Source organism: Rhinatrema bivittatum, chromosome 1 (genome assembly GCF_901001135.1).
Source record: "Rhinatrema bivittatum chromosome 1, aRhiBiv1.1, whole genome shotgun sequence".
NCBI classification, from domain to species: Eukaryota; Metazoa; Chordata; class Amphibia; order Gymnophiona; family Rhinatrematidae; genus Rhinatrema; species Rhinatrema bivittatum.
In genome coordinates, this window is record NC_042615.1 from 47,466,444 (window position 1) to 47,592,252 (window position 125,809).

The window sequence follows — 125,809 nt, forward strand, 5'->3', positions numbered from 1 at the left end:
GAAATTTTCTCAGCACCAATTCATCAGCTATAACTGACGCTCAACCCTGCTTAGCTTCCGAGTCCAGACGAGATCGGGCACATCCAGGATGGTGAGGCCATAGGGCACTGCCCTGAAATTCAAACCAAACTCATCAACTTCCTGAAAGTGAGCAAGCAAGAGTGATCCACCAGGGAAGCAGCAAGAAGCCATCTGCAATTCATTTCCATTGCCTCAAGGCCTGCTTAAGGATAGCCTCAATTTTCCTATCCTATGCCTCCTTCAAGCCGCTTCCCCTTCCACAGGGATAGTCGTCCACTTGGTGACGGCACACACCAGCGCATCCAAATTCAGAAAGCGCAACTGCTCCCTCTTTGCCAGATCCAGGGGATACAGCGCTACCAAGGCTCGTCTCCCTTTAAAATTAGCTTCAGGGTGCCCCATTCAAGATAAATCAATTCTTGAATAGCATCCATAATGCTTTTCGTAAGGAATCTAAATGGGATTCTTGTTTGGCTTCAGCACCCGGCACCCCTAGCATCTTCAGTGCCTGGGCGATCCAAGCCAGCAACTCATCTCTATGAAAGAAACGCAACATTGTTCTATAGAGCTCCAACCCTGGAGAAATTTCCCATCCTCTAGGGAGTAAGGGCCGTCTTCATTATCCATACTATCTAGGTCCCTATCAGCGTGACCCGCAGCAGGTGTAGACGTACTCCAACACTTACCTGCAGTACTAGGCGTGTGGGGATCCACAGTTTGTGATCCTGAACTCTTAGGCCTACCACGTCAACGACTGAACAAAACCTGAGAGTGGGGCCTAGCCAAAAGGCTGCTCAAACTGCCAAGCTGTTTTGCGGCAGAACTGCACATAGAAAAGCTTGCAAATGCCGCTGTGGTCCATACCAAAACTAGGGGGTGTCGGTCCTACACCCACTGAGAAGCCTTTTCCTGCTGAAAAACCAGTTAGGGGAGTCCCAAAACCAGGCAAAAACCTCTGACAGGTCCCTTTCTGGTCCCATTCCTGCATCATGGTGGGAAGGGTGGGCTCAGTAAAAGCAGCCGGATATAACTCTCCCTGAGACTCCAAGCAGCGCTGACACAAGTTAGGGGGGATGGCAAGCTAAGACACCTGAATATGATAAGCAGCATGCTCCAAAGTGTCTGATAATAGTGCGCCAAGCTGTGTGCTTGCACAAGCGAGTGTGGACAGGGCACCCAAAAACAAGGCCTGTCCAATAAGCGTCCAAAATATAGGCACACAATACGCAGTCCAGGTAAGCACCCACCTGAGTGCCCACCTAACCTAGAAGCACACCTAAGCGCACTCCCAGAGACTTGTGTGCAGAAAAGCATGTGAATGCTGCTGCAGCCTACCACACGGCATCTAAGCAAAGCCTGAGGGCAGGACAAAGCCAGAAAGGCTGCACAACCCACCAAGCTGCCATGATTCCCCAAGCTCCCTTGGAGGTGTGAATGGACAATCCCCAGAAGGGAGATGCACATCCACCATCTGCTGGAGATGAAGAATACTGGCAGGCTGATGTCGGCGCAGGGGTATATATACACCGTGATGTCAGCTTTGCTCCGTCTCCATCTGCTGGTAGAGGTGCATAACTCACTGGTGTGGATTAACCTCTCTGAAGGCTAAGAAAGCAGCTTATGCATAGGCAAACCTGTGTAAATAAAATAACATGGCTGACTTAGAAAAAAGTCCACGGGAGCATCAGGACACTAATGTGGGTCCCCGGTAATCCCGTGGAAAAATTAAAGGTGCTGAGGCCTAAAAAAACTGCGTGGCCCCCACAAGTCATGCTGGGGGTCGAGACCCCCACCTACCGAGGTGGCACCTGCCTCCTGAAATAAATAAATAAAATATGTCCAGCCACACAGCGATGGACCTCTCCCTTCCCCACTCCTCCCCTTAATTGTCAAAAAAAAAGCCCCTTCAGTCTCAAGATCTTCCCCTCCGACCCCCAGTCACATGATAGGGGCAAGGTCAGGTCGGCACTATTTTGAAAAATGGTGTTGATGGCTCCGGAACTAGGGGTGCTCCTGGGCACCACTGGCTATCGAAGATCCATTTTAAAGGTATGGGGCATTATGGAGGGTGGGGGTTGGGTTCTGCCTCCACCCCCAAGACCACCGAGATCATTTTTTTGGGGGTTGGGGGATACTCTAGAGATAACAGGGACCGTATTTTATTTGGATGAGGAGAGAGGGTTGAGGTCGAGGGGAGATCTTGAGACTAAGGGAACGTTTTACTATTAAGGGAGGAGGTGGAAAAGGGAGAGGGCCATCGCCACGTGATTGAAAACATTCTACCTTTTATTTTAGGGGGCTCAGAACCACCTTGGAAGGTGATGAGTGTGGGGTGGGCAGGAATCTCCAAAGATCCCACAGCTGATTTTTTTCCAGCTTTGGGGGAGAGGCACATTTTTTGGGCTTTGACCAAGGTGGGCTGCCATCATGCGGGAAGACCCTGCGCCGGGGCAAAATGTGTTTGTGGCGCTTTTGTGCCACGATAAAAAAGTAGCACCGTGGTAACGCCTTGTTAGTTTGTTGGGGAGAGGCCCAGTATCGTAGGGATGCACCCCTACAATATTTGGCCCCCTCCTTCCCCTGCGATAAACTATCGCAGCTTTAGTAAATCTCCATATTAGAATGTGAGCCCTCAGGGGACAGGGAAATACCTATGGTGCCTGAATGTAATCTGCTTTGAAAGTGCTGAAAAGCAGAATATAAGTAATGAATAAATATATTAATTAAATAAATAAGACTTTCTCACCACCGAAGATCCTGTGAGTGTCTCTCACGCCATTTTGAATTATGAGACTGTTTTTCTTCCCTGCATCTCTACTGGGAGAGGCGGCTCCAGAGACCCAACCCTCTTTCTTTGAAGCAGCATTTCTTTATATTAGTTCTGAGTTTATTCACTTCTGGCTTCATATCGTGATCCATTTTCTAGAACTTCTTTTTCACTGTAATTGCTTGCCTCGACTCCCCTCCTCCTTCTCTCCTCCAGGCTGCGTATGCTTGCTTAGGTACTTAAGTCTCACCTTCCCAGGTTTATGGTACAGACTCTACACGCTTTGACAATCCTCTGTTGGACTGCTGATCTCACTTTATCTCTCCAAGCTGCAGCCTTCAGAACAGGATACAGTACTTCATGTGAGGTCACACCAGTGATTTGACAGAGGTATCTACAACCTCTCTTATATGCATGTGATTCCCTTCTGCCTTACCAAACTGTTTAGCAACCAAGAGGTCATCGGATGTGAATACCACAATATCTAACTTCTCTTTACTTGTCATCAGTACCTCCGCCTCATTGTGCTCTCTCCCTGAGGTTAATGAGCCTCAAATGCATGACTGCACTTTTTCTGAATTAGCACTTAGCTGCCACATACTTCTCTGGAGTATCAACTGTGTTGCTGATTTTAGTGTCATCTGAAAAAAGAAATACTTTCCATTCTATCACCTCTATTCAATATTGCTTACAAGAATATTTGTAGCCATGCAGTACTCCTGCGTCCACTTCAAACACTCCTCACCAGTCCACTGAGAACGGTCCCAGGACCCGTGTTCAGAATAGTGGCTGATGAAGACGTCCAACCCTATGAGATTGATAAAAATATTTACCCTGTTCTATGAAACGTGTTTTGCGAATTGGGAAGTTGCATGAAATATTTGATTATTGAATAAGAGTAGCTTTTTCTTTTTTTTTTGTTTTAATAATTTTTTAAGCTGCCTCATTTTTCTTCTCTTTTTTTAAATCTTTTGCAATGTCATCTCTTCCACATTACCTTCTTCCTTCACCCACCATGCCTGCTAGTAGCTGACACCTCTCGACAGCGTACATACTAAAAAGATAACATCTGGTCTGAGGCAGGTGCTATATTTTAGGGCTTAGTAAGCACATGCTAACTAGCAGATGGGGGACAGCATACTATGCTATTTCCTGTGTGCACGACAAACTAATTTGCATATGATGTTCCTTCATTAACATGCAAGTAGGAGCTAGTTTTGAGGCACACCCAATTAAGAGCAAGAGACCCCCGGTTTAGCATACACGCTAAGCCTTTTGGGGTAATTTAACAAAATGATGCATAACTTTGCGGGCTGTTATGCATCCAGGTGACATCAATTTTCAAAGCGAACTTCCCTATGCACATTTGCTTTGAAAATTATCCTGCCACAATTATGCATACACGATAACCCCTGCTATTTGGTGTGTGAAGTTTTGCTGAGAGAATTTACGTGTATACTTTTTAAAATCAGAAAGTGCGTGCATAAGTATCAACCCCACCTAGACTCCATCCTTTTGGAACGCATTTCCTTCTAAATGTAAAAGTAGACATGTACTGTATGTGACGAATTTTACACGTCTCGGACACAAAATATTCTGAAGTAGGGCTGCTCAAATTGGTCCGGGGGGGGGGGGGGGGGGGGGGGGCCCAGTCAGTTGGGTTTTAAGCATGAGATTTATTTGCATATGCATAATTTTTCACCACCTGCACAAATTAGCAGGTGCAAATGCATGCAAGTAGTTTTACTGGGATCGTTTTCAAAGGGAAAATTCTTTCACCAATGTGAGAAGTTCATTATCCTCTAAATGCCTTAGGAGTGCACTTCAATGGAACTACGCGCAAAAAAGTAGCACATACGCATGTACATGCAATTTTATAAACATCAAAAGTACACACATATTTTTTGTTTCATGTGTATATTTACCTGCGCAAAAAAGGGGCAGTGTAGAGGCATTTATGGAATACATTAGGCAACTTTATTTGCATAATTTTACACATGATAATTATTTAGCACAATTGATATCAGACTCATCTGTCGTCTGCTTTTGGTTGGGGAGGTATCAGCAAACTGGTTATTTCAATTACATGTGCATGTTTTAAAATATAGCAACGTCCATAACAACGTGCACATACAAATCCTGAAGTTGGGGGCTAGTTAGATATGTTTATCAAAACATCCCGGGCAGATTAAAGCCTCTGATTTGTATGAATTCACTAGTGATGGATTTACTTAGTATAAACCAATGCTAAGCAGCAAGGACTTTAGAGATATGTCTTGTTTATTTTATTTGAACTGCTAAACCCGAAAAGTCTGACAAATAAATATCTGATTGTGTGGGATACCCCCGTGGTCTTTTCTGAGCTATTCGAATTGTATAGGAAGAAGAGGTGATCAAGGTAATTGTCTGTAGCACTGCCCACCCTGATAAGTGTCAGGGAGGGGAAAGAAGTGCACAGTGTCAGACACGTTATAGAATACACTTATATTGCTAACTTAACCCCGCCCACACTTCGCCGCTTTCTAAAGCTTCCGAGATGTGCGCACTGCGTCATTTATGCGCCTATCCAGGTGGCTTTTAAAATCTGCACAGCACGCGCCAGCACAACGTATTGGCGCATCCCCTAATTAATGTGCAGGCCGGGCTTTTAAAATTCACCTTCAAGTGTAGCAAGACTTGTAGGGAACCATGGTATGCAGGCTTGACACATTGCAGGCAGATGTGGCCCACTCTTCCTGTCCACTTTACAAAAGCAGCTCTTAACCAAGAAAATACACGGCAGGATATGTTCTACAGTGTGGTATCTGCTATACCAAACATGGGCCCCCCTTTACACAGCTCTGAAGTGCCACCCCTGTGGGCACATGGTGTTCTAGAAAAAGGTTGGAGCCACATGTTGCTGAGTACAAGTAGAGAAAGAGCAACAAGAGAAATGAGCCACTCACAGAGGAGATGGGCATGATCTTATGTACTGGAAAATCAGAGCCGTGTCTTTTGGGGAATTCAAAAATCTCGGTGTAAAAAAGCACTGATTTAGTTCTGACATTTTTTTTTAATGTATTTTCAGATTTATATTTGGCTTATTAAAAGACACTCAGCAGCTTCTGTTGCTTTATAGTAGCGAAGGCCTCCAATAGTTTAGCAAAATCGATTACATTCCAATCTCTGTTTTTGTTTTTTTGAAAACCTTAGCCTTCTGAAATAACAATATATACCAGAAAATTCAAGTGAAACATAAAATATATTGCAATGGTAGTGTGAAGCAGAAGAGGGAAGGAGAGCATTGGTATGTTAAATGATAAACAGATGACAGAGGGAGCAGAATTATTTCTGGTAGTGAATTAAAAAGAAACCCAAGTCTCTGTTAAGATCTTTGATGTGAGTTCTGAAGTGTTTCATCATTTAACTTCAAATGTCTTGCATTTCTAGATAAGACCTAAGGATAAAGCCTAAACAAGAAGCAACAGATACAGATGAGGTTTTATTTATCTTTTATACAGTATATCTATATATATACATATATATATAAAACAAGCTACTATAAACCAGGTTCCTGCCTCCATGGCTTATCATGTGTTGAAGCCTTACAATGTGGACCAAGCTGCATCTGAATCTGAGTAATGTGTTTTGGACCTGTCAAAAAGGGGTTTTCAACCCTGCAGAGACCGCAAGCCACCGCAGCCAAGATGAAGGAATATAAAAATATATATATAAACCTGTTTGTCTCTTGTGAATGACAAATGTTCTGCAAGAACCAACATCCAGCACTCATAGTGAGACTGGTGATCTTGGACTAGATATTGGCGCCCAACATGGGGCTATGAACAATTACCTTCAAAGTGGTATGGAACTTGTTTCTTAGCATCAATACACCCAAGTTTCTTTCTTCTGCCACTTTCAGTAGGTGAAACATTAGGTATTCCTATATACATCTCAATGAAACCAAATAAACGTCGACGAAGAAATACTAAAGTTTCAATTGGTGATTGGACTGACAAAGATTGGCCACCAAAATGCATCATACAATATTATGGACCAGCAACATGGGCTGAAGATGGTTCATATGGATATAGAACACCAATCTACATGTTAAATCGTATTATCAGACTTCAAGCAGTACTTGAACTACTTACCAATGACTCAGCAATGGCCCTTAATATTCTAGCCAAACAAAACACTAAACTTATCACTGCCGTGTATCAAAATCGATTGGCACTAGACTATCTTCTAGCTCAGGAAGGTGGAATATGTGGAAAATTTAATCTAATTGTTGTTTACAGATCGATGATAAGAGTCAAGTAATCGAAGAAATTACTGATCGCATGGTACGATTAGCTCATGTTCCTGTACAAACCTGGTCCGGAGCCCTTGATTGGACTTCATCAATGCCTAACTGGATATCTTCCATCCCAGGATTTAAGGAACTATTCATTCCTGTAATACTCTGTTTACTTTCTTGCATTATGATTCCTTTATGTCTTCCTCTTTTACTCAGGTACTTGCGTACAATGATGGAAGCTATAGCTGATCGAAGAGCAGCAGCCCAAATTATGATGATGAATCAATATACTTCAATTTCAACACTCCCCTCAGATGACTCAGATTCAGAAGGTGAAGATACTTTAACTAATCTTTAGAATAATTAAGAGTTTACAAGGACCATCATTCTTGTTAGGGTTAAGTCCGGATACAAAGGGGGGGGGGGGTGCTCCTCTAGGGACCCCTCGTCTCAACCCCGGTGAAGTAACCAACAACCTAACAGAATATTAGGGTCCACATTACTAGAAGTATTACTAATTTATTGTTTGTCTTTTCAGCTACCTCATATGATGATGATACTTACGCCTTCTAAAGAAGTTAAAGTATCAAAGGGGGGAATGTAGGAGCTCAGATAGCTATGAACAATCATTGAATGAGAAAAACTGAAAATCTCTAACAACGCCAGCATTGAAACGCATTGAAACGCACAGCCATATTGAATGTACTAACATTTGATACGCAATGGAATGCACTACGCACTTACGTACTGACACGCAGTGAAACGCACTACCATTTTGTAATAATATTTTGTACTGTATTAATAAGATTGCTGCTATAAAATGTCCATCATATCATGTCTGTTAAATGACGTGTGTAATGGTCTGATTGTAAGCTACACCTACTTAAAAGAATGTATAAAAGCCTACTCCCCAAGGGGAGTGGCATGCAGTTGTTCTAAGCCTTTGTCTTAGCTGCATCTTGCTGGCAATAAAAGTCTATCTTTACGGATCAGTTGTCTGGGCCCCTTTCCTGCCTCATTACTGACGGTTACAATAGTGTTAATAAGTTGGGAAAAGGGCAGTACTGTTTAGCCTGCCCAGAGAACAGCACTACTTAGGTAGCAGAGGATGAAGCCAAAGAAGTGCTGGGAGACCATTTAAGGTTGAAAAGGTACAAATTGTCTGTCTCTGTGTTTGTGAGGTGGAGACGGCCAGGAGTTGAAGCTAGAAGCCAGGAAGAAAGGAGTGCATCTGGCAGCTCTGCAATCAGTTCTTCTCCTAAAGAGCTAATTATTGAAAGGGAGAGACAGAAGTCTGTGCTCTGAGGAAACAGAGAGACAGACAGCTGTTCTTGCTTCATAGCCGAGCTACATGTAAAATTCCAACAAGGGACAGATGACCCAGGAGCTGATAGACTTCCTTTCCAGAGAAATACAGTTACATGATCACCCTTCTAGAAAACCTAATTAAGTAATCTAAACTTTGCACAGAGAGTATCTTAGCAGAGAAGGGAGAAGGTTTATTTCCTTGCCTTTTGTCAAATATTCAGTAACTCATCTTAACTGTTTCAGCCAAAGTCAAGCATAAACCCTTGCCACAGCCACATGAGATAGGGCAGAGAAAAAGAAGCTGATGGACTGTGGCCTTTCTGTAAGGGACTGCAACCATGCCTGCTTTCTATTTAGTACCAAGTAAACCATTTGGGGAAGCTCCACAGAAGAGAGAACCTTTCACATAATGCATTGCTCATCTTCTGTAACTCACTTTTTTTTTTAGTAGTCATCAATCAACTTGTTGTAGTTGAATTCTGTACACTTGGGCACACGTAGCACTGGGCAAAACTGCTGTTTTCGGGTATTAAAGCTGGGTGATCCTGGGAGCGTCAGAGTTATGCAGCCATCTTGTCTCGTGGCGAACAGCACCCCCCTCCCTCTTTTCTTATTTTGTAAGCCTTAATATCTTTGAGACGATAAAGACACTTATCTTAATTTTTGTATGGACACCAAATTATCACGCCAGACGGAACATTCTATAGGAAAAATGCTAAAGCTATTCCCTTTCCTCTTTGCAAATCGGAAGACTTTTCATTTAAGACACTGAACGTGATATGCCAACAATGCGCCCCTGAGGAAGAAGATCCTCTCCGAAACACAAACCATGTCGGGCGAAGGCAAGACATCGTTAAACGGATGTTCCATCTGGCCTTAGGTCCTGCGAAGTGCGTCTTTCTGTTGGTGACCACTGCGGCATGCATGTGCCCCCTGCTGCTAGAACCCTGTGGATACAGGGACTGTTGGCGTTACCCGGGCTGTGGGGGAGCCAATGTCTGGCAGATGCTGCAGCATCGTAGGGAGCCAGAGAGACAGGCAACCTGGAAGAGAGGGCCACAGGACCGAAGGGAGCCAGACAGGTAGGAAGGAAAAAGGTAAAGAATGCTGTGTTCTGACTGAGGGGGGGAAGGGGGTGGGGGGGGCACTTAGCAGAGGCCAAGGGAGTGAAAAGGATCCTCCGGTGAATTCCACCAGGCATCAGTTTGTTTATTTTAAACTGCTAGCCTGTTTGTGAAGTGGGACACAGAACTCCCCAGAGCACTCAACGTTGTATTTCCTTTTATCTCTTCCGGGCAAAATCACTCCAGGGCAGCTAGAGCAGGTTCCTCCATGTATCACGGTCCTTCCTGCAATGCAGAATTATCATAGCAATTTTTTAAAATTATTTAAAATGATAAATACCCGTTCTGAGTGCATCTTTGGCTTTCTCCCTTATCTTTTCTCTCATTTAAAGGCAAATATGGCAGGAAAAGTCTTTACTGCTCACCAAGTAACCATTTTCCTCTGAATCTTCACACTATTCCTACCAGCATTTTACAATGTCTTGTAAAAGTCTTCACACCCACATATATTTTTCACATTCTGCTGTCTAAAAAATATAAATCAAAATCCATTAAAGTAGGAGTTTGTTTCATTGAGCTAAGGAGCATACTCTACACTTTCATTAACAAACAACAATTAGAGAAATACTGCAAAAGAAATTAAGAATATAAAAAGGTCTTGATGCATAAGTCTTCACACTCCTTGACTCGATACTTGGTGGAAGACCCTACTGCAGTAATAACAGCCATGACACATACATGATAAGTGCCTAGCAACTTTGCATTGTGGAAAGATGCAATTCTTGTCTATTCGTGGTAGACGGACTCAAACTCTTTCAAGTTGGCTGGGGATCGTCTGTGGACAGCACTCTTCAAGTCTTGCCCCAGATTTTCTATTGGATTCAAGTCCGAGCTTTGATTAGGGCCACTTAAGGACACTTTCTTCTTGCTGAGCCACTCCACTGTTGCTGTTGCTTCGCGCTCAGGGTCATTGTCCTACTGAAAGGCGAATCTCCTCTCCAGTCCCAGGTCTATGATAGACAGGATCTGCCGGAACGATTTACCATTCATCTTCCCTCACTCTTCACAAGTCCCTACTGCTACAAAATATTCCCACAGCATAATGCTACCAGCATCATATTTTACTGTAGGGATGGCGTTAGCAGGGTGATATCTTGTCTTTGTTTTACGCCACACATGTTGAGGCCAAAAAAATTCCACTTTGGTCTCATCAGACCACAAAAGCTTCTCCCACATGTGTGCAGTGTTTCTTTGCAAATCCAATGCAGCACATCACATGACTTCTGTTTGGCAACGGCTTCCTTCTTGCCACCCTTCCATAAAGGCCAAGTTTGCTGAGTAATCTTGAAATTGTTGGAACTGTCAACATTTTCCCCAGTCTGAGTCAGACTTTGGTAATTCTTTTGAAGTAATCGTAGGCCTCACAGTGACCTTCCGCAGCAGTTTCCTTAACCTGCAGATACTGATTAAGAGGGAAAGTCTGACTGCGGCAATGTCTTGGTGGTGCCAAACTGTTTTCACTTTACAGTAATGAACCTGATAGTGCCCCAAGGGATATTCACACACATTGAAATTTTCTTATAACCTTCCCCCTATCTGTACCTTTGAATAACGTTATCTCGGTGTTCTTTCAGCAGCTGCTTGTCCTGTTTTGACCTTTGCTTCAAATTCACTTCATAAAACAGAAACAGTTTGAGTTTTCATCCAGGTGTATTTGAATTGGATCAACTACTATGGCTGGTCAGAGGCGGGCTCCTTTTAACTTATTATGGGCCTTGTTAAGGCAGTTTTTTTTTACCTGGAGCTAATTTGGACTTGCTATAACAAAGGGTATGAAGATTTATGCAAGCAAGACTTTTTGGGGTTTTTTATATCCTTAATTACTTTTGGAATATTCATGTAATTGTTTTTTCATGCTGAAAGTGTAGAGTATGTTATGTAGATCAGTGAAACAAACTCCCACCATAACACATTTTGATTGGTATTTTTTAGACAGCAGAATGTGAAAAATGTTACAAAACATTTCCATGAGACCTTAAGAGCCGGAGCAAGAAAGGATTTCTTCTGTTTTGGGGTTAATTTTGTAACTGCCTTCATCTGTGTAAAAGTTTGTGAGTACTTTTAAACCCACAGAATTTACATTAATTTTCAAAGGGAAAGAGCGTCTGTCCTTTCCCTCTGAAAATTAGCCCAGAAAAACTAGCCACACACATTAACACCCGCTAATGTCTGCACGGGGTTCTTCTGAGAGAAACTGTCTCACACTTTTGAAAACATAAGAGTATGTGCATAAACGTAAACCCCTCCCCAACCCCGCCAGCAGGAGTGCCACGACCCAGTGTGGGTATAAGTACGTGCACAGAACCCCACCCACAGGAGTGCCACGTCCCAGTGTGGGTATAAGCACGTGCACAGAACCCCACCCACAGGAGTGCCACATCCCAGTGTGGGTATAAGCACGTGCACAGAACCCCGCCCGCAGGAGTGCCACGTCCCAGTGTGGGTATAAGCACGTGCACAGAACCCCGCCCGCAGGAGTGCCACGACCCAGTGTGGGTATAAGTACGTGCACAGAACCCCACCCACAGGAGTGCCACGTCCCAGTGTGGGTATAAGCACGTGCACAGAACCCCACCCGCAGGAGTGCCACGTCCCAATGTGGGTATAAGCACGTGCACAGAACCCCACCCGCAGGAGTGCCACGTCCCCGTTGGGTATAAGCACGTGCACAGAACCCGCCCGCATGAGTGCCACGTCCCCATGTGGGTACAAGCACATGCACAGAACTCCACCCGCAGGAGTGCCACGACCCAGTGTGGGTATAAGCACGTGCACAGAATCCCGCCCGTAGGAGTGCCATGTCCCCGTGTGGGTATAAGCACGTGCACAGAACCCCGCCCGCAGGAGTACCACGACCCAGTGTGGGTATAAGCACGTGCACAGAACCCCGCCCGCAGGAGTGCCACCTCCCCGTGTGGGTATAAGCACGTGCACAGAACCCCGCCCGCAGGAGTGCCACGTCCCCGTGTGGGTATAAGCACGTGCACAGAACCCCGCCCGCAGGAGTGCCACGTCCCCGTGTGGGTATAAGCACGTGCACAGAACCCCGCCTGCAGGAGTACCACGACCCAGTGTGGGTATAAGCATGTGCACAGAACCCCGCCCGCAGGAGTGCCACGTCCCCCCGTGGGTGCAAGCGCGCAGATATGCATTATTTTATATCGTGCGTGCAAGTACACGTGTAAATATCCCTACCGTGTGTATGTGTGCAGCCTTTACATGCGTACTCACACAAATAACGACAGAGCGAGAATCTGACTCTCTATACATCTACTTTCATTTCAGGGGGGTTGTTTATGGGGGGGGGGGGGCAGTGATACAAGGTCTACAGACCCTTGTGCCCTAGGCAGACCAATGTAACACTGCTCTCCCTCAAACCCACCCTGAGTTGAAAGTGCCCCTCTTACAGTGGGAGACATATAGTGTCATATTCTCTCTCTCTGATGCGCAGAGGGTTTTTAAAATCTACCCATTTATGTGTATGAGAAAAATGCTTACTACAGAGGATTTCGCAAATCCTTGTTTGAGCCCCTGCGATTTACAATAAAATAACATCTATAAAATATAGAAACAAGCACGATCATTTACCAATGTGATGGGGGCTATGTCACTAACACAATCCCCAGTATTTTCCATCTTTATGCACTGGGAGGAGGATTTTGCATTTTTGATCCTCCTCTTGCCAAAACCCCTCCTTTTGAGGGGATGGGCTTCTTGGGGGTACATAACCCGTTGGAGCATGCTCAGTTCTTCAGAGGATTAGGAGTTGGAGATCACTTCAGGATCTCAAGACAATCTTCAGAGAGAAGAAGAGCAGAAGCTGGAGATCCCCTCAGGATCTCAATCCAGTGATTTTTGGAGAAAATTTGGAGATTTTTTGAGGATCGATTAGTCCAGAGGGAAGGGCACCCCTCCCCTTTATCCCATAAGACTGGACCAGAGGTTCTTTTTGCCCAAGTGACCAGGAAAGCTGGGTGAAGCGAAGTGGGAGTTTTTGGACCTTTTGCTCAGGCTGCAGGAGAAACGCTGTGGTGAAAAGAAGCTGAAAGAAGCGATGAGATGTTTTGGAGAAGTTTGGACGCAAGAGTTGACCCATGTTTGGGATTTTTGCTTTGGATTATGGTGCAAGGGACATGGACAAGAAAACCACCTTTTAGTGTGATCATTGGTTTGATGCTGATTCTTGTTTTTGTAATGTTGGATTGGATTTTTCTTTTGAGTTACATTAAAGATTTTATTTTGACCCGTGGCACCCCGCATAGTGTTCACAACACAAGACAGGGGCTAGTTAGACCTACATCTGGTGTAAAAACCAACTTACTGTCCCGATTTCAGTTATTTACTCTCTCAGATAATAGAAGGACTAGGGGGCACTCCATGAAGTTAGCAAGTAGCTCATTTAAAATAAAGCAAAGAAAATTATTTTTCACTCAGCATATAGTTAAGCTCTGAAATTCATTGCCAGAGGATGTGGTTACAGCAGTTGTGTAACTGGGTTTAAAAAAGATTTGGATAAGTTCCTAGAGGAAAAATCCATAAACTGCTATTAATTATTAAGCAATAGTAGCTTGAGATTTATTTGGTTACTTGCCAGGTACTTGTGTCTTGGACTGGCCACTGTTGGAAACAGGATGCTGGGCTTGATGGACCCTTGGCCTGACCCAGTATGGCATTTCTTATGTTCTTATGCTGGATCCGGAGGACAAAAGCCCCAACTCCCAAAATGCTGGCCCTAAGAAGACTTCTTTTCCCAAATCTCCCTCTTAATTGCTAGCAAATATTGGGACAGAGATGGTGAATTGTACAGATTCCATGTTTTTGTTGTCAACAAAAGACTGATGTTTTTCTTCCACTGGCAGAATTGGAACAGAATTGTGTTGCATGATAACATTTGATGATGTCACTCCCCAAAACAGTAGGTTTCATGTGATTCCAAAGTGAATTACAAAAAACGGCTTCCTAACAGCTATAAAGAAGCCCCTCTCTCACCTCGCCAGCACCATCTAGTGGAACACAAGCGAGAGCGCCGACTGCCAGTGCCTGCTTGTCCGCAGCTGGAATTCGCCCCGAGGTGCTTCTGTCAGCTGCTGGCTATATCCAAGCATGGCTTTCAAATCTTAGCCTTTAGCCTGGAAAAGAGATTCCAACCCAAATTCCTAGCACTCGCTGCTACACAGCAGACATTGACCCTCTTCCATTTCTACTTTAGATTTATACCTCCTTTTTGCTTTATTCTTTCTTTAGTGATCTGCCTTTCCAAAAGCTCGTTCAAGGTGGTGTACAGGATAATTATTTTTAAAAAAAAAAGTAAAAATACCACCAAAAACCCGGTAGCAGCATAAAACATCTTCCAAAAAGACTCGGGAGCCTGGTTTACTTGCCGCACTCTGCCTGACGAAAGTAACCTCCGCCGGCAGCGAACACTCTCCAAAAGTAAACTCAAGTTCGTGTTTGCGTCAAAAAGCCACAGAAGGAACGCGCGTACGCCGCTGCCACTCACGCAACTTGCCCTCTTTTTTTAGTTTCACGATAAAGTGGAGCCCGCCTCTCAGGTCACGTGCTGCAGTTGTCGCCCTATCGTGGTCTCGCAGCGTCCGAGCCCGTCGGTGACGTTTCCCCGGGCGTCAGGGAGCGAGGAAGGTTTTGTCCTGTGGCGGGATCCGTAGTAGGAGCCTGCGGGTGCGTGGTGTGTCGCCCCGTGGGGTGAGATTCGGCACTCCTGAGCTGCGTTTGCCGGCCGGTCACCTCTCCGTTTCGGCATATTGCAGGGGTAACCATTTCCCCTTTTTTTCTTTACGGAGTTTGCATGCATTTGCCCTTTAACTGCAATTGTGTTTCTTCTATTTTTTTTCCCCCACTGTTCCACAAACTAATCTGGCCTGCATAAATCTCAGCAATTTTCCAGCACATTTTGTTAAAAAGTGGCCTTAGCTTCCCAGTGATTCTGCCAATAATCATCTGATTGGCGGCAGGGCCCAGTCCGGGAGGCGCGAACAGACGTGCTGGCTTCTTTTTGCCCATTCTTTCTGCTCAGGAAGCTGCCTGAAGATTTGAGGTATCAGAAATCAGTTGTTTGGGTCTTCTAATGTATTTTTTTTCTCCCCCATATACAGACACAATGAGCCTCAGGAAGCAAACTCCGAGTGACTTCTTAAAGCAGATTATTGGAAGACCAGTGGTAGTAAAGTTAAATTCTGGCGTGGATTATCGAGGTATTTGGTTGTTTTTCTTTAAAGTAGAATACTCTTCGAGTGTGATTTTTTTTATTCAAATTAGGAGGGGAAAATACCACGGAGCATCTGTTTTATGCTAGCAGGAGTACCTAAGCATCACTTGTCCTGAATTCCAGATTACTAAATCCCTACCTTGGGCTTTTCATTTGGTCCACGTAGATACTGCAGGCAAACTGGGTGGACCCAAGTGGTTCTGTAAGGGGAATTTTCAGCAGGTGTAAAGTCTGAGGGGGGATATGAGAGAGATGTTTAAAATTATGAGAGGTCTAGAACGGGTAGATGTGAATCTGTTATTTACTCTTTCGGATAGTAGAAAGACTAGGGGGCACTCCATGGAGTTAGCATGGGGCACATTTAAAACTAATCGGAGAAAGTTCTTTTTTACTCAACGCACAATTAAACTCTGGAATTTGTTGCCAGAGGATGTGGTTAGTGCAGTTAGTATAGCTGTGTTTAAAAAAGGATTGGATAAGTTCTTGGAGGAGAAGTCCATTACCTGCTATTAAGTTCACTTAGAGAATAGGCACTGCCATTAGCAATGGTAACATGGAATAGACTTAATTTTTGGGTTCTTGCCAGGTTCTTATGGCCTGGATTGGCCACTGTTGGAAACAGGATGCTGGGCTTGATGGACCCTTGGTCTGACCCAGTATGGCATTTTCTTATGCAGAGCCATCGGTGAAATTGATGGCCTATGCCCCTCACTTTTGGCTCAGGCCCCCACTCCTAGCAGCAGTGCTATATCCTATCCGAGTAAGCCTCTTAAAGCTGCAGAAGTTAGAGAGCCAGGGGGGCTGGGAATCGCTGATAGTCCATGATCCCTTGTTCTGTTAAGGGGGCTTATTTAAATGGGTGAACACCAATGCCCTTGGGCTAGACGTCAAACATTGAGGCCATCAAAGTCTTTGTTTACTTTTGGCAGGTAATTAATTATTCCCCCTTCTCTCAGCCCCTTAAAAGTTCAGCAATGTCTGGGTAGGGTGGAAGCCTATTTACATAATTTCTCTTCAGCCTGAGAAAGTAAGCCTTGTATGAACATAAACATAGTAATGATGACAGAAAAAGACCAAATGGTCTATCCAGTGTGCCCAGTAGTGCCATGCAGATTATTCTCAAACCTTATGTTAGATCACAGAGAGAGTGTGAGAAACAGACATAGGGCAGGGAGAGAGTGAAGAGTCAAGAGACGGTGCTGCTAGAATTAACAGGGTTTTGTTGCTACTACCATGAAGACTCGCATGGGATGGTGTGGGGCAGGGCAAGGGGCTGGCTAGTGCCCACTCATGTTAACCTTAATGCCAACCCCTCACCCATGCCCCCCCCCAAAAAAAAATATGGCCCTGCTTTTTCACTAATTTTCAAAGTGAAAGTATGCGTGTACTTTTGCGCATAATCCTGGGAAAATTATCTGCCTATATTTAGATTTGCTGATTTCTGCAGTGGAATTTGCATGCATACTTTTTTTAAATTAAAAAAAAATGCATGAAAGTCCAATCCCTGCACAGACTCCACCTCCCAGAATGCCTTTTTATGTGGGGAACCAGATATGTGTACAAGATATATATGTGTATTTTCCCTCACACATCAGGCAGGCAATTTTACAAGATTGCATTTCTGCAAGTAAAGCACATCCTTACTGGAATAAATGCTTTTTAAAATTATCTTCCCTATGCCCACAACTAGTTTTACTAAATTAGGAGAGGAGTAGAATGTTAAATTTTACTCAACTAGTGGATCTTACCCAAAATGTGAACCATTCCTTTAATTGTCCAGTGTGTGCATCCTCTGTTGATTTTAGGACTTGAAAAAGGACAAATGGTAGAAAAAGTCCCCAGTATCCATTTTGTTTTGTAATAATTTTATTTGGATGGGAATTTAGGGAAATAGTAATCATGGATGAAGGAATTCTTGGCCCACCCAGCCTGATTGCACCTGCATGCTTGCTCTAGCTTCTTTCCCTTACCACTGGTCTCTGTATGTGTCCTAAAGCAATTTTATCACTGTTTTGCTTAGGACAACGTCTGCTGGCAGATTATTCCAGGCATCCACTACTCTGTCAGTAAAGAGGTAATTGCTAAATTTATGCCCTGTCTGAGATAAGTTTTCCTTGAGTTTTTATCTTTTCCAGGCATGATATCAGTGGTCAATAAATGCCATCCAGAGTGGACTTGTTTCTATTATTTCTTGTGAAAACTAGAATAGGCAGGTGGTTAAGTTATAAGAGTTTGAGGTTATAGTAGTTGCCTCTTCCATGCTGAATATAGTTTCTTTGAACTCTGACATTCATCCTCTCCACCCTATAACTGTCTCCATTCCCGTCCCACTCTATATCAAAATCTGTTAGACTGAGATTCCTTGATATTCTTATTTCTCTCCACTTGTACAAGAAATAGTCTTGAAGCTCTTCAAAAAGCAAGCTATATATTTTTGCAGGAAATGAAACAGGGAGACCATTCATCTGCTATATCTTGAGCCATGGATATTACCATGTCTGAGTGTTTGCCTTTTCTGATGTCTTTATTTTCTTACTCCAGAAAGACTTCTACAGCACAGCCTATAAGAGATGAGAGTTTCTGAAGAGGCAAACTTGGCACAATACTGAGAAGCTTAAAATATGTTCTTGCACTTGATCTGTCATGTGACTATCTGGCCATCCTGTTTCTTTGAAAGCGTCTGCAAGTTCATGCAACCCCAGCCATTTCTGATTGCAATAGTCCCCTTCTAGTCCCGTTGGTTCTTTAATAAGGTCACCTTTTATAATATTTTAGAAAAGTTGAATTGTGGATGGATAAGTTTTCTAGCTTCGGTCCCCTGCAGGCAAACCATTACTACCCTCAGATTTTCACTTTATCTGTGTGACTGATGAACTCTTTCCAGTTCAGAACTGGGCAGTGAATCCTCACACTATAGACAAACTCAGTACAGTCTATATCAATGTGTAAAAGTCTGCCATATAAGTAAGGTCTCCTTTCTAAGGCTTCTCAGTTCTGCAAGCATTTCTTGCTTTGTTTTAAATCGGATTTTAAGTTTACATCTGCATGACTTGCTTGTAAACTATTATATTTTGCTGATAAACTCTCTCTCGCTTAACAATCACCAATTTATTTGGGAATGGCTATCGGAACCTAGTGCTGGGGCTGCTCATATACCTACAGTACATTAATGTAATTTGCTTTGAAGTGTCACAAAAGGCAGAACATAAATTAAAAAAAAAAATAACCTCAGGATACTTAGCTGAAGAATGACCTTGGGCAATGCTAAATGTGGCCATAACAAAGCTCACAGCTGGGCCCTGTGATTCCGCTTTGAGTTTGGAGGCTCCTGTCCATTGGGTCGGACATGCTGTGGAGACGACACTCGAGCTGTACAGTCTGTGAGGCTGCTGAAGGAGCGTGGTTATACTAAAATTGCTGACAATCCTTCTAACAAAAATTAATAGTATACCTTTCATGGAATGTATTTTGCAGATGTACAGCTTTGTGGTTTGTGAGGCTGCTCAAGGATACTTCTTGCTCTGGCCTTGTGATGTGCTGGCCGAAAAATGGGGCTATAAAAAGAAATACACTCCCCAAACAAATGTATAATTGAATAGAAAAGAAACCTTGAATAAAACCACCCAGAAACCAGAGCTGCTCCTCGGGGCACATAAATGATACTGCGGTTTAACCAAGGTTTCCGGATTCCTGCAGCAGCTCGATGGTAGATTATACAGCAGTTTGAGGTTCTGGGGCACAGTAAGATGCCAAAATACTATTTTTAGAGTAAATGTTTTGAATTTTCAGACATTTTCATTTGTTTCCAGCCCTTCTTGTGTGTGCTTGAATCATTTTTGTGCTATTTTTCATTAATTCCTGTCCGTACCTCTTCTTTTCTTTTTAATATTTTCTTGCCTCATCTCACTACATTCTGCCTCCCGTGTTTGTCTCCTCTCTTCTCCTCACATCGTGTCATCTCATCTTTCCTTTCAGTCTGTCTCCTCCCTTCCCCATCTCGCAGCATGCTTTTCCGTTTGCCCTCTGGCTCCTTCCCCCTCCATACATCCTTTGGCCTTGTACCACCGATCCTCCTCGCGGACGGAGCATGGTATCTTCTTTCGTTGTTGGCCCCACTGCTGCTGATTCACCTTGGCAGCTGCTGATTTGCAGTTCTATTCAAAAACAAGTTTTTAAGCGGGGGCCGCAGGGAAAGAAAGATGACGCTGGGTTCTTGAGAGCACGGGGGGGGGGCAGAAGGGGACCGGGTGCATTGGGGCCAGTCCCTGGGTGAGGAGAGGAGTGGCATCAGTGAAGTGCATGGGGGTGACAAGTGCCCAGGCTCATTCCTTATGGAATTACAGCCAAGCGGGAGTCCTCGCCTTAACTACAGAGGTGAACTTAACTGTTTCACTATGACAACGCCGAATGAATCTGTAAACGGTAATACCCTAAATTTAATTTAAAAATGTTACTTCATTGTTACTGTGATCTCAGCGGTGCACACTATATCTAAAATGCAATAAAATATTAAAAGGAACTCCTCTTAGGCGAGAGGCTCGCATTTCCTATAGAATTCTTACTGCTGGGCTATTTTATTTTGTTTCTCCATCTTTTCTCCTTTTGGAAGTAATCTTTATTTGTTTTTTGCTTTTCACCACTTCAAAGTGGATTACATTCAGGCACAGTAGGGATTTCCCTATCCCCAGAAGGCTTACAGTCTAACGGGGGTCCTTCTTTAAACTGCGATGTGCCGTTATCGCACGCCATAAGGCCCTAACGCAGGTGATACGGCCACATTGCGGCGGTACAATTTAAATCGGGGGAAGGGGAGGAGTGTGGGCGGGGTTATGGCCCAGCAGCGCTGCGGGAGATAAATGTTTTCCACACTATTGCTGGCAGTGCCGTGGGAAATAACACCTTTTCCCATGGCGCTATGGGGGCGGAAGTGTGCGGCACAATCGCAACCGCGGTGGGCGAAAACGCACCACCGCATTGCAGCCAGCTGCACGCTTTCACACCTGCCCCTTTCTTCCCCCCCCCCTGACGGGAATCCTGGGGTAAGTTTGTGCCTGAGGCAATTGTTTTACTTTTGATGACAGGTGAGGATAGATTGTCAGCAAGATTCACCCTGTCTTGGATGAATTTCTTTATAAAAAGGGCAGGCAATAAAACCAAATAATGAATAATAATAAAAATAAAACTGATAAGTAGAAAAGGACAGAAAATCTTATAAGATTAAAGTATAGTGACACGGTTATCTGTCAGCATAACGTGCATCTCCCCCTTAAAAAAAAAAAAGCAAATTGTTTTCCTTAAACTTTGGCAGTGGGATTCATTTAGTTTGGGGTGCACTAATTCAACGACAGGCTGGAGCTTTCTTGCCACAGATACATTCAGCTATTACCAGAGATGGGGCGTGCATATTGAAGAGCACTTTCCTGCATGGCATTCAGTTATCACAACTAAGCCAGCCCCCAGTTAATATGGACAATGAACTCTTTATTGTATTAGGAGATGTAGCTGTGAAGAAAAAGTTGGACATGTTCTTTTCAGAAGCTGACCAGGAAGAGGCCAGAGAATTCTAGATTCAAGGGCTCTGCTCTGTCGTGTTCTCAACTCAATTATCAACCATCAAATCTGCATGACATTTTAGCTGCGTACCCTGGGTCTAAGAACTAGGTCAATGAATGCAAATAAATCTGCATATATTCATTATGGATGTCTTGCGAGTCAGACTAGGAGAGTGGGAAACGGAGGGCTAGGTGGATGACCACTAAGCCGCAGAGATGTTAGAGCTAATATGATCCTGCATAGATTCTTATCTTTATATGCTGGCTACGATCCCTGCTATTTGGAATTATTTTGGTGTGAATGGATAGGCATTACATACAAATCCTGAACTGCACTGTCAAAGGAATTGATAAATACTTGGATTCAGGTGCTGAGACTTCAAGGTAACTGCTGCTTTTCTCTTACTGTGTAAAGGGATGCATATGGAAACAGATTGGATTGTATCGGGCTGAATGATGAGCTGTGCAGGTTTGACTAGGCTTGGTGTGACTGTCGGTGCACTGTGTATCTTTGCAGGTGTTCTGGCTTGTCTGGATGGTTACATGAACATAGCTCTGGAGCAGACAGAAGAATATGTCAACGGACAGCTAAAGAACAAGTATGGGGATGCATTTATCCGAGGGAACAATGGTAAGCTTTGGTCACCTTTGCATGTCTGACTTCCAGCTAAACCCTTATAATTTGCTGTGTTAAATTGTGAAAACTGGGAATCTGCTTGATGTGCCTGGTGCACAGAAGGCACCATTTTATTTATTTATTTATTTATTTAAACATTTTTATATACCAGTATTAGTTTTGGACATCATACCGGTTTACATTGAACTGGTTAGTTTTAGAAGTTACATATTAACAAGGATAAACAACTGGGGGATGGGAAAAACAAGAAACAGCTATGAAGATATAGATTAACAAATCAACTGGGTCCTCAATATGAGGAGAGCATGAACACCATGTGGCTATACATAGGAAGACAGGTTTGAAGGCCGGCTATTCAGGATAGGCTTGCTTGAATAACAGAGTGTTTAATTTCTTTTTGAATTTAATCGCACATGGTTTGAGGCGCAAGTTGGGCGGCAGGGTGTTCCAGAGAACAGGACCAGCGATCGAGAGGGCCCGGTCGCGTGTGGAGGAGAGCTGGGCAATTTTAAGTGAAGGTACAAGAAGGGTGCCTTTGGCAGTTCTGGTAGGTCGAGTGGACTGGGGAGCGGTGAACGGAAGGTCTAACCAGTTGGAGTTGTGGGTGTAAATGGCTTTATGTACTATGGTGAGAACTTTGTGGTGTATGCGTGAGGGTATGGGGAGCCAATGGAGGTCTCTGAGGATGGGAGTGATGTGTTCATGTTTACGGGAATTTGCAATGAGTCTTGCGGTGGCATTTTGCAACATTTGTAGAGGTTTTATCGTGGAGTGAGGGAGCCCTAGGAGGAGAGCATTGCAGTAATCAAGTTTGGAAGAGATGGTGGCTTGGATTACAGTACGGAAGTCTTGGGTGTGTAGGAGGGGTCTGAGTTTTTTAAGTACGCTAAGTTTGAAAAAGCCAGCTTTGAGTATAGAGTTAACATAATTCTTCATACTTAGTTGGTGGTCTAGGAGTACTCCAAGATCCTTCACAAACGGTTGTGTTGAGAGAAGATTGAGTTTGGGGTTGTTTGACAGTGTGAGGGAGTGGGAGGAGTGGGGGGATATAAGTAGGAGTTCTGTTTTGTTCGTATTGAGGGCGAGATGGAGGTCAGTGAGTAGGGAGTTGATGTCTGCGAGGCAGTTTTCCCAGTGCTCAAGAGCATCGGAGATGGAGTTGTGTATGGGGATGATGATCTGGACATCATCAGCGTAGAGATAGAACTTAAGTTTGAGACTCGAAAGGAGTTGGCAGAGTGGGGTGATGTAGACATTGAAGAGGGTGGAAGAGAGGGATAAGCCTTAAGGGACTCCATGCTGTAAGGGCTGTGGGGCAGATGTAGAGTTACCAATTTTAATGGAGAACTTTCTGCTTGAGAGGAAGGATTTGAACCAAGCAAGGGCAAGGCCTGAGATGCCAATGATTTCCAGGCGTGTTAGAAGGTGTTGGTGGCTGATGGTGTCGAAAGCTGCAGAAATATCGAGAAGTGCAAGGAGGTAGCTGTGGCCTTGGCCCATGCCTCTGAGGAGGTGGTCGGATAGGGAGAGAAGTAGCGATTCAGTGTTGAAATGCTTCCGGAAGCCAAATTGAGAGGCATGGAGGATAGCATGATTTTCGAGATAGTCCATGAGTTGGGAGTTGACAACTCTTTCCATTATTTTGGCAATGAAAGGGAGGTTGGAGATGGGGGCGGAAGTTGGAGGGGTCTTTTGGGTCCAGGGAGGGTTTCTTGAGGATAGGTTTGACAATCGCGTGTTTGAGCATGTCTGGGACAGATCCATGTGCAAGTGAGCAGTTGATGATATCTGCTATAGCTCTGGCTATGGTATTTGGGACAGCTAGTAGGGCTTTGGAAGGAATGGTGTTCTCAGGATGGGACGAAGGTTTGAGTTTTTTGATGATGTTTTCAACTTCATTGGAGGAAGTAAATTCGAGTGCAGTCATAGTGGATTGGGAAGGTATGGGGAGGACGGGTGGGGAGTGGGGGAGACCATTGGTAGAGGGGGGGAAATCTCGATAGGAGAGTTTGCTGTGGAAGTAGTTGGCCAGTTCTTCACATTTAGAAGATGCATCAGAGTCTGGTATGGTGGGGGGGATGGGAGTGGTAAGACTTGAGACGTAGGAGAAGAGCACTTTAGGGTTGAATCTGTAGTCATGGATTCTTTTTGCATAGAAGTCTCGTTTGTGTTTCTGGGTGGAGAGTCTGTAGTTGTGTAAGGCTGTTTTGTAGATGGCAGAGTTTTGGGGGGTTGGGTCCTTGCGCCATTGTCTCTCCTTTTGCCTGATAGTGTTTTTTAGAGTTTTAAGTTCTGGTGTGTACCATGGTTTTGTAGGTTTTGAGGTGGGGCTTATGATTCGTTTGGTGAGTGGACAAAGTCTATTTGCAATGTCTCCTGTAAGGTTATTCCAGGATGCTAGTGCTGTGTCGGGATCTGGACAGGTTAGATTGGATAAGGAAGTAGAGAGTGCGTTTGCTAGCTCAGTACTAGGGCAGGGTTTTCTAGATATTATGGTGGTGCTGATGGTATTGTTGCTTGGGGGAGGGATGTTAGTGGAAAGGAGGCATTCTATTAGGTGATGATCAGACCAGGGAACAGGGGTGCAGATGGGATGGTTGGTGGATTGGACGTTAGAGTTGATAAACATGAGGTCCAATGTATGTCCAGCTTTGTGTGTGGGGGAAGCTATGATTTGCCGGAATCCTATGGCATGGAGGGACTGTAGGAGGGTTTCACATGATGCAGATCGTGGAAGGGAGTCGACGTGGAGGTTAAAGTCTCCAAGGATGATGGAAGGGATATCAGGTTTTATCCAGTCAACTATGAATTCGATTAGGGATGAGGGGTTAGACTCTAGGCAGGTGGGGGGAGCATATACTAGATAGATTTGCAGGGCGGCTGACCTGAAAAGGCCTATTTCTAGCTTGGGAGGGGTAGCTATGTGGATGGGTTTGAGGTTTAGACATTTTTTGGCTGCCAGCAGGAGGCCGCCTCTTTTTTTGGGTCTGTGAATGGTGAAGGTTTCATAGGAAGAGGTGGGGAGTTGGTTAATGAGGACGGTATCTGAATCTTTGAACCAAGTCTCTGTGACTGCACAGATGTCAGGCTTGCAATCGATAAGGAGGTCACTGAGGATGGGTGTTTTTTTGGATAGCGATTGAGCATTAAAGAGTATTATGGAGAGGGTGGTGAGGCCTAGGAGTTGTGTCAGAGGAGAGGTGAGGATGGGGATAAGGGATTTGCGGAGAGGAGGGGGGTGAAGGGTGTAGGATGGGGAAAGTCTGGAGAGGGGAAAATGTATACGAGGGATAGGATAAGAAGCCATAGGAGCAGCTGGTAGTATGGGAGGGGGGGGAGGGGGGGAGGGGGGTAGGCCGAGAGGGTTGTCTCTGAGCAGGGGGTAGGTAGGAACAAGGTAGGAATCCACGGGGAGTGTTGTAGTCAAAGGTGGCAAGAAGTAGCAGTAGTTGTGATGGAGGGTACAAGAAAGTAAAATACTGAAGGCAGTCAATGCATTGAACGTTTTTGATATTGTACAACGAAAAGTAGTGGGCTAAAAAGGGCACAAGTAATAGTCTATAGTTACAGTTCGTGGAGAGGATGGTCTTGATGCACGGCTGTTCAGGCTGTCTGTGCTGCGGTCGGTGAGTTTGCGTTGTCGAAGAGGTGCTCGCCAAGGGGCGCACTAAGGGGCAGGCCCCTTAGGTCGCGCTCTTTGCACGCGACGCCAGGCGCGGGGCGCCTGAGACCGACCTTTTAAAAGGGACCGGTTTTCTCGGGGAGGGCAGTCTCAGCCGAGCGGCGTCACTTCCGGGCTAGTCGGGTGTCGGGCCTGGATGCAGGGCCGAAGTTCTGGCGGCAGCAGCAGCGATCGGGTAGGCCCCTGACCCCAGCGGGTCTACGTCGACCACGCGGGGCTGCGATGCGGCTCACCGATGAACATGTCTAGCAGGCATTATGATAGTTTTTTTGGTTTTGCTTTTTTTTAAATTAAAGTTTTATTGAAAGCAACAAAAAAGATAACATACCAACATAGCATGTTTCTCCAAAGACAGTCATAAGTTTTCCCCAATCTTCCCTTTTCCCCACCCACGAACTCACCACCCCTTCCTGTCTCATAACACTGAAATCACAAACTGGGTAAACCAAGCATTGCAGATGAGAAAAATATAACTGGAAGGAATCAAGTAAATCACATAATGTGATTTGACTGAGAAGAATAATACAAGAAATATCTGGCGAAATACCATACCCACTACCACATAAATACTAGAGATGTGAATCGTGTCCTCGATCGTCTTAACGATCGATTTCGGCTGGGAGGGGGAGGGAATCGTATTGTTGCCGTTTGGGTGTGTAAACTATCGTGAAAATCGTTACAATTGTGAGCCGGCACACTAAAACCCCCTAAAACCCACCCCCAACCCTTTAAATTAAATCCCCCCCCCATGCTTTAAATTACCTGGGGATCCAGCGGTGGTCCAGAACGGCGGCGGTCTGGAACGGCCCCCTCAATTGAATCCTGTTGTCTTCAGCCGGCGCCATTTTGCAAAATGGCCGCCGCAAAATGGCGGCGGCCAGAGACAAAAACGATTCGACGCAGGAGGTCGTTCCGGACCCCCGCTGGACTTTTGGCAAGTCTTGTGGGGGTCAGGAGGCCCCCCCAAGCTGGCCAAAAGTTCCTGGGAGTCCAGCGGGGTTCAGGAAGCGATTTCTTGCCGCGAATCGTTTTCCGTACGGAAAATGGCGCCGGCAGGAGATCGACTGCAGGAGGTCGTTCAGCGGCGGTCCGGAACCCCCGCTGAACGACCTCCTGCAGTCGATCTCCTGCCGGCGCCATTTTCCGTACGGAAAACGATTCGCGGCAAGAAATCGCTTCCTGAACCCCGCTGGACTCCCAGGAACTTTTGGCCAGCTTGGGGGGGCCTCCTGACCCCCACAAGACTTGCCAAAAGTCCAGCGGGGTCCGGAACGACCTCCTGCGTCGAATCGTTTTTGTCTATGGCCGCCGCCATTTTGCGGCGGCCATTTTGCAAAATGGCGCCGGCTGAAGACAACAGGATTCAATTGAGGGGGCCGTTCCGGACCGCCGCCGTTCTGGACCACCGCTGGATCCCCAGGTAATTTAAAGCATTTGGGGGGGGTTCGGGAGGGTGGGGGATTTAATTTAAAGGGTCGGGGTGGGTTTTAGGGGGTTTTAGTGTGCCGGTTTTCCTGCCCTCCCCCTTCCCCCGATTTACGATTTTTTAACGATAAATCGGGGGAATTGGTATTGTATCGTGGCCCTAACGATTTTTGACGATTTAAAATATATCGGACGATATTTTAAATCGTCAAAAAACGATTCACATCCCTAATAAATACCTCAAAATGTATGCACTAGGTAGGTAAAGCCCTCCATCTTCTATATGGGGCCTATTTCTTCTCAAAGTCAGAGATTATTCTCTTACACAAAGCAGTGAATTTACTTAATATATTTACTTTCCCTGTACGTACCTGGATCAGTCCAGACCGTGGATTGAGCCTCCTGTCCAGCAGGTGGAGACAGACCAAAACTGAAAGGGTATCCCATATCAGGACAGAGCCTGCCCTGCATCCCTTCATTATTTGTCTGTCTGCAGCAGATGCAGGCAGCTCACCCTGCGGTTCCCTGGTTTCTTCCTTAGCCCTTGCTTGTGGGGCTTTTCTTATTCTGATTCTGTCCGGATCAAGCAAGTATTAAACTTAATTTCAAGAAACAATAAGTTAAAAAAAAAAAAAAAAGTTGGACTCTTGTTTTTTTTTCACAGGAGACAGTTCTGTCTCCTCGCTCTTGGGGAACCTAGGGGTGCTTGGTCCCTTGTTTGATACAGCCTAGGCTCTCTATTCCTGGTGTACCTCTGCTGTGGGGCGATACTGGTGGTCCAGTCATTCCCCTACCCAGCTGTCTCTCTCCCGGGACGTTTTATTCCCCGGCGCTGCCTGCAGGGATGATTCATTCCCCTGCACTACTCGGCTAAACAAACAAAAAAAAAAAGTTAAAGCCGATCGGGTTACCTCGGCAGCTGTAATTGAGAGACAGGAGCGAGCAGAGTTCAGTCTCCTGCTTCCGCTCCCTCAGGCACGGCAGCTCATCTGATTTTACTTTTTTTTTTTTTTTTTTTTCCCTCTCTCTGCCTCGCGGTCTCTTTCATGCCATGTTCTAACTCGTGCCTAGCCTGCGGGGAGCCTTCGATTCGGCTCTCCCGTGAAGGGCTATCTTCGGGATGTCTGCCAGGGAGAGAGGGCCCCTCCTCAGCAGCGAATAGATCAGTATACCGGGGCAGGTCTACCAAACGCATGGCCAGGCCGTTCCTGGGTCGGCAAACCGTGGGAACGGCAGCCATCTTGGGGATATCGGCAGCTCCTGTGACTGGGCTGCAGGACACAGTGGAGCCTGATTTTTTTTCTGTTTCATCCCCTCAATTTGAGCCCTGTGTAGTCTCCTGATGCGGGCCCTGACCCCCCCTCCTCCCCCCCCCCCCCCCGCCCGGGAAGTCCAGACCTTGTTTCTCTTCTTCTGAATTTGTGCTTCTCATGCACAAATCTTACTTAGCTAGCTTGCAGGAGGAGGTAGACCCTCCCCCCAGGGCCCCCTCCCCCCAAACTCTCTCGGATGCCTTTCCAGCCTGCTCCCCGCAGCTCCAGATGTGCAGGGGCCTATCAGAATGCAGGTGGTCCCTGGGATTCCCCCACTCCTTTGGCAGATCTTACACACACACACACACACGTTCTTCGCCTATTTCAAAGGGAGGAACTGGATCCGCTTATTCCTTTCATCATTCAGGAGCTGGGAATTGAGAGTCCTTCAGTGGATGCGCTCATGGCCACATTGCCGGCTTGGCTCTTCCACGCACTTTCCCCTTCCATCCCATTCACAAGCTGATGCTCCTCCGGAAATGGGAAGCTCCCGAGTCGGGGCTTCGAGTGGGGAGGGCTATGGACAAGCTCTTTCCTCTCCGTGAGGAGTGCCTGGACATGCTAAAAATCCCTAAAGTGGATTCTTCGGTGTCGGCGGTCACCAAGCACACCACCATCCCAGTGGTGGGTGCTACGGCCATGAAGGATGTTCAAGACCGCAAGCTCGAATTCTATCTCAAGCGCATCTTCAAATTCCTGGCCTTGGGAGTTCGGGCGTTGATCTGCAGCAGCAAGCCTTAGGTGGGTTCAATAATTGCTCAGCACCCAGGACCTCCCGTCTGCAAAGGCAGAGCAGGCTGAAAGGTTGGAAGGCGCTATAGCGTATGGGGCAGATGCCCTTTACGACTTGTTCCATGTCCAGGTGAAAGCGATGACTTCAGCGGAATTGGTCAGCTGACTCCTCTTCCAGGACGGCAGTTGGGCATGCTTCCTTTTAAGGGTAAGCTGCTTTTTGGCGAGGACGTGGAGCAGCTTATTTTTAAGGGTAAGCTGCTTTTTGGCAAGGACCTGGAGCAGCTTATTAAGTCCTTGGGTGAGAACAAGGTTCATAAACTGCCTGAGAACCGCCCGAAACAGTCAAGAGCCTTCTTCCCTACGCGTACCCGCTTCCGGGGCAACGGAGATATAATGCTTGGGCGAAAGGGTCTTTATCTAGGGGAAACTCCTCCAGATCTCAGTCCTGGTCTCAGTCCTTTCGAGGCCACCGCGCCTTCCGAGATGGCATCCCACAGCGTCCTGCCGCCAAGCCCGCCTCCCAATGAGATTCGGCTGGCCCATTCCCCTGTTCCAAACTTAGGTGGGTCGTCTATCTCTCTTCCTCGAGGAATGAGCCAAAATCACATTGGATCAGTGGGTCCTCGAGATAATCGAGAAAGGCTATGCTTTAGAATTTACGCCAGACCTACCAGATCTGCACATAGTCTCCCCATGCGGACCTCGAAAGCGGGCTGCCGTATCCCAGACTCTCCAGACTGCAAGGGCTGGGGGCCATAGTCCCAGTCCCCACGGAGGAACGAGGCGCCGGCTAGTACTCCATCTATTTCGTGGTACCGAAAAAGGATGGTTCTCTCCGCCCCATTTTAGACCTCAAGAGAGTCAACCAAGCCTTCAAGGTGCCTCATTTTCAGATGGAGACCCTGAGGGCGGTCATAGCGGCTGTTCATCCCGGAAAATTTCTGGCCTCCCTGGACTTGACGGAGACCTACTTACACATCCCGATCTGGGCAGAGCTTCAGAGGTATCTCCGTTTCGAGATCTTGGGCCAGCACTTTCAGTTCTGGGCTCTGCCCTTCGGTCTCGCCACAGCTCCACGCACATTTACCTAGGTCATGGTGGTGGTGGCGGGTGCTCTCTGATGGGAAGGAGTCCTGGTCCATCCTTATCTGGACGATTGGCTGGTGGGGGCCAAGTCGGAGGCTCTATGCCAGCTGGCAGTCAACAGAGTCCTAGCTCTACTCACTTCGCTGGGGTGGATAGTCAACTTTCCCAAGAGCAATCTGCGGCCCTCCCAGGTTTTGAAATTCCTGGGGGCTTACTTCGATACCTGAGTCGGCAAGGTATTCCTTCCGGACGTTCAAGCTGATGGACCAGGTCCAGAATCTCCTTTTCATGCCTCTTCCTACAGCGTGGGATTATCTCCAAGTTCTAGGGTCCATAGCTTCCACTATCGACCTGGTCCCCTGAGGTTTTGCGCATATGCATCCATTACAGAAAGCTTTGTTATCCCGCTGGAAACTGGTCTCGGAACAGTTTCAGAGGACTCTCCCGCTCTCCAACTCTACCATCAGCGACATACAGTGGTGGCTATCACTCAAGCACCTTCTGAAAGGAATATCCCTACAGACTCCGCAGTGGATTGTAGTAACGACGGATGCCAGCCTCTCCGGGTTGGGAGCAGTCTGTCAGTCTCAGTCTCATCAGGGAAAGTGGTCTCCGGTCCAATTCTGCTGGCACATCAATCGCTTGGAGGCACAGGCGGTCCGGCTGGCTCTCTAAGCCTTCCGCTGATTCACCGCAGGGGTGCGCGCATGCTCTCGGACAATTCCACCACAGTGGCTTATATTAATCGACAGGGGGGGACCAAGAGTCGCCTGGTGGCCTTAGAAGCCAACAAGCTCTTTGCCTGGGTGGAGCGCCACCTGGAGCGCCTGGCTGTTTCTCACATAGCAGGCAAGGAGAATGTGCAAGCCGATTTCTTGAGTCGACAGTGTCTCGATCCGGGCGAGTGGGAGTTATCCGGAGCGATGGAGCTGATTGTCAGCAGGTGGGGCCCTCCTCACCTAGATCTGATGGCAACCTTGGGCAATGCCAAGGCTCCCAGATCCTTCAGCACTGCTCGGAAGGAGTAGATGCTCTAGTCCTTCCTTGGCCCCGCGAAGTCCTTCTTTACGTGTTCCCTCCTTGGCCCCTAGTGGGAAAGGTCCTCAGAAGAGTAGAACTTCACAGTGGTCCGATCATCCTCATAGCTCCCGAATGGCCCCGCAGATCATGGTTCGCGGATCTGGTAAATCTGGCGACTGACGGCCCTCTTTGTCTCGGTCATCTTCTGCGCCTGCTCCGGCAGGGTCCCGTATTTTCGATCGGGCAGATCGCTTCTGTCTAGTGGCCTGGCTTTTGAACGGCGGAGATTAAGACGGAAGGGATACAAAGAAGAAGTTATATCCACTCTACTGCACGCCCACAAGACTTCTACCTCACTCGCCTATGTCCGTGTTTGGAAGGTTTTTGAAAATGTCTGTGCAGAATCGGGTGTCTCGGCTCGTTCTGCTCCGGTTTCTATGATTCTTTCCTTCCTCCAGAAGGGCCTTTCCAAGAGTCTCTCTCAGCTCGTTGCATATCCAAGTGTCCGCTCTCGGCTCTTTTAGGTAACGTTGATGGTCACGCCGTGGCATCTCACCCGGATGTTGTCCGTTTTCTCAAGGGTGTCAAGTATTTGAAGCTGCCTGTCTGGGCCATTTGTCCTTCGTGGAGTCTTAATTTAGTCTGTTTGGGCTCTCTCCTCCAGACGAGTGTCTGAGATCCAAACGTTGTCCTGTTGGGAGCCCTTTTTGCAGTTCTCTGATTCTGGAGTTTCTCTCAAGACTGTACCCTCCTTCTTACCGAAGGTTGTTTCTTCCTTTCATGTCAGTCAGTCGGTGGAGCTTCCCGCGTTCTCTCCTAAGGATATAGCGGGTTCCGTCGGGGGTGATCTTCGCCGCCTTGATGTAAAGCGTATCCTCTTGCGTTACCTCCAGGCCACAAATGAGTTTTGGGTCTCCGACCACCTCTTTGTCCTGTGGAGTGGTCCAAATAGGCGCAACCAGGCTTCTAAGACTACGATCGCTCGGTGGTTGAAGGAGACGATCTCGTCAGCCTGTTTCTGCCAAGGCCGGGCGGTTCTGGAGGGCTTAAAGGCTCATTCCTTGCGATCTCAGGCTACTTCTTGGGCAGAGAATCAATCTGTTTCCGCAGGAAATATGCAGGGCCGCTACGTGGAAATCCCTGCATATCTTTGCTCGACATTACTGCCTGGATGTCCAGGCGCCAGGTTTTGGTTCCTTCAGTCCTTCGAGTGCTTCGAGTGGGACTGTCTCGGTCCCAATCTGGTTAGGAAAGCTTTGGTACATCCCACAGTCTGGACTGATCCGGGTACGTACAGGGAAAGGAAAATTAGTTCTTATCTGTTAATTTTCGTTCCTGTAGTACCACGGATCAGTCCAGACACCCTTCCCTATTCTTCCTGTTGTCCGCTCGAAGCTTCCTTCCTCTTTTTGCAGGATGCGGCATGTGGTTCATCCCTGATTCTAATTAGAGGCACCGGAAGCATCTCTTTGACAATGGGCATTCAGACAAGAGCATTCTTCTACAGGGTCCATTCAATGTTTACAATTGTTAAAGTTTCTGAGTTCTCTTGTTACTTGCTTGATCGATTATGGTTTATCTTTATACTTTTCTGCTTTGACAATGGTTATACTGAAGGGCTGCGGGGTAGGCTCTGTCCTGATATAGGATACCCTTTCTGTTTTGGTCTGTCTCCATCTGCTGGACAGGAGGCTCAACCCATGGTCTGGACTGATCCGTGGTACTACAGGAATGAAAATTAACAGGAAAGAATTAATTTTCTTTATCAAGTCGTCGACAAACAGCAGTTAAAGTTGGCACCTCAGGTACCCTCCATTTTAATGCAGTCTCTTCTCTTGCCGCTAGGAATATTTGATGTGTCAGTGACTGAATCAGTAAATTACTCTAAGGGATGGGGAAAGTTAAGTAATACATCTTTTGTACTAGATTTCAATCATAAGCCTGTTAATTTAGTCAAGAACTTTGTAGATTTTCTCCCAAAATTTTGTTATAGATGGGCAACTCCAAATACGAAATAGAGAGCCCGTTGCCCCACATGCCCTCCAACAACTATCACTAACAGTAGGGTACATTCGGTGTAAGGCATTATGATAGGTTTATGATGTCTTTTCAGGAAGGTGAAGTGTCTGCTGTACCCTAAACCCCTTTCCTTTTAAACTGACTAGGGTAATCACATATAAAGCCAGTCACTTCCCTCAGCGTTGGCCATCCTGCCAAGGTTCTTGCTTCGATCTCTCTAGCAAGTGATCTGCTTGTGTCGATTGTTCCTCTTAGGTACCTAAGCTCCCTGCAGCCTTTTGTCTCTTCAGTTCTCAGGCTTTCCATCTCATCACATTCATCACTGAGTTTTGCCCCCATGTATTTTGTCTTGATTCTGTTGATCTTCCATGCTCTTTCCATGCATTATATCCATCTTTCTCCTTCCTAGTATGCAGCATGGGTGCTTCTTTGAATGTCCCAAGTTAGTGTGTACAGTATTACTATGAAGAGGAAGGCACTCGGGGCTGACCCTAGGCTTAATCTCACTTTGACTAGAACGCTTGCTATTCCACTGGATCTTGCTATCCTGGAACATGTTCTTTGCCAGCTGTAGTTTCTCAGGCACCATAGGATCAGTTTTTTGGGCACCTTGTTGTATGCCTTTCTAAGGCTGATAAACACCATGTGCAGGTCTTTTCTCTAAAATTCTCCATCAGGATCTTCGGTGTAAAAATAGTATCTGTGGTTGACCTTCCTTGACAGAGCCTGAGCTGGTTTTCTCTGATCTTTACTTGGGCTCCTTATCCTCCCACAACTTCATCGCACTGCCCATCAGTATTATCCCCCAAATGTCTTCATGTAAAGGGTGGAGGATGCACAAAACAGTCTGGAGGCAGAAGCAGAATTTCAAGAAAGCATAGGATAAGAATGGAGGATCCCTAGGTGCAGAGAAGTGAATAAGAACATAAGAAAATGCCCTACTGGGTCAGACCAAGGGTCCATCAAGCCCAGCATCCTGTTTCCAACAGTGGCCAATCCAGGCCATAAGAACTTGGTAATTACCCAAAAACTAAGTCTATTCCTTGTAACCATTGCTAATGGCAGTGGCTATTCTCTAAGTGAACTTAATAGCAGGTAATGGACTTCTCCTCCAAGAACTTATCCAATCCTTTTTTAAACACAGCTATACTAACTGCACTGACCACATCCCCTGGTAACAAATTCCAGAGTTTAATTGTGCGTTGAGTAAAAAAGAACTTTCTCCGATATTAGTTTTAAATGTGCCCCATGCTAACTTCATGGAGTGCCCCCTAGTCTTTCTACTATCCGAAAGAGTAAATAACAGATTCACATCTACCTGTTCTAGACCTCTCATGATTTTAAACACCTCTATCATATCCCCCCTCAGTCATCTCTTCTCCAAGCTGAAAAGTCCTAACCTCTTTAGTCTTTCCTCATAGGGGAGCTGTTCCATTCCCCTTATCATTTTGGTAGCCCTTCTCTGTACCTTCTCCATCGCAACTATATCTATTTTTTGAGATGCGGCGACCAGAATTGTACACAGTATTCAAGGTGCAGTCTCACCATGGAGCGATACAGAGGCATTATGATATTTTCCGTTTTATTCACCATTCCCTTTCTAATAATTCCCAACATTCTGTTTGCTTTTTTGACTGCCGCAGCACACTGAACCGACGATTTCAGTGTGTTATCCACTATGATGTCTAGATCTCTTTCTTGGGTTGTAGCACCTAATATGGAACCCAACATTGTGTAACTATAGCATGGGTTATTTTTCCCTATATGCATCACCTTGCACTTATCCACATTAAATTTCATCTGCCATTTGGATGCCCAATTTTCCAGTCTCACAAGGTCTTCCTGCAATTTATCACAATCTGCTTGTGATTTGACTACTCTGAACAATTTTGTGTCATCTGCAAATTTGATTATCTCACTCGTCGTATTTCTTTCCAGATCATTTATAAATATATTGAACAGTAAGGGTCCCAATACAGATCCCTGAGGCACTCCACTGTCCACTCCCTTCCACTGAGAAAATTGTCCATTTAATCCTACTCTCTGTTTCCTGTCTTTTAGCCAGTTTGCAATCCATGAAAGGACATCGCCACCTATCCCATGACTTTTTACTTTTCCTAGAAACCTCTCATGAGGAACTTTGTCAAACGCCTTCTGAAAATCCAAGTACACTACATCTACCGGTTCATCTTTATCCACATGTTTATTAACTCCTTCAAAAAAGTGAAGCAGATTTGTGAGGCAAGACTTGCCTTGCGTAAAGCCATGCTGACTTTGTTCCATTAAACCATGTCTTTCTATATGTTCTGTGATTTTGATGTTTAGAACACTTTCCACTATTTTTCCTGGCACTGAAGTCAGGCTAACCGGTCTGTAGTTTCCCGGATCGCTCCTGGAGCCCTTTTTAAATATTGGGGTTACATTTGCTATCCTCCAGTCTTCAGGTACAATGGATGATTTTAGTGATAGGTTACAAATTTTTACTAATAGATCTGAAATTTCATGTTTTAGTTCCTTCAGAACTCTGGGGTGTATACCATCCGATGCAGGTGATTTTACTACTCTTCAGTTTGTCAATCAGGTCTACCACGTCTTCTAGGTTCACTGTGATTTGATTCAGAATCATCACCCATGAAAACCTTCTCCATTATGGGTACCTCCCCAACATCCTCTTCAGTAAACACCGAAGCAAAGAAATCATTTAATCTTTCCGCGATGGCCTTATCTTCTCTAAGTGCCCCTTTAACCCCTCGATCATCTAACGGTCCAACTGACTCCCTCACAGGCTTTCTGCTTCGGATATATTTAAAAAAGTTTTTACTGTGAGTTTTTGCCTCTACAGCCAACTTCTTTTCAAATTCTCTCTTAGCCTGTCTTATCAATGTCTTACATTTAAATTGCCAATGTTTATGCTTTATCCTATTTTCTTCTGTTGGATCCTTCTTCCAATTTTTGAATGAAGATCTTTTGGCTAAAATAGCTTCTTTCACCTCCCCTTTTAACCATGCCGGTAATCGTTTTGCCTTCTTTCCACCTTTCTTAATGTGTGGAATACATCTGGACTGTGCTTCTAGAATGGTATTTTTTAACAATGACCACGCCTCTTGGACATTTTTTACTTTTGTAGCTGCTCCTTTCAGTTTTTTTCTAACAATTTTTCTCATTTTATCAAAGTTTCCCTTTTGAAAGTTTAGCATGAGAGCCTTGGATTTGCAACACTGTTCCTTTTCCAGTCATTAAATCAAATTTGATCATGTTATGATCACTATTGCCAAGCGGCCCCACCACCGTTACCTCTCTCACCAAGTCCTGTGCTCCACATTTACCCAGTCAATATTGGGTTTGGATAAGTTCTTGGAGGAGAAGTCAATTACCTGCAATTAATTAAGATAACGTAGAAAATAGCCACTGCTATTACCAGTGCCAGTGGGAATAACGGCCATGATAATTTCCCTGCAACCCTCTGAAAATGTAATTCTAGGCACAAAGAAAGTTGTCTAGGGCAGACCAAAGGTGGTTTTATTTTAGCTACATATTCTAACCACCGTTCTGGCTTGGCAGAGCGATTACTTTCCCCTTTAAAACGTGAAACATGCCATGCCGGAGGCAAGTTATATTTTGTTAGGCAAAGTAAATAATGGGGCAGTCTCGCATCAACTGAAGAACCATAATAGCAATGTGGCATAGCCCAAGGAACTGTGAGCGTGCATGGAAGAGGAGCAGTTAAAACAGCAGGGGAGCAGTGATCTTTTGGTCCAAGAGCATATGGGAACCTTGTGCACCCTGAACATGGTGCCGTTAAGCAGTCTGTGCTTCACAATGAGTTACAATGTCCAGGCACCCCCATCGTGTGCATTACATGGTCTTTTAGTGCCACAGAAATGTTGTGAGGTTCTTTAAATATGTTCTGGTATAAAATGTACACTTAAGAATTTAAAAAGCTGACGTGTAACCTTGTTCAGTCGGATGTCTCAGTCGAAGCCCCAATGAGGCTAGTGTCCATGGTAATCAAGGCTGGAAAAGTAGTTAGAAAATGTGGGCATCTGTCAAAAGATATTAGGAGTCTATGCCTTTCCTTACAAGTATTTATTTTTTGATCTTTTGCTTGATACACTATATTGGCTCTTTTGTTTCAGGTTTTATTTTTTCTGCTTTTCCTCTAGTTTTCTTTGCTCTGCCTGCCCCCTTTCTTGAGGCTCACACACACACACACACTCTCTCTCTGTCTCTCACTCTCCTCTCCTCCTTCCATTCCTTTCCCTGTCCCCTTTTTTTTGGGCACTTTCCCCACTCCTCACCTCTCTCCTACGCAGCCAGGCAGCTATGGCTAGGTCAGCTCTTCCCGGACAAGTCAGCAGGGGTGAGACTCTTCCAGAGCCGGCATCAGGTGCTGAGTTTTATAAGTCCCGGGGGCGATGTTATCAAACACTATTGAAACTGCCTTGCATGTGGTTGGTGCCACGTTCTGTGGATGCCCATACTGTGCTGTATGACCCAGTCAGTGCTTGGTATTTCTCAGTCTGTACTGTACATGCCACGATAGGATTTTCATTCTACCATCTCTTTTCTAGCACGATTAATCTCTCCAGTTGCCACCAGATGTTAGCAGATGTTCTGATTTACTGTGATGGTTTAATATGCTCTCTGTTTATTTTCAGTCTTGTATATAAGTACACAGAAGAGGCGGATGTGAAGAAGGCTGAAGAAATTTTTTTTGTACCTTTTTTTTTTTTTTTAATTTTGTTTTTAAGATCTGACCTACTTTGTTTTGGTGTGCTTGTTATTTTAGTTTTGGAATAAAGTTGTTTAGAGTCGCTATATTTTTTTTCTTAAAGATTGACTATAGACTCCAGGGGAAGCTTTTTTTTTTTTAATTTGTCTCCCATAAAGTACAGCTGTAAATGTATTTGAATTATATTTTTTATTTTTTTTTTTACAAACTTGTATTAGTGCCTTGTAATGTAAAATAAAACCAAACTAGTAGAAGGAACTTTCTGATTTCTCTTTTGTCCTGTAAGGCATTTGTTGTGATTAGTTCGTTTAGATATGAAAAGATAAAGGGAGAAAATGTCAGTGCTAACCTGTGTATTGTCGTAGCTTAATCCAGCTGGGAGCCGCATGGGAGAGTTCTGTTCCTCTCATCAGCTTAATATCACTCTCTGAAGTGAGTTACAAACATCTGGAGTCAGGCCAGTAAAAAAGGAATTGGCCAGGACTCTTTATTGACCTTACAGTTTTACTTCTCTATAAATCCCTGACATCTGCCTTGATTATGGGCACGGCGCCTGCCATTGTTCTCTTGGCTAAAGGGGGACCTCCTCTTGCATATGTTGGCAGGCTATGTGGCTTTTGCTTCCTTGTCCAAATAAACACTGTAAGTGGTTGGCTAAGCTTTTCCCAGAAAAAATATATATATATTAAAAAAAAAAAGAAAGTTTTAAATGTGAATTGTGTCCCTCAGTGTAAAAAGTTCAACTGCTGATTGATTGGATTGGCAGAGAGACACAAGTCAAATGTTTGATTTAGGAGATGTTACCAGTTGCATTTTAACAATGGGATTGAATAGGAGGTGAGTGCAACGCAGAGTTTACATGTGTCTGCCAGCTCGGCAGTAAAATAACCCCAAACCTGTCTAGCACATATGGCAGTACAAGTCATGAGGGCAGCCATCTACTTCCTGAAAGAAAGGAATTTTGTGGTGCTTAAGCCCTCATTGTCAAGTTTCTCTGCAGAGCCCATAAATAGTTTTAGAAGCACTTTGTCTGCAGATAGATTAAAGTGGTGCTATTCCCATGCCCTAACAGAATGAAGAATCATTCTGAAGGTTACACCTTGGAGATACTTATAGAACACATTGGTCTACTAATAGTACTGAAGGCCAAGCTGACTTTTAAATACTGTATATGCGAATATTTTAATACATAGCAACATGTGGCCTAGCCAATCTGCCCTGTTGCCTGCACTACTTTAGCAGAGGATATCTCCACTGTCAGCTATGCACTCTGGACTGCCTACACTGCTCCAGTCTGCCCCATCTTTGTCCTTAACCCCTCTACTCTTGTGCTAAGGATCTCTCTCAGCTGTAGAGGTTTGACCACCAGCAGGATATTGCTGTCCGTTTGTCTTTAGCCAGGAAGTACAATCGTGTTAACCTGAAGCAGGTGGCAAGTTACCTACCATGGCCTGCAGGCTATCTGAGAGTGTGCCAGAACTTTGCCGCCTCTTGGAGCTAAACACACAGCTTTGTGCAGTTTGGCTTTGTCATCTTCTTTCTTGGTCTGCTACCATTCTGAGTGCTTGAATGCACAGATTTCCATATCTATTCCAATATTTGGATGCCTCCTGCCCACCCCTTTTCCTCTTATCTATTGCTTCCTGACCTGCACTTAATGATGACTTTTGTGCCTTGTTCCATTTACATTTTTGCAGTTTTATTTCTTTTTAGCTCTGCTGCTAGGCTATTCCAGGCAGCTACCTGTTGCACTTCCCGGCCTGCTTACCTGGTGCGACCCTACCAGCACGGCCTCGCGTTCCTGCTCTGTCCGACCCCGACCCCCCCCCCCCCCCCCCAACCGCGTCCTCCATGGGCGTCCCCAGCTCTCTCACGGCCTTCAGCATCTCAGCTCTCCTCATGCTGGGGCTTGGTGTCGTCCTCACCATCGGGGGTAGCGCGCGCATGGAGCTCAGTTTAATTTAAAGACCCAAGCACGGGAAGACCTTGGCGGTGCCCAAATCTGATGTCACTCATGCAAGGTATATATACCTTGCATAAGGTATATATACCTTGCATGAGCCCAACCCCTAGCTCGGGGCCTTGGCAATCGGTTCATACACTCTGGTGTCTCTAGGTTGCCTTCCTGCGTTCCAGTGTCTTGCTCCTGTGTCTCTTGTTCCAGTGTCTCCTGTTCCTTCATCTCTCCTTTCCTGGTAATACCCTTCGGACTGATCTCACGGTACTGACCTTTTCCTGTTCTCTGACCACTCCTGCTCGCTGCCTGCCCTGACCTCTGCCTGGAACTCCAACTACTCTCTTGTCTGCCACCTGGAACTTGACCTTCGGCTTGACCTGACTATGCCCGGATTGACCTCTTACCAATCCTGCTTTGGCTGACCATTCTGGACTGATACTCTGGCCTTGATCCTCGTCATACACCCGGACACTCTCTTCTGGCCTCCTGCGACCTCTGGTCTTGCCTATCTGGACACCGATCACACATCCTTGTTCATGGTGGGCACTCCCTTGAACTATCTCTCTAGGAGACCCTGTGAGGCCCACCTAAGACCAGGCGGCCCGGGTAACCAAGGGCTCAACCTGAGGGAACCCTGGGTTGCTATTGGTGAAGCTCCAGCTAGCTCTGTCTCCTCCTGTGCTCCGCCTTCTGCTGGCAGGTGCTCTCCGGGTCTGACCGGAGGGCCATATCAATCCTGCACCAGGCCAAGGGTCCACCTCCCGGCACAACACTACCACCCCCTCAGTGAAGAAGCATTTTCTCATATTTTCTGTGATTCTCTAGTCTTCTAACTTTTATATTATGATTCCTCGTCCCTAAATATGTTTTTGTATGGAAATACACCCTACCATAAATATTCATTGGTAATAAATCTTTTAAAAATAATCAAATGCTGCCACCTTGTACATTGGTTTGCTATTAGTTTCTGTGCTATCCCCCTTTTCTCTCTTCCCGCGAGTAGATTTTGACTTCCTTAAATCTCCCTGTGTGGAGTTTGCATTGCATGCCTGTATCATTTTGGAAACCCTTCTCTGACCTGCTTCCATACCACCAATGCCTCTGTGAAGGTATAGCCTTCAGAACAGAACATAGTTGGGGGGTGTCACTGGAAGTGAGATTGGGCAGACTGGATGAGCTTTATTTTGTTATTCTATGATCTCTACAAGGGGACTATTCTTCTTTTTTCCTGCTGGTGTTACTTCTCTGTATGTACCCAAGTATACTAGGGGTGTGCAGCCAGAAAAACCTCATTTTGCTTTTTGGTTCACTTGGATGTTTTTTCAATTTTTCTTGTTTTATTTCATGTTTTAATTTTTATTTCTTAGCATTCAGATAGGTTAATCCATGACCAGTGGATTATGCACCTCTACTAGCAGGTGGGGACAAAGCAAAGCTGACATGGTGTATATATATACCCTTGCACTGCCTCAGCCTGCCAGTATTTTCCATCTCCAGCAGATGGTAGATGTGCATCTCCCTACTAGGGATTGGTTAAAAAAATTTTAGAAGGAGAAAAGAAGAATGAAATTAATTTGCCCTGCTCTTCTGTGGTGATACCTTATGGTCCCTCCCTCAGTTGAGTTTTCCTGAGGTGATATGTACAGATTCCTTCCTTGGTAGAGTGCCTCGGTCCAGTAGCTGGTTTTCCAACGTGGGCTTAGCTATAGAGAGAGAAACAGCTGAAAGGTTAGCAGGTGCTGGAAGCCGAGCACGGCGGTGAAGGCCTTTGTCCTCTTCCCCCTGCAGCTGGAGACCGACTGTATACTTGGCCGGGACAGGCTGAGCTCAGGTAAAGAGTAAATATTAAAAAAATAATAATTTTAGGGATTCCATTCTCCTTCTGCTCTCCTAGCCTCAGCGTGCCGATCCCAAGCTCCCCCTCAGCTGCCTCTGGGAGAGCGTGGGGAGTCGTGGCAGCTTGGTGAGTTGAGCAGCCTTTTGACTAGGCCTCACAGGCTTTGCTGAGATGCTGCATGGTAGGCCGCAGCGGGGTTCATGCGCTTTCTATGTGCAAATCTGCCGTGAAACAGTGTCTGGTTTGTGCTTGCGTGCCCAGATGGGCACCTACTTGGACCATGAATAGGCACCTAAATTTGGGGTTTTTATAGTGTGTACTTGTTGGACAGAGCTTGTTTTTGGGTGCCCTGTCCAGACTGTCTTTTGCAGGTGCATAGTTGGGTGCACAATTGTCAGACGCCATTGAGACAATGCTGCTAGTGGGTGTTTGTCCATGGCACCAGTAGCAAAGAAGCCGAAGCACCTTACTGTTTTTGCTGCTTGCCATAGCCTGGCATTTCAGCCTGGCGTCCCCTCTAACTTATATCAGTGCTGCTTGGAGGCTCAGGGAGAGTTGTCTCTGATTTTGCTGAGCCTGGCCCTTCCCAGCATGATGCAGGAATGGGACCTGAGGGGGGCCTATCAGAGATTTTGCCTGGTTTTGGGGCTCCCCTAACTGGTTCGTCAGCAGAAGAAGACCGGGTGGAACCGGCAGCCGCCTCTTTGGCAGTTGCAGGCTGCAACCTGGTTCACACTTCTGACAGAGGGGTGGCTTCGGTGTTGGTGGTCAGGTGTCAGCTATGACTGAAGAATTGGTCAGCCGATACAATTTCTAAGTCTAATCTTATGAAATTACCTTTTAAAGGATCACTCTAGTCTGGGAGTGAGTTGGCAAAAATGGCAAGTAAGTGGGGTGAGTCCCAGGTTCCTCAGTTACTAGAGGATAAAAAGCAGGCACGCGCTCATTTGGCGTGAGAGGTCATGCTAAGGGTTTCAAATGTTTTCGAACATTCAGAGGAGCAGCTTCTCACAGGGATTGACCTTTGGGTAGGTCTCAGTCATTCAGCGCAGAAAGAGCGTGGGCTTGAGCTGTGGTGCCTCCTGACCCCCTCAATTAGGGTGTGCTGACCCACCTTGGGAACAGGAAAGATGGGGTCGCCTGCCTCTTTTTTTTTTTTTTTTTTTTTTTTTTTTTTTAGGTGAGCTGAGATCACATCAGACCAGTGAGTTCTGGAGGTGATAAGAGATGCCTACGCTCTGGAGTTTCTCAGCATTCTTCATGACATTTTCATGGTGGCTCTCTGCAGAAGAGACAAGTAGTGGAGTATACGTTGTTAAGGCTCCTTAGCCTGTGGGCCATGAACCCAGAGCCCATGTCACAAGAAAACAGAGGCCGAAATTCCATTTTTTCGTTGTGCCTGAGAAAGGAGGGTTCCGCATAGAAACCTTATGCTCTGTGATAATGGTAATACATTTGGGGGAGTTTCTTATGTCTCTAGATTTGTCAAAGGCATTTCTGCATATTTCCATCCAGCTTAGAGCATCAACGATTTTCTTTGTTTTGCTGTTTTGGGGCGACATCAGTTTTGAGTGCTACCCTTCGGTTTGGCCACTGCACCCAGAACCTTCTCCACGGTCATGGTGGTGGTAGCAGCAATGTTGAGAGAGGATGACATTCTGGCCCACCCATACTTAGGGGTAGATTTTAATACCTACGCGCACACCCACATGGACGCGCAATTTTATAACATGCGCGTGCAGGTTATAAAATCGAGGGTCGGCACGCGCAAGGGGGTGTACAATTGTGCAACTTGCAAGTACCGACGCCTGCGGCCTGGGAGGGAACTTCCCAACCCCTTAATCTAACCTTCCTACCCCTCGACCTTTGTTTTACCTTCTGCGCCTGCTGGCAGCCTGATGGCACGCGATCCCCCGGCACAACTGCAAATGGCCGCTGTGCCGGGAGCCTCTGACCCTGCCCCGCCCCTTTTTCGAAGCCCTGGATATACGCGCCTAAGAATGGGCCTTAGACTATTGTCTAATTCAGACCAAGAGCCATGAAATAGAGATTTTAGCCCTCACGCTAGGTGATCTCCTTGGCCAAGAGCAATCTGCAGCCAATCCAGACTCTAGAATATTTCGGTGTTTGTTTGGACACGGAGCAAGGGAAGGTGTTCCCTGCTGGAGATCCACATTCAGAAACTAATGGCACAGGTATGACTGTTGACAAAAACAATATGCCCCACGGTATGGTCTTACTTACAGGTGCTCGGATTGATGGCAGCCACCTTAAGAGGTGGTTACGTGAGCAAGGGAGATATGCGTCTTCTTCAGCACACGCTGCTTGCACATTGGAGTCCACAGTCTCAGGAATACTCAATATGGCTTCAGTTTCCGGTGGAGATCAGCATCCAACTGCAGTGGTGGTTGCAAGTGGATCATCTAAGGAAGGGCGATCCCCTACAAACACTGGACTGGCTAGTACTCACGACAGATGCGAGCCTCCAGTGTCACAGGAAATACTCCAACTCATGGAATGGGTGGAAGTACATTTCAGGAAATCTCTGCCTCACACATTGCAGAAAATGACAATGTAAGAGCTGACTTTCTCAGCAGACAGTCTGGATCCAGGAGAATGGGAATTGCCAAATGAAGCATTCCAGCACATAGTGGGCTGCTGGGGCCTCCCATTTCTAGAGTTGCTGCAACATCACACAATGCGAAGGTTCCTGACTTAAGTCTTTGGGCATCCATTCCCTTGTGCAAGAGTGGCTGTAAGGCAAGCTTCTATATGCCTTTTCTTCATGGCCCATGTTGGACAGAATGATTCGAAGGACTGAGAGACACATGGGGTTGGTGCTTCTGGTGGTGTCAGATTGGCCTAGGAGGCTGTGGTATGCAGAACTGCATAGGCTCATGGTGAACGTTCCTCTCTGGTTACCGGTCCATAGGGATGTGCTATGACAAGGGCCTATTCTTCATGAGATCCTACTCTATTTTATCTTAAGAGGGCTTGGTTGCTGAATGTTGTGATTTCCATCTTGCTTTGAGCGCAAAAGTTCTCCACTTCCTTAGCCTATGCGCGGGTTTGATGAGTGTTTGAGGCTTGGTGTAGGGAACAAGGGGTTTATCCTCGTTCGGTTAAGATCCTGCTCATTTTGGATTTTTTGCAGGATGGGTTGATTAAGGGCTTGGCACTTAATTCCTTGAAGGTACAGGTGGAGGCTCTTGCCTGTTTCTGAGGTCAGGTGAATGGTGATCCCTTGTCAGCCATGGTCACTCTATGCAAGACTTCTGGTTTCTTTCCCCTCCTGGATGCAATTCAGGAGTTGATTGATCTGGTACGGACTGTGCCAGATGCATCCTTTCAAGGGGGATGCACCTTGGAGGGTTTATACCCCTTGGATCCGCAGGCCAGAGAGCAGGTGCATTTCCCTAAGGTGTATGTTTTGGTGTGTTCTGTCACGAAACGAACCACCATCTTAGTAGAGGGAGGAGGATCTGTTGCAGCAGTGACCCATTTTTCACGAGAATCTGGGTCCATTGTGTCTTATGGTTTGGCTATTGAAAGGGCTCAATTGTTGAAGCATAGTTATTCACCTGCTGTAATTTCCACCTTCCTTCGTCCAAGAAATTTTTCTACTCTCATAGCCTATGTTAGGGTTTGGAGAGTTTCGAGGTCTAGTGTTCTGAGTGAGGCTCTCAACCTCTCAAGGTGGATATTCCTTTAATTTTGGAATTCTTATAGGATGGCTTGCGTAAGGGCTGGGCCCTTAACGCCTTAATTTCTTTCTGGAATTCTTGGCAAATCCGACCTTTCGGCTGCTGTGTGCTTTTTCCTTATAGTTAATTACTTTGAAGACTTTTTTTCTGGTAACAGTCTGTTCGGCATCTTGGGTTTCCGAGCTGTAGGCTCCTTCTTGCTGTGAGCCTTTTCTGTGTATGCCTCCAGGGGCGGTACAGCTTTGGTCTGTGCAATCATTTTTGGCAAAAGTGGTTTTTGAAGTTTTCGTTTGAAACAGTCCATTTCCCTGTCCCCCCTTGGGCAGGGACAAAGCTGAAATTTAGTATCGTCTTTTGCATTTCTTGGACGTCAAGCGACATTTACTGAGTTACTTGGAGTTTATTAAAACTGCCCGGAAGTCAGATTGCCTGTTCGTGCTCCATGCTGGCGGTGAACAGAAAGCACCAGCGATCCGGGCAATGATAGCCTGTTGGGTTAAAGAAGTCATTACGGCTGCCTATGTGGCAGTTGAGGTTACTCTGCAGAACAAATTAGACTGAATTCTACGGAGGCTCAGGTGCTATCGGGGGCGGAACTTAGCTTGGTGTCATCTGTGTAATGAAAAAAGTTTACCAAAGAACAGGACAACAGAGACAGTGTATTTCTCATAATCAAGTCTTTATTTCTTAAGCGCATAAGGAAGTCAGCTCCTAAGTTTGAGAGACTGACTTAATTAGATATCCAATTGACTGTACTTAAATATACTTTTGCCCAGGAAGTTAGTACAACCCTCCTTTGATTTAAGATCACAAGGTGAAAAAACATTTGCCTACACTTCTAAACATCCTGAGAACTCCAATTAACCTTGATTTTATAACTCTTCATTGTGTCTTCAAAGAGGTACATTTGTATTTTCTGCTATCTAAGTGTGAGATAGTTTCAAGACAGAGCATTGCTTCCCAGAGCCTTTCTGGTAAATTTCCACTAAACAGGTGCCTACAATAAATTTTATTATCACAGTCCCTCCTTTTGGTCCAGGGGGCAATGCTTGTCCTAAATGTCTATTATATTTTCACTCATAGTGCCTAACCTATCAAATTCCTCAGCTGAGGATACATTGTGGGGCATTGCAATTGTTGTGGAGACCATTATCTTGGGAATACTTCTTTTTAATAATATGACAATGCATTGAATGGATACATACAAAATAAGAAGAAATATTATTCCTAAACCAAAGACACCCCATGAGGGGTTTTCTGTGTCAGTAAAATGAGGAAGGTGGGACAGTAAAGTATCTACAGCCTGCATGTGATTTCTAATACTACCATCATTATTAATGTAGGGACAACAAGAAGAATTAATAAATTGGCAAACCCCTCCTTTGTCAGCAAGCAACACATCTAGCGCCATTAGATTATCTAAAACTACTTCTTTAAGAGACTTGATCTCTAGTTGCATTAGTCCCATAATCTTCATTGTCTCGTTCATTGTGCCTTCCACAGTGGCAGAAAGATTTTTTTAAAGCACTTTCAAGTTCAAAAATTCCTTATCCAGGAAAAACAGTCCTCAAAATACGATGAAAGGATCACTGTCCATCTGGAAATCAAATAGTGACCTGCACCTTTGCTTAGGAGCAAGCCAGTTCTGATGATGTTTGTTGAGAGAAAACAATGCTACAATGTATCCAAAGGAAAACTGAGCAGTAGTATTAAAGGAAATATTCTTTACTGCTCCCCACGGTGCAAAGAACCATAGTCCTGAGGTATCATAGCTGATAGTCTGCTGTCATTCTCTTTTACCTCAGAGGTGGTGAAGTATATTTTTCATATGTTCCCTCCGGTTACTGCAGGTAGGCCCAACATGGAACAGCCTTGCGCTTCAATATAAGCCTTGGCAAGCAGAAACATGGGAGAAGAGGTGTACTCATCATGTGTATAGTTCCCAGTACACCTGAGGTTGCGTCCATAACCAGAAGGGTAGGTTCCCTGGATTCTTTTCTCAGCCTCCATAGGGCACAGCTGGCAAACGCTATGGACTGACTGGCTGTTTTCGCTGTAGTCACAACGAGGAAAAGTCCTGTTAAAGCATGGGGATACCTGGAGAATTTATGCTTACAGTCCCCGCAGTATGAAGGATGTGCCCCGGGGAAAGCCACCACCTTGTTGTTGACCTTGTACAGATGAACAGTCATGTTTAGTTCATGGTCAATCACACGAAAAGGCCATCCAACACAACACGTGTATTCCAGTAACCGAAACGTAAACAATGTATCAAAAATGATGGTATACCTGGTATCTCTTTTATATAACTTATTCAAGCTGTCTCACTTCAAAGAGTATATTTTGTAGGACCACTACTCATGGAGACAAGGCATTCAACCTTTTCTCTCCTCTCTTCTTCCTTCTCCTAGTTCGGCTACCCTTGTTAAATGTAACTGTACCTTCGGACACCACAGTTCTAGTTTTTGTATATAATGCACTCCTGTTCGATGTAAACCAGCAAGATATGTTTTTCATGATTGCCGGTATATAAAAACTCTAAATAAATAAATAAAAAATAAAAACCAGACTCTCTTTATGGTCTCAGGTCCATTTTACCAACTCCTGTAGGGCTCATGTAGGCAAATATTTGCTTTTCATATTCCTTAGCACTCAGGCTTTCAATACACTTCTTCTGTGGCACAATTATGCACCTTCAGCTCAAGAACTGAAATCTGTTAATACACCCTATGAAAAGTTATTGTAAAAGTATTCATATATTAACTGTGAGTGCAAGTCGCAGTATTATAAATCTGCACTGATAAATAAAGTGATATTCATTCTTTATCACTCAGCGAGTGGCTGTAGGTGGCTGTAGGCAGACAGCTGAATCGGAGTCTCGTTCAAAAGCTCTTTTCATTCTAACCTCCAAATTAAAATTTGTGCCATCTGATCTCACATGGTTTTAAAAAAAATATCTGCAGTGTCAACTCTATAGGCTGAGAGGGTCTGAAGAGTCACAGATCACAGAAGTGGATCTGATGAAGGGGGTTTTTTTTTTTTACAGTCTGGGGGGGAGGGAGGGAGCCCTTCCATAAAATTGGCCCTTGATTTCAAATTGTTTTGAACAGAAAGTGCTATCACAGTTGGATGACAGTTAGAGAATACAAAGCAGTAAATTAGCATAACGAGGTTACCCATAAGCCAACACATTACCCAACTCAAACTGCAGGCCTCAGAAAGGCATTAGTTAGTTACTTAAAAGAAACCACTTAGAAAGAGTGTGCTACTGATTTTCACTTAAGAATGACTTTTTTTCAAAGTCTTGTCGGGCAATGATGATTTAAGAGGTACAGAATAAAATGTGTTTTGGGGAGGGGAGGGCTTAACCCCTTTCGGTTATTAATCACTGAATCATTGTTCCTGGGATCATCTTGCTTTCTGAGATCCCTTTACTTCTCACAGGTTTGTCTGAATGCAAGCATGGCCTGCTGTGACTGTAAATCAGTCTGTATCTGCAAGGAGCAAGGGGATGGGCTAATGTCAGATTCTCACCATTGTCCTGGGTCCCTTCCTTCAATGTTTCCAAAAGCTAAATAGTTAACCCAGTGTTTCCAAGTCCTCTACTGGAGACAAAGCTAGCCATAAGAACATAAGATGTTCCATTGATGAGACCTTCAGGGACAGTAGCCAATTCCCAAATCCAGTCTGGCAGCCCCAGTGCTGCCTTGGATCAGAAAGGTCTCCCAGTAGGAGAACATCACCCTGGTGTAGCAGGAAGTGATCCTGTAGCAAGGACCTGCTCTCCAGGTGATGTATTGTCCTCTCGCACTGAGGACAAATCTCCCAGGGCTACTGCCCAGGAGGGAAGGGTTAGGCCGGCCATCATAGTTGGTGATTCAATTATTATAAATGTAGATAGCAGGGTGGCTGGTGAACGTGAGGACCGCCTGGTAACTTGCCTGCCTGGTGCGAAGGTGGCAGACCTCACACGTCACCTAGATAAGATTATAGACAGTGCTGGGGAGGAGCCGGCTGTCGTGGTACATGTGGGCACCAACGACATAGGAAAATGTGGGAGGGAGGTTCTGGAAGCCATTTTAGGTAGAAAGTTAAAATTCAGAACCTCCAGGGTGGCATTCTCTGAGATGCTTCCTGTTCCACGTGCAGGTCCCCAGAGGCAGGCAGAGCTCCAGAGTTTCAATGTGTGGATGAGACGATGGTGCAGGGAAGAGGGATTCAGTTTTGTAAAGAACTGGGGGAAATTTTGGGGAAGGGAGAGACTTTTCCGTAAGGATGAGCTCCACCTTAACCAGAGTAGAACCAAGCTGCTGGCACTAATTTTCATATAAACTAGAACAAGGGGGAAAGCCGACAGTCACTCAGCAGTGTATGATTTGGGGAAATGTATCCTTGAAGGATAAAAATGAAACAGGAAAGTTAGGGCATCCCAATAGAAAGGTTCCAATAAAAGCAAATGTAGTCCATGTGCCTATATGTAAAAAATCACCAAACCTAAGATTTCTAAATTATCCCTAACAACTGAAAGCAGGTTGTTAATACAAACAAAAAACACACTTTGAAATGTCTGTATGCCAATGCCAGAAGTCTAAGAAGTAAGATAAGTCCAAGAAGTAAGATGGGAGAGTTAGAGTGTATAGCAGCAAATGATGAGACTGACATAATTGACATCACAGAGACTTGGTGGAAGGAGGATAACCAATGGGACAGTGCTATATCAGGGTTCAAATTATATTGCAATGATAGGGAGGATCAACTTGGTGGGGGTGTGTCACTTTACGTCCGGGAGGGTATAGAGTCCAACAGGATAAAGGTCATACAAGAGACTAAATGCTCAGTAGAATCTATTAGAGATGTGTATGGTGTGATCAATCGTCTTAATGATCGATTTCGGCTGGGAGGGGGAGGGAATCGGATCGTCGCAGTTTGGGTTTTTTAAATATCGTGTAAATTGTGTAAATCGTGTAAATCGAAAACCGGCACACTAAAACATCCCTAAAACCCACCCCGACCCTTTAAAATAAATCCCCCACCCTCCCGAACCCCCCCAAAATGCCTTAAATTACCTGGGGTCCAGTGGGGGGGGAGGGGAAGGGGGAGGGCGGGAAAACCGGCACACTAAAACAACCCTAAAACCCACCCCGACCCTTTAAAATAAATCCCCCACCCTCCCGAACCCCCCCAAAATGCCTTAAATTACCTGGGGTCCAGTGGGGGGGGAGGGGAAGGGGGAGGGCGGGAAAACCGGCACACTAAAACAACCCTAAAACCCACCCCGACCCTTTAAAATAAATCCCCCACCCTCCCGAACCCCCCCAAAATGCCTTAAATTACCTGGGTCCAGAGGAAGGGTCCCGGTGTGATCTTTTACTCTCGGATCTCCGTGCGTTGTAGAAAATGGCGCCGGCGCTACCTTTGACCTGTCACAGGTCAAAGGTAGCGCCGGCGCCATTTTGTTTTTTGTCCCCCGACGTCAGGAGCGTAGGAGATCGCTCCCGGACCCCCGCTGGACCCCAGGGACTTTTGGCCAGCTTGGGGGGCCTCCTGACCCCACAAGACTTGCCAAAAGTCCAGCAGGGGTCCGGGAGGCGATCTCCTACCGCGAATCATTTTTCCGTACGGAAAAACGATTCGACTGCAGGAGGTCGTTCCGGACCCCCGCTGGACCCCAGGGACTTTTGGCCAGCTTGAGGGGGCCTCCTGACCCCCAAAAGACTTGCCAAAAGTCCAGCGGGGGTCCGGAACGACCTCCTGCAGTCGAATCGTGTTGCCGTACGGCCGGCGCCATTTTGCGAATCGTGTTGCCGTATGGCCTCAGGGATCTGTACTTGGACCAGTGCTTTTCAATATATATATAAATGATCTGGAAAGGAAAACAATGAGTGAGGTTATCAAATTTGCGGATAATACAAAATTATTCAGAGTAGTTAAATCACAAACGGATTGTGATACATTTCAGGAGGACCTTGCAAGACTGGAAGATTGGGCATCCGAATGGCAGATGAAATTTAATGTGGACAAGTACAAGGTTTGCATATAGGGAAAAATAACCCTTGCTGTAGTTACACAATGTTAGGTTCCATATTAGGAGCTACCACCCAGGAAAAAGATCTAGGCATCATAGTGGTTAATACTTTGAAATTGTTGGCTCAGTGTGCTGCAGCAGTCAAAAAAGCAAACAGAATGTTAGGAATTATTAAGAAGGGAATGGTTAATAGAACGGAAAATGTCATAATGCCTCTGTATCGCTCCATGGTGAGACCGCACCTTGAATACTGTGTACAATTCTGATCGCCGCATCTCAAATAAGATATATTTGCGATGGAGAAAGTACAGAGAAGGGCAACCAAAATGATAAAAGAGATGGAACAGCTCCCCTATGAGGAAAGGCTGAAGAGGTTAGGACTGTTCAGTTTGGAGAAGAGACGGCTGAGGGGGAATATGATAGAGGTCTTTAAGATCATGAGAAGTCTTGAATGAGTATATCTGAATCGGTTATTTACACTTTCAGATAATAGAAGGACTGGGGGCATTCCATGAAGTTAGCAAGTAGCACATTTAAGACTAATCGGAGAAAATTCTTTTTCACTCAACGCACAATTAAGCTCTGGAATTTGTTGCCAGAGGATGTGGTTAGTGCAGTTAGTGTAGCTGGGTTCAAAAAAGGTTTGGATAAGTTCTTGGAGGAGAAGTCCATTAACTGCTATTAATCAAGTTTACTTAGGGAATATCCACTGCTATTAATTGCATCAATAGCATGGGATCTTCTTGTTGTTTGGATACTTACCAGGTTCTTGTGGCCTGGTTTGGCATCTGTTGGAAACAGGATGCTGGGCTTGATGGACCTTTGGTCTGACCCAGCATGGCAATTTCTTATGTTCTTATGCCATACTGGGTCAGACCAAGAATCGAACATGCCCAGTATTCTGCCTCCAACAGTGGTCAATCCAAGTCATAAGTACCTGGCAAGTACCCAAATACTGAATAGATCTCATGCTACTAAAGCCGCAACAAATAGTGGCCATTCCCTATTGATTAATATCAGTTTATGGACTTCTCCTCCAGAAATGTATCCAATCCTTTTTTAAACGCAGTTACACTAGTTCCCTTAACCACATCATCTGGCAACAAACTCCAGATCTTAATTGTGTGTTAAGTGAAAAATATTTTCTGTTTTGTTTTAAATGTTCTACTTGCTAACTTCATGGACTGCCCCCTAATCCTTGTATTATCCGAAAGAGTAAATAACTGTTTCACATTTACCTGTTCATGTCCTTTCATGATTTTGTAGACCTCTATCATATCCCCCCTTAGCTGTCTCTTCTCCAAGCTGAACAGCCCTAACCTCTTTAGCCTTTCCTCACAGGGGAGCCATCCCATGCCTTTTAACATTTTGGTCTCCCTTTTCTGTACTTTTTCTAGTGCAACAATATCTTTTTTGAAGTGTGGCAACCAGAATTGCACACAGTATTCAAGATGCAGTCTAACTATTGAGCTATATAGGGACTGTGAGGGAGCAGGTAAGGAACTCCGTCAGAACACCTTAAAGGACCAGGTATAGCTATCTGTACTGGTCCTCCTTAAGACCCAACTCAGCAAGGGATTCTGGGATAGGGTGGAGCACTGCAAGTAGGGATAAGAGTCCAGGGCCAGAAGGATGGGGAGGCCCAAGGAGAGAGACAGAAGGCTCGAGAATACGAACTGTAAGTTACGATTGCCTTGTTGAACTGCTCAAACCAGCTACTGTTTGTTTATTATTGCTTTAAGAATAAAGTTACTTAAAAACACTGTTGCCAGAGTCCAGCGTGGAGTCACCATATGTGACCTCTCAGCATCACATATGGTGTCAGAAGTGAGATCACTTGCCTAAGCCAGAGGCACAGTCAAACCCACAACCGTGACAAGAAAAAAAAAAACTCTGCAAAGTTTTTTTTTTGTTGTTGAATTTCTCTTGGGACCTCCCAGTTTCACTATCCCAGCTGAAGCTACAACAAGCTAAAGGGGGTTGCCATACCTGCTCATTCAGAGGTCAAGCAGTGAGTCAGGACCGAACAGGCTAGTAGATTTTTTTTTTTTGTTTTTTCACTCTCCCATCCGGAGAGATACCCAGTGAGGAAGTGGCTCAGAAAGCAGGGAAGATGGAGCATGTGAGTCATACAACCTCAATTTGGCAAGCAGTAGTCACTGCGAGAATAACTTGTGCAGCAAAAGACAGTGTTAATGCAGGTAGCACAGGCCATGGAGACTGCTGTGAATCCTTTACCTCACATGCTGTGTAAAATAAAGGTAGGTGAGGATCCAGAAGTCTTCCTGAGAAACTTTAAAAGGACCGCCCGCCTTTCGGTTTAGCCTGAAGCCAACTGGAATATGTACTTGGCTAACTTACTTACAGGCAGAAGTCAAGTGGCCTTCCAAGCAGTCAACTTGGATGGGGCGGCGGAAATCAAGGCCGCTATCCTAGACAGAGCTTCGGTGTTCCTCAGAAACATACCAGCAGCAATTCTTGTGGGGATTCCTGCAGGCCATGGAAAGCCCCGTAGTCTGATTAATCGCCTGAAGGATGCCAGCTGGAAGTGGCTACACCCAGAGGCGCAAAGACTGTTGGAAACAGGATGCTGGGCTTGATGGACCCTTGGTCTGACCCAGTATGGCAGATCTTATGTTCTTATGAATTAGCTTGACAGGTGCTTCTGGAACAATTCTTAGATGGGCTTGAATGGCCTGTGAAAAATTGGGTCTGCCGACACTCTGGATTCACATTGGTGAGAGCTCTAGAAGTGGCAGATGACTTCCACCAAGCACAGTTAATGCCTGATGTGGTAAGGAGGCCAGAAAAACAACCCACCCATACTTCCTCTGCAGAAGCAGAGAGCCCATCTTCTGGACCCAGAACCCAGACCTCAGTCTCTTCCACATACTTTAATTGTGGTTGGATGGGGCATTTAGCAAAGGACTGCCGTTTTGAGGGGCCTGAAGTTATGGATGTCAGCTTAGTGACCCAGCCAATACTAGACTGTAAAGTCTCTGGGGATAATGGAAAAACTCCAAAGCAGGAAAAATCCTCACCCCAGAAGAAGAAAAGTACCTCAGGGAGTTCACATCAGCCCAGGGACGAAATGGTGGACTATTTTCCTTTCTGTGCCCTTTGTGCGGGGAATGGTCATCAGGAGGACCGCTGCCCATTTAGAAATCCAAAAAAAAAAAGAACCCTCAAAATTAACTAAAGGCAAAAATGACGCCACACAGGGGCATGCTCTGCTGTAAAGCACTGGCCCTTAATGGTTCGAGGACATGGGGTATGAACATAAGATGGAGGAACAGCGCAAGGAAGAGAAGGGGGCAATGAGAATGAAAAATGGGAAGGTGAGTAGGTGAACACATTTCCAAAGTTACAAAATTGTAGTTTAGTGATATCTCTCATCAGCATTTCAAGGAGTTTGTGATCCAGGTGGAACTGAATGAAGTTCCCACCCAAGCATTGATGGATTCAGGATCTGGCAAGACTCTCGTTCATGAGGACCTCCTTCAAAAAGAGTATATCAACCACATGAGAAAAGAGACTCTTGCCTGCGTACATGAGGACAAACAAGAATACGCAACCAGTCAGGCTCTGCCGACGACCACGGCAGGTCAAGCCATTATAGAAGCGGGAGTCCTTCCTGAGTATACCCGATTATTCTGGAAAACGATTGTCCCCAGTTTATGACCTCATGAGCCCAGCTTACAGGGAGTCAGGGTAATCTACCCAAGGGTGGGTCACTGGGGAGGAATAGCCAGGAATTAGCCTGGGCATGGCTGAATGCCCAGCCTGACAAGGCTGAGCTGAGGGGGAGGATATGTGAGGGAGCAGGTAAGGAACTCCCTCAGAAAACCTTAAAGGACCTTAAAGGACCGGGTACAGCTATCTATATCAGTCCTCCTTAAGACACAACCCAAGCAATATGAACTGTAAATTACTATTGTTTTGTTGAACTGCTCAAACCAGTTGCTGTTTGTTTATTATTGCTTAAAGAATAAAGTTACTTAAAAAGACTGCCAGAGTCCAGCGTGGAGTCTGATATTTGGCTAGTCCTGACCGCTCGGCATCACAAAGACATTAAGACATCCTCTGTTTTATTCACCATTCACTTCCTAATAATTCCTAACATTCTGTTTGCTTTTTTGACTGTCACAGCACATTGTGCTGATGATTTCAATGTGTTATCCACTATGATGTCTAGATCTCTTTCCTGCGTGGTAACTCCTATAATAGAACCTAGTATTGTGTAACTACAGCAAGGGTTAATTTTCCTGATATGCATCACTTTGCACTTGTCCATATTAAATTTCATCTGCCATATGGATGTCCAATCTTCCAGTCTTGCAAGGTCCTCCTGCAATTTATCACAATCCACATGTGCTTTAACTACTTTAAATAATATTGAATAATCTGCAAATTTGATCACCTCACCATCGTACCTCTTTCCAGATCATTTATAAATATATTAAAAAGCAACGGTCCAAGTGCAGATCCCTGAGGCACTCCACTGTTTACCTTTTTTCACTGTGAAAACAGAACATTTAATCCTACTCTCTGTTTCCTGTCTTTTAACCAGCTTGCAGTCCACAAAAGGACATCGCTGCCTATCCCATTACTTTTTAGTTTTCTTAAAAGTCTCTTATGAGGGACTATGTCAAATGGCTTCTGAAAATCTAAATACACCTCATCTACCGGTTCACCTTTATCCACATTCTTATTCACCCCTTCAAAAAAATGTAGCAGATTTGTGAGGCAAGACTTCCCTTGGGCAAATCCATGCTGGCTGTGTCCCATTAAATCATGTCTATCTATATATTCTGAGATTTTATTCTTTATAATAGTTTCCATGATTTTTCCTGGGCACTGACATCAGGCTCATCGGTCTATAGTTTCCCAGATCACCTCTGGAGCCCATTTTATATATTGGGTATTTATATTCCATTTCTCAGATACAACAGATGATTTTAGTGGTAGGTTACAAATTACTTATAATACATCTGAAATTTCATTTTTTAGTTCTTTCAGAACCCTGGGATGTATACCATCCAGTCCAGATGATTTGCTACTCTTCAATTGGTCAAACTGGCCTACTACATCTTCCAGGTTCATGGTGATTTGGGTCAGTTCATCTGAATAGTCACCCTTGAAAACCATCTCCAGGATGGGTATCTCCCCTACACCCTCATTAGTAAACACCGAAACAAAGAATAATTCATTTAGTCTCTCCATGATGGCCTTATCTTCCCTAAGTGCCCCTTTAACCTCTTGATTGTCTAATGGACCAACTGACTTACTTGCAGGCTTTCTGTTTCAGATATATTTTAAAAAAATGTTATTATGAGTTTTTGCCTCTACAGCCAACTTCTTTTCAAGTTCTCTTTTATCCTATCTTATCAATGTTTTACTTTTAACTTGCTAATTCTTATGCTTTTTCCTATTTTCTTCAGATGAATCCTTCTTCCAGTTTTTGAAGGAAGATGGTTAAAATAGCCTCTTTCACCTCACCTTTTAACCATACTGGCAATCGTTTGGCCTACCTACCACCTTTCTTAATGCATGAAATATATCTGCACTGTGCTTCTAAGATGGAATTTTTTTAACAATGTTCATGTCTATTGTACACTCTTAACCTTTGTAGCTGCACCTTTCAGTTATTGTCTGTTTCTCATTTTATCAAAGTTTCTCATTTGAAAGTTTAGTGCTAGAGCTGCAGATTTACTTATTGTCCTCCTTCCAGTCATTAATTCAAATTTGATCATATTATGATCACTATTGCCAAGTGGTCCCACCACCATTACTTCTCTCACCAAATCTTGAGTTCCACTAAGAATTACATCTAAAATAGCTTCCTCTCTCGTTGGTTCCTGAACCAATTGCTCCATGAAGCAGTCATATATTCCATCCAGGAATTTTATGTCTCTAGCTTGTCCTGATGTTACCTTTACCCAAACAATATTGAGGTAATTGAAATCTCCCATTATTACTGCACTACCAATTTGGTTAGCTTCCTTAATTTCTCTCAGCATTTCATCGTCTGTCTTATCATTTTGGCCAAGGGGCCCATAGTATACTCTTATCGCTATAGTCCTACCCAACACACAAGGTATTTCTACCCATAAAGATTCTATTGTGTATTAGTCTCTTGAAGAATCTTTATCCTGTTGGACTCTATGCCATTCCAAACACAAAGCGCCATCTCTTCCTATCATTGTGATATAATTTGTACCCTGGTACGGCACTATCTCATTGATTATCAGGTCTCTGAGATGCCAATTAAGTCTATGTCATCACTCACTGCTTTACACTCTAATTCTCCCATCTTACTTCTTAGACTTCTGGTATTGACATACAGGCATTTCAAAGTGTGTTTTTTGTTTTTATTAACAGCCTGCTTTTCAGTTGACAGGAATAATTTGGAATCTTTTAACTCAGCTGATTCTTTACTTATAAGCACATGGGACTACATTTGCTTTTATTGGAACCTCTCTGTTGGGATGCCCTAACTCTTCTGTTTCATTTGTATCTTTCAAAGATGCATTCCTCCGAACCATGCACTGCTGAGTGACTGTCGGCTTTCCCCCTTGTTCTAGTTTAAAAGCTGCTCTATCTCCTTTTTAAAGGTTAGCACCAGCAGCCTGGTTCCACCCTGGTTAAGGTGGAGCCCGTCCCTTGGAAAAGATTCCCCCTTCCCCAAAAGGTTCCCCAGTTCCTTACAAAATTGAATCCCTCTTCCCTGCACCATTGTCTCATCCCATATTGAGATTCCGGAGCTCTGCCTGCCTCTGTTGGCCTGCGCATGGAACAGGGAGCATTTCAGAGAATGCCCTCCTGGAGGTTCTGGATTTCAGCTTTCTAGCCAGTTGGGTTTTTGGCATTGTCACTTTGATTATGCATGAGAGAGATTTCCATACCCTGTGTCTCCAATGTCTGCAAATCTATCTCATGCATATTCATTAGGAGGGGCTTGGGAAACAATGAATTAATCTAAAAGCTCAACATGGAGCAATTCCCAACGGAAATACTCCCCTCCCTATGCAGCTGCATTAATATATTTTGCATGCTTTGCACAGGTGTGCGCAGCATTAAGGTCAAACAGAAGATGAAAGCTTCTGGACAGGTAAATGCCTCAGTTATCTAGATGAAAATTAGCAAATGAATTTTTTGGTTGTTTGTTTTCAATTCAAGAATTTCTGGCTGGCCTGGTGCCTCATGTGGAGGGCCTTGGGTTCGATTCCTGGCTCACATCTGTTGGCTGGGGCTGAGGATGCTGCAGATGCAGTGTTCAGAGCCCCTAGTGGTGGGGGAGAGTCATAGCCATGGTGCAATGGTGACACATAGTGGCCGGATTCAGGTCTCCTGCTATCCAGGGTTCCGGAAGGAACGCTGGTGCATGGCCCCCGGGCAACAGTTGGGTGGTGATATAAAATAAGTGAAAAAAATAAATCTCTAGGTAGTTGCCAATGAAAGTTCAGGGTAGCAAATCCTAGTGCTGGAAGACCAAAAGAAGCAGGAGGTGAACAAACTGCTGGGTCAAAAAAAAAAATAACAAATTCCTGGCGAGCTGCAGTCTATGTAAACCCACAGTTTTTGGCACAGTCACACAGTTTTCTGTTTGTTTAAACTTCCTTGTGCAGCAGCCGAAGGTGGGCCTGGGACATAATGCAATGGGAGTAACATTTTAATTTTAAATGAGCACTGACCACCTCTACTGTTGTACAAGGATGAAATGTTCTCTGCAGATCTGCAGCTCTAACCCACAGCCAGGCCCCCGATGACAGAGAAAAATACCTTTTAATTAGAAGGTTATTTCCTTCATCCAGGAATGCAGAGTGCTACAATTTAGTATTATACAGCCGGTAGAGAACATTGCAGCCTAGCTGACTTGCTTTCTGTTATTTGCTTTTGTTAATATAATTCTGAAAATAGTCTTGAAAATGTAATCATTTGAAGCCGCTTGTTATTTCTCAGGCCTCCAGCCTCCGGAAACTGCTTTTCTTCAGGTGCTGCCCGCGGATGACGGACTCGGGAGTAAGTGCCTGCTCTGGGTGCTCTATTACGCCGGGAGGAAGGTATTACTGAGATATAACTCCGGCTCCAGGTGTTATCATTATGTTGAAATAACTCTGGGCAGGCAAGAAAACAAAGTGAAGAAATGAAAAAAAAAGCAAAGTAAAAGTTTGCCTGCTGACCCTAAGTTACTGCAGCCATGGTTAGTAGAAGGAAATTTGGTTAAGGATTTGGTTAAGGATGGAAGAAACAGCTTGTTTCCTAGTTAAGTGAAACTGTAGTAAGAAATGGGGGAGAGGGGTGGAGGAAGGTTATCATTTTAGGGCATCTCTGCATTCCTGACGGCTTTCATGTCAGCATAGCTGGTGAATATGGAGGGTCCCCCAGGTTGGTATTTCAACTGGGACCTGTCTGTATACTGATATTACAGCAAGGTCTCCTGAGGCACAACCAACCGAGCGACTTCAGCTCAAGAATTGAAATCTATTAATATATACTATGAAAAATGACTGTACTGATACTACAGCATTGATACTGGGTTTCCAAACTATTTGAAATAAGACTTTGTCTGTTAAATGCATTGCTTTGGATGCCCTAGGCCAGTGTTTCCCAATCTATTCAAGCAGAGGCAGTTCTGTAATTTATTTATTTTATTTATTTAGATTTTTATATATTCTGCTTTTCGGCACTTCAGAGTGTACATCAGAGTGGATTACATTCAGGCACTGTAGATGATTCCCTATCCCCACAGGACTTACAATCTAATTTTGTACCTGAGGTAACGGAGGGTAAAGTGACTTGCCCAAGGTCACAAGGAGTGACAGTGGGATTTGAACCCTGATATATAATGAGGCAGGGTAAAGTGACCGCATAGGTGGCAAGATTTTGAGGCGGCAAAATTGCCCCTTAAAACCTTCCTGCCACAGCTGCCTCACCCTTCATTCAGGCAAACTCTGGCAGCCGGAAAACCTGCAGTGCTGGCGGCATGGAGCAGTAACATACTGGCAGGGTTCCCACTCCCTGCTAGCAAAAAAGAAGGTTCCAGCGGCATGGAACTGCAATGTGCTGGCGGGACTCCCACTTCCCGACAGCAAAAGGAAGATCCAGTAGCCAAAGAAGAGTCACTGTGGTGCCGCCAGCGTTTTCCCCGCAGCCGGCGGCAGGAAAGGGCCTACGGTGCTGCCAGTGTTTTCCCCGCAGTCAGCAGCAGAAGAGGCCTTACTGTGCAGCCAGAGAAAAGGTCCAAAATGTGTGTGTGAAAGAAACTTGCCCTGTGAGAGTGAGTGCCTGTGTGTGAGAGAGGCTTTGTGAGTTTGTATGAGAGGGTGTGTGTTCGCATATGAGAGGGTGGGGGTGTGTATGTGTGTGTGTATATGAAAGGGTAAGTGTGTGTGAGAGGGAGGGTGGGTATGGGTGGATGTCTTTATGAGTGTGTGTGTGTCGGTATGAGAAGGAGAGTGGGAGTGTCTGTATGAAAGGGTGTGTGGGGGTAAGGGTGTGTATGTGTGTGTGTATAAGAGGGCGTGGAGGTTGTGTGTGTATGAGAGGGTGGTGGGGGGTGGTGTGTGTGTATGAGAGGTTGAGGGGTGTGTATGTGTATATATGAGAGGATATTTGTGTCTATATGTGTGTGTCTATGAGGTACAGTGCCTGCGCACGTGTCTGAGTGTGTGAGAGTACCTGTATATATGTGTGTGTGAGAGAGGTTAAAGTTTGTGAACCCTCCAATCTGCGACAATCTCAGGAGGACTGAAAATCTAAAGTTCTCAGGTATGGAGAGTGGGAGATTTTTTTTATCCTTGTTAGTTGTAATTATTGGATGTGATATATCTGCTGTTTTGAAATATTTTATTAGTGTTTGGTAATATTTTAAACATTTTATGTGTTTTTAATTGGCTGAATTTATCAGCAGATTTGATATTCTTTTTATTGATATGTTTAATGTTTTATATTTCTTAATTGTGTTTGCATTACTTACAGAGTTTAGCTTCTTGTGTTTTCCAGTTCAGTTTTTGTCTGCACACTTCAGTTTATATTTTATGATCTCTTTATTCTGTGTTTGGTGAGAGTCTATCTGTGTTCTGCTTGTGTGTCTGAGGTTAGGTATTCTGCTAGCATGTAGTTTCTGTGTAGGGATTTACAATAACCTGGCTTTAATCTGTTTTCCTAACAGGAGGTGTATTGGTGGTTAGGGCCTGATGTAATATTTGCAGTATGGCTTTTTCATAGGTTGAGTGCTAGCAGTTATGGTATGGAAGGCTTACTATATTGGAATTGGAATTCAGTTTCTTCTTGGCTTTATGTAGGCCAAGTTTATACCCAGTGCACTTTACCATAGGCCTAATACCATATGGGATCCAGTAAATCACTTTGATTACTATGAGAAAGGTAGTTTATTAAGTCTATTAAACTATTATTATTATTGAAAGTGTGGTTTTTTTTGCAGTGTATGACTATATAATATATATGCTGTTGTAAGTGATTCATTTATTTAAAATTATTTATATACCATCTAATAATAAAATACTGATCAAAACGGTGTACAATATACATATGCAAACAAAAATGAGAAATAGAAAAAGTACAATCATAAAATTATATTAAAAATTATAAAACAAATGTTTTAAAATAAATATCTAACTTTACAAACAAGAGATAGGAAAAGAAGATCAGTTTCACATGGATTTGGAGTACAAAATGGAAAATGTTGTATGTAGTAAAGTTATGAAAGATCTGTATCTGGGATGACAAATGCTTATGAGAAAAGATAGATTTTTAATGATTTCTTAAATTCTTTTGATATTTTTACTTCAGAAGATTGTACTTTGAATGTCTATTTTCCATATGCAATCTGCCTTTTTAGGTTGGTGAAGTTAATACATTTTAAAATGGAAAAGAATGCATTAGTTTTAATTATGTGGGGAAGGGAGGGAAGGGGGAATGAAAGGCTGTAAGTTCTGTCTACAGAATCTAATATCCTTGTATCAGCCCTAAGAGAGAGAGTGTCATACACATGGACTATGTAGTGGGTAGGAAAATTGGTGATTATTTTTGTCATAGATTAACCAACACACTTATAAATAAGTATAGAAGTTTTACTTATAAGTTTGAAAATAAGCAATAAAAACTTATAAAATTAGAGTTTGCATTAAAGAATATATATACAAAACACTTCCCCTCACGGTTCCTAAATGTGAGTTAGTCCCTGGGGAATTCTGCGCTACTGTGGAGCGCAGAATTTTTGCAGAATTCCTCCCCTGCGCAGAAAACAGCAGAGGAGACCCCGGCATGCCACAAATGGAGCGCGCGAAGTCGAAAGCCCCCGTGTGCTGCGGGACACGCTCTGCTCATGGCGACGATGAAGGCCCCAGTGTGCCGTTTGTGGCAATGAAGGCCCCGTTTGCCATGGGACACGCTCCACTTGCGGCAACAATGAAGACCCTGGCCTGCGTTCACGGCAAAGATGAAAACCCCAGTGAGAATGAATATGTGTGTGAGAAGAAGGAGAGAGGTGTGAGATAGGGGAGGGGGGTGTGAGAGATGAAGGGGTGTGACAGAGGAAAGGGGAGGGGGTGAACAGGAGGGTGTAAAAAAGAGCATGGGAGGTGAGAGAGCGGGGGGGGGGGGGGATGCTTGAGTGTGGGTGCCAGAGAGAGGGAGCCTATATGAGGAGATTGTGAAGGAGTGTGTATGTGTGTGAGAGATTGGGAGCGCGTGTGTATGAAAAAGGGATCATGTGAATGTGAAGGTGCTAGCCTGTGTGAAGGGATTGTGTATGTGTGAGACAGAGCCTGTGAAGGGGTGCATGAGAGAGACATAGGTAGCCTGTGTGAGGATGTATGTGTGAGAGAGAAAGGGAGCTTGTGTGGGTGTGTATGCAAGAGAGAGGGACTCTGATTGAGGGGATGTGTGTGTGTGCAAGAGAGCCTGAATGAGGGTGTGTGTATGTGTACTAGAGAGAGGGAGGGACAGAAGGAGCCTGTGTGAGGGGCAGTACTGAGAACGGGGTCAAACTCTGGGACTGGCGATAGAGTGGAAGGGGTTGAGCCTAGAAGTGGAGGGGAGAGATACCGGCAGGTGGAGGAGTTGGGGCCTGAGAGGGCAAAGTGGCCAGAGGAGAGAGAGGAAGAGACACTTACAGTAAATTTCTAGGGAAATTCTGCTCAAAATATTTAAAATTCTGCATCTTTAAGTAATAACTTTTTTCTGCATTAATTTGAAATGTTATTTTGACCAATATAAAGTTTGCAGAATTTTAAGTTTTTATGCACAGAATTTTAAATTTTTTTGCACAGAATTCCCCCAGGAGTAGAATCTATATATCTTTGGAGATCTGGGAACACAACGCACAGGCACTTCATTAACCTGTTGCGCCCGGTCACAGACGGCTGTGCCCTCTGTTGCTCACCTTTTTTCTATCTGACTCCGTTCATTTTGGAAAGATGGCTGCCTCCGCTTCTCCTCATCGCACCCTCCAGCGTCCTTGGTCCGGCATGGGTGATTGCGTTCGCCATCTTTCTCCAGGAGTCACCTAGGGCATGCGCGTGCGTGTGCAGCCCCGTCCTTTATATGCGTCATGGCGGGAACCTCAGGGGCATCCCCACCGCGTCCCCACCGCATGACGTCACTAGCTCTGGTATTTAATCTCCGCTCACGATTCCTTTTACGAGTTAGCAAGGAATCCTCCATGCTGATCTCTCCACGTTACCAGACGCTCCCGCTCTGTGTATTCTCGCTCCAGGATGACTTAGGTACCCGCTCCACGGGGGCCTTGCCTCGCTTCTCCTTACCCTCCGGGGTTACCTCCTACCAACTGGGACTCCTAAGGTACCCGCTCCTCGAGGGCCTTGCCGTGCTCCTACCTACTCTTCAGGGTTGCCTACCCATTACCAGGATGCCTATGGTACCCACTCCTCAGGGACCTTGTCCCTTCTACTACAACTACCAGCATCAGAGTGAGTACTGCCACTCCAGTTCTGTCTTTGCATTGTCTCATCTCTCTCTCCATAGATCCTCGGCCTACCCCGTACCGCAGACCACTACCGGATCTATTGGCTTCTCCATCTAAGCTTGGGTTCTTGGCCTACCCCGCTTCGCGGACCACTACCAGACCCATCTCCCTCTTGGGACCTGGTGAGACTATGGAACTGCCTTTTCCACCCTGCAACCTACAGACGGAACATTGCCATCTGGTTCCTCCTCTCCTGGCTGAAGTCATCACCCGTTCCTTGGGTTACCATCTACGTTGCAGTACAATAATCTGTGTCAATCTCTGCCTTGAGCTAGCCTATTGCTGCAAGTCCCCACAGGGCCCCGCCCTGTGGGAGGTGCCATGTCTTACAGCAACCAAGGGCCCACGCTTCAATGTGCAAAATACAACATAACCACTGTTAATGCCCAAAGCTATTCTGAGCTGTTCTTTCTCTGATTTCAACCAGCTTGTTTCATGTTGCTCTTTTTAAGTTAATTCTTCTGATCTTTGCTCTAGTTTCAGTCTTTCTCTGGGCTACTCCCATGTATTCTTGAGGCCCCAACCGCCTGTTCTTATCACATCAGCGAGCAGTTAGGTGTGGCCAAGAGGCTACTGTTCTGTTTTCCTCTGATATCTGCACAGTTAGCCTTCTGAATAACTGCTCTCCAATATATCTGATCTCATGACTTATTTTTTTGTTACAAGCAGACTAAGAAAAATAACATATTTATTCTCTGAATTTATCGACCTTATATCAAGTAATTATACTAGGGGGGTAGATTTTATAAATCTGCACCCGCGCGTACTTTTGTTCGTGCACCAGGCGCAAACAAGAGTATGCGGGATTTTAATAGATACACGCATAGCCGTGCGTATCCATTAAAATCCAGGGTCGGCGCGTGCAAGGCTGCCCAAAATCGGCAGCCTGCCTCCGTTCCCTTCCACCCCCCCGCACCTTCCCCTCCCTTCCCCCAGCTAACCCACCCCAGCCCTATCTAAACCCCCCCCCCCCCACCTTTGTTGCACAAGTTACGCCTGCACGATGCGATGAATGTCCTCCGATGACGCGCTGGCCGCGACACGCCCCCCGACACGCTCCCAACACGCCCCCGATGACGCGCCGGCCGCGACACTCCCTGACACGCCCCCCAGGAAAGCCCCGGGACTTACGCGCGTCGCGGGGCTTTGCATGCGCCGGCAGCCTATGCGCGCGCAAGGGGGGGTTGGGGAAGGTTTTCGTGGGTTACGCTTGTAAGCACAGAACAGTAGTAGAGAGATGGCCAATAGAATGTATGCTGGAAAATGGGAACGTGTGATGGTAAAATTAGAAATATTAAGAAAGGCCAATGATATCTCCATAGCTAAATTCTGAAGGATTACAATTTCATGCTTATGGCGTATGTTACCATAATTATCATAGCAGGTGATATAAGTGAATGATTCTAATGCAAAGAATATAAAATGTAACATAACAAAAACAAGAACCAAGCAAACAAACCACACAGTCTTTTCTATAAAATGTTCATAACTGTAACCATGGAGTGGAGATGAACATGCGGCATGGATGGTCTTTTGCATCTGTGTGTGTGCATCAGGGCTTGTGGACAAACATTCACTCTGATGACAAAACAGGCAAGCAATTCACGGTGCATCCCATCATCTTTCAGCAGTGACTCTTGCAACATGCTACAGTATGGATAAAAGTACAGGATGAAAAAATCCAAACTTTAACACTAACAGTTTCTTTGTACATGGTACTGCTCTACATTTACTCAATATTCTAAGCATATGCTCTAAACTCTTCTTTAACATAATCATTATCAGATGAATTGATTCCTCCACCGCCTATCCAATAACTAAGGCAGCTCCAAATCGCTAAACTTATAACGTTTCTCGCTTTCCAGGCAAATATCCTGCATCTTGCCATAACATCATGCTATAACATCAGGTTCTTTCACTAAATAAAAAATAATAATAGGAACAGAAAATAAGAAGAAACTTATGAACACAATGGGTCTTGTGCAGCAGATGTTCTGATCTGATGGAGAAATTTGCTGCAGCTGATCGGGATCATGCACTTTCAGTCTTGTCTCCCATTTCTTGTAGTGCGATCTCACCATTAATTAGACATTCAGATTAGTAAGCACATCTGCCTGATACCGAGACAGATAAGGAGAGGATAGACAAAAAGGGTCAACAAAACATATATATATATCCAAAGAAAATAAGAAATGCAGGCTGCTCTCTATATTTCTGATAAGAGGCTCTCACATTCCTTAGGACAATTTTGGTCTAACCAGCATAATTGTAACCCATCTTTTGAAGTAAGCAGCAGTTATATGGTCTAACATCCATTCTACAGCTTAGCACTCTATAAAAGTATACAGAAGGGTTAACAGTTGTATGGCTAAAATACTATCAGGTAAAGAATTCCTAAAGGGTGCCTTTGAAAGAAAGGAGCCCTCATCAAGGTACAGTTTCTGTAAAAACTCTATGATAGCCATTGGGGGAGGGGGGCATATCTCCCTCCTTATCACTTTGACAAATTGCAGATCTTACTTTTGTCCAGTTAGAGCTGGAAGTACATAGGAAATTCACTAAATTTCGTTCATCTGCAATAAAAGTCAACTTACATTCCCAGCTTCTTAACTCTTTGTCTGTTTAGAACTTTTAAACAGAAAAGCTAATTCTGTGCTAGAGAAACCAGTTTTTTCTTCTGTTTGTGTTTGTGTACGAAAGGCACAGTCAAGACTTGCATATCTTCCACTGTCCCTCTTCCTCACTAGCTCCATTCCCCTTATCTGTTAAATCTTCAGCTTCCTGTGGGTTTTTTTTAGGTTCTAAAGTACTGGTAATCAGCTGTACAGTATCAGAATTATTAATGTCCTCAACAGAGGGATTTTCTTGTCCCTTTGTGACCAGATTCTGCATTTCTGCATGACTATGGTCATGCAGAAATGCAGACTATGGTTTCAACTGCAAATGCACATGGACACTGAGCAAGATTTTCTGAATTTGACAGCAGTTCTTCAACTTAGTGCTGTAAGTCAGTCACACCTTCTTAAGAGAATCCTGACAATTAAAAGATGGTGGTAGCAGACAAAAGCATCAAACATGCCTTCAAACAGTCCCTGACATCTTCTGACATATCAGGAGAGGTAGGTAACTATTTCAGAGGTCAAGTCAGAGCTCTGTCCCAGCCTTATATTCTCTGTCACATCAGCTGTCTCTCTTTGGCTCAGTAACTGTGCTGCAGCATTCAGTTTGTTGTGAATGGTCCAGCCAGACACAGTATCAGAAACCTGGTCAGTGGGAACATTGCTAGACATACACATGATCCAGGTATTAACAGCAAAAATGACACATTCTTTTTGTCAATTTCTGCCTCTTATTTACTGTATAGCAATATAACAAACTAGGAGACAAATAAACACCAATCCCATTCTGTCACTAAATGTAGTAGATAGGAAAAAAGGTGATTATTTTGTCATAGGTTACACAACACACTTATTTATAAGTATAGAAGTTTTACTTGTAAGTCTGAGAATAAGCAATAAAAGCATACAAGATTAGAGTTTGCATTAAAGAATATATATACACAAAAATCCTTCTCCTCACACTTCCCAAACGTGAGTCTATATATCTTTGGAGATTCGGGAAAACAGCGCCGGGAAACTAGCAACAGCTCATCAGGCACTTCATTAACTACAGTGAATGTCTAAAGCTATTCTTCTGAGCTGTTCTTTCTCTGATTTCATCCAGCTTGTTTCATGTTGCTCTTTTTAAGTTAATTCTTCTGATCTTTGCTCTAGTTTCAGTCTTTCTCTGGGCTACTCCCATGTGTTCTTGAGGCCCCAACTGTCTGTTCTTATCATATCAGCAAGCAGTTAGGTGTGGCGGTATCTGCATAGTTAGCCTTCTGAATAACTGCTCTCCAATATATCTGATTTCATGACTTGTTTTTTGTTACAAGCAGGCTAAGAAAAATAGCATATTTATTTTCAGAACCTATAGGCCTTATATCAGTTAATTACACTAATAATATCAGTGATTTCTCTGCTTCATTACTCTCTATCATAGTACAATATTCTTCCACAAGCTAACTAACGGGCCGATACAGTAAAAGTCTCCTGTGCGCGTGATTTAGTATCGGCCCGCATGCAAATGAGGGCCCGTGGTAAAAAGAGGCGCTAGGGACACTAGTGCGTCCCTAGCGCCTCTTTTTTGACAGGAGCGGCGGCTGTCAGCGAGTTTGACAGCTGAAGCTCAATTTTGCCGGCATCGGTTCTCAAACTCGCTGACAGCCACGGGTTCGGAAACCGAATGCCGGAAAATTGAGCTTCCGGTTTTCAAGCCGCGAGCCGAGGGACGATTTAAAATTTTTTTTTTTAAATTTCAAATTATTTTTAAATTTTGGGACCTCTGACTTAATATCGCCATGCATTTGCATGTTGTGGGCGCTATTAGTTTCGGGGGGGGGGGGGGGGGGGTTTGGATGTGCGTTTTTGACGCGCTATTTCCCTTACTGAATAAGGGGTAAAGCTAGTGTGTCGAAAATGTGCGTCCAAACGCGGGTTAACAGTACAGTGTGCTCCACCGGAGCACACTGTACTGTATCGGCCTGTAACTGCTTAAAATAATTTCCCACACACCATTTACCAACCTCTCACAACCCCAGGGGGCAGATCTTGGAGAAGAGTGGGAGGCAGGCAATAGGGAATAGAGGAGTCCTATTTCTAGACCCAGGAGGTGGGGTGGCCAAAGGCCACCACCCCATTAAACATTTCTCCAGTGCCTCCTAGTGTGAACGCCGAAGACTGAGAACAAAAAAATAACAGGCCCAAAAACTGAGTGCTTAGAGCAGTGAGCTGCAGACAAGGGAAGGCAGGGTTCAAATCCTATTGCCATTCCTTGTGACCTTGGGCAAGTCACTTCACCCTCCATTGCTTCCCCTTGCCCTGGCCCTTGGTGTTTTCACCTGCACCGGGCCACGGGGGCAGGGGGAGGGCACCATTTCATCCTTTGCCTCAAGCAGCAGATTGCCTTGAGCCGCCCCTGTATTCAAGCCCAAGGCACACCTGCATTAAGGAAAATGTGCAGCAATGGAGAGGATTCGTATGTTTAAAAAGAGAGGTAGGGAAGCACTGAAAGCCCCACCAGTCTCTTCCAAATTTTAAAACAAAGGGAGAGAGGGGTTTGGGTGACACATTAACTCATCACAGTAGAGTAGTTCCTCATATATACAAGTGCAGTAGTAGGGAGGCGTTGGTGTGGTTCGGGCAGCTGGCTCGCTTAGTTACCTTGGTTGCTGCATGTGGCTGCCAGAGCCTCCTCCACTTCTGCTGCTCTTAACAGAGTAAGTTGTACTTGGTGTATGCTCTCGCCATCTTGCTCAGCGTGGGGATAGGACGGAGGCTCAGGAGGGGGAAGATGAGGAGTGCTGTGTGCTCTGAGTGCTGTATAAAGTAGGGCCTGACTATCTATGCCCTGCTTGCTGCCCATTAATTAATATTATTACCACATCCTGGGGCTCATGCTGTGGCTAGGAAAAGGAAGCATGCGTGATATCAGGTGTTCTCAGAAAGAAGCTCCTACATGTTTAAGAGCAACCCCCGGTGACTGTTGTTCTATGAGGTGCTGAGAGCAGAGTCCAGAGGGATGTGAATCGGGCTTCGGACGATTGAAAATATCGGACGATATTTTCAAAATCATCAGAAATCGGGGGCTCCCCCAAAACGATAGGAAAACCCCAGGATATTGATCGTGGGGGTTCTCTTATCATTTTGGGGGAGGGCGGGAAAAACGGCACACAGATAACCCCTAAACCCACCCTGACCCTTTAAAACTAATACCTTAGCTTCCCCCACCCTCCCTTCCCCCCAAAAAACTTTTTACAGGTACCTGGTGGGTCCAGTGGGGGTCCCTGGAGCGATCTCCCGCTCCCGGGCTGTCGGCTGTCACTAATCAAAATGGCGCCGATGGCCCTTTGCCCTTACCATGTGACAGGGTATCCGTGCCATTGGCCGGCCCCTGTCACATGGTAGGAGCACTGGATGGCCCACGCCATCTTGTGCTCCTACCATGTGACAGGGGCTGACCAATGGCACCGGTAGCCCCTGTAAAGTGCTAGGCTCGCGTGATTTGATTAGCGCACAGGCCAGCACATGAGGAGCAGTAGAATGGCTCCTGCTGGTATTTGTGTGTGTGTGTGTGTGTGTGTGAATGAATGAATGCCTTACTGGGGTGCAGTGTGTATGAATGAGTCTTACTGGGGTATGGGAGTGTGGTGTGTGTGAATGAGATCCTGATCTGAGGGTGTGGTGTGTGTGAATGGGAGCCTGCCTCAAGGGTTGTGTGTTTGAATGGGAACCTGTCTGGGGTGTGTATATGTGAATAGGAATCTGTCTGGTGTGTGTGTGTGTATTTCTGAGTGCATGGGAATCTGTCTGGGGTTGTGTGTGAAGGAATGGGAACCTATCTAGTGTGTGTGTGTGTGTATGGGAATCTGTCTGGGGTGTGTGTGAAGGAATGGGAACCTATCTAGTGTGTGTGTGTGTGTGTGTGTGTGTGTATGGGAATCTGTCTGGGGTGTGTGTGTGTATGGTAACCTGTCTGGAGTTGTTTGTGTGTGTGAATGGGAGCCTGCCTGGGTGTGTGTATGTGTGAAGAAAATTTGTGCTGCCGCACTAATCCATGCCTTACTCAGGATGACTGGAAATAAAACTTTTTCCATCCTTATTAGTTTAACTTATTGGATTGTGTCTGCCATTTTGAAATAATTTGTTTGGGAAATTTTTTAAATTTTGTATGAGCTCTTTCCTTAGATTATTGGAAATATTTTTATAAGAATGGTTTTACTAATATGATTGATTTATATTCCTTGATTTTATTGTTTTTGAATGATTTATGAGGGCTGATGCTGTTTCTGTTTCTCCGTTGCTGCATTGCCTACAGAGTCTGGCTTGTTGCAGTTTGTGGTTTCCGGTTCACTTTATAGTTTATAGTCTCTTTATTCTGAATTTGATGAGGGTGAGTCTGTGTTCTGCATGTTCAAGTGAGGTGGGGTATTCTGTTTAAAAAAAAAAAAGCGAGGAGTCGGGCAGTACAGTAATGTTCGCACAGGACAGCAAAAATGCTAGCACCAGCCCTGCATGTCACCCCTGCAGTTTTCACATGAAAAACCCGAATGGAAGAGAATGAATGGGGAATGCCTGAGACAAGTCCCTTCCCCTGCCCTTCAGAAAGGAAACCACTTATTTCATTCCACTTACCACAAACAGGGTCGCTATGAGCCTGCCTGGTAACAGGTTAATCTGGGCCACATTCAGGATGATTCTATCCCAGCATTTGTTTTGTAATCTTCACAGTACAGCTGCTGCCTGAAGTGTTCAATAGCTTTCCCATGCAAACCAGCAGACATTGCTTAACACTGGCTCTGGCTTCTAACATAAGCAGGTTGCTTTGTTTAAAAATAAATGTAGAATACTTCGGATTACATTAAATCACTTGCATTTTTAATTAAAACAATGTTAAATTCTTTTCTGTTGATTGCCAATTAAAGACACAAAATTCGGCCATACCTGCACCAGCTTTGGTGTGGCCTTCGCTCCTTGTGACCTTGAGCAAGTCACTTTTATCTCAGGCACTGGCTTTGACTGTTAACCTAAGCAGTGGGCTCCTCACCATCGTGCAAGGCTGCATGCAGGGCTGGTGAATGAAGAGCAGGAAAGTTCAGTCTTATTCCAGCAGCTGTCACCCAAAGTCAGAGCAGGTCGGCTCTGTTTACAGGATGTGTGCGCAGCTTCCTGGGAGGCTGCAGGGCAGCTCTGTAACAACGGCAGCTGCCGGGACGAAGCCGCCGGGCCGATTGCGCTCCTAATGTAAACACAGCCCCCTCCCTTAAAAAAAAGGAAACCCTTTTTTAATATACCGACTATTGACTCTCTTCCGCCAACACGAGCAAGTTCATGAAAGCTCGGATCACTGTGACAGGCCGAAGGGTCAAAGGCTGTGGTGAAGCGCAGGCCCTCCTGCAGCTCGATGGGGGAGGGGGAGCCCCTGCGGGTCGGGGGGGGGGGGGGGTGAACGATGCCGGGGCTGCGGAATAGTGAGGGGGGGGGGGGTAGGAAGGGCTTTGGCCCCACACATCCTCCTCCTCCTTCTTCCAGGGGGACCTGGAGACGAGGTCACCTCACAGCTGCACTCCCAGGCGGATCCCCCCCGGTCTCCAGACGGAACCCGTTGCCTTCCCTTTACTTTTATTTCCCCGGGTTTGTTCTCGTTGCAGGGTCTCAACGTTTTGTTAAAGAAAAAAAAAAAAAAAGGAAAGCTGTGAAAAGACAACTAATCAGATTAAGGATGGAGTTTAGGAGCCTGGGAGAAAGTGTCTCTGGGTATTAGCGGCAGGCGAGCGACAGCTGCCAGGCCTCCGATTCGAGGAGAGGGCTCCTTAAAGGACGTTTCTGGGCCCGGCGGAGGGGACACTGGCGGAGGCAGCCCGAGGCGCGATGCCGGCTAAGGTGAGTGCGGGGGCCGGGGCCGGGGGAGGGCCCGGGTCGCGCACCCAAAGCTTGGCATTTACCTTTAGCAAGAGTAAGGCCGGCGCGAGCCCGGGAGCCACCGGGGGAGTTCCGGCAAAGGAGAGGCGGGGGTCAGGCGGCCCAAAAAGGTCAGCAAACGTGGTAAATGCATCCGACGGCAGGAGGCGATGCAACATTACAGCCTTTGCAGCAACCACAACCACACGAAGAGGTGGTTTCCAAAACTTGGAGCACTTTTAGTTTGTTCCTGCTGCCTATATATGTAATTTTTTTTTATCCTGGTTTCTAAGTGAAACGAAAAACTCCGCAGTTGGATATTTATGGTGCAAAAGAAAGATTTGGTATTCTTTTTTTTTGAAAGAATGATTTTTCTCATTATCTGCATGAAAAAAAAAAGCTAAAAATAATTATCTTGGTAATCAGTTACAGTTCCTGGAGAGGCAGACTCATCCGTTTTTAAGAAATGGGATGAACTCCCGAGTTATAGGTTCATGTATAACATACATACACGGGTCTTTCTGTTTATTTGCTCCAGCCCAGATCAGGGTCAGAGGATCCGGACAGCTGCTTCTCATACCCTGGTGCAAAACATTGACGTAGGTGAAATCACTTTTTGGCTGTACACCCAGCAGCCCTGAAAAGGCATGCATAAATGAACCCTCCTGCTTCCCTTTCCTTTTCTTCTGATTTAAGATTTTACTTTTAACTTTCACTTTTACCAATTTGTGTTCTATTAATTATGTCGGCCCCTCACACTTCCTAGACTTCAATGCCAATGCCTACAGTAGGGCAGAATTCTAGGGAAATTCCATTTTAAGGAGAAGAGGGATTATTTTTAAAATATTTTCTTTAGCATATATATATATATATATATATATATATATATTTAAAAGATAATGAATAAAGGGGTAAGTCTGAAATGCCCCTTGACAGGCTCTCCATTGAACCAGGTGGGAGAAGAGAGTAATGCATGGTAGGCACCCAGGAGCATACTGGCTTTGCTGGCACTCGGAGGGTAATTTGGTAATGCAGTGGATAATTTATGCAGTGAAGGCGGACATAAGTGACACCACATTTCAAAGGGAAGGTACGCGTGCATATTCGCTATGAAAACAATCCCATCGGAAGTAACCACGTGAGTTACACCTGCTGTTACTGCCCTTAGCAGTATACATGAGGGTAACTATAAGCAAATTGTTGAGCAGACTGGATTTATTTATTTATTTAACCGTTTTATATACCGAAGTTCTGGTAACAGAGTTACTAATCACTTCGGTTTACATTACAACAGTTAAATGACAGTATATAGAATAATGTCTTACAATGAACAAGGTGAATTGAAACTTGGAAGAAATAAACATTATCTTACAATGAACAAGGAGAATACAATTTAAATGCAAAATATTTTGAGACTGGATGGACCATCTGATCTTTCTCTGCTGTCATTACTATGTTACTATGTAAATTTCCCAGGGAAACTTGTATGCAAACTTTTAAACCTGAAAAATACACATGTAAGTGACAACCCTAACCAGTCCAGTTGAACTCAAGCATAAGCGTGACCTGCATATGAAAGTTTACCTGCACATCAGGCAGACAATTTGCTAAAATCCCGTTTGCATTTAACAATGACTCCCTCAAAGACTGCCCGAAGGAGGCTCATATTTTGTGAAGTCCCTAGCAAGACCCCTCACCTGGTAGCCTGCCCTTTCAGTGTTTTTGAGCACCAGGGCACTCTCAAATCATTACTGGGTGCTGGGCAGGGCCTTTTGCTTCCAATGCATCACAATGCAGCCGCAAGCTGAAGAAAGCAAGCAGGGGTGAATAGTTTTCACAATCCAAACCACCAATAATAACTTTAGCATGAGCTGTGGTTTTGCAGAGACCCCTAATTGTATTCTGCACTCAGTGTCAGAACTGCTGTTCCTTAAGGCACAAAAAGAACATGTGACTAGTGGTGATTTCATCCTTGCAGGTGACCCTTCCCCCCCCCCCCCCCCCCCCCACACACACACACACACTCACACTCCTCATCCACCCTCTCCCCCCAAAATTCATCCTCCACAACTGCTGTGTTGCAACATGTCCATTGGATTATTGAGAGCTGCATATCTAAAGTAAGCCCAAAAGGATTACTTTGAGTAGAAAAGAGTCCATAAATACAGGGGCAATTGCATCAGGTTTTATTGTTTGCCTCATTATGGGGTCTCTGAAAAGGTGTAAATATTTGCTGTCTTTGAGAGTCTCTCTTGGTGGGAGTCGATGCCATGCTCTTGAAATACAGGGTAAGTGATTTAGTTCCCAGATGTAAGGTGCTGTCTGTGCTTACATCAGATACTCTGCAGGATATCCAATATGTCTACCAGCATCGGAAAGGGAAACAACTGAACTTTGCAAATTGTGTCAGCCTGGCATCTGTCCAGGCCATCCAGTCTCTATGTGACAAGATTGGGCAGAGGAGAGATTACGATTGCATTTACTCCTTAAGTTTCCTGTACTGTCTTTGCAAGTGCAAACCTCAAAAGCAGACAGTTTTTAATGGTGAGCAGCAGGGACCCACAGATGACAAATGGCAAATATTTTTATGTTTAAATATCTTTATTGAGTTTCGCAGAATACAAACATTTCCAAATAACCAGAACAAATAAACAACGACTAGAGTAGTAACAGTAGGCATATAATGAAGGCAATGCATTCCCTTAATCCCACTAAACCCTCCCTCCCCTTTACCCCCCCCCCCCAAAAATGGGGCATAGAGAACATTGACCGAAAACATGAAGAGCAGGCTGGTGGAAGCTTCACAACCCCCCCTTACTACAAAACAGCCCCCCCCCCCACTCCCCTCCCCCCCTTAGGCCAAAACAAGGGGACAAAAACATGAAAAAGGAAAATTAATGAACAGAAGGCAGAGAAAAATCATTGAGAATTAAACTGCATGCTCTGTGAGGCAAAAACTGAATATACCAGTGATATACCAGCGATGTCTATGCGCTCTGCCACCTTCTCAGCCAAACACAAAGGGCGAATTTGATTTTTCCAAATTAGGGGAGTCCGGTCCCACCCAGGATTGAAGGATGGGCTCCTTGGCTAACAAACCTTCCGAATCCACAGCTGCTTACATTTCTGCCCCAATGCCACTCCTCGCAGGTAGTCAAAAAGAAGGACGGGAGTCTGAAAAGGTAGCTGTATCCCAGTCACTCGAAAAATGAAAGTGCCAGCTGCGTGCCAAAAAGTCTGAACTGTAGGGCAACCCCAAAACTTGTGACCCAGACTGCCCGGTGATAGAGTGCATTTCTCACACATAGGCGAGGGGGTAAGGTTAAGACGGTGAGTGCGGATCTGGGAGGAATAATAGCGCGTGAGGAATTTATATATGGCAAATATTTTTAACCTACAAGGCCATGCAGCCCTGCTTTTCAGGTGCAGCTACTCTGTACCCTCTGCACTGGGTATCCACCCCATAAGAGGCACTAAATGCTTGGCCTGGAAATAGCTTTGTAGTTATGATGTGGCAAGGCCCCCTGTGCTCTTTATCTGTCTAAAAGTCAAATGTGCAACTTTTTATGCTTCCAATTGAATCTAGAAAAAGCGCTATATTCACATCCCTGAATTCTGAGCCTGAGCCATGAACTGGATTCATTTGGAACAGGGACAGAAATTTATGCATCTTGATGGCACTTATGGGCCCCTCTGAAGCCGGGGGTCAGGCTGTTTCATCTTGCTAAGTTAGTCATCTTCCCAAAGACTCTACGACTACTACATATCATGCTACTAGATGTTAGATGATAGTTTATTTTATAAAGGTCAGCTAACTTCACTGGGACTTGGATGCTTAAATACCTGTTATCAATTGGCATGCACTTAAATGATCTACCCATCTATAACCTCCAGAGAAATGCACCACCTCCAATTCAGAGTAGTTCATCTTATACTTCAATGTTCTCTTCTGCTGTTCCAAAATATCAGTTGCAAAGATCAATAAATGACCAGGACTTGAGATATACATACACAGTGGCTATAGTGGGTCTGTGCTCCCTTCCAAAATGTTCACCTTTTGTTGACGTAAAGCCTGGAAGGAAAATGGATTAAAATAGTGTTTGTTCCAAGTAGCCATACATCCCACCCAACAACTGCCAAGAGAAAAATATATTCCAGAATTCCTTAGAAAAGGAAGTAGAAATAACAACATGGAATAGCTTGGTTGGGTAAGTGTCCACCTTCCTTGGTTTTCTGTAGCAATCCTAAAATCTTAAAAGTCTAGTGTAACCAATCACCTTCCAAAGCACGCACACCAAGTGAATTGGCCCCACTTATGTTAAATTTTATTGATTCACACGATAAGAGGATACATTCTGCAGTTTCTGTTGGTTCCCTCTGCTGGGTAGTACATTTGAAAGCTAAGGCCAAGGAACTGTCAGAAGAACTCTGGGGGAAAGGTGTGCAAGGCACAGATCTGGGAATAGGTATTAAAGAATTGCAAAGTCCTTGAATATCCCTCGAAGCTGATGATTAAGAGGTGGAAAGTGTATGGCATACCAAGATCCTGCTTGGATCAGGCTGTCCATCTAAACTGGATAGCCGAGCAAGGAGGAAACTGATCAGGGAGACAACCAAGAGGCCAATGGAAATTTGAAAGAGCTCCAGGCTTCCATGGCCAAGACTGGTCACAGTTTACACGTGACTATTCCAAGCACTCTACAGATATGGCCTGTATGATAGGGTGGCAAGAAGGGAAGCCATCACTCAAGAAAGCCAACCTTGAATCCTGTTTGAAGTACGCAAAGGAATACTGAGGACATAAAAGTTTTGTGGTTTGACAAAAATAAAATAGATTTTTAGACCTGAATGTAAAGTGTTTCGTTTGGTGCGAACCCAACACAGCAAATCATCCAGAGAACACCATCCCTACCGTGGCGGCAACATCATGGGGATGTTTCTCATTGTCAGGACAGAAGGAACAATTAATGCAGAAAAGTACAGAAGAATCCTTGCAGAAAACCTGCTACCCTGTAGATCCTCAGCAAAAGAAAGCTGAACCTTGGATAGAAGTTCACCCTTCAGCAAGACAACAGCCCAAAGCACACAGCTAAAGCTACTCTGGAGTGGCTAAGGAAGAAAAAGAGCCTTGACCAATTGAAAATATGTGGCATGACTTAAAGTTTGGTGTCCATTAATGCTGCCCACGGAACTTGATAGAGCTCGAATTGTTTTGTAAAGAAGAGTGGTCTAAATATTGACAAATATAGGTGTGCACAGTTGGTGGAGACCTACCCCAACAGACTCACAGCTATAATTGGTATTTCCACCAAATATTGACAGGGGGGTGGAGACTTATTCAATTGTTGGATTTCAGGGTTTTTTAAATTTCTATTTGCTTTGAACTCCAATAAAACATTTTTGGCCCTGAAAAGTGTGGAGCATGGTGTGTTGAATGAAAAAAAAGAGATCATTTAAATGCATGCATATTCATAGCGGTGTAGACTTTCTATAGCCACTGTACATTGTGATGAGGAAAGCCCCTTATCACGGTTAGGAGGTGAGCATAGCATTGCGTTTGCTAGAGTGAGATGCAAAAGAAGAAAGCCCAGAGCACAAAGCAGATGTGAAAGGACCACAACTCCCAGAATTCCATGGGAGAGGTAGCATGAATGGGGCTCTGAGAGTGGAGTTCCTGAGTACAGAGAGGGTGGGGATTCTGACTCCCCAAAAAGAGCACAGGTAAGGTTACTAGAGGGGCAGAGAGAGGTTCTTCAGAGCATGAGGAGGACGACAAAAGCTGTCTGGAACTGATCCAAGAGGAATCGGAGCACATGGAGGTGGAGATCCCAGGGGAGCCAGACTGAGGTCGGTGTCAGCCACAGTTCTGGATTTAAGCATGGGGAAGCTGTACTGAGCTTTGAAAGACTGAACCTGAACTCTTTGCAGTGGGATTTCTTTTTCTCCTGTTTGAGTTCCTGAGCCGCAGAATTTTGAGACTCCAGGGGCGAGGCACCAGAGGCCTCAGGTCGACCTTTTGAACTGGATGGAGGCCTTTGGGTTTTTCTTGCTTTTGGCTTGTGGCGGTTTGGGAAGGGAAGGAGCTGGGGCCTGGACTCAGAAGCCTAGAATCAGTGCTGAAGCCCCTTCTGGTGCATTTGTTTTATGTTTCTGTTTTATATTTCCCACCCCTTCTCTCTGTTTATCTTGTTGAGGGTGAGCCAGAAGGCCCAAGGAAGTGGGAGGCTCAGCTCAAAGACCTAAGGACTATATTTACACCAAAGGAAGATTTATCGGAAGGAGAATAGTCACAATGTACTTCAGAGGAGAATGGACGGATGAAGTCAAGTCAGTGTCTTGGTGACATTCGCGTTTCCTGACAACAGATCCTGGCAGTATATACAAGAGTACATCCACCACCTCCAGTGTTTTTCTCTGTCTACTACACTAATCCTGCTGATGTTTCTGGGCACCAGAAAGAGGATCTTCCAAGGAGCAGGCCCACCCCTATGGAGCCCTCTACCAGCAACGTTCAGACAAACCCCAGGCCTCCTAACCTTCAGAAAGCTGATAAAAACAGGGCTCTTCCAAACAGCATCTGGCTCACAACTGCAACTCTGAGGGGTAATCCAGAACCCTGCCAACGACTACTGCACATTGTAATGTACCTGTCTGGATTTTGAGGCTCTACCTGACCGAGACTCCCCCACCCCCAAGCAAAACCTCCTATCCAGATGCCCATACTCCCAGCCATCGGAGATATTAAAGAGTATCTTACCAGTTCTCTATAGCAGCGATACTCAACCAGTGTGTGGGACACACCAGAGTGTCGCCAACCACCAGCAGGTGTGCCGCAGCTTCTTGGCATCCCACTGCCCCGGTCATGCTTCCCTTCCTCTCCTTCATCACAACGAGATGCACATATTCTTCTACTAACACTGCTGCCGTTCCGTCCGGGCAGGAATGGCAGCAGCAATATCTTCTTCCCGCCACCGTGGCCCAGAACTGAAAGTGGGGTGCATGGGAAGAAGAGAAGACCATGCTGCATAAAGCACCAGCAGCAGTGCAGACCTGGACCAAAATGAAGCACATCCAGTGATCAGCGATGGGAGTAAGAACAGAATTAGCCACCCACAACTGATGTGATTCTTCATTTTCAGGCCACAGGGACTGGAGGAGGAGGCTACTGCACCTGCCATTTGTGCTGGGGAGAAGGGGGGGCCATGAGTGAGAGTGAGCCAGAGGGAGAGAGAACATGTGTGTGTGACTGAAAGCTTGTATGTAAGTAAGAGAGAGTGTTTTTGTGCAAGTGTGATTGACAGAATGTGTCTAAGTGAGAGAGCATGTGGGAGATTGAGAACATGTGTGTAAGTAACAGAGAGCAGGTGTACGTGAGAAAGCATGTGTGTGATTGAGAGAGAGACTGGTCAGGGAGGTGACTGATGTGAGTGTGGGGGAGACAGACTGGTCAGGGAGGTGACTGATGTGAGTGTGTGAGAGAGAGACAAAGACTGGTTGTGGGCCCTAAGGAAGAGGACTGTGAGGACAGAGCTTCAGCAGCCACTGCTGCTTCTGGTGTGTGCTTTTGGCCTGCAAGGGAAAGGAGTAGGAGAGTTGCTGGAGAGGGTAAGTAAAGGTGGCTTTTTAAGATTATTTTTCATGATTGATTGCCATTTTAATTATTGGGTATTATGTGATGTCTGCTGTTTTGAAATATTTTATTGATATTTGGACATGTTTTAATAAATTTTATGAGTTTTTAATTGTTGGATGTTATTCTGTTCATCAGCTGTTTTGAAACATTTATTAGTATAATTTTACAATTATTTCTGCATGGGATTCTATAGCAGCTTGGCTTATTCTGTTTTCCTAATAGGAAGTATATTGGTGTTTAGGGCCTGGTTTAATATTTGTAGTGTAGGCATTTGTATTAATCTTACTTGTTGTATTTTCTCAATAGGACATACATTAGTGGTAAATTACTGTCTTTGCATAAGGAAGGCTATTGTGCCTGGTAGTAAAGGGAGTTTGTTTTGCTTTTACTGAAATGCCACCAGAACGAGAATATCTTTTATGTATGGTGAGTTGACGGGTAATGCCCTAGTTCTGGCTCTGCACCCATTGTTGGGGGTCGAGGGGGTTTCTGTGGATGCAGAGTGGATGTTTACATTTAGCCCCGTGATGGTCTCACGTTCAGTGTGTCCTGCATGTGAGAACCACCTGTCAGGTGTGTCCCGGCTGAATAAAGGTTGAGAACCACTGCTCTATACTACTAATTGTGACCAGCCTTTTACTATAAGATAGAATTTGATTGTAAATAATAACCCTTTCCAGCTCTTGTATTCTTAAACAATAAATTTTATTCTTAAATACTGTAGTTGTAGCCTTAGCATGAAATTAAATGATAATGGTGATGAGATCTCATTTTCTCAGCCAGCAGCGGTATGACCAAGGCGTACAGCACTGGGGATAAACGCCACTCTCCAGTGCTCCGGGCAGAGACTGGTGCCTGTTGCTACACACAGAGGCTTTTACCAACTGATATGCCCCACGATTCCCGGAGGCGAAATGGCAGCTTCTGTTGCCCTTTATTAAAACCGTTTTCCAACATTTTATGACTAACAGGCATCTAGGGTTGCCCCCAAACTGTGCTGTTCCCTTTCTCCGTGCGAGGAGCGGAGGAGTATCCCGGTGCTTACAGCGGTGGGCCGAGAACCAGGGAAGCCAGGGTTGAAATCCCACGTCCGCTATCGCTAGTCCTTTACGACCTTCAGCATGTCACCTCAGCCTCCATGGCCTCCAGATTATAAACCCTACAGGGCAGAGAGCTAACCTACTGTCCCTGAAACTGTCCACACAACTAAGTCTTGTGCAGTGTTCCTTAGCGCCAGCAAACTCCTGCCCTAATCAAAACCCTTTTCACAGCTAGTAAATGTAACGTCTGACAGCTAGCAGGCTATAAAAAGGGCTTTAAAACAGCAGAGGGACCTTCACTTTTAAGATGTATTTTATCTACAAAGTACACTAACAAGACACCACAGGCAAGCAACAACTTAGAGTTTGGGCCAACTAATGTTGTTTTAAACAGTTTATTTGTTTTTATATTTTGCTTTTCAGACATTTCCCTGTATTAGGTTATAATCTAAGTTTGTCCTGAGGCAATGGAGGGTGAAGTAACTTACCCAAGGTCACAAGGAGCGGCAGTGGGGTTTGAAGCCTGGCTTGCAGCCTGCTGCTTTAATCACTCGGTTACTCTGGTCCCCTGCCCCTCTGTTATTTGTGAGCATATGAGGAAAGCCAAGGTACAAATAGTTATTTTGTACAAGACCAGTAAATCTAGTAATCCACTAGTAGCCCTAACTCGTAGTGCACACTTTTGGTTCCTCTGTGCTTGCTGATGCTTTGCAGAGTTTAGGGGGAAGAAAATCAGTCCAGGAGAAATGCAAGCTGCGGCAACATAGTGAGGTTTTTCACAGATCTCACTGGTTTTCTTAAAACAGAAACAGTACAAATTGTGAAAATTGGGTGTGGGTGTGCACCCAATGCAGTGTGGTTTCTTCCTAGCATCCTTAAAAGAAGTGCCTGTAGGAGCTCTAGAACCAATGCAGGCAGTGCTTCACTCGTTTCTCCCAACCTTCTTTAAATCTTTGCCATGGAAGGAGCCATGACACCGAAAGATCCTTCAACTCCTGCAGCTGAAACTGGGACATACAAATTACCTCTGCCAGCTGCCTTAGGTGCCCTCATAGCCAATTGCTGAGAACAGCAGAGTTTGAAAGAAGAGATTGCTTTATTTGCGGGATGGGTTTTAGGCGCAGTTTGGCATAATGTTTAAAAGATTTCATGTCTGCGCTCCCTGTGTAACTGGGTCAGGGCTGAGATGCTGACTACATTTTGTGCTCTGTCCCAAAGACTATAGCAATTAGGTCCTTGGGTGAGGGAATAGAGCATCTTCAATGAATGCAATAAACTTGGTTGGCTGGCTGTTTCAGTGGTGCTTGTTTCACAGTTAGTTCGTGCAGTAAAGCGATTCTCATGAGTTTAGGCCCGTGATTGCAGACTGAAGGCAGTAACAAACAGCAAACAACTGAATGCAACTCACTGAAAATGCAGTAAGTACTCTCAAAACAGGTGCTGTTTCTGCCTCTGTACTGTAAGAACATTTGACCCACGGGTGGATAAGTGCTAATCCAGTTCATAACCATGCCACCCCCCACACAATCCTTAGGTTTTCACCTTCATCACAGAAAAGTGCAGTTATAGAGAGTTCAGTCCCATCCCAAAAATGGATTTGAGTTACTGAGCCCATGAGAGGTGGCTGCCTAGGCTGGTAAGAATATAGGCAACACGCAAAAGAAGACCTTTATACTTTACAGTTTCAAAATTTTATTGTACAATCACATGTATTACAACTATCTAGACAATTAAAATCTATCTAACTCACACACACCCCATACATTCATCACTCACATCACATAAAACCAAAGGGGGCAGATTTTTAAAGGAGCGCGCGCAGGGTACATTTGTGCGCGCTACCGCACACATGTTATAAAATCCAGGGTTGGCACGCACAAGGGGGTGCACACTTGTGCACCTTGTGTGCGCCAAGCCCTAGGGGAGGCCCAATGGCCTCGGAGGGAACTTTCCTTTCACTCCCCCCCCCCCCCCCCCCCAATTCCCCTCCCTTCCCCTATCTAACCCACCCCCCCAGCCCCACCTAACCCACCCCCACCTTTGTTGTCTAAGTTATGCCTGCCCAAGGCAGGCGTAACTTGCACGCGCCGGCTAGCTGCCGGCGCACCAGCCCCCAGCATGGCCGCTGTGCCGGAGGACTTGGGACCGCCCCTGGATTGCCGCCCCCACCCCCGCCCTCTTCCCACCCTTTTTTCAAAGCCCCGGGACATACGCGTATCCCGGGGCTTGTGCGCGCCACCGAGCCCATGCAAAATAGGCTCGGCGGGCGCAGGGGGGGATTTAAAGGGTTACGCTGTGTGTGGCCTCTTCAGTATGGGAAGTAATGCATTAGTAAATTAAAAAAATCTTTCTTATAATATTTTTGGTTATAGAATTATGGTGAAGGAATTTGATATTTGAAGATACTGACGCTCCTGAGTTAGTCCCTGAGTAAGCCCTTATGAAAAAGGGTTGAAACAGAGATCTTTGTTGGACTTGGACTCGTTTTAGGAATAAAAATGAATGAATTAAACAGAGGAGGATTCGTTTCATGGATCACCTATTAATGAATTAAGTAGATTAATAATAATAATTGTACAAAAGTCGATGAATAATAATAAGTCTGAAATTTGCACTTATTTGGTTTTATGTAATGTGAGTGATGAATGTATGGGGTGTGTGTGAGTTAGATAGATTTTAATTGTCTAGATAGTTGTAATACATGTGATTGTATAATAAAATATTGAAACTGTAAAGTATCAAGTTCTTCTTTTGCGTGTTGCCTATAATACTATCAAAGAAGATTTGTGAATACTACCCTTTGTGTTGTTATACTGTAGGCTGGTAAGAAAGCAGGAAGATGACTTCCAGAGTCTTTTTTAATTTATTTGACTTCTGTTCTTGTTTTAGATACTTCAAAGCAGATTAAACTCAGATACTGTAGATATTTCCCTATCCCCAGAGAGCTAACAATCTAAGGGGGGAGGCCTTTAGGCTTGACTCTTTCAGCAAAATTGATATAGGATATTGAAGCACATTTATTTTACTTAGTTATTTATTTAAAAGTTTCCATATTGCACCTGTATCAAAGCCAGTCATTCAAGGCGTATCGCAAAATAAAAACCAATAACATCAATAAAAAGACATACAATATATATAAAACAAACCAATACAAACACAATCAAAACCTCAAGCACAGAGCGTTTCCCTTTGCTAGCTAATCAGTTCCAGCTCCACTCTGGATCTGCTACCAATTCTGGGGTCCACAGCAGGTCTCCAATAAAACCTGATTGGACCTCGCCACACTTTTAGCACCGCAGGACTCTCCCAGGGCCTGACTCCACCCTCACCGGGCACAGCAGCAGAGCGCCCTCTCTCCCTGACTGCCGCAGCATCTCACTGGATCTGCCTCCCACCGGTGGGATGCATCCTTTATGTGCCTGGAGGTTCTTGATTCTAATATTTGTTCTCAGCTTTTGGGAAAAAATTTAAGGTAACCCATCACACTCACACTGCTCTTCCATATTTTCATCAGGGCAATTTGTCGTGTTTTGAAATCAGCCAAGAAAGCATTAGGGATATGCTGCCCTATTCAAGAGGCATGAAAACACCAATCATATGTCTTGTTTCGTTTTGTGTCACTCCAAAAAAACAAACAAAATATCTGCATGTGTAGTTGATGCTGGTTTGATGCGTGTTAAGGTGTTTCAGTGCCTACTGCTTGCAAAACACACTAGAGTGCAAGCATTGCAAAAATGTAACTCACCCTAAAATGAAAGACACACAACAAGAGAATATAAAAATAAAACCGAAACAATACACATTATTTTCCATGCCCTCATCTAGAAAGCATATCCTTGATGAATGCCTTTGGTGTTCTGCATCACTTCAATCATTGATTCACAAAATATTTCCATCTACAGTAACTGATAGGGGTGTGCATTCGTTTTCGACATATTGGCAATCCGCAACATATATGTCCCTATTCGTTGTATTCGTGGGGTCACAAAATGTATGGCGAACCCCCATGAATACAACGTATCTAACGAATAAACCCCCCACCCTCCTGACCTCCTCAAGACTTACCAAAAGTCCCTGGTGGTCCAGCGGGGGTCCTGAAGCGATCTCATGGATGGCCGGCGCCATCTTGTGGTCCTACCATGTGACAGGGGCCGACCAATGGCACCGGTAGCCCCTGTGACATAGTAAGGGCAAAGCCTATTGGCGCCATTTTGAATACCGGCAGCTGATGGCCCTAGTGCAGGATATGGCTCCAGGACCCCCGCTGGACCACCAGGGACTTTTGGCAAGTCTTGGGGGGTCAGGAGTCCCCCCCAAGACTTGCCAAAAGTCCCCGGGCAGTATCATTGAGCTGTACAATAAATTCAACTTCTCTGTGTCTGCGTGTATAGAGTCTAGCCTAGTACTGCGGTTCCTCACGGGGCTCCTCCCCATGGGAGTGACCATCACCGCAGTACCCAAGAATCCACTCCAACACCTCATAACCGTAACAGATTGCTAACTCCATGGATTTGGCTTAGCTCACCGCTTTGCAGGCCATTCCAGGCCTGGCCCAGCAAATCTCCGAACAACAGGATTCGTTAGACAACTTGACTGTTGCCTTTAATCAGTTACTCACACAGATGAATGCACCGACTGCCGCAGGTGCATTCATCTGTGTGAATGCACCTGCGGCAGCTGGTGCATTCACCACCGGCTGCCACAGGTGTGAATGCACCTGCGGCAGTCTGTAAGGAATCCATTGCTGAATGGATTAAAGAAGCAATAGCAACATCCTACTTGATGAAAGGTAGGGCCAGTACAAGAGGGACTAAGAGCACATTCCACTAGGGCATAGGCAGCGACCTGAGCAGAATACAGGGTGGCAGTGCCAGTCAATATCAGCAAGGCAGCCACATGGGTCTCCCTGCACACCTTTGTGAATTAGGGATGTGAATCGTTTTTAGGACGATTAAATTATCGTCCGATAATTTTAATATCGTCTTAAACCGTTATGGAACACAATACAATACAGATTCTAACGATTTATCGTTATAAATCGTTAGAATCGTGAGCCGGCACACTAAAACCCCCTAAAACCCACCCCCGACCCTTTAAATTAAATCCCCCACCCTCCCGAACCCCCCCCCCAAAAACTTAAATAAACTGCGGGTCCAGCGGCGGTCCGGAACGGCAGCGGTCCGGAACGGGCTCCTGCTCTGAATCTTGTCGTCTTCAGCCGGCGCCATTTTCCAAAATGGCGCCGAAAAATGGCGGCGGCCATAGACGAAAAGATTGGACGGCAGGAGGTCCTTCCGGCCCCCCGCTGGACTTTTGGCAAGTCTCGTGGGGGTCAGGAGGCCCCCCACAAGCTGGCCAAAAGTTCCTGGAGGTCCAGCGGGGGTCAGGGAGCGATTTCCCGCCGCGAATCGTTTTCGTACGGAAAATGGCGCCGGCAGGAGATCGACTGCAGGAGGTCGTTCAGCGAGGGTTCCGGCGCCTCGCTGAACGACCTCCTGCAGTCGATCTCCTGCCGGCGCCATTTTCCGTACGAAAATGGCGCCGGCCATACGCGTATGGCCGGCGCCATTTTCCGTACGAAAACGATTCGCGGCGGGAAATCGCTCCCTGACCCCCGCTGGACCTCCAGGAACTTTTGGCCAGCTTGTGGGGGGCCTCCTGACCCCACGAGACTTGCCAAAAGTCCAGCGGGGTCCGGAAGGACCTCCTGCCGTCCAATCTTTTTCGTCTATGGCCGCCGCCATTTTTTCGGCGCCATTTTGGAAAATGGCGCCGGCTGAAGACGACAAGATTCAGAGCAGGAGCCCGTTCCGGACCGCTGCCGTTCCGGACCGCCGCTGGACCCGCAGGTTATTTAAGTTATTTGGGGGGGGTTCGGGAGGGTGGGGGATTTAATTTTAAAGGGTCGGGGGTGGGTTTTAGGGGGTTTTTAATGTGCCGGTTTTTCGATTTTTTCGATTTTTTCGATTTTTAACGATTTTTCACGATATTTTACCCCCCCAAACGGCAACAATACGATTCCCTCCCCCTCCCAGCCGAAATCGATCGTTAAGACGATCGAGGACACGATTCACATCCCTGTTGTGAATCACTATAGGAAGCAGACGGAGACAAATTTGCCAGTGAAGTCCTAGAAGCAGCCCTGGGTATCTCCTGCCTGGGATAGATGCTGCTTAGGAGCATCCCACTTGTGTGGATTGATCTGACGGGATGATCAGGAAGGTACAGTTAGGTTCCAACCTGCTAATTTTCTTTCCTTGAGTCCTGACAGGCCCTTCCAGAGTCCACCCTAATGAGAGTTGAAAGTTATAAAATAAAAAGAGAAGAGACTCTCTCTTTTTTGCACCATTTCTTCCTATCAGAAAAGAATGCAGTCTGGGGAAGGAGGAGTAGAGGTTATTTTCAACCTACTGGGTCCCTTTTAATTATGGTTTACAATGTTAAATTCTAAGCTTGTTTTTTTCTGATTTCCAAAAAAAACCCATTAAAAAAGGGGCAGAACCAGTTGGAATTTGTGGATCAGCTTGGGCAAGAGATTACTGCTGCCTTTCCTGCTATACCAGCATATATAGGGAAGGACATCAGAGCAAAGCGCTTGCACTCTGCCTCCATCTGCAGGTAGGGCAGACAAATCCCACTTGTCCGGACTGGTCTGGCAGGATGATGACAAATGCTTAGTTTGCATTTTCTATGAAGGGCAAAGTGCTAAAATTTTGGCATGCCAGCTGTTTCCTCTACGGGAATCCAACAAGATCATAACTCTGGAGGGGGAGAAAGAGAGCCATGGCAAAGTTCTGCCGCCTTTGGCCACCTGGCACCACTTTTTCACAAAACTTGTGGACTGTCTGTTAATCTCGTGCATTACAAGATTAGCACAGCCAGCCTGTGAATTCTGAAAGTGAGCACTGATCAGGGTGCCAGCCTTGCAGAGAGAGTGACTTGCCAGGAGGGCGGGAGTGTCAAGGATTGCTGAGCTCTCTTTTATATGCTGTGCCCTGTGAATTATCTTCTGTACTGTTTTTGTGGTTCATGTATTTTTTGTGTGCGTGTGTGAGTATGAAAGATTGCTGCTGGGAGAAATCAGCTATATATCAACGAGAAGGTCCCAGGCAACCATATTTTGATGGAAGAAAGTTCTAGAACGACGACTGGTGGGAGGAGGCAGACTTAGAAACAACATTTTTTCCCAAAGTGTCGCAGACAGACACCTGTAGTGGAGGTGGTGGGGGTAAGAAAGCAAACAAACCTGGGGCATGGACCCCTAGAGGTGAGGAAGCAAGCCCAATTTTTCGGAGCCAGCAGGATGTGCTCAGCTGAATTTGATCAGTCCCTTGTGAGCCACTACTTAGTGATCTAGGACAGTTACAAGAACTTCTCTCCCTCCTGCAATTAGATAAACATGAGTCGTCGTCCCCCCCTGTGTTTCTCTCTGTCACTCAATGTTTTTTCTCTTCTTACCCCTTTACTCTCTCTTCCTACATCATGCTCCCACCTCCTTTCCCCTGCCCCCATCTCTCCTCCCCTTCTTGCTCTCCCATTCATCCCCTCCTTCCTCGGGCCTTTCTCCCGTTTGCTTCCTTCCCTCTGCCACCAGCATCTACCCTTGCCCAAAGCTGCACGAAAAATTGTCCAAAATAGAATTTTGGTATATTTTACCTGTAACATAGATGATGGCAGAAATATGACGCACAGAAGATAAGCTACCCAGAGTAGAGCAGTGCAACCTGTCAGTAATTTTACATATAAGTAAAAAACAATTTTTTAAATGTACATAAAAGTAAGATCATTAAGAAAAATTGCCATATCCAATCTATGGAAACTAAAACATACGGAAATACCTTTGTTTTGTCTGTTCTTCTCCCGAGCTGTTCTGGCTCTCCTCTTGGCGGTCTTCTGACTCCTTTCCATGGCACCTTTCCATGTGTGTGCCATGTCTCCATTTCTTTTTCCATCTCTCTGGCTCTTCCCTCCAACTTTTCGGGTCTCTCCCTCTCAGTCTTTCATGTCACACACCCCTCTGTGTTTCCAGCCACCCACTCTCTTGTTCTGCCTTTTTTTCGGTCCTAAAATATAGATTGCGCATGAGGGACAAAAACCTAACTTACGGCTCTTTCACCAATTCAGAGAAGTGCTGATTCCTTACCACTTTATTCGATTAAAGCTTCCCCTCCCTCAGTTAATCTCACCTCCTGGCTTTGGTTTGCAGTCCTTTTCCTCAGTAAGAGAAGGGCTTGAAACCCGGTGTCAGTCAAGCCGTTTACTGGCACCTGTTTTATAAGCAGGGCCTCAGGAGGCCATCGGTGCCTGTTTCATGACCAGAGTTAATGCTATACTCCTTGCATGTCTCTGATGCTGCTTCATAGAGTTAATTACCCCTCCTCAATTTAATAAAATATACATTTCCACCATCTCCCGTTTTCTCACTAACATTGCCCTCTTTTAACCCCTCTTTCTCCCCCTTTCTCGTTCTCCTTCTCCATCTCATTCCGTTTCGGCCCTGTTTTCTTTTCACCTCTCTCCCACTCCCTCCCTCATTCCCTCTTCCAACCTGGACTTTCTAACCCTCCATTCTCCTCTCTCCTCCTCTCCATCTCCCTGCCTTTCCATCCCTCCAGCCCCCCTCTGTCTCTCTCTTCCCCACCCCCACCTTTCTCTGAGTCAGCATCAAGTCTTCCACAGCCGGGAGCCACTCCAGTCACTGCCCCCCCCCCCCCCCCCATGCCCAAGGGCAAGCCAGAAGCTTTCACCCCCACAGGCCTGTAAGTGCTTGGCCCCCACGTGGGTCAAGCCACAGAAAAACTCAGTAGCAGTGGTACACGGGATTTCAGCAGCCCTGAGGCAGGGGAGGGGTAGCAATATTCCAACAGGAAGGAGAAACGCACAGCCCGCAGGGACTTTACAGGTGTCATCTGCCGTCATAGTCCCCCATTGTGTTTTCATGTGTCTGCCATCTGAATTTGAGAGAGCCATGTTTATAGGTCCAGCCTCAGTATCAGTGGTGCCATGTGGAGCCAAGGGCATAGAGGGAGCCGCTTCTCCTTCACCTTTGGGTTGCCCAACTGGCTCCAGAATTTCAGGACTGGTGAATTCAGTTCTGGTTTTACCCCATTGGTTTTTATTCTGGTTTCCCTATCGCCTTCCCTAAGAAAAGCAAGGCTTATAAGTACCTGAACGCAGACCCCTGATGGATTTAGGATTTTGACACCCCCCCGGGCACTGTTGCTGCTAAAGCCCCCTTGCTTTCCCCTCCCCCTCCCCGCCGACAAAGGACAATAGAGCAGAAGGTATAAGGCACCTGTGTGTTTGTCGCTCTGCTCTGTCTGCTTCACTCTTACCTCCTCCCCTCATGTCCCTAAATAACAAGAGAGGTGGGGTGGTGGGAGAGGCAGGATTAAGGAGCAGAGTGACTTTTCTTTGCTCCCTGCTGTGGCCTCACCCTCCTCTTCCTGTTCCCTGTAGAGAGCAGGAGGGGAGGGGATGGAATAGGGAATAGAGCAGTTTGTCTTTGCTCCCTCTCTTCCAGCCTCATCCCTCCCCTCCAGTTCTCTGCATTGGGAGGGAGGGGAGGGGCTGCAGCAGGAAGCAGAAGGCTGTTCTCTGATGAGTGAGATTCAGCACCCCTGGGAGACAGCCAATCTTAGGCGGCCTGCTGATAGCCCCCCCCCCCCCCCCCCCCACGATTTTTTTCCATCTAAACACAGGCCTAGTGTGCCTATTGGGAAATCCAGGCCTGCATGTACAGGAGTAAAACCGGGACTGGATCAACCTGTTCTGAAAATCTGGAGCCAGTTGGCAACCCTACTTTCAGCCCTAGAGAGCTCCTTTGAAGCAGCAGCGACCCCCCCCCCCCCCCCCCCCCCCCCCCGTGTAGCTGTACCAATGGCGTGGCCCTGAAGCCTGGTTCTGCACATTTGTTAAGAGAACATGGAAGGTAAGTTCAGAGGACAGCGCTGCATCAGATCACGTGTATATTACTTATTGTGGGATTTCTAGACTGTTCAGTTATTGCAGCCACAGTGTACAGCTGTGACTGTACGGTGTCACTGTACTTGTAGCTGACAGAGACCGTTCAATGCGAAGCACATTAAACACAGGTAGCTTACTGAGAGGCAGGAAGCTCTGGGGATGTTGTCCTGTTGGTTCAAATCATACATTTTGTCACGTCGTCTGACACTAACACCCGCAGCTGAAGTAGTCCGTATAATTTGACTGGTAGATGTAATCTGCCTCCCATTTGGTCTTTTTGATAACCCAAGGTAGAGGATGGAATGAAGATCCAGCTGGTCCTCATTGGATGGGCCTGTATGACCCTGTGCTTGGTCTCGTACACTGCTGCTTTCTCCCATGGTGCAAGCCTCAGTGCCTGTTCTGACATGAGGCCGAAGCACATCCGAGCTCAGCCTCAGAACCTCAAGAAGAACTATATCACCATCTTCACCAACAGGTCCTTCTATTTGCCCGGCGATAATGTGCCTGGTAAGTAACAGCTGCAAAGGCCCCCACGTGTAGTGCTATTGAAACAGAATTTCAGCTTGTCGTAGGTTAGATGTGTTTTCAGCTATGAGTCTATGTACCCCCCGTCCTCCATTGCCTATTATTCAATCAACTTCTAACACCAATTTACCCCCTTTGAAAGGCCCGACCTTAAATTGCTTGGCTGATTGCTAATGAACAACAAAACAAATCACCAAATAAGCTCCATGAGACTAACCAGTTAAGAAAACAATGTTCACTTATACTGTGCTGGAAATAGTGAAAAGAAAAATACCCAGGAACAAGAAAATCATTGATTAAAGGATTCAACATATTCATTTTTCCAACCCATGGATAAAAGCTTGAGTACTGAGGACAGAGCATTTGCTGAAGGTATCCACTCTCAGTGATTCTCAACCCATTCCTTGAAACACATCCAGCCAGTCTGGTTTTCAGGATATCCATGGTGAATATGCAGGAGATAGATGTGCGTGCACTGCCTCCATGGGATGCAACTCTATCTCATGTATATTATTGTAGTCCTTCTAAAAAAACAGATTAACTAGGTGTGTGTCCCTGAGGACTGGGTTGAGAATATGTCATATTCCTACCCTTTGTCCTTCTGCAGGGCCTTCCCAGATCTGTTGTGGTGATCCCACAAGCAGGTTTTCAGGATACTTGCAAGAATTTGCATGAGATAAAGCTGTGTACATGGGAGACCCGTGTATGCAAATTTCTCATGCATATGCAGCCAGGTGTGTTCTAATCACTCTGTACCCAGTTTTATTGGCAGGGTTTGGGTGATCAGAGCATGCTTCTGAGGTGAGTCACTAGGTGGTGGTGTGTGATTGCTGCTGGCAGAGGCTGTAAAGCAGCTAAACAGAGATTGGAGCCTAGCTGCATAAGGTTTTGTCAAAATTCAACGGCTATTGAAGGACATTCTTTTGTCCCATGTCATCAAAATGTTGCCGGTCTGTGTCACCTGCACTGGTTCCTCAGGTGAACGCTGCAAAACTGCTGAGCAGGATGATGAAGTCCCCAGGATGATGAAGTCCCCAGTCACTGTTCTTGGAGGACTTCACTATAGTTGTTGCTGTGTGAGCACTGTGGTTAACTCTGATGTGCACTGGATAGGAAAGAAAAAAAATCACCGTTCTTGTGAGTATTAAGTGAATAATGAAGAGAGATGTTTTAAATGCTCAGAAGAATTAAGTAAAGATTTATTCATCCTCTAGCTGGCTTGTAAAATTCTATGTGTTCTGTTTAAAACAGTAAGGAAATAATTTTGGAGCACATTCCAGAGCAGCAATGTACAGTGTAAGGAGACATTAGATCTATCCTTGTAGTGAAAGGTTCTAAAAAAATTTGCAAAAGGCAGTGGAGACAAGGGACAGCCCTGTCTCGTGCCTCTGGCCACCGTCAAATGAATCCGAGTAACCGCCATTTATTTTTAACGCAAGCTTTGGGGGTGATCATAATGTTTAGTTATCCATTGCAGGAAAAAGGGTCCAAACTTCATTTTCTCTAATGTACTAAATAGGAAACGCCAATGAACTAGATCAAATGCTTTATCGGCATCTACGGTTAATAAAAGAAAAGGATCTTTCTGCTTACACTCCCGCCAAATAATGACCATTACTTTTCAGACACTATCAGATGCCGTACAACCCAGAACAAATCCTGATTGGTCATAGTGGACAATGGAAGGCAAGATAGTGTTAAGTCTATTAGCAAGGTTCTTGGCAAGTATTTTCAGGGCCAGATTTAATAAAGAAATCAGTCTATAAGACCCACAGAGTACTGTATCTCTACCTGGCTTGGCGAGAACCATAATACCCACTATGTTTGAGAAACAAGTAAGAGCTTGGTCCACTCTAAGGGCATCAAACATTTTCGTTAACGGCAAGGCCAACTGATCAACAAATACATAGTAAAATCATGCTGAATACCCATCGAGGCCTGGAGTTTTACCAGGCTTAGGTTTCTTGATTACCTGGGAGACCTCTAGCTGGGAGATCTCACGGTCCAGCCATTCTCACTATTGTTCAGTCAAACCGGGCAGAGAGAACTCTGACAAATAAGTATGAGTGTCCTCCAGTTTTATAGAACGATTGGCACTGTAAAGATCAGAATAAAATCACAGGAATCGTGTCTAATGTCTTAGGTTAGTGATCAAAATATTCCCATTTTCATCTTTGATTTTCACCACATTATTCTGACTACATTGCCCCTTCAGCTTGTTAGCCAAAATTTTGCCCACTTTATTGTTACCCTCAAAATGTTTCTGATTTACTAATTCTAACTTATGGGCTATCGACGCAGCGTCTAGTTCTGCCAACTTTGCCTTACAATTTAGTAACTCTTGATATACCTGGAATAAGAGTGAACTCTTATGACAATGGTCATAAATCCACCCGCCTAACCTCCACGAAAGAACGAGCATTCTCCACAGTTGGCCCCATCATCTGGAACAACCTGCCGACTGATCTAAGACTGGAACCCTGCCTGACTACCTTCCGAAAAAAACTCAAGACTTGGCTTTTCGTCCAAGCCTTCCCTTAAGCCTAACCTGGCAACAGTTCTTTCATATAGCCCAATAGACTAAATGTCCGACCCAGCCATTGTATGTTCATTCGTGTTCATTCTCCAGTTTTTTCTGTCCTTTATTTCCTGGCTACTCTAGCCCCCAAGTTTATTCTCCATGTTATTTGTACCTGCGCCTCGGCCTTCTTGTTATATGGTTTTGTTAAGTTAACCCCTAAGTTTGATGTAAACCGGCCTGATATGAAGCTTGTCATGAAGTTCGGTATAAAAATGTTAAATAAATAAATAAAATAAATAAAATGGTCTGGACTTGAAATCTTATGGATCAACTCTAGCTAAGCCTTTTCTTTGCATTTTTGCTATAAAGTGACCAATTCACACTGCTTTTAGACATGCCCATACAGTGACTGGAGAGACATCCGGAGTGTCACTGATAGCAAGGTAGGATTGAATATTGTTCTGAATTTGCCCTCAAAAATCCTCATCTGCAAAAATAACTATCATTTAATTTCCAATATAATTGCCCTTTATCATAATTATGAAATTGGATTATAAACCAAACTGGGGCATGATCAGACCACATGATGAGTTCGATATCTGTGGAAGTGATTCTGTTAACTATACCCTTATCTGCTAAAATGAGATCTATCCTTGAATATGATTTATGTACACAGGAGTAAATTTAATTGCGGAATCTAGGGTAATGAGAGCGCCAAACATCCACCAGATTAGCCTGACAGAGAAGGCTTTTCAAACCACCCCGTCCACCCTGAGATACAGAAGAAAATCCAAGAGAATTATCTAAATTAGGATTCAGAGTGACATTAAAATCTCACCAACTATTAAAGATCCAACAGAATTTTCCCAAAGTGTATCGCTTAGAGACTGAAAGAAAGAACTTTGTTGTGTATTGAAAGCATATACAGAGACTAAAGTATAAAGCTCTCGTTCTATTTTGATACACAAAATTGAAAAACGACCTCCTGGATCTTTATGATTTTCTTTAAACTCATAAATAAGATCCTTATGAATAAGAATACCTTCACCTGTATATTTAGCAGACTTTGAGCAAGCTGTCCAATACTAGGAAGGAAACTCACCTGAACGCATTAAGTAATAATAGCGGGCTTTCAAATGAGTTTCCTGCACCAAGACAACCGCAACTTGGGGGCGGCACATGTTGTTAAAAATGAGATGCCGCCTCCGCCCAGAATTAAGGCCTTTACATTTAGGGGTAGATTTTCAAAGGGTCACGCGCGTAACCCCCAAAAACCTACCCCAACCACCCCTTGCACGCGCCGAGCCTATCTTGCATAGGCTGCCGGCGTGCGCTAAGTCCCGGGGCTTTCCTTCGGGGGCGTGTCGGGGCTGGCGCATCATCGGGGGCATTCCGGGAGCATGGCCACGGCCTCCGGACCAGCCCCCGGACCGGACCATGACCCGCCAGCGGCCAGCCCAGCACGCACAAGTTACGCCTGCCCGAGGCAGGCGTAACTTGTGCGACAAAGGTAGGGGGGGGGTTTAGATAGGGCTGGGGGGGTGGGTTAGGTAGGGGAAGGGAGGGGAAGGTGCGGGGGGGGGTGGAGGGAACGGAGGCAGGCTGCTCGGCATACGCAGGCTGCCGATTTTGGGCAGCCTTGCACGCGCTGACCCCGGATTTTTATGGATACGCGCGGCTACGCACGTATCTATTAAAATCCCGCGTACTCTTGTTTGTGCCTGGTGCGCGAACAAAAGTACGGCTGGGCGCAAGATTTATAAATCTATCCCTTAATATGCAAATGTTAAAAGATGTTCATGCTAAATTGTAATGTATTCTCTAAGGGGCGGATTTTCAGAGCCCTGCTCGCCTAAATCCGCCCAAAACGGGTGGATTTAGGCGAGCAGGGCCCTGTGCGACTGGTGAGCCTATTTTACATAGGCCTACCGGCGCGGAGCAGAGCCCCGGACTCGCGTAAGTCCCGGGGTTCTCCGAGGGGGGCGTGTCGGGCGGGGGCCCCCCCGGTGTTGCGGCGTTTCGGGGGCGTGTCGACAGCGTTTTGGGGGCGGGTACGGGGGCGTGGCTTACGGCCCGGCGGCGGTCCGGGGGCGTGGCTGCGCCCTCCGTACCCGCCCCCAGGTCGCAGCCGGCGCACAGGAGGCCCGCTCGCGCGCGGGGATTTACTTCTCCCCCCTCCGGGAGGCGTAAATCCCCGGAGAAAGGTAAGGGGGAGGTGTAGACAGGGCCGGGCGGGTGGGTTAGGTAGAGGAAGGAAGGGGAAGGTGATGGGGGGAGGGCGTTAGAGGATTCCCTCCAAGGCCGCTCCGATTTCGGAGCGGCCTGGAGGGAACGGGGGTAGGCTGCGCGGCTCGGCGCACGCCGGGCTATACAAAATCAATAGCCTTGCGCACGCCGATCCAGTTTTTAGCAGATACGCGCGGCTCCGCGCGTATCTGCTAAAATCCAGCGTACTTTTGCTTGAGTCTGATGCGCAAGCAAAAAGTCGGCCAAATCGCGCTGTTTAAAAATCTACCCCTAAGTGCCTGTGAATAAATCTCCAATAATAGCGTCAGCAATTCTAAATAGGTATGTAAAGATCAGTAAGGGCAAACATCATTGGAGAATACCACTATAATCCACCCCCTTACTAAAGCTTTACTGGCAAAACGTTTGGTGATATTGTGAATATTTTTAACCCCCCATCCCTTTGTCCCTCCCCCCATCCCATCCCCAGATTGGTCTGCCTATTTAAGACTCGCAGACGTACATTGTATGTAGGAGGAAACATCACCTAGAGACTATCAGTTCCCCTTCCCTGTGGGTGACCAATGTTAAAAACACCAAACTGCAACATTTAGAGCTGAAAACTGTAAGTTATGCACATAGGGGTACATTTTTCAAAAAAAGCGCGAGCGCATACTTTTGTTCGCGCACCAGGTGCAAACAAAAGTACGCCGGATTTCAATAGATACGCGCGTATCCACGCGTATCTTTAAAATCCGGGGTCGGCGCGCGCAATGGGGTGCACATTTGTGCACCTTGCGCGGCCGAGCCCTGCGCGCGCTGCCTGTTCCCTCCGAGGCCGCTCCGAAATCGGAGCGGCCTCGGAGGGAACTTTCCTTCCGCCTTCCCCTATCTAACCCCCACCCCAGCCCTACCTAAATCCCCCTCATAACCTTTATCCAGGAAGTTACGCCTGCCTCCGGGCAGACGTAACTTACGCGCACCGGCTGTCTGCTGGCGCGGCAGGCCCTGACACAGGCCGCTGTGTCAGGGCACCCGGCCACGCTCCAGGACCGCCCCGGACCACTGCCACGCCCCTGAACATGCCCCCAAGCCGACACCACGCCTCCTGGCCACGCCCCTGAACCGCCCCTTTTTGCAAGCCCCGGGACACACACGCATCCCGGGGCTTGCGCGCGCTGCCAAGTCTATGCAAAATAGGCTCAGCACGCGCAGGGGCAGATTTCCTCAGGTTACGCGCATATGTTACGCTTGTAACCTGAGAAAATCTGCCCCATAACCTTCTCAGGATAACAGCAACCTAAATAAAACCTTATTCCAACTTTTACCAATAATAAACTGGCTTTCATTACTATTGGAACTCTTAAGTTCACTTAATGTCTTCAAATTGCATCTTTTGGTGCCGGCGCCCTCTCAGAATTGCATCGAAGTCTTCTCCTGCCCTTGCCTAGGCGCTGCCATCTTCGAAGATCTTCTTTGTTAGAGACCATTGGGTGAGACCTGGTTGGCGCTTGCACAGCTTTTCAAAAAGGATTCTTGTTTCTACAGAGGGAAAAATGCAGAACCAAAACGGAAGGAACAAAATCCTTCCAAAACTTGACATCTAACCCGAAGTCAAAAAAGAAAAGTCCTTAGAGTTATGTTTAAATGCACCAGCAATGTGTCGGCAATCGGAAGCCATTTGAGTTTATCGCTAGTGGGGACTTCCAGTCATCAAGAACATTAAGCTAAGTCTTTTAAGCTTTTGACTCTTTTGTAATATTGGCTGTGACTTTTACTTTTTGGCATGAGATTATTTAACATTTGGAACAAAGAAAATTATAAAAAAAGAAGAAGAAGAAAAATTCCAAAAAGCAATTCTATTTCACCACACGATAAATAATTGGAGGTTTCACATGTTTTCAAAGTTTTAGAGACAAATAAAAACCACAATTATATAAAAAATCACAAAGAAGAAACAGAATAAAGGTTTCCTTTTTGGAGGTTGTTTTAACTAATGATGGTGCCTCAATTCACTTGATCGCAGGCAGTTATTGCTGAGATCAGGCATCTGAAGTTTTTCCTCCAGTTAAGCCGTCGCCGGTGTGTTTAAACATAACTTACTGAGGGCTTTTCTTTTTTGACTTACTGTATCCTTTTTTCTTCCCTTTTTTTTTTTTTTTTTTAAATATCCAACATGAAGTTGTAAACCATGTAATGCTCAGAACATTTAAGGGATGAGTAGAATAAAGTGTGCAAGTTGGGTTCTTTTTGCAGTGATGGTGAGGAGCACGCGGGATTTCATGGGATTTCTGCTCCAAGCTCGTCGGGTATCCAGCGATGAAATCGCAGGCACGTTCATTTTCATCCCTCCGAGCTCCAAGCTGCTCACCTGCTTCGAAGATGGAGACGCCGTCACCCATTCGGATAAGTCACTGAAGAGGAACCTGTCCTTCGTTTGGAAGGCACCGGATCAGCCCGTTGGAGACATCAAGTTCTTGTAAGGATGAGGCCATTGACCACATTATTCACTTCTCTTCCCCAAGAATGGCAATTATACACTCTGTGATGGTGCCCATGGGGGTTCAACTTTCTAGGCCTATCAAATAAACACCTATAGTTTCCAAATATCTGTTTACTAGGGTTGGCAACCTTACACCAATAACATAAGCTGCAGCTGAAATGTTCCACCTTTTCTGGGCACTCGTAAAAATCCTTGAAATTGTCATCTTGGAAGGGGTCATTTCAACAGCAATCAGAGGTTGGGAATGCGCCTTTCAAAATGACGTTTCCCTGTACTTTCTACAGCACTGCCTCTTGTTCTAAGCTTTTCATTTTCACCGTGCTCAGGTGCATCTCATAAAGCGTTAAAGGGCCTGTTGATTTTGCTTGGTTTTCTCTCTGTACACCATCAGCTTTCTGCTGTGCTTCAACAAATCTGCACCGCTTGTTATAAGAAAAACAAGTAAGAAAGTGGGGAAAAAAACTGAGAGCATTCACGTTCACAAAAGGTAGATAACATGGTGATTTACCTGTTTAGATTTTGCACGCACTGGGCCTTGTAACTCTTGCCGCTCCTCAGGGTTGTTTACCCTGTGCTAGTACCTTCCAGGCAGAGGTGACAGGTTCTAGCTGCTCTGGGCCAGGAGCCATCTCACCGCCACCGACGGGGTAGCACTCTGCTGTGAGCCGTGGTTTGCTTAGCTCTGGTTTCTGCTTTGCAGATGTCACAATGCTAGCTCTTTCCACTCAGCAAGGGACTGTACTGGTTGAGCTTTCTGGAGAAGACTAAGCAATGTTCTTGCTTTGTGTTATGCTAGAAGTGTACACTTTTATAGTATTTATTAATTATTTGGATTGATTGTCCATCTTTTTGAATAAGTAACTTGCTTATTTTGAATAAGTAATTCTCCAGCTTGTTAACTTGGAATTGTACCAGCCTAATGCCCAGAGGCCGCGCAGTCTGTGGCAACAGTGCCTAGCCTGGCCGCTTTTTGACATAGCTGTGCATTTTTTTCCCCCCTCACAGTTTATCAGTAGTCCAGTCGTATTTCGTTTACTGGGCACGGATTGAATCTGCCGTCATATCTGACCAGACAGAAAACAGAACGTATCCTGCTCACCGCAACGACAACCACTCCAGCACAATAGCCCCATCGCCTCTGCAGAGACCCGATGTGAATGTCTCGGCCGATGAAGGTATATATATATATATACCCATGTATAGGGTGGAGCTTCTTCAGTGCCAGCAGTTTGCAGCAGACATTTTTCACCCAACTTCACCCAAAAGAAGTTGCTTAAGATTAGGATTTGACTATGGATGGCCCTGTATATTTATAACACATCAAAGTCAACAGGACCAAGTGTCCTAAACAAGCATCTATTTTTACTCAAAAGAACTTTCCTTAATCATCATCACTGAAACATACAAGACTTTAAACAATAAATATCACAAGCTTATAATGCAATATGCTTTACAAATATTAGTACAAACAGGGTTTTAAGTCATCCATGTATAAAGACATAAATTAACATATATCAGCAAATATAGCATGCCACAACACAATCACCTGTATATTTAAAGTTTAGATGAAACCTACACATTCAAATAACTCATACGCAAGCACAAACTACCCAAACATCCAACCTGCATGCACACAAACAATCCCAATATACATACAACAGTGCCATCTAATCCTAATCACAGTAATAAATTTAATAACATCTCTTATATTTCCTCCACCTTCAGGACAAAAACTCAACCCTGCAGTTCAAGAAGATGGTTTTCTTTATCAAGACGGTATTTGTTAAGCATATCCTGAAGGCCTGCTTGTTTTGCAGCCCTCGAGGATTGGAGCTGCCCACCCCTGTTGTAGACCCCAGCTGATCTCTATCCTTCTCCCTTACTGAGTATCCTCTGTGCTTATCAGAGGTGTAAAAGCCGCCTGATGGCAGCCGATATAATCATTCCCCTCAGGACAGGTGCAGTGTGGGCAATCCACGATCACATCCACTGAATTCGATGGAGCCCCAGTGGCTCTCCTTGGGAACCCGTGCAGTGCTGCCGCGTGACCCGGTCTCTGGAGGGAAGTATTGAGTCAGTCCCCCTCTTTTTTTTGTTTTTTTGTTTTGGATACTCCTCTCCTGATGCATTCTGGTTCCTGTAGTGCTGATTTCCAGAAGCAATAGGAAGACTATTTATAATGTTGTGATACAGGTTTGGAAAACCAGGAGTGGCTAAAGATCTCTTTTGAAATAACCGGGTTTCGTGGCAACTCTGCTTGTGGGGACTCTAGGGGACATTTTTCCCCCCTTTTTTTTTTTCCCCCTGCTCATCTCTGACACCCTCATTCTCTTTCTCCCTGACTGGGAAAGACTGCTGTATCCCAGGCTGCAGGGAAATTGGAGGGAGGAGCTCACCCCCTACCCCAAAACACCAATAGCATAACAGAAACCGGAGGGAGGACACACGGCTTATTCCCATGTGGCCTTAGTTCTGAAGCACTAATGCACCCCTGCCGGGGGGTTAGGCACAGGATCCTATCACACTGGCTTATGCTCTCCAAACTGCGCAGCTGCTTTTTCTGGGCGAAGAATAATAATAGTGACATCCGTGTTCTCAGATCCTACTTCCATCCAAAGGTGAATTGCACACACACACTGAACAGTTCTATTTGCCCAGTTGGGTGCTTCCCCATGGAGGGATGAAAGGCAGAGTGTGCATCTCATGGTTTTTCTTTCATTATAACAGGTTTCCTTGGCACACCTCGAAATACACAAGCAAGTACAGAAGGTATGGACAACGGATTTTACTGGAGTGGTGTCGTGTAGAAACCAGCAGATTTGTGTTTTGTTTGCTGAGATGAAACCTATGGTAATAAGATCCCTGAATCCACATGTACTTGCCTTTCCTTTTATCTACCTCCATTTCTTATTAGAGGTTTTCATAGTTTTTTTTGTTTTTATTTTGTGCCCATTTAAGAACATAAGAAATTGCCATGCTGGGTCAGACCAAGGGTCCATCAAGCCCAGCATCCTGTTTCCAACAGTAGCCAATCCAGGCCACAAGAACCTGGCAATTACCCAAACACCAAGAAGATCCCATGCTACTGATGCAGTTAATAGCAGTGGATATTCCCTAAGTAAAATTGATTAATAGCCATTAATGGACTTCTCCTCCAAGAACTTATCCAAACCTTTTTGAACCCAGCTACACTAACTGCACTAACCACATCCTCTGGCAACAAATTCCAGAGCTTTATTGTGCGTTGAGTGAAAAATAATTTCTCCAATTAGTCTTAAATGTGCTACTTGCTAACTGTTGCAGTCTGGGAAGCTGCGGTTCGAGAGTGGACCCTTGAGCCGAACCACCCTGGGTAGAGTGCTCGGGAGGGCGGAGCCACAGGCACAGATCAAGGCACTGTAATTTGCGAGAGCCGTTAAAAGTCAAGTAATGAGAATGTGATACTCTTCGAAGTAATTGTGTTTAAGGGAAAAAAAGATGAAGGGGATATTATTCAAAATGTATACGTTATTATTCCCGGATCAAGAAAATAAACATATAAAGCAAGTGGGAAACCTATGTCTAGTAAAATATGGGAAGAGCATTATGGGCCGGATTTTAAAAGCTCTAACACGTGTAATCGCCTTACGCGCGGCCGGGCCTATTGCCCCGGGAACGCATGTAAGCCCCAGGGCTTGCAAAAAGGGGCGTGGAGGGGGTAGGGGGGCGGGAGGGTCAGAGGCTCCCGGCAACAAGCGGCTATTTGCTGCCGTGCGGGGATCGCGCACTCGGCAGTCGGGGGCCGAAGTAAGTTTTAAAACAAAAAAAGAAGAAGAAAAAGGTAGGGGGGGGGGGGGGAAAGGAGTTAGTGGAAGGGAAGGTGTGGGGGGGGGGGGGGTTGGAAGTTCCCTCCGAAGCCTGGGAGGGAACGGGGGAAGGCAGCGTGTGCTCAGCACGTGCAAGGTGCACAATTGTGCCCCCCATGTGCGCGCCGACCCCCGATTTTATAACATCGCGCCCGCGCGTGCCTCTGAAAATCTACCCCTATATGACTATTGCCAAAAGCTTGCTGGCGGGCTGGGATGGTAGAAACTATACAATTTTGTATATAGCAGTTGTACCTCGCACCAGATAAGCTTCATAAGATCTACCCAGATGCTGATGAATTGTGCTGGAGGAAATGTGGAGAGGTGGGGGACACACTGTCGCATTTGGTGGTCCTGCCAAAAAGGTCCCGACTTTTGGACGCCAGTATCACACCCAGTTAAGGACATAAGCTCTGTGCACTACCTTGGGACCCCAGAATGTTCCTCCCTTTCTGTATATCGGAGTAAGCTGGCCAGCCAAAAAGAGGAGAATGATGATGCATCTACTGAATGCAGCAAGGTGTGAAATAGCTGAAAACTGGAGGGTGTCAAAGGTCCTGCTCAAGGAGCGCTGCTTATACCCAGATGTTGCGGTCTCCACCGCTTCCCCCTTACATAGCCTAATCAGGGCTCACCTCCGAGGGCCGCGGCTCTGCTGAGGATTCAGGACGTCCGCCATTGCTGGGCTGTCTCGCTGCCGCCCCGCGCGCACGCGGGGGACGCGCGTTATGGACGTACGCTCACCGGAAGCCTGACCCCGCCTGAGCTGACCACGCCACGGCCCCGAGCCCGATATAACCGGCGTCTCTCAGTCCTCTCATTGCCTTGCAAACGAGGGTCGCTACAGTGTGTAGTTCTTAGTTGCACTTCCGTTGTTCTGCTTCATCCACCGACCTCTGATCGTTCCGGACTCTGCTTCTTGCCTGCCGCCAGCCACCGACCTCTGCTCGTTCCTGACTCTGCTTCTCTGCCTGCCGCCAGCCACCGACCTCTGTCTCGTTCCTGACTCGCTTCTGCCTGCCGCCAGCCCACCGACCTCTGCTCGTTCCTGACTCTGCCGCTGCCTGCCGTCTGCCTCAGTCCACGGCTCTTCAGCCGCAGCTGCTGCGCCCCTGTCCTACGGACAGCGCTCTAACGCGGGCCTGGGCTGGAACCACTGCCAGGCTGTCTTGGGTCCTGATACCTTCTACTTCCTGCCAGGCCTCTGGCCTACTCGCTGCTGGCTCTCCTAGTGCACCCTGCAAGTTCCATTCAGGACATTACTGACTCTGACCACTGCTACCGCTTGCTCTGTGCTCCTGGCCTATTGGCTCTTGCTGCTGGACTCTGTGCTACTCCTTGCCCGGGCCTTCCTAGAGAGACTGACACTGTGCATAAGTCCCAAGGGACTGGGAACCCTACGGGCTCCCTCCTGGGGGGTTCCCAGTTCCCGGGTGAAGACCTGTTGCTTGTGGCTTCCGCCTCCCGAGCTACTCTACCCAGGGTGGTTCGGCTCAAGGGTCCACTCTCGAAACCGCAGCTTCCCAGACTGCAACACCAGAATCAGGACAGCACATTACCTAAGGTATCTTACAGCAATTGGAAGAAACAGAGGCTCTCATCATGTGCTGATATGGGAACCTTTTTTTTGCTGTGGTACTGGAGCTCTGATCGAACCTTGACACCTGACTGAAAGGGATTAGGTGGGGAAGGGGGAACGTGGGGGAGGGGAAGAGGAGCATCAAAATTATCAAAATGTTACTTGGGAAATCCGTATTGTTGGAAAGTACAGCAGTTGTGTCACAGAATGGAAATTTGAAACTGTTATTGATGATGGAGGCATAATCAGAAGTAAATGTAAAAAAAATAAATAAATAAAATAAATCGGGATGTGGCCATAAAAAAAAAGACGTTCTTGTTCCCCAGCCCTTCATGTTTCCAGTTCGTCCGGAAGTAGCGTGTGCGCAGCTGAGGAAGACATACAGTTTTCCAAGTAAACAGTAAGAGGCAGATTTTAAAATGTACACGCGTGGCCTACATTTGTACGCGCTACCCAGCGTGCACAAATGTACGTCTGATTTTATAACATGCGCGTGCAGCCGCGCATGTTATAAAATCAGGGGTTGGCGAGCGCAAGGGGGTGCACAATAGTGCACTTTGCACGCGCCGAGCCCTCGGAGAGATCAGTTGGCTTTCCCCGTTCCCTCCGAGGCCGCTCCAAAATCGGAGTGGCCTCGGAGGGAACCTCCTCCCCCCCTCCCCCCCTCCCCCTCCCTTCCCCTACCTGTCCCGCCCGTACCTTTATTTCACAAGGTTCGCCTGCCGGCCAACTGCCAGCAAGCAATCCCCCGGCCCAGTGGCCTTGCAGAGGCCTCTGGCCACGCCCCCTCCCTGCCCCGGACCGCCCCGCCCCCACCCTGCCCATTTTTTCAAGCCCCAGGACTTACACGCGCCCGCCGGACCTTTTAAAATCCGCCCTTTAGCTGTTTTTACCGACTTCAAACAATGTACACAGAAAAGCAGCGGGGGGCTTTCTGGGGGAGTAACGATTGCGCGCCATTTCAGTGGCCGCTGGTTACGGAGGCACCATCATAGCGCTGAGAGCTGGGTTTAAGAAGGTCAGCGTTGCGCCAGTTGAGAGTTTCACTAATCGACTTTGTTGATCCCCTGTGTCTCCGGCTGATCTGGCGGAGGAAACCCAACAAACCTCTCATCTGTGCTGCAGTGAATGCACAACCGCTTGAGAATTGCTTTCTCTTAATCGCATCTTTTGTTTAGCTCACAATTAACCCCCAGGCCTTTACTTTCCGTGCTTCGTCTGTCCTCTGATCGGGCTTGCAGGAACGTACAATACCTGATCTTGTATTAGAGGGACTTGTCCACGTTGCCCTTTTAGAGGACGAGGGAGTAGCCAAGATCTGACCCAGTTCATCCAAGCAGTTAAACATTTCCTGAAAGATCCCAGCCTTCGGGCCACCTTCACTTTCTTCCTGCCCCCCCGCTGAGCGAGGTTTTCGCGGGCTGTTACGCTTAATGCTTTTGCGATAGATTTGTTACAATGTTTGCCTTCCTGCATTTGTTTCTTCTGTGCAGAGGACACAGCCTGATCAATACTTTTACTCAGAGGAACATGCTTTTCTGAAATCATGCCAGCTTATAAGAGCTGGGTTGTGAAAATCACTTTGTCTCTCTTTTAAGAAGCCTCTTTCCTTACAAGTTGGTTCTTTTCCAATACCAGAATCTTTTTTTTCTAGTGTGAAAGCCTTCCAGTGGCGTACCGAGGGGGGGGGGGGGGGGGGAGCAGCAGCTCCCAGTTTTCTCCACTCCCCATTTATAATTGTAAGCCAGAAGCTTAAGATATTGTTCTTGCTCTGACTAAACAAAGGTGAATTAAATTGCAAACGAAAAAACTGTAAAGGCAATACCTGTGTTGGTTCAGAGAGGGGTCAATGCAAATTCTTTCCTTTGAAGCCTACAGAAGTCCTTCTCACCTATGCAAATGTTAAATTACCCTCTGGCTCCTCTACAAGAGGGTGGGGGGGGGGGGGGGGGTGCCATGGCTGGAAGCCAGTGGTATTATCTCCTGAAATGCAGTGACGCCAATTGGACTTGGCTACCATTGCTAGGATTAAATGGATATTTCCGCAGAAGGAAACCTTTGAGTTGAATGGACCTATGGCAGTTCTTGGAATCACAACTTGGGGGTATGATCCCGGACCAGAGCCAGTGAGGAGCAGGGGATCGATTGCTAATGAACTTTTGTAATTAGGATGAAAAGAAAGGTTGTCTTTGTTCGGTCAGACAGGCAGAACGGGGAAAGGACAGGACATAGCAATGAGGTAGGTTCCTACCCCAGCTACATGGCTGCTACCACAAAGGAAAGAGCAGTTGCAGTTAGATGGCAGGGTTCCTCATAGCCATAGTCTGTAGAATAGTAATTATATAGCAGTGCCGAGGAAGCAGTGGTTTGTTATTTTGTAGTGAGGGAAAAGAGTGTGAGGTTCAAATATTTCCTGACCTTTTTATTTCATTTATAGCTAGGAGGACAGTATTTAGAGTAGTATCTGCATACATTCAGTATCAGGCTGATTTAGTTGCAGGGAAATTCAGAAGATTTGTCATGATTTTATATAGAGTAGACAGGGAAGTTATGGTTTTTTGTGAGAACTGGTATTTCAAATCTCCTGTGAGTATGTATGAGAGAGAGAGGATAAACTCTGTATGTCCCCCCCTAATCCTCGACAATCTCTGGGTGACTGGAAATCGAGATTTCCCAAGTATAGACAAGCAGGGGCTTTCTTTTTTTTATCCTTTTTAGTTTTAATTATTGGGTGTTATTTGTTATATGTGCTGTTTTGAAATATTTTATGGTGCTTGGGAAATGTTTAAAAAATTTATATGATTTTAATTAATAGAAGTTATTCTATTTGTCAGTAGTTTTAAACTATTCATTTATTAGTATGGTTTTACTATTTTAATTGCTGCTTTATGGTTCATAATTGTATTTATTTTATAAGGAATGGTGGTTCTGTTTTTCCATTGTTACACACAGAGTCCGGCTTCTTGGGGTTTCCATTTCAGTTTTTGTCTGCATATTGCTGGTTCTAATTTGCGATCCTTTATTCTGTATTTGGTGAGGGTGTGCCTGCTCTGTGCATGTGACCAAGGGGAGAGATTCTTCTAGTGACTAGTGTTTGTGTAGGGATCATTAGCAATCGGGTTTGTTTTGTTTCCTCAGTAGGTGGTGTATTGGTATTCTAGGACCCAGTGTAATATTTACCCTTGCTTTTTCACAGGTAGGGTTATTGTTGTTTGAGTCCTTGGTGTTATTACTTTTATGTTACGATGGGATTGCAGTATAGATTTTGAGTGTCTTTTTTGCAAGGTTTTGTGTTAGTTCACAATGTGCCTGGCAGTGGAAGCTGTTTGTGCTGCTGTTACTGTGAGGTGACACCAGAATTTGAAAATATCTTTTAGTATGATGAACTGTAAGGGAAACATCCAAGCTCCATTGTTTGGGGGAATTTCAGTGGATGCACAGTGTTACAGAACTGGAGGTGCAGGATTTATATTGACATTCTGTCCCTTCCTATACATTCCAGGCTTCACTCTCATAGCCATATAGAATTAGTTGACTGAGGCTATCAAATAATTTTATAGTGTGAAACTGGCCAGCTTTTTAAAATAATACACAGAAGATCCTTTGGACTTTCTTATTAAGACTTTTTTTTAAATAGCCAGCTTTAAAACAGGGGGCCATGCTATGGAGAGGTGGGTGTGATATGAGGAAATGTCATGTGGCTTCCCCCCCTCCCCCAAATTCTTCTGTCTAGAGACGCCACTGATTTTCTGTGACCTTAAGCATTAGGGGCGCTGGAGAGGCTCACAAATGCATTGGGCCCCCAGGCGCTGGAGACCCTCGGTAATGCTACTGAAGCCTTCTCTACACTTCTGCCTGCGCGGAGGAAATCCCAGTAAGAAAAGCAGTCTGTCGCTTCTTCAGTGACGGGAATATTCATACTTAGGCTTTTCCAATCCAGGCTGAGGCCAAAGGTCGTCACGTTGCGTCGGATGTGGCTCTGGGCGCGTTTGCTCGGGGCCCTCCCCAGTCCTGCTTAGATTCCCTAGGGTCAGCTCGTAGGGAGGTTTTTAGGAGTCCTACTGAGCTCTATTCTGAGCTATCATTTACCGTGTGAAGTCACCGTCGCTGCGGCCTCCGTCACTGTCCCGTACATCGCCGGTCATCTCCATCCAGTATAGAGGACAACTTTCAAGGCGATCGGCGCGGGTAGATATCGGCCGTCGGAAAAAGGGGCAGCCCCTTGATGCGGCTGAAGTCCACGGGTGGCGGAAGGAGCAACACACGGATTTTAGCTGTGCCGAGAAGGAAAGGGAGAGGCGGGTTTAGGCACGTAGACGGCGTTTTGAAATTTGTGTCTGTGCTTTTCCAGCAAAAATCTTCCTGCAGAAGGAAAGCAGCTGCACGTGACCGCGTGCACCTCGTCTTCCCCCACAGCACATTACAGAGCGGACGTGCGCGTGTACTTCCTCGTCAGACAATCGGTGCCAAGCCTGTGGGTAAAATATACGCCTGCCTTTATCCCAGTGCAGCTTGAAGATTGACCCCCATGGATGTCAATTCTTCCATTCTGTTGAATTCAAAAGAATTTTCTAATTTCAAAGGAGGCTCCAAAAATGCTTAAATTGTTCTCCCATTAAATAAAAATCTATGATAAGTAGAATACATATTTATTTGTTTATTTGTTGAGTTTTATATACCATCATTCGGTAAAGCCATCATAACGGTTTACAAAGTTCAAATTGCAAGACTTTTAACAAATTGAGCAAAAGGCATAACAGGAAGCATATTAAACAAAAAGAGAGACATCCAATTACAAAGAAATTAACTGGAACTTGCACTACGGATTGCACTAAGGGGTTTATATCTTTCACTCTAATTTATATTTTCAGTTTTACCCCACCCTAACCTACCAACACTGTCAGAATACAAAAAAAAAAAAAGCAAACTGAACCTAATTGCAGGAAGAAGCCACCCCACCCATGTCACAAGCCACAATGACCCTTGTAACACGCAGGCTTCCCTTGAAGATGCCATTTGTCCTCAGCCAGCAAGGTTACAACATGGAGACAGTGAAGGTCCCTCCCTTTCAGTACAAATCAGTGGGGACGTGGACTCCTGCTGCGTGTGCTAAGTGAGAGAGGGAAGGGGTAGGGTGGTATGCCCCAGGCCAGTTAAAAGGGCTCTTTCTACGCATCGTGGGCAAGGCTGAAGTTTTCCCTCCCAAAACGAGCATAGTGGGACAGTACCTGCCTAGTGTAATTACCACAGGGCAGTTTGCTCTGCTGCTGCTGCTGGGCCCACCCAGCCCACAGGCTGAGGCTCTTCTCTGGGCCTGCAGCCCGAGACCACGCTGCATTGCAGCATCTGCCGAGGCTGAGCAAGAATATGAAGTGCGTTCCTTAATACTCCACGAGGAAATGAATGCGTCGGCACTCACAACTGCCCCTTGGTCGCACTCCTGCTTGTGAGCCTCCCTCTTCGCTGTACATCACTGGATATAAACGCCCTTAGACCAGAAGGTATCCGTTTGTCTGTCTGTATGCCTGTCGGGGGTGGGTAAGGTGTGGCACGCGTACCCACCAGGCGACTCAGCCATTCCACAGATGGCACCGATCCCATCCATATTAGAGATGTGAATCGTGTCCTCGATCGTTTTAAACGATCGATTTCGGCTGGGAGGGGGAGGGAATCGTATTGTTGCCGTTTGTGTGTGTAAAGTATCGTCATAAATCGTTAAAATCGTGAGCCGGCACACTAAAACCCCCTAAAACCCACCCTCGACCCTTTAAATTAAATCCCCCCCCTCCCGAACCCCCCCCAAATGCCTTAAATTACCTGGTGGTCCAGCGGCACACTAAAACCCCCTAAAACCCACCCCCGACCCTTTAAATTAAATCCCCCACCCTCCCGAACCCCCCCCCCAAATGCATTAAATTACCTGGGAGTCCTCCGTAGCGGCGGTCCGTGGCTAAATCGGGGGAAGGGGGAGAGCACGAAAACCGGCACACTAGATCGTGAGGTCTTCAGCCGGCGCCACTTTTCAAAATGGCCGCCGCAAAATGGCGGCGGCCAATAGACGAAAACAATTCGACGCAAGTGGTCATTCCGGACCCCCGCTGGACTTTTGGCAAGTCTTGTGGGGGTCAGGAGGCCCCCCAAGCTGGCCAAAAGTTCCTGGGGGTCCAGCGAGGGTCAAGGAGCGATTTCCTGCCGCGAATCGTTTTCCGTACGGAAAATGGCGCCGGCAGGAGATCGACTGCAGGAGGTCGTTCAGCAAGGTCCGGAAATCTCGCGAGGGTTCCGGACCTCGCTGAACGACCTCCTGCAGTCGATCTCCTGCCGGCGCCATTTTCCGTACGGAAAACGATTCGCGGCAGGAAATCGCTCCTTGACCCCCGCTGGACCCCCAGGAACTTTTGGCCAGCTTGGGGGGGGCCTCCTGACCCCCACAAGACTTGCCAAAAGTCCAGCGGGGGTCCGGAACGACCTCTTGCGTCGAATCGTTTTCGTCTATGGCCGCCGCCATTTTGCGGCGGCCATTTTGAAAAATGGCGCCGGCTGAAGACCTCACGATCTAGTGTGCCGGTTTTCGTGCTCTCCCCCTTCCCCCGATTAGCCACGGACCGCCGCTACGGAGGACTCCCAGGTAATTTAATGCATTTGGGGGGGGGTTCGGGAGGGTGGGGGATTTAATTTAAAGGGTCGGGGGTGGGTTTTAGGGGGTTTTAGTGTGCCGGTTTTCCTGCCCTCCCCCTTCCCCCGATTTACGATTTTTTGACGATAAATCGGGGGAATTGGTATTGTATCGTGGCCCTAACGATTTTTGACGATTTAAAATATATCGGACGATATTTTAAATCGTCAAAAAACGATTCACATCCCTAATCCATATACCCACAAGAGGCTGGCTGGGGAGTCAGCGGAGTGGGCTTAAAGGTGGATCAGGCATCGGCATCCTGCCCGCATGCCTGGAAGATCATTTGTCATTTATTTATATATTTATTTAAATAATTTATAGCTCGCACCATCAACAGATATATCTGAGCGGGTTACAAGTGAACGTTCATAATCTTTAAAACTCAAAATACATACAATCTATTAAATGTACAAAAGAAAAAAAACAACTTAAAGCAAAGAATGAAATGACAACATGGCAACAGCTCAAAAACATCGCACAGCTCTGAAACAGAAATACTTAGGCTGAGTCATATCGAGTCCTGAGAAACATGCCAGCCACTAGACCAAGATAGCAAATTAAAACGGTAAAAGCTTGTTAAAAGCTAAAGTTAACCATCGAGTCTTTAAATGTTTCAAGAACATAGGGAGAGAAGATTCGTCCCTCAAACCAGCAGGAAGCAAATTCCGTAATTCAGGACCTGCTGCATAAAAGATTCTTTCTCTCGATTCATCCAATTTTATAAGTTTAAAAGGGGGAATAGGAGACATGAGCAATGCAGGTCAACACGATAGCAGCCTATGTGGCTCAGAGCACTGATAATGAGGAGGATAGGCTGGGGAGGGGGGAGAGACAAGGAAAGAAAGCTCAGGTTGTACTGTGGAGGAAAGATGATTAGGGTTGGGCTGGGGAGGGGGAAGAGAGTGCTTGGGTTGGAGAGAGTGTTGGGGTTGGATTAGGAGTGGGGGAGGAGAGAGGACTGTGGTTGGGCTGGGGAGTCAGGATTGGGGGAGACAAGAGAGTAATGGGGTTGGAATGGGGAGGAGAAAGAGTTGTATTTGGGCTGAGGAGACAGAAGAGGGGGAGAGAATATTGGGGTTCAGACTAGGGGAAGGAGGAGGACACAGTGTTGGGATTGGACTAGGAAGAAGATAAGGAGAGATGGCTGGGAATAGGGATGAAGTCTGGGAAAGGAGAGAGGGCTGCAGTTGAGCTGGAAAAGGGAAGTGCAAAGTTCTGGAGTTGGGGGTCAGATGAAGGGAGGAGAGATCTGGATTTGGACTGGGGAAGGATGAGGAGAGGGCTGGGATTGCCCTGGAGAGGGGGAGGAGAGAGGGCTGTGGTTGGGCTGACTAGTAATGAGGAGAGGATAGAGTGTTGGGGTCGAACTTGGTGAAGTTGAAGAGAGACTGTTGGGGTCAGGCTGGAGAGGAGAGAGGGCTTAGAATAAGGCTGTGGGGTGTGGTGAGAGTACTTGAGTCCAGCTGTGGAGAACTGAGGAGGATGGAGTGCTCGGGTTGGACATGTGGGAGGGGAGGAGAGGGTCTTGGGAAGGGGGAGAGGAGAAGAGCGTGCTCAGGTAGGGTGGATAGTTGGCGAGAGTATTGAGATTGTGGGAGTGTGTTAGGGTCAGGTTGGGGAGGGGCAGAAGAGAGTTCTGGGAAAGGGGGGGGTCTGAATGTCTTGGGTTCAGACTGGGGAGGAGGGGTTGGGAACAGCTCATGTTTCATTTTATTTTATTTAACCATTTAGGATAATTTTAAAATGAATGCGCGTGCGCCCATAAACACGCGGCGCGTGAGCGAAGATACGCTGGAATTTTAAATCCTGCACACATATGTTTTAAAATACACCAACCACGCATAAAAATATGCTTCTAATTTTAAGAGGTTACTTGAGCACAGCTAGCGCGCGCGTTTTCCGTAGGACTTTGTCGACTTTTACACACGTATGTAGGCGGATTTTAAATCATGCTCGCGTGAGGGACAACCCAGTTTTTCCCAATTAGTCTACCAGTTTGCCCAGTTAATATTGATGTCGTCCAGACTCCTCTGGTTCTTCATCCTGCACACTCCCCCCCAGTTGACCTACATCCCTCATCTTGTCCTGTAAGCCCTAAAACTCGAGATCCACAGTCTTGCTTCTCATCTGGAGCAGCAGTAAAGTAAGGGGGATAACAGCTGACGGGCGCCACAGTCTCCGGTTTTAAAATACGGAGTTTCGTGCGTAACTGTTGGCCCCGCCCCGGAATGCTCATGCTCCGCCCATGCACCGCCTCTTATTTATGACACGTGCACCGGCTTTTTAAAATCCGCGTTGCTTGCGTGCGGCCTACATTGGGCCTCTTTGTGCAGGCAACGCTTTTAAAATCTACCTCGGTACGTGTAGAACTTTCCGCATGCGCTTTATAAACAACAACGAGGGCTAGGACTGCTGCTACAGCCAAGAATAATATAAATAAGTATTACTTGTGCCCTCAAGTAGGAGTCCAAGGGCACAGTTCAGATTCCAGGGCTTGAGATGTCCAAATTTCCTGTAGGTTTTATAAGCCCACTACTGACCAGGCCTCCCCGTCGGGAGGGGGGAGGGACTTCTCCCCAAGGCCCTGCCTGTTGCTTTAACAATCCTTAAGATATAGAGGAATAATGGCCTTGCACGATGAATGCGCCTCCAACAGAACCTTTCAGAAAGGTTTACCGCATTCGCCGCTCTCATTTCTATGTCTCACAGTTTAAAGACTCCAAGAGCACCGGCGATCCCTCATCTCACAGGGAAACCTCAGTGGGAGTCGTATCCGAATGACTCGTTGTCTTGCCCTGTTTTCTTTTATTTCTCCCCTCAGCTCTTAGCCCTCACAGCAGCGCTTCGGATCAGCGCGCAGACGCTGCACCCGCCAGCCTGACGCGGACTAGGGCCACGGAGGGTCCACGGCGCCCTGCGCCGCCTGCGGAAGACGAGTGGGGCGCAGAGGTCACGGAGGATGGAACTCGCTCGCCCCCGTTGCCCCCAGCTTCCGCGGCAGCATCGGGCGAGGGAGGAGAAGGGCCCCGTGGAAGCGGCGCTCGCACCGACCGGGGACTGGAACCCTCTCTGCGGTCCGAAGGGCCGGGAACGCTGCTTGCCCTCCTCGGTGTCCTGCCGCAAGACGAGGCCTCCGGCCACAGCACGCGAGATGACAGGTAGTGGCGCTGGGAGTCCCTCTGGTGTGTCAAATTACTGGGTGGGCTTGGGGGGACTTTTTAATCGGGTAGGAATGCCATTCCACGTGTAGACGAAAGGACTGTTCGAGCAGACGGCCCCCGGGGGGTTTTCTTTGCCCTACATGTCCGGTTCTTTTGATAGAATCCCATTAAGGGACGGAACAGGAAGTTGGGTATGAGTTGGTGAAAGAGGGAATGCTTGTTTAACAGAGTGATAAAGAAGTGGACGCCTCGGCTTCTGGCGATTATTGAGTTGTCCCAGTTGTGCCACCCACCCCCCACCGGCAAGCGCACTACATTATTGAGAGAGAGCACGCTGCCCAGAGAAATCTAGCAATATATATGCAGCTGCTCGCCAAAGATGGAAGACAAACTGCAAGCTTAAGCCCTGGGATGGATGTGGTGCGTCCCTGCCTCCTTCCGGCAGCCAGTCTTAAGTTCCTCTTGTCAGCCAAGGCAGTGTTTGTTGTGGCCAGCGCTGGCTGGTTTTAAATTCTGTGAACCCTGCCGAGAGCATCAGAGGAGTAAATGGTAAATATCGTTCTTCCACCACTGCAGGTCAGAGGGCATCGCCAGCTTCACCGCGTTACAGCCGTGCTCTGCTTGCGGTAGCAGCATGTCGGTAAGAAGAGCGACTTTTTCACAATGACCGATTCTACTGTTTTAGGCTGGGGAGCGAGTACTAAACCAGAGCAAAGTTTAAAGGGTAGAAGATCCTGCCTGAAAAAATATATATATACACGACCTCCTGAGTCGATCATTGAGAATCAAATGTTTACCTGATGGCGGCCACAGTGTAATACACAGAGATAGATACAGGGCCTTATTTTTGATAAAAATCTTGTCCCATTCTGTGTCTATGTAAAACATCTCTATTGAATAAGGCCCATAGATGTATAGCTACATATGTGCACGTACAGGACACCCGTAGACAGGCACAATCAGAAGCTCAAACAGGGATTGCTTTAGGATGATTCTCTTATGTAGCTTTCCCTCCAGTGCCTTTCAAACCAGTCAGAATAGTTACAGATCTCGGAGCAGCATTGATCCTCGAGAAAAGTGGACTCTTCGCAGGTTTTGGCTCAGCATTAGACTGATCCACAACACAATGCAGGAGCAGAAGCCTGCACTTCAAATATTCAGCACCAAACAGAGGGAAGTGCAGGTAATTCAATAAGTCCCCTCAACTTCAGATTCTTTTCATCAAAGGTTTCTTTTTATTTTTACATCGGCAGCTCCATTGCTTAGACAAGCACAGAATTTAAGAAGGGTTCCCCCGACACGGACGCATGTTTCGCCAAACCCGGCTTCGCAGAGCAAATATCCTTGCAAAGCAAACATCAGCACAGCGATTAAAAGTTGAAGAATCCCTGTCTCTAAACGCTTGTCCGGGTTTGGCGAAACATGCGTCCGAGTCGGGGGAACCCTTCTTAAATTCTGTGCTTGCCTAAGCAGTGAAGCTGCCGATGTAAAAATAAAAAGAAACCTTTGATGAAAAGAATCTGAAGTTGAGGGGACTTATTGAATTACCTGCACTTCCCTCTGTTTGGTGTCAGCATTAGAGTGAGCCAGAGAGGATGTCAAGCAGGAGCTTCTGAGATCGCACAGGCCTCTTCGTCCGATGACCTCGGCACCCTTGCAGAACTCAGGGCTTCCCAAGCCTCTCTCTGATTTTCGGCAGGTCCACAATGAATGTGCATGAATACCTTTGCATGCACTGGGGCCAATATCCGCAAATGTATCTCATGCATGTTTCGCAGCAAGAGATCCTAAAAACCCGACTGGCTGTGGGATCACCGGGAGGGGTTTGGAACGCCCTGACATAACTGATCCCACTGGCCTAGTCAGAGGCATCACAAGCTGCAAGGAAACCAGCTTACAGGTGCTGCCCCAGCTGGCTGAAGACGGTTCACGGATTCCTATAAAAGAACTGCTGAGGCCCATCGCAAATGCTGCTGTCCGCTCAGTCCTAGGCCCTTCGGTCAAATACACATCTGCACTCAGTGCTGGCATTCCTGCACCTTCCATCAGCCCTAAAACCCTCAAACCAAATAAGAACGGTGCAAGATATTTGCTTGGTTTTAGTGCAAGCTACTCCACAAAATTTATTGCAGTATTCGATTTAATCCACGAAGCTATTTGTGTCTTTTTTTATGAGAGGGACAGTGGCAGCAGCTTCTTTCTGCTCCCTTGGGTTTCTGCTCGCTCAGTCAGCTCTTGCTAGGGTTAGGGCACCAGGGGTTTTCATTGGCAGCTGGCCAGGCTTATCTGTCATATTTTTAACCCTTTCTGGCCGCGAGGTATGAGCTGGGGTTCCCTCTGGAGTCTGGCACAAGGGCTCCTTTGAATCAGCCAGGGTGTGTGTCACCATTGCACGACGGCTGGGACCCGTCCTGCCTGCAGAGAGTGTAAGCACTGTCGCCTCGCCAGCCCGAGGGGGCGGATGCCAGAGGGGTCCCTCCGCATCTCGGTGCCGAGCGCCGCCGCCGGCCGATCCCGGACTTTTGGGGATTTTTATCGCAAGCTTCTTTCTGAGGTACAGCACAAGCAGATCAGACAACTGCAGTTATCCAGTAACAACTGAACTCGCTTTATCCACCTTGCGAGGATATAAGGCTGAGGGGGATCACGCTGGGATTTAAGGCTGGGAGCCGCGTAGTTACTCAGATGTGACAGGAAAGTGCCTTAGACAGTACAACTGTGAATGCTGATGAACTGACGTTTGCTACATGTTGTTTTTTTTGGTTTTTTTTTAAACAGTGATCAAGGCAGAAGGGGTATCACTCCTTTGGCCAGCATTTTTAAGATAAAACATGCTGACAGCTCCTCGTGTGCCTGTCTATCCCTCTTTGCCAGAATCGCCTTTTCTATCACGATCGCATTTGAAAGCTGCCAAGAGTATATACAGCTGTGTAGCACAGACCTGTTGAGGCGTAGGACTAACCTGTTTAATGCTTTTGTCATTTTTAAGGAGGCTTCCGTGAGTTCTAGCCCAGCCGTCCCGAGCCCTGCGGCAGACGCCCCCCAGCTTTGGAAGACGCAGTCATACCCGTCTCCGGGAGAAACGTGGCGGCGGGTGAGCGAGGAAGAAGAGACGAACGCATCCAGCAGATCCCTGCCGCCTTCCAGCCAGGGAGCCGGGAGGCGGTCGGTGACCGAGAAGGCGTCGGCCGACTTCCTGCAGCAGTCGGAGAATGCGGATTCAGGGCAGGCCGGGGGCACCCCTCCAGGGATGACCGGGCCAGCCCGGGAGGCCGTGGCGCCCGGGAAGGGAGGAGAGAAGTCCGGCGGCAGGAACATGCAGCTGGCCGCGGCTCAGCTGGGCATCCTTCTGGGCTGCTCGGCAGCGCTGGGGATGGCCCTGGCAGCCGGCCTGCGGTGCATCCACGCCCAGTACTGCCACAAGAGGACGGAGGTGTCCTTCAGCGAACCGGACAGCAACGTCATCACGGTGAGGGAGAACGGGGAGATGATGCACTTCCGGAAGATCCGGGAGAACAGCTTCGTCTTGGTCCAGGCCGAGTACAACTGGATCACGCCGGCCGCCAGTGGGAAAAAACAGTGATGTGGCTTTTCTGCGGGGAGCCCGTGGCGTTAACCCTTTGAGGCCCGCAGATTCTGCTGCCTTTCGTGTGTGTGTGAGTGCACTTTGCCAGTCCGGAGTCCTGAGCCCGGCACCAAACAGCTAGCAGCACCTTGTAGCCTAGGTGACATCATTGCCGTGTCCAAGCTAGAGCAGGTAAATGCAAGTAGAAAACTATCCATGTATCCGTTTAAAAAAATAAAATGCTCTCAGACTGGGAGTTCATAGAAATAGCTTCTGACTAAAGATTGTCAAAATCAGTTCGGCACGTTTGTGGCCAGTCAATGCGTTCCAGCTGGGGTAAAAAAAGAACAATTTCCCTCTGTTTTCCAAAACTAGGGCCTCATTTACTAAACATTTTCCCAAAAGTAAGTCAGGCCCCAAGATTGGCAAATGAATGTATTTTGATCAGGCCCAATGTTTTTCTGCTGTTCATAGTTTCCCCTCTAAAATAAAACCAGAGCTGCATCTGGCTGCGGGCACGTTATCTGCTCAGTGAGTTAGTTTTTCTCTTCCTCAGCGTCCACCTTACCTGGATGCATTTCTTTGACACCTGTGTAGAGCTCCTCTGAAAAGTTTGCATGCTTGAGGGGGCAGCTGGGCCAAATGATCTGAGTTGGCGATCCCAACCATCAATCTGGGTATTTGCAGGTCTGGCTTTTGGGTAGGGACAATTGTGTGGTCTCCCAGGGGTGCTGTGAGGCAAGGGGCATCTCAGGTGCTACCAGTATTGACCATTTTGCCGGTGGGCCAGGCAGCAGTGGTGATCGTAGGCACCCAGTATAAGCCTCTCCGAAGCCCGGTGGGCTGGATCTACATCGGTGTGGCTGGCAGGGGGAGTGGCGCTTAGTAGTGAGTCAGATTCCTCTGCCGCGCTGGGCCAGCCTCGCATTATGAGCTGCACAATTATGGGATTTCAAGGCTCAAACCATGAGAATGTCCCCGTGATGCTCTACTGAGTGCCACTCCTGCCAGCTGCGGGAGGCTAGGGAAGAGCTGGGGATGCAGCTGTGCCATGCCACTATCACGTTAAAATGAAAACCCTCGAAGTATTTCTGCCGTCAAAATGCCACTGGCAGGTAAGCATCCTTTCTTATCTTTGCAGCTAACCAGTCAGAAAGCCACTGACAGAACCACAGCTCTCTGCTCGGCCGTCACTGGCCCTTGGCTGAAAGTGCTGCCCCCCCCAGGCGCCGCCTGCCTGCCTGTAGCTAGGCAGCAGGAGAACTGCTCATTTCACTTGTTTCTGCAAGGAAAGGCCGGAAGTGAGCAGACGGGTGTCATCTCCTGTTATGGAGGCCAGCAGAAAGCAGGGGAGGAGTTTCCTGGGAATGAGGCTTCCCTCCCTGATTGTTCTAGAACCCTGGGGCCCTGTAAAAAGAACGCTGACTGCGGCAGGATCCTGAGACTCAACCATGCTGTGCCAGCGTCCTCCTCAAATCCCGGAGGAAAGCTGCAGATAGAACTAAAATATCAGTAATAGAACTGTGCCCCAGCTACATGAAAAGACTCTTTAAGCTTTCTCTCTCTTTTTTTTTTTTTGTGGCCTGGCAGTTTACTATTGCTCCTTTGGGCTTCGAGCTCAGACTGTAGCTCCCCCAGAACCAGGCATGTGTACTCTGAGTCTGGCCATTAGGGGTCACCATCACGGGGACTCCTTCCTGCGCCCCTACCCGCTCTCCTCCCCACCATCTTGGGGCAGTGAAGGCCAACACACTTCTCATCCTTAACTGGACCAGCACACACTGTACAAGAAACCGTTTAGCTCTTAAGAAAAACCTTAGACATGAATGTCAGCGGAAGAGGCAAGAGAATTATTATCCACTGACCGTGCCACTTATGCTGCAGTTCTGTAGTACTCTTAGTATTCTAAGTATTAAATAAATACTTGCATGGCTTGCTGTTTTTCACCCTGTGATTGGAGCTTGGGCCCACTGCTGGCTGATGTCTTGCAGCTCTCTCTCTCACCTTTTACTTTGCAGTAGAAGCCATGACAGAAAGCGACAGCTGCATTGTGGCATCCTTCCCTCCCGCTCTGTGGGAAAACCTCGGGGGTATTATTTCTCTCATGGAAACACAAAAGGCAAATCTCCTTTCTAAAAATAATAAAGATGCCAGATGGATGCTTCCAGGTCCCTCAGAAGGAAAAAGTTTGCTAATTGTTTTGTGTTTCCGTTGTTATCTGAGAAAATGACATTCCAGTTAAGAGAATTGATTCAGAGCACGATAACACTGGGACACCTTTATTGCATTGACCCAGCTTCAAAGAGCAAAGAAAACAGAGGCAGACGTTAACTTTTGGGCAGACCTACATGCCTCTGTATCAGGTGCAAATGGAAAGGCAACCTTTTCTGTCCATTTGCACCTGATAAAAATGACAGGATTTGCTCCAGTCTAACTTCAGTACAGCAGCTTGTTGCTAAGGGACCATGGTTAGAGCTGCCTATGCCCGGCCATTCACATGGCCCTGGTGAAGAATGGATAAGAAGCATAAGAGTTTGCCGGACACCCAGAGCTGGTGCAAGGATGTATCAGGCACTCAGCCTCGTGACCCCCCCCCCCCCCCCCCCAAACACCAATTAACTTTCAGAGCCATAGGCTACGCCCCCTTGGGATTATGAGAAACTTTAAAATCCTAGTGATCCCATCTTCATCCCTCTCAAAAAAACCCTGTGTAAACACATAATTTGACATAATATTTTTGAATATTAAACTTTATTTCATCATATATATATATATATTTACATACATACACATATACAATACAAATATGTTTCAGAACCTGTGTCAGTTCTGGAGACTGCATCACAAAAAGGATTAAAGTTGTCTAGAGAAAGGCACCCCAAATGGTTTGAGATCTACAAGATGAGACTTGAGGCTCTAAATATGTATACCCGAGAGGAGAGGAGAGACAGGGGGGATAGGAAACAGACTTTTAAATACCTTGCAGGTATTAAAATGCCAAAGAAAGAAACCTTTTCCAATAGAAAGGAAGCTGGTGAAGTATGAAGCCCCAGCGGGGTCAAACACAGGAACTTCAGGAAATATTTCTACCCCACCTGAAAAGTCCGCATGGAGGTGGTGCTGGAGACTAGGGATGTGCAGAGCCAAATTTTATGTTCATATTTTTTATGTCCGAAAGGGGGTCCCACTTGCGGCCAATATGGACATTAAAAAAATCCAATGAGTTGGGTATATGTACATATGTGCAAAAAAAAAATTTAAACCCCCTCACCCTCCTTAATCCCCCCCCCCAGACTTACCACAACTCCCTGGTGATCGAGCGAGGTGTGAGGACGTCATTTCTGCAATCCTTGGCGAGAAGCATGTGACGTCGGTGGCACGTCGAGTGACGCGGCGTCACGTGATTCCCGGCTCGTTCGCGCCGGACGGCTCGTTCGGCCCAAAAAGAACTTTTGGCCAGCTTGGGGGGGCCTCCTGACCCCCCCAAGCTGGCCAAAAGTTCTTTTTGGGCCGAACGAGCCGTCCGGCGCGAACGAGCCGGGAATCACGTGACGTTGCGTCTGAGTGACGCGGCGCCACGTGATTCCCGGCGAGTTCGCGCCGGACGGCTCGTTCGGCCCAAAAAGAACTTTTGGCCAGCTTGGGGGGGTCAGGAGGCCCCCCCAAGCTGGCCAAAAGTTCTTTTTGGGCCGAACGAGCCGTCCGGCGTGAACGAGCCGGGAATCACGTGACGCCGGCGTCACTCGACGTGCCGCCGACGTCACATGCTTCTCGCCAAGGATTGCAGAAATGGCGTCCTCACTCCTCGCTCCATCACCAGGGAGTTGTGGTAAGTCGGGGGGGGGATTAAGGAGGGTGAGGGGGTTTATATTTTTATTTTGGCTCAACAATCGCGATTTCCCACATATCGAACATATCTATGTTCGATATGTGGGAAATCCGATCGTTTATGTCGAATCAATTTTTTAAGTAAAAAAAAAATATGAGTTGCGTTTTACTAATGCGGTCAATCCGAATGCACACCCCTACTGGAGACCACAATGATGACAAAGTTCAGAAGGGCATGGGATGAACACATAGGATCCCTAGGCACAAGAGAATGGAACTGAAGAACCAAGGTAAGCTGTGGTAACTTTTCTGCATGGGAGTAACTGCGTGGAACGGCAATTACAACCCTAAACACTTTAATGAACAGACTGGATAGGCCTTTATCTGCTGTCATTTACTATGTTAATGTCTGATGAATGTGTCATCTATAATTTTTGGGGATAAACTGCAAAAAAAACAAAAAAAACCTTCAAGAAATATATACATTTATAAATGAAAGAACCCATACTGTAGGGATGACCAAGTCCAATCCTGAAGAGCCAGAAACAGGGATGGTTTTCAGGATACTCACAATGAATATGCATGAGGTAGATATGACAGAAGCAGTGCATACAACCTTATTTCATGTATTTGCACTGAGGGCAATATTAAAATGCTGCTTACCCAGATAAGAAGGGCTTATCCAGCTAAGTGGTGGCCACTGAATATCCAGCTATGTTCAACAGTGCCACTTAGCTTGATAAGTCACTTCTCTGGCTAAATAGATAGCTGAATAGTAAATGAGCGGATTGGGGCAGCACTACTTATCTGGTTAACCCAACCCAATAAGTGCCAATATTCAGACGTATCTAGTTAAGTTAATCAGATAATTTATATCTGCAGATCTAACTTAGGGGGTCATTTATCAAAATGCGATAAGGCGTTTTCGCATGTGTTAAGGGCTTATCGCATGTGAAAAGCCCCGTTAATGCATGTGAAAACGTGTTTAACGCATGCGATCGCACGATATCGTATGGTGTGATGCAAATTCAGAAAATAGGAGGAGTTAGGGATGGAGAGTGGCTGGGTTAGCCTGTCTGCAAAGAGCTATTGCACAGCTGTAATGCCAATTTTAACTACACCGCTTTGGATTGTGTTAGGCTGTGCAATAGCTGCTGTGAATGTGTGGTAAGGTTTCATTGCTATTTGTGATGTCTCCTGTAAGTCCTATTTCAGGTGAATTGAAAGTGTGAGAGAGAGTGAGCCTGGCCATAATGTCATGACCCATAGGTAGGTATTTGTATCCCTATGGTAGGCCCACCTAGTAACTCGAGGTGGGGTTTAGGTAAGAGTGTAGGGGGTTAGGGGCCACTTTGACATTCTACGTGACACCTACGAACAGAACAGTGGTCTCTTGTGAAGATTTGCTGGCCTTCGGAGTGAGGAAACTCACTCCAAGATGAGATTTGGGCAAGGTTCTCTCAACCTAGCTTGATGTTACCCAGGTAGAGAGTCCCTCAAGCTAGGTTGAGAGAACCTTGCCCAAACCTCATCTTGGAGTGAGTTTCCTCATTCCGAAGGCCAGCAAATCTTCACAAGAGACCACTGTTCTGTTGGTAGGTGTCACGTAGAATGTCAAAGTGGCCCCTAACCCCCTACACTCTTACCTAAACCCCACCTCGAGTTACTAGGTGGGCCTACCATAGGGGTACAAATACCTACCTATGGGCCATGACATTATGGCCAGTCTCTCTCTCTCTCTCTCTCTCTCTCTCTCTCTCTCTCTCTCTCTCTCTCTCTCTCTCTCTCTCTCTCTCTCTCTCTCTCTCTCGTGCAATAGCTCTTCACAGACAGGCTAACCCAGCCCACACTCCTCCTATTTTCTGAATTTGCATCACATGCAATAACACCTTATCGCATTTTGATAAATGACCCCCTAAGTAAAGACTTATTCACGAATATCCAGGAACATAGCTGTGCTGCTGAATATCCCATTTAAGTTAACCGGATAAGTCTTATCCGGTTAACTTAAATAAATGTTTAATTTTGAATATTGGGCCCATTCTGGATAACTTGAAAACCAGATAAGTTTATGGTTCTTGAGCTCTGAAGTTGGGCATCCCTGAATATAGCATTGGCTGATGGTAATCTTTTAAATGTCTGACTGGGCTGAACAAGGATGTTACCCTTATTGCTCACCATTAAAACAAATTCTAATTTTGTTGTCAACTCAGTGACAGTGACACAAACTCCCTCCATTACCAGTGAAGTAACAGAAACCCCTGCAAAACCTGTTATATCAAAACAACATTAACTCCCATAACTCAAAAAGCAACAACCTTACCTATCAAAATGAAACACTGATAACATTACACTGGGACCTAGAATACCAATACACCTTCTATTAGAAAAACAGAACAAGCTGGAGTATTACAAATCCTTACATGGAAACTACACATTAGCACAGAGGTAGGCAGCTCCAGTCCTCGAATGCTGCAAACAGGTCTGGTTTTCCAGAATATATGGGGGATATATTTATTTGCAAGCACTTTTTCCATTGCATGCAATTTTGGCTCATGCATATTCATTGGGGATATCCTGAAAATCAGACCTGTTTGCAGCTTTCAAGGACCAGAATTGCCTGCCCCTCACTTCATTCACACATGCGGAACACAGATCCTCACCCTATACAGAAGAAGTGTCCACAAATGAGAAATGGAAATACACAGACATAAACTGAACTCTGCTCTGCTCTGTTGTCCATTCCAGCCTCATCTCCTCCCCTCCTTTTCTCTGCAGAGGGGAGGGGCTGGATTAGAGAGCAGAGTGGTTCTTCTTTGTTCTGCCATGTCCATTCCAGCCTCATCTCCTCCCCTCCTGTTCTCTGTCTGGGAGGGGACGGACTGGAGCCGGAAGCAGAGAACTGTTCTCTGGTGCCCGAGAATCTTGACTCTGGCCATTAGAGTCTTTGAGGCTAACCCAAATGTATTGATACCTAGCAAAAACTGCTGGTGCCACCCCCAAAATCGTGCTGCTCTAGGCATTCACTTAGTTCACCTAATTGAAGAACCAGTCCTGCAGACCCCATGGAGGCTAAAGTCACATTCCCTAGCATGATTGCAAAAAGAAAATTAAACAGGAATATTAGCCTATGAAAGAATATATTTGGTCCTGTGGCTGACTGTAAAGCAAATATTGACAATGTGACATTAATGTATTTAGTGTTGATTTTTACTCCTTTTGTTAAATTATGTTTGCTGTTGACTGTGACCAAATGATCAGCGTGCAGCTAACACTGCAAACACCTGAGCAGAGTCTTAAGAAGAGGACCAGTGGCTTTCAAAAAAGGTGCCCTGCTTCAGGAGCTCCTGAAGAGAACATATCATAGGGATGTGGTATTCCAGATAAGTGCGTCACAATCAACCACAAAAATCCTTTTATGGTCAAGATTAATGTAAATCTTAATATCGCAACATACAAAACACTTTTCTTTTGTACAAAATTTGGATGCGTGGCAACAAAATGGACAGGGATATTTGGGGAAAGCTGGGTTCCATTCACCCAGATTCATTTTGGCCTCTGGAAAGTGCAGAGTGAAAAATATTTGGGCTTTTCTGAATAGCAACTGCCCTAAAAAGAAATTCAGCATCTATTTAGCTTAATAAAAGATTTGGCATGACTTATGTAAGAGAAGCTAACTCGGCGCTAGTTCACCTGGGTCTGAGGGTATGTCTTATGGTTTGAGTGGTCAGTTTTGTGGTCAGTGAGTGGTATATCTTATGGCAGAGTGGTCAGTT

General features: G+C 46.1%; 2 protein-coding genes across 4 annotated transcripts; both read left to right on the forward strand.

Moving 5' to 3' along the window:
- The first annotated feature begins 15,079 nt into the window (after positions 1-15,079).
- Positions 15,080-38,181, forward strand: LSM6 (LSM6 homolog, U6 small nuclear RNA and mRNA degradation associated). 3 transcript variants are annotated; one of them, XM_029602343.1, is made up of 4 exons: positions 15,080-15,178; positions 15,613-15,711; positions 21,795-21,908; positions 37,853-38,181. In XM_029602343.1, exons 2-4 carry the CDS (start codon positions 15,618-15,620, stop codon positions 37,885-37,887), a joined length of 243 nt encoding a protein of 80 aa, XP_029458203.1. In that variant the 5' UTR covers positions 15,080-15,178; positions 15,613-15,617; the 3' UTR covers positions 37,888-38,181. The 3 variants fall into 3 exon arrangements, with proteins under 3 accessions (XP_029458203.1, XP_029458026.1, XP_029458116.1); XM_029602166.1 differs by having other exon boundaries at positions 15,109-15,269; XM_029602256.1 differs by having other exon boundaries at positions 15,124-15,256.
- Positions 38,182-72,567: 34,386 nt separating this feature from the next.
- On the forward strand, positions 72,568-119,422 carry REELD1 (reeler domain containing 1). Its single transcript, XM_029602462.1, has 8 exons — positions 72,568-72,941; positions 91,889-92,108; positions 99,130-99,352; positions 100,382-100,551; positions 102,104-102,145; positions 114,301-114,637; positions 115,217-115,280; positions 117,630-119,422. Exons 1-8 carry the CDS (start codon positions 72,930-72,932, stop codon positions 118,221-118,223), a joined length of 1,662 nt encoding a protein of 553 aa, XP_029458322.1. The 5' UTR covers positions 72,568-72,929; the 3' UTR covers positions 118,224-119,422.
- The last annotated feature ends 6,387 nt before the right edge of the window (positions 119,423-125,809 follow it).

Bases quoted from the DNA above. Each gene is read 5' to 3' on its own strand.
- LSM6 (XM_029602343.1), top strand. From the start codon at position 15,618: ATGAGCCTCAGGAAGCAAACTCCGAGTGACTTCTTAAAGCAGATTATT. The intron at 15,712-21,794 runs GTATTTGGTTGT...GTATCTTTGCAG, and splicing joins TTCTGGCGTGGATTATCGAG to GTGTTCTGGCTTGTCTGGAT. The intron at 21,909-37,852 runs GTAAGCTTTGGT...GTTTATTTTCAG, and splicing joins ATTTATCCGAGGGAACAATG to TCTTGTATATAAGTACACAG.
- REELD1 (XM_029602462.1), top strand. The intron at 99,353-100,381 runs GTAAGGATGAGG...CCCCCCTCACAG, and splicing joins GTTGGAGACATCAAGTTCTT to TTTATCAGTAGTCCAGTCGT. The intron at 115,281-117,629 runs GTAAGAAGAGCG...GTCATTTTTAAG, and splicing joins CTTGCGGTAGCAGCATGTCG to GAGGCTTCCGTGAGTTCTAG.